This window comes from Neomonachus schauinslandi, chromosome 4, assembly GCF_002201575.2.
Source record: "Neomonachus schauinslandi chromosome 4, ASM220157v2, whole genome shotgun sequence".
Taxonomy (NCBI): Eukaryota; Metazoa; Chordata; class Mammalia; order Carnivora; family Phocidae; genus Neomonachus; species Neomonachus schauinslandi.
Genome location: NC_058406.1, coordinates 117,943,419 through 118,087,597, shown reverse-complemented (window position 1 = coordinate 118,087,597; position 144,179 = coordinate 117,943,419). Strand labels below are relative to the sequence as shown.

General features: G+C 39.7%; 2 protein-coding genes and 1 pseudogene across 4 annotated transcripts in view; 1 reads left to right on the top strand and 2 right to left on the bottom strand.

Moving 5' to 3' along the window:
- LOC110579041 (neurogenic locus notch homolog protein 4-like) overlaps nucleotides 1–2,964 on the top strand; it is a 3,525-nt gene extending 561 nt beyond the window's left edge. The window contains exon 2 of the mRNA XM_021688590.1: nucleotides 2,259–2,964. Coding sequence (XP_021544265.1) covers nucleotides 2,259–2,262 — 4 coding nt within the window. The 3' untranslated portion in view covers nucleotides 2,263–2,964. The remainder of the gene's footprint in view (nucleotides 1–2,258) is intronic.
- A 22,844-nt stretch (nucleotides 2,965–25,808) lies between these two features.
- RAB2A (RAB2A, member RAS oncogene family) lies at nucleotides 25,809–116,518 on the bottom strand. 2 transcript variants are annotated; one of them, XM_021688596.2, is made up of 8 exons: nucleotides 116,183–116,518; nucleotides 83,713–83,784; nucleotides 74,861–74,928; nucleotides 65,835–65,917; nucleotides 65,333–65,425; nucleotides 55,450–55,561; nucleotides 29,212–29,280; nucleotides 25,809–27,140 (listed from the first exon to the last, which is right to left on the bottom strand). In XM_021688596.2, exons 1-8 carry the CDS (start codon nucleotides 116,226–116,228, stop codon nucleotides 26,970–26,972), a joined length of 714 nt encoding a protein of 237 aa, XP_021544271.2. In that variant the 5' UTR covers nucleotides 116,229–116,518; the 3' UTR covers nucleotides 25,809–26,969. The 2 variants fall into 2 exon arrangements, with proteins under 2 accessions (XP_021544271.2, XP_044770568.1); XM_044914633.1 differs by lacking the exon at nucleotides 116,183–116,518 and adding an exon at nucleotides 108,712–108,771.
- Nucleotides 49,956–51,794, bottom strand: LOC110578740 (annotated as a pseudogene). The gene is made up of 2 exons (XR_006539902.1): nucleotides 50,369–51,794; nucleotides 49,956–50,187 (listed from the first exon to the last, which is right to left on the bottom strand). The product of XR_006539902.1 is annotated as a high mobility group protein B1-like (transcript).
- Nucleotides 116,519–144,179: the final 27,661 nt, after the last annotated feature.

Sequence of the window (144,179 nt, the reverse complement as noted above, 5' to 3'; positions counted from 1 at the left end):
AGCGGATTAGTTTTGTCTTCAAGAGTCCTTTAAGACCTATGATAATTCTTCTGAATATCCTTTATGAAATTTTAAGCTATATATTAATACATATTCATATGTATATGAAATAACCTTGTTCTGGATAGTACAGCCTCTCTGGGTCTTAGTTTCCATATTTGTAAAAAAGACTGGACTGGTAGCTTTCCAAGTTTGTTTCTATTGTTAAAAAAACTCTGACTCTAAATCTAGACTTAAACTCCTGATATATCCTATGTGTTGGATCACATCTCAAGGTCTTGGAATAAATGAGATCTTTTAAAGAGCACTCGAGGAGATTTCAGTTCTCAGATCATCTTTGAATGTATGTGGGAGTTATTTAAGTGGAGTTGTAATCTTTCAGTGTGTAATTTTGGAGTAAAGGGAAATGAGAGCAGTAGAGAAATGTATGGAGATCAATCAGTTATTAGTCAATGTGAAGAACAGGGTTTTCTTTCATCCTAAATAAGTTTTCTAGGTAATGGAATATTATAATAAAGAATAGCCATCTTTCCTATTTTGTTCCCAGTATCAAAGGAGTAGAAAGATGGCAAAGGAAAGAAGACACATATGAAATAAGAGATACACAAATGGAAAATGTTTGGAGAGTTTTGAATAAAACTAAGTTGCATTTGCTTTTTAAAAAGCTGGGTAGGAAAAATTATTGTAGAGTTAAAAGCAGACTTGTGTTAATACAGATTACCTGTGTGTTTATATATGTATGTATATGTATACATATGCATATATTTAAATCTGTTTTAGTTTTTTAAGGATTTTATTTTAATTCCAGTATAGTTAATATACAGTGTTATATTAGTTTCAGGTGTACAAAATAGTGATTCAACAATTTCAGACATTACCAATATAGATTATAATATATTATAGCTTCAGTTTAATGCCCTCTTCAAAATTAAAAAAAAAAGTCAATGATTTCATTTAATTGAACAATCAACAAGAATTAGAGACTTGGAAATGACAAACAAATGAAGGAAGGAAAACATCCAGAAAACAAGATAAATTTAATGGACATGATTCATTGCAAGAGACATGACCTCATTCCTTTTTAGAGGGATTTCCACTAAACCAGATTTGATGTTAAATAAATTTATCATACAGACTTTCCTCAAAATTATACTAATTTAATATGTTTTTTCGTTGTTGTCATTGTTGTTTTGTGGTATGGAAAAGGAAAAAAGAGAAGAGATACAATGAAAAATTTAAAACATTGTTGCAACTTCCTTAAATGACAGTTGTTCCAATCTCCTCTACCTCACCCATCATTATATGGGAATAAAAGCAGAAATAATCAGCATAAAGATTCTAGCTGTCCCCAGAAGTGAAACGTGAATAGTTGTGTGGATGTCTGTGAGTGATGCGAATTTAGTTTTGATTACTTAAACTTCTAGAATTTGAATTGTTAATTTCTAGAATTAAACTAATTTTACCTGAAAGTTATTGAATAAATGATTAAAAGTTAGGGATTAAGCTGAGTGAAATAAGCTGTTTGTAATAAACATAAGCAGCAGGTTGTATGATACAGTCTATAAGGCATGAAATGACTAGCCAAGTAAGTTTGAGACTTTTCCAGCAAGTCTTTTCCTTAGGACTTTTGCTTTGGTATTCCATATATAACTATAGAATAAGCTGTATAGAATCATAATATTTACCGAACACTTGGTATATACCAAGCACTGTTTTAAGTATCTTCTTAGAGGCTCACAAAAATCCTAGGGAGCAGGTACATTATTATCACCATTTTATTTATTTATTTATTTATTTAATAGGATATGTTTTATTTTTTTTTAAAGATTTTATTTATTTATTTGAGAGAGAGAGAGAGCACGAGTAGGGGATAAGAGGCAGAGGGAAGGGGAGAAGCAGACTCTCCTCCGGCTGAGCAGGGAGCCTGATGTGGGGCTCCATCCCAGGACCCTGGGATCTGGACCTGAGCCACAGGCAGATGCTTCATGGACTGAGCCATGCAGGCGCCCCTATTATCCCCATTTTAAAGATGCAGAAAGGTTAGGTAGCTTGCCTGAAGTCAGACAGCTGTGGGGCAGAGCTGGGAATCGGGCCTAGAATCCTGTCTGACTCTGCTCAAAGTCATGTGGCTATGTGTTCTCAATCCCTGAGCAGGCTTAGTTATTTCTATGGGTGTGATCATTAATGCACTTTTGATCAGATTTTTTTCAACAGTTACACATTTAAATATTTTGCCCTTTCATCCTTTTATATTTCAGGTGAGCCTGTGGCTGCCAGAGAGCCGTCTGTGCTTAGTTTGCTGCGGAAAGTCAAGCATGTCTGTCACCTTTGAAGAGAAACACCCCCCGAAATTTGCATCTCTGTTCTCTTTTAACCAGACATGGACATGGGCAGTAGCACATGGGAAAGTCTGCTCACCTTCTGCTTTTCGGTGTTTTCTCTTTCTCTTTGTTCTTTTTCTTCTCTCAGGCCTGTGGCTTCATGGGACCCCGAGAATACCGGCTGGCCATGTTGGGTACATCGGGTTGGTGTCCATCCCAGCAGAGGTGCTGGTGTCCACACTCAGTATCGGCCGAAGGCTGCCAAGTCACTCAGTTCTTCAGAAGACGGAGAAAGGAGGGGAGACCAAGAATGCGTGACAGGAATTTGGGGGTTCAGTAGCATAAAGCTGAGAGAAAGGGCTGGTACTTTCAAGACATTCCCCCCCTCCCCTTTCTTCTTCAGTCTGTACCTTCGGCTGAGAAGTGGCACATCCTTCATGACAATCAAGGGTAGAGGGTTGCTGCCTCTCAGATTCCCCTTGGCCTCTAGAGGCCTGGTGCTACAGGCAGTAGACAGGTCATGCTCCTGGGGAGCTCTGCCAAAGTCCGGGGGAAAGGGGCTTTCAGTCTCAAATCATTCCCTGTTATTGCTTGTTCACGGTGCCTGTATCGGGAGGGTTAAGAAATTAGAAATAAAATTATTCTGAAGGGGATCACTTGCGACTCATTAATCCATGTGATTTCTGATGCTCATTATCACTGAAAATTGAGTTGCCTAAGTCTGTTTAACTTTTGTGATTAAGGATCAGCGCTAGGATTTGAGGTTCCAGGGACAAAGAGGGATGAAAGAATTGTGTTCAGCTGTCCTCCGCCCCCACCCGCCCCACAGCCAGCACCCAGTGCTCTTTGTCCTTGGCCAACAAGTGCTTCTCCATCTCCCGTAAAACACTGACAGGGAGGTGGACAGCGCAGCATGGAGTACAGGCCAGCGTTGGGCGACCCGATCCACAAGTCCTGCTGCCATCAGTGTCTTAGTCCCTAAGGCGCCTAGAGGGGCAGGTCTGACTGAAGCCTGGTCTCATTAGCCAGGGGTTGTCTTCTTATTTTATTGTAGTTTTACAGTGTTCCATAACGAAGCTCTTTCCATCTGACATTTTTCTTTCTTTTTTAAAAGATTTTATTTATTTATTTGACAGAGAGAGACAGCGAGAGAGGCAACACAAGCAGGGGGAGTGGGAGAGGGAGAAGCAGGCTTCCCGCGGAGCAGGGAGCCCGATGTGGAACTCGAACCCAGGACCCTGGGATCATGACCTGAGCCAAAGGCAGGCGCTTAACGACTGAGCCCCCCAGATGCCCCCCATCTGATATTTTTCAAATCCAAATATTTAAACATCTTATGAATGTGTAAAACGATTTTAAATCTAATAGCAAGCACCTACTCCTGTATCTTTGTACTAGTACTTCTCACTCAACAGGTGGCCACCCTCTCTTCCTGGGCTCCGGCACACAACCAGATTCTGGCACGCCATCTTCCTTCTTTAACCCCTCAGCCTGGGGTGGGGATGGCTTCCCATGGCGGCCACCCCCGGATGCCTCACCTTGCTGATTCCTTTCACTTGGCCCACACTTCTTAAAAGTCTTTTCCGAAAGTCCAAGTGAATGTGCCTTTCCTTCCCTTCTTGGATGGGGCCTGCCTCAGACATCCATCATGATGTGGCCCCTTATTGACATCTCCAGTTTCATCTGTGGCCTTTCCCTGCTGTGTTTTTTTCCCCCCTCTCACACAGCAAACTACTCCTGTCCCCCACACACTTTGACCCTCGAGGATGCTGTTCTTTCTGTCAGGAAAACTCTATGAAGACTTCCTTGGGCTCCTTCCACATGGGCTGCGTCTCTTACAACATTGACCACATTGTATTGGAATTGCTGCTTGGCCCTTCGAAAAATGGAGGTTCCTTGAGGTCAGAGCTCACGTCATTCATCTGCACATCTTGGTGCTTAGCACCGTGCCAAACACATACAAGAACATGATGAAGGAATAGCTAAATACAGATCGCCATTTCCTTTATTGATTCTTTATCCAGATCAGCTGTCTGGCTTTTTCAAAATTTAATCAATTCAAAATTGAAGTTTCATTTATTTCAATCTTGTCAATATTGATGTAGATAAAATGATTGATACCCTCTAATTAACATTTACATGGTAGCATGCTTTTACTACACTGGATACACCAGATCTGCTCTCAAACCTTGAGTAAATTAATATTTCTAATTCAAGTGTTTACAATTTTTTTTTTTAAGATTTTATTTATTTATTTGACACAGAGAGACACGGCGAGAGAGGGAACACAAGCAGGGGGAGTGGGAGAGAGAAGCAGGCTTCCCGTTGAGCAGGGAGCCCGATGCGGGGCTCGATCCCAGGACCCTGGGATCATGACCTGAGCTGAAGGCAGACGCCCAATGACTGAGCCCCCCAGGCGCCCCTCAAGTGTTTACGATTTAAGGTAATCTGATTTCTTTATTAGCAGCGAAGCTTTTTCTTTTGTGTAACAGTCATTTTCTAGGTTATTTATTTGGCAAATGCTGCTTTCCTTGTATCAGCTTTGCCTTAAGAAAAGTAATTCTGTGTTGTACTCCACTACAACTGAGAAGTATCATTTTGCTATTTTTTGCCTGTAAATACAAAAATATCGAGAACAATGTAACAGTCCTATTCTTTTCAAGGCAACTCCACTGTCCATGTGTTTTTGGCAGCAAGAGCAGGGGACGGACCAGCTTCTCCCCGTCCCTTCCCTGTGTTTCTCTAGCTCTAGCAGAGACGTTTTCTGTAATTGGTTTTCCACATTTGCCAAGAGTCTGTTTCCTCTTAACATTCAACATGTTTAACAGAAGTCTTGTAATAGTTCCAAAAATAATAAAGCTGGTCCCAAGCATAAAAATGATCCATACACAACACATTGTTGTTGTTTTTTTTTGTCGTGGCTTTGGTTTGTTAAGTTCTTTTTAATAATTTTTAGTGTCAAATCATGTGGTAGAAATAAAAAGCTTTTCTTCACAGTAATAAAACCCACTATAGAACTAGAATCAATGACTTGTGCATAGGGTGAGAGTTACCTGCTGAGGCCACCCCTGGATTTATGGCCACCTCAGTGTCCAGCTCTTCTTGCTGGGTTGGAAGTGGGATGTTCCGGTTAAATTTTTTTTTTTTAAGATTTTTAAATTTATTTATTCATGAGAGACAGAGAGAGAGAGAGAGAGAGAGAGAAGCAGAGGGAGAAGCAGGCTCCCAAGGAGCAGGGAGCCCGATGCGGGACTCGATCCCAGGACTCTGGGATCATGACCTGAGCCGAAGGCAGACGCTTAACCGTCTGAGCCACCCAGGCGCCCCCGGTTAAATTTAATGCCGTATCCTCAGAAGGAACAAAAGCGTGTTTGAGCTACCTGCTTCTGATATATTGGGAAGGCTATTCTTAATCTGATGAAATTTATTTCTCACGTTGTCAAATGCTAACATAAAAAAGCAACACTAGCTTATATTTTATCCACCCCCCCATCACTCCTAGGAGGTGGTTAAGGTGTCCCAAAATAACTTTCTCTGTTTTAATAATTAGATATTGGACAATTGAAAAAAATGTAGATTTCCTTTAAAATTGTTACTTGATTTATTGGTGTTGTAGTCATCATTATTATTACCACCACTGTTATTATGAATGACGGATCTTTAAGTATTTAGGGCATCTGGACTTGGGAGAGCTTTAAAATCCCAGAGAGAAATCAGAGGCACTGGCAAGCAGGTAGCTGTGGAGCCGAAAACACAATCTCTATGATTTTGTGCAAGGCATTTTAACCTTTTCTTCATCAGTGAGTTAGAATCCAAATGATAAGCCCGGGGTACCCCAATGTTTTTAGCAGCAATGTCCACAATAGCCAAACTATGGAAAGAGCCCAGATGTCCACTGACAGGTGAATGGAAAAGAAGATGTGGTATATATATGCAATGGAATATTACTCAGCCATCAAAAAAATTGAAATCTTGGGGCGCCTGGGTGGCTCAGTCGGTTAAGCATCTGCCTTCAGTTCAGGTCATGATCTCAGGCTCCTGGATTCGAGCCCTGCATCGAGCTCCCTGCTCAGCGGCGAGTCTGCTCCTCCCTCTCTGTGCTCTCTTTCCCTCTCTCTCTCTCTCTTTCAAATAAATAAATAAAATCTTTAAAAAAATTGAAATCTTGCCATTTGCAACAATGAGGATGGAACTAAAGGGTATTATGCTAAGCAAAATAAGTCAGTCAGAGAAAAATAATTATCATATGATCTCACTTATATGTGGAATTTAAGAACAAAGCAGAGGATCATAGGGGAAGAGAAGAAAAAATAAAACAAGACAAATCAGAGAGGGAGACAAATCATAAGAGACTTTTAACCACTGGGTATTGTATAAGACTGATGAATCACTGACCTCTACCTCTGAAACCAGTAATACATTATATGTTAGTTAACTGAATTTAAATAACAAAAATTTTAAAAACCCAAAAGATAAGCCCGGGGAAATAAAACTAATAACCATGGCGAAGAGATGTTGCCCTCTGCGTCACTGTTAGAGTGAGCATCCCAGAGCAGGCGGATTCTATCCCCCGACTCACACCCATGTTTGGAAACCTGTTTCGTCCTCTCCCCAGATCCACTTGTCTCTGCTGAAGGAGCCCGCCATTTCCCACAGGACCTGGACGGACCGTGAGCTAAAGGTCTTGCTGCTCCACGCCCGTCTGGGGTCCAGCAGCATCCATATGACCGGTGACCGCTTTGGAAATGCAGAAGCTCAGGATGAATCTGGACCTTTGGAATCCAAATCGGCATCTTCACAAGGTCTTTGGGGGACCAAAGGCAACCCTGATATGAGAAGCCTGGCTTAGAGCACCCCCAAATGAAGATAAACCAAGAGTGCCACCCCTGGGGAAGTGGGAACCCCCTTATATATAGTATATTTTACCCCCTTTTATATTTTAGCCTATGTTTCCAGGGAATGGAAAGATTTGGGGTGGGGGGATAAAAAAAGAGTACTCACCTTACTAAGCCTAATCAATACATAAAGTTCAAATTATATGATCACCTTCATGGTAAACAAAATGAAACACTATGGTGGGCGCAGGTGTCATGTGGTGGAGAGGTGTTACATTTCGGATCTGTGTTGGTTTCCTAGGGCTGCTGAGACAAAGTACCACAGGCCGGCTGGCTTCAGCGACAGAGCATCCGCTGGTTCTGGAGGCTGGAAGTCTGAGACCCTCGCTCCCTCTGAGTCTCTGGGGATAGCCCTTCCCTGAGTCTTCCTAGCTCCCCCGTCCTTGGCCTGCCCCTGCCTGGCTCTGCCCCATGCCTGGCTCGGCACATGGCACTCTCCTGGGTGCCTGCCTCCGCACCTGGGGCTCTCTTCCTCCTCTGTGGAAACTGGTGATCATTAAGCCCCCTCTCCCCCAACTCCAGTATGGCCTCACCCGCAACGCTGTGCTTTCCAAGTAAGGCCACATTCTGCTAGACCTGGGGATCCCGAGATGAAGACATGGCCTTTGGAGGAGATCCCGGTCAGGAGGGAGACGGGAGAGCAGCAGGAGGGGTTCCCAGGGTGTCTTTCCAGCCAGACTCCAGGCCACCCCCACGATGATTCCGTGGCCCTGGAACCTGGATGTGTAACAAATCCCAAGCGATTCTGACGCAGACAGCCTCACTTGCAATCCCCCGCCAGAGGCATCAGGATCCCAGCAGAGGTCCCCATGCCTCCCAGCTCGCCCAGAGCGGCCCCCAAGTGTGCTTGCTGACAGACGACGGTGTGTGTGTTTGTGTGCACGTGCACCTATATAAGAATGAATCTGAGCAGGAGACCCTAGTTGTGGAGAAAGCAATCAGGAACTGGTTGTTAGAATACAGGTGACAAGAGCCCTCACAGTGTCATGACAGACGCTTTTATTGTGGCGAAGTCTATTCACTCACCTCAAGCATTTCAAAACAGAGGTGGTTCACTCATTCATCCAATACTTCAGTGCCAAGTTGTACTCAGTGCCTTGGGATTTGGGGGGTTTGCTCTTAATTTAAAAAAATTTAATAAATTTAGGAAATTAATATAACACATTTTGATTTTGCCCATTTTGGACATGTAAAAATTGTCATCATCACAGCAAGGACATCAATTATTTTATTTTACATTTGTATGTATTTTTTTCTGAATAGGTAAAACCAAAAGGTACAAAGGATGACAGTACAAAGTGAATGTCTCTCCCACAGAGGTGACTGCTATTACTTGAGAAAAGCCATTTTAACACCAAAGAAGTAAGAAGGACATAATCTTAGAGAAAAAAGAGAGCTTTTCCCAAAAGGGAACAGTTAGGGGAAAAAATATGTGTATATATTTTTCCTTTTTTTTTATTCATCCATCACTTTTTTCCAAGTATTTCCACACTCCTTTTATGAATGAGGCATTGTTCCAGGTGGGAGGAGTACATCAGAGAACAAAACAATGCAAACACCATTCCCTGCCTTTTTGGACTTACATTCCTGTGGGAACTGAATCTGAAATTGGGACACAGAAGTCCAAGTCATATGAAAAGGGAGAAGCCAACAGAAGCTAAAGGAAGAGGATGTCCCAGCCAGCCAAGTGCCCCCCGGTGACCTCCAGGCGCAAGGGGTACAAAGGTGGGCATGAGGTTAGAAATCGCCACCTGAGCTGCCCAGGACTGCTCAGAGGATACGCCAGTCAGACCAGGTGAAGGACTGCATGTCCGGGTCTCATCGGCACTTGAGAAGCAGAGCCTGACAATAGAGTTTGATCCAGATGTGAGTACAAGGGCAAGAGATGGGTGGTGAGATGGAAGGGATCTTCAGGAGCAGAGAGGAGAGTGATTTTAATTTTTTTAATAGGGTTTCTATTCATGCAAAGAAACTAGCTAAATCTGTTTGTCATTTGCACGCTTTCTTCTTCATTCTTCCAGTATCTGGGCGTGCCCCTCAACCAAGGTAGCCACTGAGCTATGATAAATTACTGGGTCTCTGCCGATGGCTCTCCGATCAGGACATTGGGTGGGAAGCATCGACCTCAATCTTTACACTTCCTAAAAATTAATAGGCTTTTTAAAAAAAAGCAGTTTTAGAAAAAAAAAAAAGTAGTTTTAGGTTTTTTTTTTTTTTAAAGATTATATTTATTTAATCATGAGAGACTGAAAGAGAGGCAGAGGCAGAGGGAGAAACAGGCTCCCTGCTGAGCAGGGAGCCCGATGCGGGGCTCGATCCCAGGACCCTGGGATCATGACCTGAGCCGAAGGCAGACGCTTAACCAACTGAGCCACCCAGGCATCCCTAGTTTGAGGTTTATAGAAAAGTTTTTGTATATGCCCTCATCCATCCCAATTTCCTCTATTATTAACATCTTGTGTTAGTGTGATAATTTGTTACAATTGATGAATGTATATTGACACATGATTATTAACTAAAGTCAATAGTTTACATTAGTGTTCCCTCTTTGTGGTGTACATTCTGTGAGGGTTTTTTTTTGTTTTTTTTTTTTAAATAATCTCTACAGCCAACGCGGGGCTTGCTCACAACTGAGATCAAGAGTCACATGCTCATCTGCTGGGAACCAGCCAGGCGCCCCACGTTCTGTAGGTTTTGACAAATGTATAATGACATATATCCACCATGGTAGCATCCTATGGAATAATTTCACTGCCCTAAAAATCCCTTGTGCTCTGCCTATTCATCTGTCCTCCCCCTGAACCTCTGACAACCACTGGTCTTTTTACTATCTCCATAGTTTTTGCCTTTTCCAGGATGTCACACAGCTGGAACCATACAATATGTGGCCTTTTCAGATTCTCTTTCACTTAGTGATATACATTTAATGTATATGCTATATGTATATATAGATATACATGTCTTTTTGTGCTTAAAAGCTCATTTGTTCTTCACACTGTATATTATTCCATCATCTGGATGGACCACATTCGTGTTTCCATTCATCCATTATAAGGACGTTTTGGTTGCTTCTAAGTTTTGGCAATCATGAACAAAACTGCCTATAAACTTTCGTGTGCAAGTTTTTGTGTGAACATAAATTTTCAACTTATATGGGTAAATGCTAAGGAGAGTTATTGTAGGAGCACATGATGAAAAAATGTTTAACCTTTATACTTTTCCTTCAAGAAACTCTTACCTTTGTGTAAAATTTTGAATGCAGAAAAAAAATGCAGCATAACATTTTGTCTTAAAATACTATGTTGCATGTAATTTTTTTTCTTGATATGAGGTCGTCAGTTTAGGAAACTGTATTTCACATCACAACACAAAGCTAAAAAATGTTTTTAGCATAACTTCTTGGGCATTTGGCTTTAAAGAATAAACTATTTTTTTAGAGCATTTTTAGGTTCACAACAAAATTGAGGTTCCCATATACCCCTCCTCACATTTGTTTTTAATGCTGTCACTTTTTAAAAAGATTTTATTTATTTATTTGTCAGAGATTGAGAGAGAGAGAGAGAGAGCACAAGCAGGGGGAGCAGCAGAGGAAGAAGCAGGCTCCCTGCTGGGCAAGGAGCCCAATGTGGGGCTCGATCCCAGAACCCCGGGATCATGACCTGAGCTGAAGGCAGATGCTTAACTGACTGAGCCACTCAGGTGTCGCTTTTAAAAAAATTTTTTTTTTTAAAGATTTTATTTATTTGAGACAGAGAGAATGAGAGACAGAGAGCATGAGAGGGAGGAGGGTCAGAGGGAGAAGCAGACTCCCTGCCGAGCAGGGAGCCCGATGCGGGACTCGATCCCGGGACTCCAGGATCATGACCTGAGCCGAAGGCAGTCGCCTAACCAACTGAGCCACCCAGGCGCCCCAGGTATCCCTTTTAATGCTGTCATTTATAAAAATATAGTTACATGTAGATTTATTAATGAAAATGTTGATTAAAAAAACCCTACAACTTCTAAAATTCAAGAGCAATAGCAGTTCACAGAAACAAGTATACACAATGCACACCTGTGTTACATAAGCATCATTTCCTCTGTCCCACCCCCTGTCTTAGTCATCACTCAGTTCCTGTGTAAGCTTGACATCATTTTCCCATGCTTTGCAAGCATATTTACACAAAAGTAGGGTTTTCTTTTGCCCTTATTTTCACAAAAACGGGATCCTACCATAAATAGTGTCCTGCTAGCATAATTTGTTTTCTTTATGTTATGAACTTTTCAGCTTAGGCATAAAAACTTTATTCTTTAAAATATTTTATTTTTACGCTATCTCCACACCCAACATGGGGCTTGAACTCTCAACCCCGAGATCAAGAGAGTTGCATGCTCCACCAACTGAACCAGCCAGGTGTCCCTAAACCTTATTTTTGTAATGGCTGGAATGTATTCCTTAATCTATCCCTTCTCCTGGTGTGGAAATTTAAACAATTTTGCATTAAAAATCATGTTTAAGTAAACATCCTACATACTCGTCTTTATGCATTTGTGCTAAAACCTCTGTAGGATAGAGTCAGAAGACTAGAATTGTTATCATCTGGTCAATTTACACACACACACACACACACACAGTCTCTCATATATATGATTTCCCCCCTTTAAATTCCATCAACATTTCATGAACAAGTAAATCCTTAATCCTGAATGTTATTAAGCATTTTTATTTTTTGCTGATTTGAAAGACAAAAATGTGTATCTCTTTGTTTCAACTGATATTTACTGATCTTGAATGTCTTTTCATATGCCTGGAAGCTATTTGTATTTCATCTTTTGTGAATTGTCTGCTCATGTCGTTTGCCTATATTTTCTCTTCATGTAATTTTCGTTTGCACAAGTCATATATTAATGTAATATTATGATTTAAAAATTCAAACAGTGTAGAAGTGTAAAGAATTAAAGATAAAAATTCTCCACCCAGAAATTAGTTATCAGGGGCACCTGGGTGGCTCAGTCGGTTAAGCAGCTGCCTTCGGCTCAGGTCATGATCCCAGGGTCCCGGGATCGAGCCCCACATTGGGCTCCCTGCTCAGTGGGGAGCCTGCTTCTCCCTCTGCCTGCCGCTCCCCCTGCTTGTGCTCTCTCTCTGTCAAATAAGTAAATAAAATCTTTTTAAAAAAAAGAAATTAGTTATCATAGTCAAAAGTTGGGATGTATTTCTCTAATTTCCTGTGTGTGGGATACATACATATACAATGTGCATATGTGTGTATATATGCGTATGCGATCACAATATATATATTATTCTCCATCACATTTTTAACTTAACAATATATTTTGTATAGGTTTATATATTATATAAATGGTTTTACTTAATAAGATGCCATATACATCTATACAGAATCCTGATTTTTTTTTACCATTATTTAGTATTCCATAAATTTTTTCTCTTTTTCTTCCTTCCTATTTAATGAACAAGTATATACTACTTACTGTGCATAAGGTACCCTTCTAGTGCTTGATAAAAATTAGCCCATTTCATCGTCACAACTATCCCGTGGAGTAGATATTACTGAGATCCCCATTTTTTTTTTTATTTGCGAGAGAGAGAATGAGAGAGAGCACGAGAGGGAGGAGGGTCAGAGGGAGAAGCAGACTCCCTGCTGAGCAAGGAGCCCGATGTGGGACTCGATCCTGGGACTCCAGGATCATGACCTGAGCCAAAGGCAGTCGCTTAACCAACTGAGCCACCCAGGCGCCCGAGATCCCCATTTTTATCAAAGAAACTAAGTTACAAAAAAGTTAAGTACTTACTCAAGATCACACTGCTGGTCAGTTACAGAATAGATTAAAATTTGACTTGACAATTCCCGTATTGATAGGCTTGTTTCCAATTTTTTGCTCTTTCGCATAGTGTTGCAATAAACATCCCAGGGAGCCAGCGAGAAGCTTGAGTAAGGGAGCGGCAGGAAGTCAGGTCCAGAGGGGCCGAGAAAGTTGGAAGGAGGTGCCAAAACAGGCAGGATAAAGAAGGGCTAAGGGCACATGGTATGATCCATAGACAGTCTCCAGAAAGAACACATCTTTATAGCTTTTCTAAGGAAGGAATAGACCATGGAGACAACCAAATGCAATTTGTCTTGAGGACAAGGTCAGCAAGAGCCAGCCTGCTGGGCAGGCTACCATGTGGAAAACTTGATTATTAAGCCACAAGCGAGGACTCTGATAGTCATTATTTTTCAATAATTAGGGGGCTAAATATGGAACAATATCACATTATGTTATCAAGTAGCATATTAATATGATTTTACTCTGTTTACTTGGCAAATACTCAGTATTTGTGGAAAGTTCACTCATACTGAATTGAATGAAATGAATACAGAGTGAATATTTGCTGTTTCTTTTTGGATGACATTTTATAGCTAAAAGAAGAGAAAGGCTATTTTTTAGGATAAGGAACTAAGAGATGTATAAAAGAGAAAACAAGCAGTTGAAAAATAAAAGTAGATGAGAAATGATAAAAATTAGTAGAAATTGTGAAATGTCTTAGACTGGTCAAACAAAAAGCAAAATGGGCAGAAGTTTCCTCCCTAAGTTGCACTGAATTTGAAAATGCGGAAGTGGGATTAATTTTAGATTTTGAAAAAACTGAGCTCCTCAAAATTCTATTTTTAGAATGAACATCATTATCTTAAAAGTCCTTGTTGCACAGATAGACATTTCTTGTTCCTGGATGGGAACATTTAATATCACAACAATATCAACTTTCCCCCCAAATAAGCTATACATTAAGCACAATTTTTAAAAATTCCAATAGAGTTTGGAGGGTTTTGGGGTACTTGGGTGGTGCAGTCGGTCAAGCGACCCACCCTTCGCTTCCTCCCAGGTCATGATCTCAGGGCGGTGAGTTCGAGCCCCCGAATGGGCTCCCCGCTCCGGGTGGAGTCTGCTTAAGATTCTCTCTCCCTCTACGCCTCCCCCATATGCTTTCTCTCTTTCTCTCTTTCTCTCAAATAAATAAATAAATCTTTTTAAAAAAAGAATCTGGGGAGTTTGAGGGGTAGTGGTAACAGAAATGTAGAAATCTGTGACACAATAAAAACATCAGAAACAGGTCTGAATATGCATATTAAATTTTTGTCATCTGAAATTAAAGTATTTAGATGTAATGAGGAAAAGACGAACTGCTTAATAAATGACACAAACCAAAGATTTGGAGGTGGCCCATCAACTTGCAAAAAAAAATTTTTTTTTAAATAAAAATTTCCATTGTTGGGAATATAGTACAGAAAACAGAACACTCTTGAGGTCCAGTTGGAATATAAACTGGCACATTTCTTTTTTCTTTTCCTTTTCTTTTTTAAGATTTTATTTTTGGGCACCTGGGTGGCTCAGTTGGTTAAGCGACTGCCTTCGGCTCAGGTCATGATCCTGGAGTCCCAGGATCGAGTCCCACGTCGGGCTCCCTGCTCAGCAGGGAGTCTGCCTCTCTCTCTGACCCTCCCCCCTCTCATGCTCTCTATCTCATTCTCTCTCTCAAATAAATAAATAAAAAATCTTTAAAAAAAAAAAAAAGATTTTATTTTTAAGCAATGGCCACACCCAATGTGGGGCTCAAACTCACAACTCTGAGATCAAGAGTCACAAGGTCTGCAGACTGAGCCAGCCAGGTGCCCCCCCCTAAACTGATACATTTCTGGAGAGAAATTACATACATAGAATCTTTAAAAATGTCTATACTTTATGAACCAGTGCTTCTACTTCTAAGGATGTATTTTATTTTATTTTATTTTTTAAAGATTTTATTTATTTATTTGACAGAGAGAGAGAGATAGAGCACAAGCAGGGGGAATGGCAGGCAGAGGGAGAAGCAGGCTCCCCGCTGAGCAGGGAGCCCGATGCGGGGCTCCATCCCAGGACCCTGGGATCATGAGCCGAAGGCAGATGCTTAACGATTGAGCCACCCAGGTGCCTCTACTTCTAAGAATGTATTTTAAAGAAATAATTGTTTATGTGTCCAAAGATTTAGCTATAAGAATGTTAACTGAGTCTTGATTATCCTGTCTAAATTATTTATAAACCTAGTCAACAGAAGGAGAGGAATAGATAAATTATAGCACATCCACACAATGAAGTACTATACAGCCATCAAAATGATGTAGAAAATCAATGAGGTAACATTTATTGAGTACTCGCCATGTGCCAAGTAATTTCTAAGAACTTTCCATGTAATAGTGCATTTCACCTCCCCGCCACCCTATGAGGCAGGGCAATTATTACTTCCGTTTTATAGATGAAGAACTTGAAGGAGGGGGTCTGATCTCTTGCTAGTAAGTGGTAGCGCCTGTGTCAGAACTAGACGGTGGGACTCCTGAGCTCATACTCCTAATCATTACAATTGAGGAGATTAGGTAACAACAATGGAAAATTTATATAATAGAATAGGTGAAAAAGAATAGTATATGCTGTATGATTCTGTTTTCATAAAAGAACATACGAGTGTATAATCATAGAAAGAACCTGGAAAGAAATACAGTAAAATGCCAAGTCGTTTTCTCTGGGGGCTGGGGTTCTAGGTCATTTGAACAGATGCTGTTGGTGCCTTGGTCCCCACCCCCAAGTCATCACCTGGAGTCCTTTATCACAGGCCATAAGTTTTCTAGTCTCTCTGCTTAAGGGCATGTCTGGTGGTGTACGGGGCAAGCTAGAGTGCTAGGGAGCTGATGTCCCCAGAGCAACTCCCTCCAATGACAGTGATAAGGAAAATCTGTGTCCTAAGATGGCCGACGGAGCCAGTGAGAGAGTCTCAGTCCTTGCCCCGGGGCTCTTCCGGGTTCTTCTCCCTGCTCTGCTTCCAGTTTCCTCTCCCTGCCCCGCTTCGCGCACGTGCCAAAAGTGCCAAATATGTGGAAGTAGAAGTGCATAAATTGCCCCCTTTGTGCTCAGGGCTCAGACCTTTGGAGATCACTCTCCTCTGAGCCCGCTGGTGTTAAATAAACCTCCGATCCTCCAAGATCTCCAGGTGCTGCTTGGTTCTTCCATCAGGTGATCCTGTCTGGGTTCCGGAACAACAGAAGTCACCCTTTGCTGGGGTGTGTCCTTGTCAGTTTCCCAGAGGGTCCTCAATGGGAATGAGCCCTGGGGTACACATAGTAGTAATGCATCCAACAATGCACCTTTATTAGCTTTTTCTTTTCTTTTTTTTTTTTTTTTTAAAGATTTTATTTATTTATTTGAGAGAGAGAGAGAGCATGAGCTGGGGAAGTGGAAGAGGGAGAGGGACAAGCAGACTCCCAGCTGAGCATGGAGCCCGATACTGGGAGGGGGTGCTCCATTGGCGATCATGACCTGCGCTGAAGTCACACACTTAACCGGGCGCTCCTGTTAGCTTTCTCTCCTCCTCTCCCTATCTCATTTCTTCACGCCCTCACTATGCTCCTGGGAGCACTCCCTCCCCAAATTCCTTGCACCTAAATCTTGTCTCAGAGTTGGCTTTGTGGGGAATCCGAACCTGGAGATTAATTTTAATTTTCCACCTTTTGTTTGTTTTCTTTGTTTACTGCAGTAGGCACTGCATTTTAACAAGTTATAAAGGAAGACAGCGTTGTTGTCTTCCTTTATAAAGGAAGGAAGGAACTCCCTGGACTTCTAGTTAAACAAGGTGGGTTGAGCACATGCCTCTATCTCCCTCCCAAGACCTCAATTAATGCCATTATAGGAATAAAATATGCAAACACACAAGGGCAAGGAGGAGAGGAAATGCCACCACCATGTGGACTTGGCAAAGTGAAATGTCCGTGAATAGCGAGTGCAGCTACCACGGAAGGTGGCTCCGTGTCTCCTCTCAACACTGCAGGGCCAGGGGTCCAAACTCCATGGCTCCTCACATAGGAACTGGAGGTTGACGGTGGATGCGGGTACCAAGGAGGGGGTGCAGGCTGGGTTTGAGAACTCTGGGGAGTCGCTTATGAGGTGGGGACAGGTGGGACAAGGGATGGTCACTTTTATTATAAGCCTTCTAGTACTATTTGACTTTTTGGAAGTGATGCGCATATATTAGTAATTTTTAAATAAAAGACCGAAGGGATATTTTTATCATTTAAATGTGGGAAAATCAGAACTAGATTGGTGCTGAGTGCCATTAGATAATCCGTTTGATACACACGCACACTTGCTCATAGCAGCAGTAACCCCGATCGTCAAAAGGTAGAAATAGACCAAATGTCCATCAGTGACTGAAGGACTGAGTAAAGTGTGGTGGACACATGCAGTGGATTATTAAAGTATAAAAAGGCATGAAGTACTGATCTCCACTACAATGTGTATGAACCTCGAAAACATTGTGCTGAATGAAAAAAGCCAGACACAGAAGGCCACGTATTGTATGATTCCAATAATAGGAGATGTCCAGAACAGGTGGATCCACAGAGAAAGAACACAGATTTGAGGTCACCAGGGGCTGGGTGGAAGGGCTAATGGGGATTAACTGCTAAATAGGTATGGGGTCTCCTTTGGGGTGATAAACACGTTTTGAAACTAGATGGGGGGGTTGCATAGACTGAATGTGCTAAATACTACTGAATTGTTCACCCTAAGATGGCTAAGTTTATGTTATGTGAATGTCACCTCAGTTTATTTTTTAAAATTATTTATTTATTTCAGAGAGAGAGAACAAGTGGGAGGGACAGAGGGAGAGGGAGAGAGAGAATCTCAAGCAGACTCCACACTAAGCAAGGAGCCTGACATGGGGCTTGATCCCACGACCCTAGGATCATGACCCGAGCTGACACCAAGAGTTGGACACTTAACCGAATGAGCCACCCAGGCGCCCCAATGCCACCTCATTTTAAAAGAAAGAAAGAGGAGGGCGCCTGGGTGGCTCAGTTGGTTAAGCGACTGCCTTTGGCTCAGGTCATGATCCTGGGGTCCCTGGATCGAGTCCCACATCGGGCTCCCTGCTCGGCGGGGAGTCTGCTTCTCCCTCTGACCCTCTCATGCTCTATCTCATTCTCTGTCTCAAATAAATAAATAAAATCTTTAAAAAAAAAAAAAAGAAAAAAAAAGAAAGAAAGAGGAGTGCCTGGGTGGCTCAGTTGGTTAAGCATCCGACTCTTGGTTTCAGCTTAGGTCACGATCTCATGATCCATGAGATGGAGTCTCATGTGGGGCTCCATGCTCAGCGGGAAGTCTGCTTGAAGACTTTCACCCTCTGCCCCTCCCTCCAAATAAATCTTGAATTTATTTATTTATCTTGAGGGGGAGAGAGCAGGAGCGGAGGGGAGGGGCAGAGGGAGAGGGAGAAGCAGACAAGCAGACTCCCCACTGAGCAAGGAGCCCGACTCGGGGCTCGATCACAGGACGCCAGGATCATGACCTGAGCTGAAGGCAGACGCTTAACTGACTGAGCCACCCAGGCACCCCTAAAATAAATCTTTAAAGAAAACAAAGAAAGAAAGAAAAAAGCATTCAGGCTGAGAAAGGAGTGGGAAGGCAAGAAGAATTGGAAAGCACAGCATCACTGCACATGTCCTGTTCTGAGAAAATTTGTTACGCAGACAGGTGATGCTGCCTGACAGGATGACACGAGGCCCTCGGAACAGGCCACCCCATGGGACATTCACGTGCCAGCCCCATGAAGTCATGGAAGCTCCAGGGGCAAAAGGCCCGGGTTCCAATGGGTCTTGATTATGTAGTGAGATATTTGGAATCAGGAAGAGAATTCCACGTGCTGAGCTTCTGTCTAGATTTAGTAGACACAGATAAACATAAGAAACGTTAAGGGAGCATTCTTTAAAATCTCTTTACCGCCAGCTTGTTCATGTCCCATGTGGTGTTCCCCAAATCCCAACTTCATCATAAACACATATTGGGCCGATTAAAGAGCTAAGTGCTTCTCTTTCTTACTCTCTAAATCCATAATCCACAACCACATTTGTTACGCTCTGAATTGTGTTCCCCCACCTCCCAGATTCATATTGCTGAAATCCTAACCCCCAGTACAGCCAAATCTGACCTTATCTGGAGATAGAATCTTTACAGCGGTAATCTAGTTAATTTGAGGTCAGAGGGGTGGGCCCTAATCCAGTATGTCTGGTGTCCTTCTAAGAAGGGGCAGTGGGGATACAAAGACAGACACAAAGGGAAGATGATGTGAAGAGACACAGGGACAGAGAGCCTTCTCCAAGACAAGGAGAGGGGCTGGGAGCAGATCCTCCCTCACCAGCCCTCAGAAGGGACCGATCCTGTGACATCTTGATTTCAGACTTCTAGCCACCAGAACTGTGAGACAATGCATTTGTTGTTTAAACCACACAGTTGTTTTTTTTTAAGTAGGCTCTACACCCAACATGGGGCTCAAACTCACAACCGCTGAGATCAAGGGTCACATGCTCCACTGACTGAGCCAGCCCGGTGCCCCTAAACCACACAGTTTTTAATACTTTGTTATGACAGCCCTAGCAAACTAATGATACATTATATAATAATCCTTGCTTTTCATCCCTAATGTGCCCATTGTCTGCATAAATACTTTGCCCATCGTGCAATGGTTGGTCAATGGAATAAACTCACTGTCCTTTTATTTATTTATTTTTAAAGATTTTATTTATTTATTTGAGAGAGAGCGAGCACAGAGGGAGAGGGAGGGAGAAGCAGTCTCCACGTTGAGCAGGGAGCCCGATGCGGGACTCGATCCCAGGACCCTGAGATCAGGACCTGAGCCGAAAGCAGACGCTTCACCGACTGAGCCACCCAGGTGCTCCCTCCATAAGTACTTTTATTATACTAATTGCAAGGAGGATGTTGGAATATCCGTGCTTTCACATGAGTCAGCACCTGCTTGAGGGAAAGGTGTAACGTGGGGTCTGGCTGATTTGTACACCAGTGGCTCCCAAGTCGCGCACGGGCCTGTGTGGAAGGACGCAGCAGAGGGTTGACTTTGCGGCCTTTTACCAGGTTCCTGTAAATGTGACTTCTGGGCAGCAGCTCCTGGGGACTGGAACGTGGCTATTTTAATGCAAAATTAATTGTCAGATATGAGACTGCACGGGCCTGCTCTCTGGTGACCAGCTCACCCTCTAGCTAGGTGCCGGCCTTCTGTCCTCAATGCTCCGTAGTTTGCTAGCAGTATTTGCATTATCATAAATGATTTCAGCATCTCAAACCCAAAACACAACCCTCTTGGTCAGCTCCCACCCACTTTGTAATTTTCTTTTTCTCGTTTATTTCCACAACAGGAAGGACATCGTTTCTAGAATTTGTGTATTATCTCCACTTGCATCTCATCATCATCCCCATCGGAAGATCACAGTTGTACACCTTTGACACCTGCTTCGATTTGGAGCTGAATTCCGGGCGTAAGGAATGATAAAAATTCTATCTTTAATGTCCTATCAAGAAAGTCCTATGTGTTCTATCTATGATTTTTCATTCAGTCACTGTGTACAACTATTTCATGTTCTGAAGAGCATCTTGATGTGTAGATTAAGTTAATTTGAAGTATGAAGATGTAATATCCCTGGAGACGAATGTTTCTCTCAGGATGAGCTCTACATGTGCTGGGCGGTGAGGTGGCTCTTACCCTCCCATAAGCCCATGGATTCAATGCGACCTTTTACTGAAGGTACACAGACAACCCATCCAAAAATGTCCCCATTCACAAGATATAAGGGGTGTGTCAATTTCCTAGGGTGGCCGTAACAAAGGGCCACAAATGGCGTGGCTGAAAATAGAAATATACTCTTTCACAGTTCGGGAGGCTAGAATAAGCTCCAAGTGAAGATGTCAGCAGGGCTGTGCTCCCTCTGGTAACTGGAGGGGAACCCTTCCTTGCCTCATGCTAGCTTCTGCTGGTTTGCTGACCATCTCTGGCATTCCTTGGTTTGAGGCTGCAGAACTCCAGCCTCCACCCTCACCGTCACATGGCCTTCTCCCTTGTGTGTCTCTGTGTCTTCACATGGCTACCTTCTTCTCAGGACCCCGGTCACACAGACTTCATTTTAATAATTAACATCAGTAAAAATCCTATTTCCAAATAAAGACAAATTCTAAGATACTGGGGTTAAGACTTGAGTATATTCTTTTGGGGGTGGGAGGGTGCAATTCAACCCATTACTAGGGGATAATGTAAACCTCACAGATTTGAGGGCAACTCATAAGGCAGCATTTTTGTTTAATGAGACAACATCTTATTTACAAGAATGTGCATAAAACATAAGCATAGTTAAAAAATCATAAGGCAAATATCTATGTAACCCCCACTCAGGTCAAGAAACAGAATCTTGCTAGTACCAGAGAAGCCCCCTGTGGACCCCTCCTTTGTCAGAACCGTCCTCCAGGGTCCATCCAGCATCCCACATTGAATTTAGTTGTCATGGCTCCTTGAATCTGTGACAGTTCCTCATTCTTTATCTTCCATGACCTTGATATTTTTGAAGAGTGCTAGTCATTTTTTTTAAAGATCTTATTTATTTGAGAGAGAGCAGGAGTGGGGAGAGGAGCAGAGGGAGAGGGACAAGCAGACTCTACCCTGAGCACAGAGCCCAACATGGGGCTCGATCCCAGGACCGAGACAATGACCTGGAGCTGAAATCAAGAGTCAGAAGCTTGACTGAGCCACCCAGGTGTCCCACTAGTCACTTATTTTGTAGGACGTGCCAAAGTTTGGGTTTGTCTTGAGGTTGACGTTATACATTTTTGGCAAGAGTCCCACAGAATCATGCCCTTCTCAGCACATCCATCAGATGGTACACGATGTCCTCACATCTTATTGATCATTTGATGAAGGTGGTGTCAAGTTGGCTAACCACCAAGTTAGTATTCTTCCCTCTCCAATAATATCTTGTGGGGATACAAGCAGACTCTACCCTGAGCACAGAGCTGAGCCTATGTACATATCTTGTCATTCTTTTGCCCACTGCATTTAACATTCATTAATGATTCCTATCTTTAACAGCTACTGTGTTTTTGAGGATTTTGTTTACATCACGCCTTCTAGCTCTATTAATTGGTATTCTACTGTAAGGAAAAGCTGTCTCTTTCCCTCATTTATTTATGCAAGTATTCACTTATATCATGGATGTTTGGTTCCATGGTTTGCAATTGATTGCTAGCATTGAGTTATTTTTTTCAAAGCATTCCAGATTTGGCCATCAGAAACATTAAGTTGGCTCCTGAGTCCCTTGTCATGCCCCCCTTTCCATCCCCACCATTTTATGAGCACTCCCTTTTTTGGCATCACAGATATTCTGGACTTGTTTTATGACTTCCCTGCCCCAGCCCTGGAATCAACCATTTCTCCAGGGTGCCCTAGTTCCCTTTATAGAAGGTATTTAGAAACCAGTATTTGTGTACTAGGTGTACTCACTGCTGCTGGGGTGTCTTTACTTTTAGGCCCTTCTCTCAGTGGACAAAACTAGGAAAGGTATATGTATATTCTCACTCATCCGTCTGTATTTATCAAAGCATCTGTACATATAAAAACCTCCAATTTCAATCCAACACCACAGGGTTCATTCTAGTCTTTCCCAACTTTTGTGACTCCTTTTCTCCAATAATGAAAACCTGTTTTCATTATGGATCTTTCATTATCCACAGTATATTTATTTGCTCAATCCAAATATGCTAAAGGTGTTTTTAGAATTGCTAACCCATAACCCTTTACTACCTACAGTATAATTGTGTATAGTTTGTTATGTCTTTAGCCTTATACAGTCACATCCTGTTCTCAAAGTTGCTGGTTGTATGCTAGTTTTCTTTCCTGTCCCCTTCAGTGTGGTAATGTCACTCATTTGTAATATAGGCAGGTTCATTCATTACTTTTTATTTCATTTTGAGTTCCCTGAACACCATGGCTGGTTTCAATTATTTTTGGACTACGGAAAACACTACTATGGTTCTGAGTCAGAGCTAAACCAAAATGTATACTGAAAGAGGCATCACTTGTCCCAAATACCCCAGTCCCAATCCTCCTTACTTTCCACACTGAACCCACTCACCCTCTGTAGGTAAACAGTCTCATTAGTTTCTATTCTTGTTGTGTTTCTTTTACACAAGTGAGCAGATACATGCATATTTTCTTATATTACCTTCTTTATTATATTATGGTAACCTGTAGACACCCTTGCACTTTGCTTTTCTCACTTAATATATCCTGGATATGATGACATCAATTCATAGAGCTCTTCCTCGTGCTTTGTAAGCTGTGTAGGACTCCCTTGGGTGGATGTACCATAGTTTATTCACTCTATGTATAGACATTTAGGTCATCTCCAATAATGTTGCAGTGAGCAACTTCGTGCATTATGCGTGTGCTTTTTGCACTGTTGGAAGGTTATTGTCGGGCTATTTTCCTAGAAGTGAGATCGCTGGGTCAATAAGTAAGTACATTTTGGTTTTCTTAGGTATGACCAAGTTCCTCTCCAGGCAGTACTAGTTTGCACTTCCACTGGCAACATGAGAGTGTTTCGCCAACAGAATGTGTTGTCATACTTTAAACTTTTCCCAATCTCACAGGTGAGAAATATTATCTGTTTTAATTTCTGTATGTTTGAATTTTTATATTTTAGGGATATTTCAAAATTTTAAGGGTGAACTTTTTCCTTTTTTTTCCTTTTTCTATCAGGATTTTGGTCCTTTGTCCTTCAACTTTAGTAGGAGTTGGCCTCATGACATTAGAAAGCTTATGAGGGGCGCCTGGGTGGCTCAGTCAGTTAAGGTCTGCCTTCGGCTCAGGTCATGATCCCAGGGTCCTGGGATCGAGTCCCACATCGGGCTCTCTGCTCCGCGGGAAGCCTGCTTCTCCCTCTCCCACTCCCCCTGCTTGTGTTCCTGCTCTCGCTAGGTCTCTGTCAAATAAATAAAATCTTAAAAAAAAAAAAAAAGCTTATGAATACTGAAATATACACACTGGCCCTTTAAAGTTCCCCATCATGACTTCAACCAAGTAAGTACTACTATCTAGTAAATACCAGTGTAATATGAAACCTACCATGGGGCTAGTTTCCATTTTCATTTGAACACCAAAGCACATTGTAAACTCTTTTCCTAAGAAACACAGGTTGGTATTTCAGTTTGTCTCTTTGTATAGTCAATTCTTATTATGAAGTAACATTTTCTTTGTATTATTTTTTTTAGCTTATATAGTCAAACCCTATCCTGTCAACCTTAGTACTGAGCTTCGAAAGGGTTCCATTACCTATGAGAGATTTGTAATGTGTTCCAAAGCCAGACATAAATCATTGAGTGATTAGACACATTTTGGTATCATTTACATTCCCACTCTCTTGACTATGAGAAGATAAATAGGGACTATTTTTTCCTGTTAACAGGCTATTTTAAAATTAAAAACAAACTGTGTATGAAGATTCAGTTCAGCTCTCATGCTGTTTGAATTATGTATCAAATTATATGCTACTCTTTCAAAAATTTGCTGATTCAGTTGTCTTAAATTCAGAAGACAAATAGTTAACACTCTGTCTTTATGAAGATTATGACTTTGGAACGTTATGTTGGTAAGACATTAAAAGTTGTAGTTTAGTTTCTTTAAGGACTGATTTTCTAGCTCTTACATGTGTTCACAGATGCTGTAAAAATTGATCAAATATTAATTAAAGACTCAATTATGGTATTAAAGATTCAATTACAGGTGCCGATATTATAGTATTTATGATAGGGCTAATAAAATGAGCAAAGAGGAGAAACCAGACACTAACACTGCTTTGTCAACCGACGTAGTAAAGGACTCATCACACATATTCCTTAACAGTAGATGAGATTTGTGGAGAAAGTGGTAATGAATTATAGAGAAGTCTACTACTCACGCCTGCTGCCCAGGACGGAAGCGGATTAAGATTGCTGTGGGAGGGGCTGTAGGAGAGCTCCATCTTTCCTTAGGGTATTAAAATACACGTGCTAGTCTGCTGTTGTTTGTTTTTACCATTTGTTTCTCCTCCTATACATGATTTATAAAAGAATTAGGGGAGATGGCATGGAAAGCAAACATACTGAACTTTTGGAAGAGTTAACGGTGGCTTAAAACTAACAATTTCCAAAGAATTATCCCCTTCCCGGGATAGAGCAGAACAAGTCTTAGTCGTTCAAACTTTTTCTACTCATCATTAATGACAGTGAATGGTAAGATCAGTAAATTTTATATGACCACTTTAAGGAGAGACAAGTTTATAATAACAATACTCAAGAAACTTGATTTCCTCTCACCTCTCCCTCTGGCCTCCAGGAGTTCGTTAAAACAAACCTAAGATAACATTAGGTGTTTTCCCATAAGAGTAACGGCAGAGCTTTGACAGAGTATTGCTGAATCTTTAGGGAAGACCCGCAGAAGGTTGAGGTCAGTGAGTGAACTGAAAGGTGTTTCATACTTAGAACTTCTTTATAAACACTTCTCGTAGTTTGAATGCGCCTTTGTGCTGGAGAGGTAGGAAATACTTGCTTACATCATCAGTCACAAAAAGAATTTCAATATTGTGAAGAGTTTGATCACATTTAAACAAAATTTTTAAAAAGGGTGTTAAACAGGCTGACCCTTTAAAAAAAATGCTCAAATAAATACATGTGGACGGACTAAAAAAATGATGTGGTCATAATAAAAAAGGAACACTTTTATACATAGGATTTTATTTTGCACTGCTGTAACAATTTCATTATAGACCAAGGGAGAGGGAGAAAAAAAAAAAAGGATAAAACTACCACACTGAGTAAATTACTAAAGCTTTTCTACTTTTGACAGGATTTTCCATCTGGTAGATTTATTGTCATATCCCCTTCAAAACAGACAAGATGCTTACCATAGTTTAAAGATTACAGGTTGCCACTGAAAGAAAAATTTTACACAGTCACTGTACATCAAGGTTGAAAAACTGTCCTGCATGAAAAATATACTTAGAAATCATGTGAATAAAAGCAAAAGAAAACATTATTGTGTTTAAGGAAAGATTAAAGTCCTCATAATGTGCCATCTAAATGTGGACATTCATTCTTCTTGGAGTCGCTTAGGTGTAGGGAGTTCTTGCTTCTGCCCATTTCACTCATTATACTGTGTTTTTACCCAACAGTATTCATTAAGGCAAACAAATCCTTTTCTGAAGAGGTCTTAAAGAAATTGTGGACATATAGCAAACTTTTGGCATTAAAACAGGTTAACACATACATAGCCTTTAGTAATGTACATTAAGCATATTTTCTTGGACTAGTGACAAGAAAAGATGAACATGCTTGTTAACAATGTCAAAAAGTTTAAAATTCAGTGTCCAAGCAATTCCTAACAATGCTTCTGTAGCTTTAAGCTCTAAACAGTATAGAATTTATGCAAATGCATTAAAGAATTCAAGCTTGGCAAATTACACCCAAGCAGGTTAAACTGTATATACAGAAAGGAAATGATAAATACAGAATTAAAAGAGTCCTTCTGGTTTTCCTTATAGCCTTGGAAATTGACAAACTTTTTGAGGACAGTTCTAGAATATTAAACAGTAGGTCACCACAGGTGTGAAACCTAACCACACAAACTGATTTAAAATACTCAAGATGACTTTGTAGTGTTTTAATACAGTTTTCAGTTCGTAGGTAAGGGCACAAGACAACATTTAACAAAAATAATCACATCAATTGACCTAGAAATCAAATGCAAATAGATATGAATACAATCTCCAAAATCTGTCTTTTTAAGTGAACATTAACCATTTATTCAAAGTTATACAAGAATTTGAAGGATTAAGAGTCTCCTGTGACATAAAGCCATTTCAAACAGCTTCATGTCTCAGCTGAGCAGGAGGAGAGAGCGAAAGAGGAAGTGAGTGGCCGCATCTGGGCAGCGAGACAGTAAAAACGGGCTCAGCAGCAGCCCCCCCCCAGCCTGTTGTCCTCCCTGATTGCCTGCGTGTGTGGCGTTCGTAGCAGCGTGCTGAGGGCCGATTTTAATGCCGTTCGCCTGAAACAGAAGGGGGAAGGGATGACAAATGTTAACCGGACCCGTCCAACCAGTACAGCTTCACTAAATTTGAAGAACTCCGCTGAATTCCTTTTATGTTTAAAAATCTTTCCCCCCACTGAATTTTTAATGATGTAATTTTTACCAAACGACTTGGACAAAAAAAAAAAGACACGAAGCAAATTTTTGCGACAATTACAACCGTATCTCTGAGGGCATGTTCCTTCCTTGTAAAAATAATATCGTGGAAATCCTTCTGAAAAGATTTCTTTACCCTACCAGGCCGTCGTGCGTGGACAGAGCCCGGGCAGTGCCACTTCCCCAGGCGCTCTCACGATGGAGACACTGTTTAAAACGATGACTGCAAGTAATCTTTAAAGGATAAAAACAGGCCCAGCCCTAGGCCGCTCTAATACGACGTCAAAGCTTTTCTCGAGACAGCGTTTCTGGTCCATGTTGAATCAGCTGTGCAGGCTGAGGGCATGTGAGTGTTCTGTGTCATCAATAATTTCTATGATCCCCAAAGACATGGCAGCTTGCCAAGAACCCACACACAGAGTAGTGCTTTCATTCATCAAACTCACACTTCTGTCTTAGCCCTCACTCCCTCGAGTGGGTTTTACCTACAAATACAACACTTTGAGAAAAGTAATACAGTAGCTTCAGAAATTAAGCTCTTAAGGAAACTTTACGTCACAGTAAATCTCAGATTTATAGCGCTTGGCAGTTGCTCTGCAACAGTAGTAGCCTGGGGGTTTCTGGCACTCGCTCGGTATTGACAGCAGCTGATGTGGTTTCTTTTCGCTCTTTTGACTCCTCTTTAATAAAAAGCATGCCCTATGGCTCATTGGTTTTGCCCCCTCTGGGCTGGTAGCAACTTCTTGAGGAATCAAGGAGTCAGACTTGGCAGCAGGCCAAATAAATCGCACGGCCTGTTGGCTCCTGACAGCGCCGTACAATGGAAGCTGCATGGCGCGCAGCAAAGCAGTCAGCTACTATATGAAACCGGACGGCAACGCTGAACGTGCCCTCTTACACACACGCCCGATTACTGCTCCGTTCATCCGGCCTTAGTCTCTGAACGGTGGTGGCTTCAAAGTAACTCCGAATCTACTGCCCTATGAGCCCAGAAGATAGGATTTAGAAAACAGAGTACTCCAAATTAAAAGAAATGAGAAAATCAAGCACTTTTTGGAAACCTTAGGCAAAACTGTTGTTTGTTTCAGCAAAGAATACTGAGGCAGGTATCGAAGAGCCTCGTGTATGTACAGGCCAAGAGCCACACATGCAATAAAGGATCCCTAACACCAGGCATTCCTAATTGCGACTGTGGGAGGGCTAAGGGCTTTCTCTTGGAAACACAGTCTCAATACGGAATGGCAAAAATATTTGTGTAAAAGTAAATAATCTACCATACATCCACATAAACATTCTGAAATAAATCAATGCAAGGTGGGGATTTAGGTCAGAATGATAACCTTTGGTAAACACTCTGAATTACATGCTTCAAAGCTTTACATTTTATCCTAATCATATTCATCAAGTAATTTTACAAAGGAGACAAAACCAAAAACAACGCCAATTGCCAATTATATATATTAGTCTCCTGAAAACATGCTATGCTATACTGGGAGTCATTTCCAAACTGGTTATTTCCTTCTTTCATACTAGACAACAGAGAGAGCATCCTGCATTAGTAACATAGTACGTGCATGTGCACACTAGAAAATTATTCCCCAAAGCAGATGACACCATATGGAGGCATGGATGAAAGTGGATTTTCTTCTCTCTTTGGAGGGTTTATCTTTTTTTGCATTGCTTGCAAAATGGTCACTTATCTTAATCCATTTTCACAAAGTGATGCTCTACTAAGAACATAAAAACATTTACCTATTATAGAACATAGGACAAATTTTCGTTAGAGGATTATAAACTAATAATGTGTTAACTGACATCATAGACCCATTTTAGGAATTTAAAAAAATATAAACTCATGAATCCATGTAGTAGCTAAAATTCAACTCTAAATTAATACTAGCCAATAGTATTTATTTATGCATAATATATATACCTCGTTATTAATGTCAAAGACTCCTTCTTGGATTTTCTCATAAATTTCTTTTGCTGTATTAATAAATGCCTGAAATATAGAGAAATTGATTTGAATTATTTAAAATCACAGTAGTAAAAGAACATTATGTAAAAACTCTGTAGAATATCATAAGGTTCCATATAAGAAAATCAGTCAATGTAATACAGCCTGTTTATTAATAAAGGACAAAAACCATATGATCACTTCAAAAGAGGCAGAAGAAGCATTTAACAAGTTCCAACAACCTTTCATGATAAAAGCACTCAACAAAATAGGATTAGAAGGGGACTTCCTCAATGGCTTCTATGAAAAACTCCCAGCTAACATCATACCAAGTGGTGAAGACTGAAAGCTTTCCTAAAGATAAAGAACAAGGCAAGGATGTATATGAATGTTCATTATTAGCAGCAATAGCCAAAAAGTGGAAACAACACAAATGTTAATCTACTGATGAATAAAACCCAAAAGGTGGTATAACCTTATAATGCACTATTACTCAGCCATAAAAAAAAATGAAGTACTCATTCATACTACAATGTGGATGAACCTTGAAAACAGACCACACATAGCATGATTACATTTATTGAAATGTTCAGAAGAGGTCAAACCATAGAGAGAAATAGATTATTGGTTGCCAAGGATTAGGGAAATGCAGAATGACTGCTAATGTGTATGGGGTTTCTTTTGGGGTGATAAAAATGTTCTGCAATCAGATAGTGGTGATGGTTGCACAACCTTGTGAAAACTCTAAAACTTAACTGACTTGTACTCTTTAAAAGGGTAAATTTTATGGTATATGAACTATATTCCAAAAGAAGAATTCATCACTGGAGGGAGCGGGCAGGGATACCATAATGTGAGAACAGCACACATAAGAAAAAGATGTCAGTTTGATACATTGCATAAACTTCCATGTTGAAACTAGCTTACTTTTAGAGGACACTGTTCCACACAGGATCCTGTTCACCAGGGCAATGTATTACTTCATATACAGTTTAAGAGGGAAAGAATCAAAGGATGCTTATGATAAAGACATAAAAAGCAGCTCAACTTCTGTGCCATGTTGAATGAAGTTTCACCCTTTTCCCATGTAGCATACTACTAAATTGACACACAAAAAAATCAGTGTTAAAAGACTGACCAAATTAAGCCTCTAAATACCAAATGAATCCATAAGCATTCTCTATGTAAAATATTAAGCTACTAGGGGGCACCCGGCTCAGTCGGCAGAGCATGTGACTCTTGATCTCGGGTTTGTGAGGTCTAGCCCCATGTTGAGGGTAGAGAGTACTAAAAACACAAATAAATACAAATAAAATATTAAGATTTTTTTTTAAAGATCTTATTTATTCATTTGACAGAGAGAGACACAGTGAGAGAGGGAACACAAGCAGGGGGAGTGGGAGAGGGAGAAGCAGGCCCCCCCGCGGTGCAGGGAGCCCGATGCGGGGCTCGATCCCAGGACCCTGGGATCATGACCTGAGCCCACGGCAGACACTTAACGACTGAGCCACCCAGGCGCCCCAAATATTAAGATGTTTTATACAAATAGTGCCAATGTTACCGAAGGTTGTTTATAAACTCACGTTCTAAACTATCCCATCTGAGAGAGCACAGATAATAGCATTCACATTCTAAGTCAGGTCCTCTTCAGTGAGCATTCTCTGAAAAGTCATAAAACAGGGCGATTCTCCGCTAGCACTGCCACAGATTTAATTCCAAATTTAAAAAGTAAACAGGTTCGGAGAGCCTGGGTGGCTCAGTCGTTAAGCGTCTGCCTTTGGCTCAGGTCATGATCCCGGGGTCCTGGGATGGAGCCCCCTATCAGGCTCCCTGCTCCGCGGGAAGCCTGCTTCTCCCTCTCCCACTCCCCCTACTTGTGTCCCCTCTCTCGCTGTCTCTCTCTCTGTCAAATAAATAAAAAAAATCTTAAAAAAAAAAAAAGTAAACAGGTTCATGGAGAGGAACCAATCCTACCTCTCGTCTTTTCCACACTGGAAACATCTGACTGCTGAACTTGCCACCGGAGCTTTTGTTTCCTAATTAACAGGACTGATCTGTTTTCACCTTTAAAGGCCTTACAGCTCCCCAGAGTAATCAATCTACTGCAGCTCAATTACTGCACCAAGAACACACCAGTCAGCGACGGTCTGAGACGTGAGTGACTGCGGCAGGAGCGCAGAGATATGAATATGCATAAACTCTAAGTGGCTGATCGACTCATCAGAGAGGGTCATGAGAATTTGCAGCAAAATAATGAGAAGAATTAATCACTGCAGATTCACAAGGCACTTAGGAAGCGAGTGCGCTTTTCATGTGCACGGGAGTTACAGTGAAGGAGAAATTGGCTTCCAGCCAACTCTGAATTGATTCACATTCCTCAAAATTGAAGTTACCCTTATAAATAAGGTAAAACTTAACTTTATTTCCAATAACATGTCAATTACGGTGATGGCCTTAGAAACCAGGCTAACTAAGTATTGAAGTCAACAGACATAAATTCACAGGGCTCGAAATCCTTAAAGGGGCTCCCACATGTGTACATCTCCCTCGAACATCAGACAGAACTACAAGATCCCATAAAGGAGTTAAAACTTCATATAAACAGCATCTGTATTATAAAATACATTAAATGTGCCAATTTATGGAAAGAAGTGGAAATTTTTGCTAATCTGTTGACGAAATCACTTTAAAAACTGGCTCAAGAAAGCTATGCTATATGAAATTTTCTAAGTCACTACTAATTTTATGACCTGAACAGTACTTAATATTATTAAACACCTTTAAGAACAGTTGTACCCAATGGACTTAAGATGTATTTTACATCTGAAGAACATGCAATCAACTGAATTATATACAAATGGTTATATTTCCTTTCATAATTCTCATCATGTCAATGAAACAGTCTTCAGACAATGCTACATTTACTTGCCATCCAACTCATGATTATATGCTGAAAACACTGAAATAAAATATCTTCCACTCCTCTGGGCACATTATAAAGAGAGTATTATATAAATGGGTTGTTTTGTTTACATGATGGCAAAATTAATTATATTTAATCTGTATTATTAAATGATTAATTAATGATCAATTTTAACGAATCCTTAGTTTAAAATCCGATGTGACAAATGCAGACATTAGTTCACATGTTCTAAAAGCCCGTGGCTATCGACTGAAACTGTTGAATCCCCAAATACAACGAACATTAACCAAATACTTTTAAGGCTTATTAGAGATGAAATGAAACTTCTAAGAGAAGAGCGTTGGGTGTTACAGACAATCTCTGATCCCTACAGATGCAAGCATTTCAAGAACTCGGAAAGACAAGGGATGCCTCTTACAATAACTGGCTAGAATTTTAATTGCTCATTTCCTCATTGTTGTCTGTGTTCTAGAGGTATTTCACATTAAGTCGCTACGTTGAAAAACAAATGCGGGGATTGCTTTTTAGTGACTAGAGTGAAATGAGCAACAATTTAACTAGATACTACAAAGCCTTTACACTAAAGCTCTCATGTTTTCATAGGATAGTCTTAACTTGAAATTCCTTCCAGTTCTAAACATAATTTTAACCAGTTTCACTTCTGTTTTTCAGGCTATACAAATTCTGAGGAGGGGGCAGGATAAAGAAAAGGGGAAGGGAGCCTGGGTGGCTCTGTCGGTTAAGCATCTGCCTTCAGCTCGGGTCATGATCCCTGGGTCCTGGGATCGAGCCCCGCGTCGGGCTCCCTGCTCAGGGGGGAGTCTGCTTCTCCCTCTGCCTGCTGCTCCCCGCTTGTGCTCTCGCTCTCTCTGACAAATAAAATCTTAAAAAAAGGAAAGAAAGGAAAGGAAAGGAAAGGAAAGGGGAGCATGCGTGAGGGCGTGCCTGTGAGTGGTAGGCGGTACGAACCCGTGCAGTATTAGGGGCAGAAGCAATGGGGGAGCCTGCACATGGCGGCAGCTGTGGGGACAGCAAACTTGTGGACAACTCAACAGCTCCTGATGGCGGAGTACAAGTGCTAATGATGATGGTCCATGTCATTAAGGAGAGGCTGTAACCTGGTAAATTAATCTACCTGGAATACTTATTTCTTTATTATCAGAAAAATGAAGCAAGTTGGTGGCACACCTACAGAAAATTTTTAGCATTAGTTAGTGCAATCCTTTCAAAGCATAACAACCTAAAAATCATTGTTTTGTGACACTTAAGTCGGAACTATAAGCAAAAACACCGTATACTTGGGGCGCCTGGGTGGCTCAGTCGTTAAGCGTCTGCCTTCGGCTCAGGTCATGATCCTGGGGTCCTGGGATCGAGTCCCACATTGGGCTCCTGCTTGGCGGGAAGCCTGCTTCTCCCTCTCCCACTCCCCCTGCTTGTGTTCCCTCTCTCACTGTGTCTCTCTCTCTCTGTCAAATAAATAAGTAAAATCTTTAAAAAAAAAACAAAAACACTGTATACTTCTATACTCCACAAATACAATCAAATCTGAGTATTAACAAATGGGTTATAGAACAGGAAAAAAAAATTTGCTGAGAAACTGATGTCGAAAGATTTCATTATTAGCACCGTGAAACAATATCTAGGCAGATCCACAACTACGTAGTAGAAACAGATTTCTGTGTAGCCAATTTAATTTGGGGAGCCTCTTGCTCTCCCATGCTCTCTGATCCTCTTGCTCTCTGATCCTCTACTGATCCTCTACTCCAGGATCAGAGGCCTGACTCTCTCATTTCACCATTAACTCTCCCCCTTTGCCCTACTTTGATTAATTGCCATGGTCAGTTCTTTACCTTCATTGGCCATTAACTGCCTTCCAGCTCAGACACTAATCTTTCAGCCCTGGGCCGTAGTCATCTGAATGGTCCTAATACCTAAAATTAAGTCAATTTTCAGTGACTTCCCTAGCAAAAATTAAAAGAAACATAACCACAAAGAATCACAAATGCATTATAATTCAAATAAATATTCAACACACAAGCTGATGCATATCCTATCGTTTGTCATTCACCCAGGGGTACCTATTAAATTGTTACCTTAGACTCAGCACAGCCCTAGGTACTATGGGAGATACAGGGGAGAGGAGGATAAAGTTCCTACTGCTGCTGAACTACAACAATTTAGTTGGGAGATTCTAAGCACAAGGGCTTAAATCTCTGTTGAAGATGCAGGAAAAAGAAACTTTCTGCACTGACAGAGGGAGTGTGTGTGCAGGGCAGGACTGAGGCAGGTCTAGATGTAGGCCAAGGACAATGTGCTTAGAGGGCCTTCCTTCACAGCCGAGGAGAGAGAACAGAGGCAAAGGGGAACACCGAACAATGTTTCATTTTTATTATGGTTTAACAGTTTTTAAAGCAAAATACTGAAAATAGATGGTCTACAACAGAGTAAAAGATCTAAATTATTTCTTTATGTCACATGCTGCCACCTGGTGGCAAGATAAAAAGTGTAACATCTGATAGGTAAGAATTCCAAATAAATCAAAGTATCTCAGTTTCATTTAAACATCTTGAACAGGGGTATGCCTGGCTGGCTCAGTTGGTAGAGCATGTGACTCTTGATCAGAGGGTTGTGAGTTCAAGCGCCATGTTGGGTGTAGAGACTGCATAAAATTAAGTCTTTAAATAAATAAACATCTTGAACAGATAGATGCTAAACAGCAAAGTACCCTGTGAAATCAGTGATTCTTTAGTTTTTTTCTTAGAACTGGAAAATGTGAGGTAACTAAAATGTTGTTTAATTTTCTTCTCAATTCCTGATCAGTGCTATGAACATTACAGGTGTCCATGTGACGATGCTAATAATAACCAATATTTACTAAGTACTCACTAATGGGCTGGTCACTATGCTAAGTCATTTACATAGGTTTTCATTATTTCTGCAAGAAATTCAAAATATGTATAAAAGTAAGGAAATTCATTTTAATTTTCTTTCATTTGCTTCCAAGAAGATCTGTGGGATGAAATTATCCTTGTAAGATTAACAGAATGGCCAAGGGTGGAGCTCTAGAACCAGACTGTCTAGGTTCTAACTCTAGTACCACCTCTTACTAGATATGTTGCTTTGGACCCACTGCTTAGCCTCTCTGTAGCATGAGGATAATATGGTGCCTACTTCATAGGATCGTTGGGAGGATGAATGTGTAGAGCACTGAGAACAGTGCTTAGCAAGTGGTAAGCACTCATGGCTTGTTAACCTTCAGCATCATAAATGTGTGAGTGCAATGATATGTGGGGAACAACAAAAGAGGGTACACATGTGAGATGCGAATGTGTCCTGAAACATGACAGACAGGATCAAGGAGAGAAATGGTGATCAGGGGTGCCTGGGTGGCTCAGTTGGTTAAGCGTCTGCCTTCGGCTCAGGTCACGATCCCAGAGTCCTGGGATGGAGTCCTGCAACGGGATCCTTGCTCAGCAGGGAGACCACTTTTCCCTCTGCCCCTCATCCCACTCGTGCTGTATCTCTCACTCTTTCTGTCTCTCTCTCAAATAAAATCTTTAAAAAAAAGGTAAAAAAATGGTAACCAATATTCTTCAGTGAATTAAAATAACTTGGTTAAATAAAAACTAAACATTAGAAAAGTAGATTAACAATATACAACGTGTACAGTGAGCCCTGAAAATAAACTATATTGAGATAAGGCTTAAATATTATGCAAAGACAGGAAAGACCACCAGATAGAAGTTAAACACAAACTCCTTCAAATTCTTTGGCTTTAAAATGCTCTGAGTCTAGGGGCGCCTGGGTGGCTCAGTCGTTAAGCGTCTGCCTTCGGCTCAGGTCATGATCCCTGGGTCCTGGGATCGAGCCCTGCATCGGGCTCCCTGCTCCTCTGGAAGCCTGCTTCTCCCTCTTCTACTCCCCTTGCTTGTGTTCCCTCTCTCACTGTGTCTCTCTCTGTCAAATGAATAAGTAAAATCTTAAAAAAAAAGTCTATCGGATTTAGTTTCAGTAAGAGAGAGCTCATACATACATCATCCAATACAATGGCTTTCATATTGTATCTCACAGACATCTTGCAGGGGCCACCTCTTGGGATGAGGTAGGAAGTAGGGAGAACCCAGTAAAAGGAGAATGAAATCCCTCTTTCCCTCCTCATCTTCCATGGCATCCCATTCTGCTTTTCTTTCATACAGTTTCCTGTGTTTCATTAGAAGAAAGAGGGCCACTGCTAAATCTACTGATTTACAGTAACTCTCACTTTATAGATAGGACTGAGCTGCAGAAGGAGAAAAGACTTGTCCAAGACCATGCACAACTGCAGCAGAAGCAAGATTAGCAGGACTGACATTCTGCCCACATTTATCTTCCCTTTATCAGGATCACTTATCTTTAACACAACTCAAAGGAATTTTCATTTTTTTATGTTTTCATTTTATTTTATGATGAATTTATAAGGAGGCAAGGCTGGCCATGGGGAGACCAGTACAGAGTCTAAAACAATAATCCAGTTAAGAAATGAAGGCCTGACAAATGAACTGTGGCAACAAGAATGGAAAGCAAAGATCAAACTTAGTATCTACTTTGGTAAAATTAACAGGACTTGGTAAATAATAGGGAAAGAATGGTAAGGTATTTAAGGGTGACTCCACTTTTGGCTAAAGTGACTGACACGGAAGGGTATGCCATGAATTGAGATACATAAAGTAGGAGGGGCACCTGGGTGGCTCAGTCAGTTAAGCGTCCAACTCTTTCATTTTGGCTCAGGTCATGATCTCAGGGTTGTGAGATTGAGCCCCGTGTCAGACTCCGCGATCAGTGGGGAGTCTGCCTCTCTCTCTCTCTTCCTCTGCCCCTCCCTCTGCTAGTGCTCTCTCTAAAACAAATGAATAAATCTTTAAAAAAAATAAAAAGGTAAAAAATCAGGTTTCAAGGAGAGAATGAAGAGTTTATTTTAGACACATGGAATTCCAATGCTTATGTCAGATACAAGTGGAAAGGTCTTGGTAGCTGGTGATCTAGATAATTGTGTGCTTATATATGAATATGCACTATAAATGTGTGAGTATGTAAGTGTGTGATATGCACATATCAGCAGGACTTTCTCCAGTAATGTTCAGCTACCTTAGTTTAGTAGAGAAAGCGGATCTAACTTTCAAAGTTAGTTTGGCTTGGATGCCAAGTTCTGTTGGGTGATGGCCAAGTAAGGGGTGGAGAAACTGATGCTATCAGCAAAATCTTCCCATTAGGGGAAGAGAGTAATAAATATTTATTAAACACTCCTCCAAGGATGCTGGAAACCTGATACGGTCAGGCCAAATTTCCAGTGAAAAATTCGTATGGTACCCTTGACACTGAGAACAGGGTGAAGGGGACAAGAAAGCCTTCAGTTTACACCACATTCCAGCTTTATAGAATTACCTGTTCCACCACTTCTAATACAGCCCAAGGCAAGAAAGATGTGCTCTCAATGCAAATTAAGTCTGGAGGTACTGGGACAGGACACGAGCATATTCAAGGGGCCTTGAAATTGGTGTTCTTAGTTACACAAGTCACGTGTTTTCCCTAAACATAGAACTCCACCTATCCTGTCAGTTTAGATGGTTCGGCAAGCTATTGCAATCTGTCTTAGGGCCAGCTAGTTAGTTGACTATGCTTTCCAACTATTATCTTGGCTGTATCTTTTGTTTTTGCTTAGATTTTATTTATTTGAGAGAGAGTGTGCCTGAGACAGAGTATGAGACAGAGAGAGAGAGCACGCGTACACACAAGCAAGGGGGAGGGGTAGAGGGAGAAGCAGACTCCCTGCCAAGCAGGGAGCCTGATGCGGGACTTGATCGTATGACCCTGGAATCATGACCTGAGTCAAAGGCAGACACTTAACTGACTGAGCCACCCAGGTGCCCTTGGTTTATCTTTTAGTACTTTAGCAGCTAAGCCAGGAATTGCCAGCCTTGATTTTTCAATAGTTTAAGATATTTTATTTAAAGATTTTTAAGTTTATTTATTCATTTAATATGTCATCTCTACACCCAACATGGGGCTCGAACACATGACTCCAAGATGAAGATCAGTCGCATGCTCTTCCAATTGAGCCAGCCAAGTGCCCCTCAAGATATTAAGTAATCTCTACACCCAACGTGAAGCTCAAACTTACAACCCTGAGTTCGAGTGTCAAGTGCTCCACTGACTGAGCCAGCCAGGTACCCCAAGAGCTTAAGGTGTTTTTTTTAAGATATTTTAAGTTATTAGAGTTTTGCCTCAACATTGTTTGATGTTTATGTATTTTTCTGGGTTCCCATAGTAAAATTGATGAACATAGGGAAAAATAACCCATCAAATGGCTAAGACAGTGAGAATATCTGATAAGGAGACAACTGTTAAGCAAATGGCAAGTTTAACCACAATTCACACCACAATCCTCTTTGGAATCCTAGAGGGAATATAATACTGAGTTTTGGTAATATACAACTCTGAGAAAATGGAATTTTACTCTATAGAGAAAATACACAGAGAAAGACAGGGAAGGATATATGTAACTACATATACACACACAACAGAGTTACATATATAATTGTAATACAGTAATACATCACTTCTGGGGCATTCTGAAATTTTCATGAAGTTAGCATGAGGCTTTTGGGAAGGGGTATTTTTCCTAGCCTGCTGTAATCTTTGTGACATTTATTCCTGGGTCTAAAAAAAAATCTTTTCCAACTACTAGGACATTAGGTAGCTACTGAAGGAAGCTCCTATAAAAGGAGAAGCCAATCTGTTCTTCTGGGTTTTCAAAAATCTCATGAGTTTTAGAATGCTTAGAGCAAAGAAGGTTTAGGAAAGAATTCCACCTACATATAACCAAGTGGGACCAAAGCATAAAAGATTAAAGACTGAAGGAAAAAGGACAAGAGAGAAGTGATTAAATAAATACTTAACCATCCAAACATTTATTATCTACTATGCAGAGGAGAAACTATGCTAGGTGCTGGGAATGCAGAGATGAAAAGATAGTGCTGATGAGCTCTCAGTATAATATAGAGAGCACATTGTAAGGAGATGGCCAATAAGGGGACTTGTTTTCCAAGCTAATGAGTTTGATTCTGAAGCTGTGAGGAGCCCACTACACATGGTGTTAATAAAATTGGGGAGTGACATTCAATTTTCATTTTTATGAAGATCTCAGAGGCAACAATTTAGAGGATTGAAAAATTAGGACAGGGAATCCAAGAGCAATGATAGAAGAGAACGACTTGGGGAGATATTTAACAGGTAGAAATCACAAGACACAGTGGAAAGCAATATATATTCACCACTGAATTATGTCATTATAATTGACTATAAAGGGGTAGGGAAAAAGAAACACTTCAGGACAGAGGCTACTGAAGATTCTAATATCCGGAAGGAACTGTTTAAGGTAAGAACAGAAAAGTATTTGTTAGGATAGGCAATTTTAGGAAGTCCAGGGTAACCTTGGCCATGGTAGAGGAAGTTGACCTGTGAACTGCGGTGTGAAAATGAATGAGGAAATGGAGATGGATCTTACTAGAAGAGAACATATCCAGAACTGGGAATGACAGGTTTTTGTTTTAAAATGGTTTAACTTTGATTATGTAATTATATGCTGATAGCCTAGAGAAGGAGAGGATGAAATCATTTGAAGGAATGTTTCTGAGGAACAGAAAAAGACAGTAGTCTCTCAGGTTCTTCTGTTAGGTAATAGAGCTGAAGGAACTTCAGTCTCCACACTCCTCAAAGCCTGCCCAGGAGAGCAGCATGGACAACACGAGACAGCTGGTTCCAAATGCAGGCTTTCAGCCCACACCCCTGACCTATGGAATCAGAATCTTCCTTTTAACAGGATTCCTAGGTGATCTGTGCGCATATTAATGTTTGAGAAGCACAGCTCTAAATACAACTGATTTGAGGGAAAAAATTGTTTATTTTTATTTATTTATTTTTTAAAGTAGGCTCTATATCCAATGTGGGGCTTGAACTCACGGCCCCAAGATCAAGAGTCATATCTTCCACTGAATGAGCCAGCCAGGTCCCCCCTGGAAAAGAATGTTTTTATAAGATATTCTGAGCTAAGGAAAAAGCAATCTCCACACCACCAACTGCAACCCATATGTTACCATGAAGTAAGAGAATAAGCAAAATAAGAAAGACGTTCATCTTTCAGATATTATATATCCCCTATCCCAATTCCATTTTCGGGGGGAGAATGGTTAAATCACACTGGAAACCTCTAGGTTAAATAAAACTGAACAAGCTTCTTAACAGGGGGTTCTCAGAAACTAATAAACTATTGTGAATTCTGGTTTTCTGTAAGGGAGATACACACCAGCTCCTCCTAAACACGTCTGACCACGGAACCCTATGCAGAGGTGATCATTTTATTATTTTATTTTTTAAAAAGATTTTATTTATTTGAGAGCAGAGAGAGAGAGCACAAGCAGGGGGAGTGACAGAGGTGGAAGAAGGAGGAGACTCCCTGCTGAGCAGGGAGCCTGATGCAGCACCCGATCCCTGGACCCCGGGATCATGACCTGGGCTGAAGGCAGATGCTTAACCGACTGCGCCACCCAGGTGTCCAGAGAGGTGCTCATTTTAATTAATGCTCCTCAAAGAAGGATAGAATAGTCTTCAATACTGCTATTCTCTACTGTATGGCACAAGAGAAAGGGGATAACAAATGTGAAAGAACTTTGACAACGTGCCATACAAATATACAACAGCATTATTTCAGGTACTTGGCATGTTTTAATCACCTGAAAATTCTTCTGAAATAAATTTTCCACTTATGAGACACTCTTCTAAATGCGGACACCACATATGTGCACATCACTGGATTCGAGTGACAGAAGGAGCTTCTTGTATGTAACCTTCATACCAACACCTCAGTTTGTCACAGGGCAGACCACAGAGGCCAGATTTTCCTGGGACACTGCGGAGTAGGACACTAAACAAAGCTGTGGTTCTAGAATGATCTGCCAGAGGGTGGCAGCTGAGGAGGTGTTTCCATGAGGAGCCAGGACAGTTACCAGGTACACATGGTATCTTGGCATCCTCAATGACCTTCAGGTCTCAGTTGAAAACAGAAATCAAAACTAATATTCAAAAATATTTACTGCCAGTCACATAGCTGATTCTTAATTTTCCTATCAGCAAAATCTTCAGTAAAATGGAGGTCAAAGTAATTTTTTTCTTTTTTGTCAGCCAGAGATAAAAGAGCCTAAATCTCATTTTCCTAAAATGCTCTGTATACTCAGCGTAAATATTACTTGAATAAACCATACGCAACTAAATGGGTTTTTCCCTCCATATGCTATGAACTCAAATATATGTGTATAGCACCCACGTATCATGTTTAAAAAATCAGTACTAGAAACTGAAAATGTAAAGAATTAAGTTCTGGTCTCCTATTACCGTGGGAATACCATATAGACAAGACTATTTTGGTTGAAATTGGCTTTCTGATTTCATTGACATTTAGGGGATGAACTCCGGGGTGTATTTCTACTATCACATTTATGGGTGTATTTCTTCAGTGAATAACAAAAAGGACAAATTATAATAGCAGGTTTAGAGCTATCCAAAGTTGTATTATGAAGTGACTAAAATCTACTTCACAGGAAGGATGAATTCCTTTATTATAACTTGTAACTCAGAAATTGTAACTTACAGTTTGGAAACCAATATACTTAAACACAGTAGTTGTATACTATAGTAGTTTGCTAATAGAGAGGTTTTACATGGAGAAAGCTGTTTGTGTGTAGATAATAAATGTTTATATGTGTGTGGTATTAATGTTATATATGATTTTATAAATAGTAGATCTTGTCTGAGGAATTTTATTTTTAAGGTATTTTATTTTTATGCTCTCTAGAAAATAATTTGAAAAATATTTTTATGAGGGGGGGAGGGGCAGAGGGAAAGGGAGAGAGAGAATCCCAGGCAGGCTCATGCCCAGTATGGAGCCTGATGTGGGACTCAATCTCACAACCCTGAGATCATGACCTGGGCTGAAATCAAGAGTCAGATGCTTAACTGACTGAGCCATCCAGGTGCCCCCCCAAAAATAATATTTGAAAGTACAGTCTTGGTGTTATTTTAAATTTAAGATCCCAGCTGAAGATCAACAGCATAAATTCAGGTAAGAGCAAAACAGTTGGTATAGGAGAGGGTGGAGTTAAGGAAAATATAAAGTTCAAGTATTTTAAGTAGAGCAGTGCTGAATGATGGTATTAGTGGTCAAAGGTCAGAGAGAGCCCATCAAACAGAAGTAGAAGTGGTGTCACTTTCTAATAGCACTCTGTCCTCACTCTCTCCCCAAACTGTCACTGAAATAAAGCACTTTTTAAAAAAGATTTTATTTTAGAGTGAGTGAGCAAAAGAGAGTGAGCGTGTGCACACGGGGGTGAGGGGAGCAGAGGGAGAGAGAGAATCTCAAGCAGACTCTGCACTGAGCCTGGAGCCTGACTGGGGCGGGGGGGGGGGGGGGCTCAATCTCACCACCCTGAGATCATGACCTGAATTGAAATCAAGAGTCGGATACTTAATCAACTAAGCCACCCAGGCGCTTCTGAAATAAAGCATTTTTAAAGAAGATTTATTTGAGAGAGAGAGCACAAGCGAGAAAGAGCATGATTGGTGGGGGGAGGGGTAGAAGGACAAGAAGACTCCCCCCTGAGCAGGGAGCCCGACGTGGGGCCTCATGACCCGAGGCGGAGGCAGACGCTTAACCGACTGAGCCACCCAGGCCCTCTGAAATAAAGCATTTTGAAGATCATCATACACTATCCCACCTACTTCTTTTTTTTAAAGATTTTTTTAAATTTATTTATCTCAGAGAGAATGGGAGAGAGCATGAGAGGGGGGAGGATCAGAGGCAGAAGCAGGCTCCCCGCCGAGCAGGGAGCCCGATGCGGGACTCGATCCCGGGACTCCAGGACCATGACCTGAGCCGAAGGCAGTCGCTTAACCAACTGAGCCACCCAGGCGCCCCCCACCTACTTCTAAATGAATAAAGAGAATGCATGTATGACACAGAGTTGTTGGTGCTTCACTTCACTGATTTTAACTGTATCCTGTTATTCTGGCTCAGTGTTTTTCAACCTCGATACTACTGATATTTACACCAGACAATTCTTTGTTGTGGGGAGCTATCCTATGCATTTTTTCTCTAACACCAGTTTGGCTGTTCTTCCCCTCAAAAGATCCTTCATAGATGAAATCATTTAACTGAGTAGTAAATCCATGGACTAATAGTAAACTTACTTCCAGCAACAACACAACTAATGTTGGAAAAATGCTGTCATCTGATGCTGCAAATTAACCAATCTCTTCCAGGGAAGTATAAGAGTTAAAAACTTCATGGTCTCTACTTGGCACTATAGTAACTAGATCTTGATTAAAATATAAAAATAGATTGCAGCATAACAGCAAAAGGCAACAGGTCTAGTTAATAAACAGAAAGGAATCATCACTCCATCAGGTTTAACCTTAATGAATAATGATGTAGTTAAAAAAAAATTTTTTTTTTAAGATTCCATTTATTTGTCAGAGAGAGGGAGAAAGTGAGCACGTGTGCACACAAGCAGGGGGAGCAGCAGACTCCCAGCTGAGCAAGGAGCCTGCTGCAGGGCTCAATCCCAGGACACTGGGATCATGACCTGAGCCAAAGGCAGATGCTTAACCGACTGGTCCACCCAGGTGCCCCTAGGTTTAAATTTCTAAAAAGAACTTTTAGTCAAATGGTCCATGATCCAGGACACTGGCTCTGTATAAATCATTCTATCTTTTCACATACAGTAGTCCCCCCTTATCCATGGTTCTGCTTTCCATGGTTTCTATTACCCTCGGTCAACCATGCTCCAGAAGCAGATGATCCTCCTTCTGATGTACAGTTAGGTCAAGAGCAGCCTAACGCTACACCACAATGCCTACGTCATGCACCTCATTTCATCTTATAACACAGGCATTGTACTGTCTCACATCATCACAAAGGTGAGTACAGTATAGGACGATGTATCATGGTTGTATGTTTTTTAAATTATTGCCACTGAAATATTTATAGGTAAAATATTTCTGGAATTTCCTTTAAAAAAAAAAGAGGACATAATAAAAAACATCGTCAAAATGGTGATAACTTCTGAAGCCAGATGACAGATGGTAGATATATGGATTTACCTTTTTACTTTTTTAAGTGGTGACAACTATTTAAATTGATTTAAAATAGCACCACCAACCTTACTGTGAACTGACCAAAATGCTTTAATATGGGTGATGTAGAAAAATGCATAAACATATACTGTCATATAAATGCTCATTACTTAATGATGTACTTAATTGGGTTTTAACGTCTGACATGCAGAAAAGGTCATGAATGCAGTTTGTTTAAAAAAAAATACTATATTATTTATGAAAGTGCAAAACATCTAATGTTTTGCCCAATTTTGGAGTTCTTCCCTTAGTTACTTTGCTCCACATAAAACTCATTATTATCTTCCAACCAGGTCTTTATTCTATATAGCTCAGCTGTCTCTTTTATGAATATTAGTATAATTTTCTTCAGTTACTTCTGAACAATCTTACTAAGAAAGTCTATGTATGCATAATAAAAATCTCAACAATGACTTTATTATTTGTTAGGCATAAGCTAAAACACATAATATTCAGCATGGAAAAACCTGGTTGTTGTAAAAAAAAATTTGCTTTGTGCAAAAATGTGACAGAGACTCACCAAAGAGCCATACTTAAAAAAAAATTAGTAACTTAATATTTTGAAAAAGAAATTGTGTTCTTTGTAAATTCAAAAAATATCACTTAAGCTTTTATAACTATGCTCCATATTCTTACACTGGTATTTTATTATAATACAACTGTGAGGCTTCTTAATCTTTAATTAAAAAAAAAATTGCCACTGTGATTTTTAACAACAGGTTAACTTTAAAGTTGTTTGTGTGTGGTTATTATTATTATTGTGTTCTGATCAAACTTTCTGAGGTAACTATAGATTCACATGCAGGTTTAAGAGAGAATACAGAGAGATCTTGTGTAACCTTTACCTGGTTTCCTCTAATGGTAGTATCTTGGAAACGTATAGCACATTGTTACAATCAAAATGTTGAAAAGTGATACAGAACATTTCATTATAAGGATCCCTCGTGTTGGTCTTTTTATAAACATACCCACTTTCCTTCCACCCTGACACCCCCTCTTAAACCTCGCCATGACTAACCTGTTCTCCATTTCTCTAATTTTGTCATTTCAAGAAAGTCACAAATAGAACCATATGGTATGCAATCTTTTGGGTTTGACTTTATTCACTAAGCATAGTTTTCTGGAGACTCATCTAGGTTGTTGCATGTATCAATAGTTCATCCCTGGGCGCCTGGGTGGCTCAGTTGGTTAAGCAACTGCCTTCGGCTCAGGTCATGATCCTGGAGTCCCTGGATCGAGTCCCGCATCGGGCTCCCTGCTCAGCGGGGAGCCTGCTTCTCCCTCTGACCCTCCCCCCTCTCATGTACTCTCTCTCTCTCTCAAATAAATAAATAAAATCTTAAAAAAAAAAAAAAATAGTTCATCCCTTTTTACTGTTGAGTAGTATTCCGTAGTGTGGATGTACTATGTAACTTTGTCGAACTATTCATCCATAGAAGGACATCTAGGTTGTTTTCACTGTTTGGCCATATTGTGAATAAAGATGCTATGAACATCTGTGTACTGGTTTCTGGGTAAACAGAAATCTTTGTTTCTCTGGGATAAATGCTCAGACGTGCAACTGCTAGGTAGCATGGTAGGTGAATGTCTAGTTTCTCTCTTTTCTTTTTTTTTTTTTTAACATTTTATTTATTATGTAAACTCCACCCCAAATGTGGGGCCTGAACTCATGACCCCGAGGTCAAGAGTTGCATGCACTACTGACTGAGCCAGTTAGGTGTCCCTGAATGTACAGTTTTTAAAGAAACTGTCAAACTGTTTCTAGAGTGGCCCTATCATTTTACATTCCCACCAGCAATGTATGAGTGATCTGTTTCTCCATATCCTTGCCAGCATTTGGTGGTGTCACTTTTTTTAATTTTAGCCATTCTGACGGATGTATAGTGATATCTCATGGAGGTCTTAAGTTGCATTTTCCTAACAGCTGGTTGATGTTGAGTATCTTTTCGAGTGCTTATATGCCTCTTGTATGTCCTTTTTGATGAAATCTCTGGTCATGTCTTTTGCCCGTTTTCTAATTGGATTGATTTTTTTTTTTAAACTATTGAGTTTTGCGAGTTTTTTATTCTAGATACTAGTCCTTTGTTGGTATTTGGTTTACAAGTATTTTCTCCCAGTCTGTAGCCTGCATTTTCATCTTTTTACCAGGCTCATTCATAGAGCAAAAGTTTGAAAAGGCAAACTTATCAATTTTTCCTTTTATGGATCATGCTTTTAGTGACAAGCATGCCTATCACTACATCCTGAAGACTTTCTCCTCCCCCCTCAAAAGATAAATAGCTAAATGTTTTACATTTAACTCCATGATCTGTTTTTAGTTTTTGTATAAGGTGTGAGACTCAGGTTCATTTATTTTGTCTATGAATGTCCAATTGCTGGAGCACCATTTACTGAAATGCTTATCTTCCTCTATGAGTTGTTTCTGCACCTCTGTTAAATTATTTGGGCATATCTGTGTGGGTCTATTTATTGTTTCTCTATTCTGTCCCACTGCTGTTAAGTATCTATTCCTTTACTGATATCACACAGTCTACGTTAAGGCTTGAAATCAAAGAGTGATTCCCCTACTTTATTCTTTTTCAAAATTGTTTTAGCTATTCCAGGTCCTTTGCCCCTCTATCTATATTTTATAACAATACTGTCAGATAGCTACCAAAAAATCTTACTGGAACTTTGATAGGTATTGGGTTAAACCTTTTTATCAATCTGTGAAGAAGTGACATCTTTATTAGATTGAGTACTCCAAACAATGAACACTGTATATCTCTTCATTTATTTATATCTTTCTTTCATTAGCATTTTGCAGTTTTTAGCATATATGTCCTGTTCTGTATGTTATTTTTAGATTTATACCTAGGTATTTCATTTTCTTTTTGTGAGATTATAGATGGCATTGTATTTTAAATTTTGGTGTTCATTGCTATATACACAAATAGATTTTTTAAAAAAGTGAACTCTGTGCCCAACATGGGGCTCAAACTCACAACTCTGAGATCAAGAGTCACATGCTCTACTGACTGAGCCAGCCAGGAGCCCCATATATATAATAGATTTTTATATATTTGTCCTGTATCCTGCAATTTTTTTTTTTTTTAAGATTTTATTTATTTGACAGAAAGAGACACACTGAGAGAGGGAACACAAGCAGGGGGAGTGGGAGAGGGAGAAGCAGGTTTCCCACGGAGCAAGGAGCCCGATGTGGGGCTCAATCTCAGGACCCTGGGATCATGACCTGAGCCGAAGGCAGACACTTAACGACTGAGCCACCCAAGCACCCTGTATCCTGTAATTTTCTTGAACTCATTTATTAACTAGTTTGTGTGTGTGTGTGTAAATTCCTTGGGATTTCCTAGAGACAATCATGTCAGTCACAAATAAAAAGTTTTATTTCTTCCTTTCTGAGTTGTCTGCCTTTATTTCCCTTTCCTGCTTTATTGCACTAACTAGAACTTCCACCAATATCTTAAATAATGGTGAGAGCAGACATCCTTGCCTTGTTCCCGATCAAGGACTAAAAGCATTTAGCCTTTCATCATAAGTGTAATGTTAGCTGTGGGTTGTTTTGTAGATTTTAAAAAAAAAAAAATATTTTATTTATTTGACAGGGAGAGAGACAGCCAGAGAGGAAACACAAGCAAGGGGAGCGGGAGAGGGAGAAGCAGGCTTCCCGTGGAGCAGGGAGCCCGAAGCAGGACTCGATCCCAGGACCTTGGAATCATGACCTGAGCCAAAGGCAGACACTCAACGACTGAGCCACCCAGGCACCCTTGTAGATGCTTTCTAACGAGCTGAGGAAGTATTCTTCAATTCCTTTTTTTTTAAGTTTTAAAACATGTACAGGTGTTAAATTTTGTCAAATGCTTTTTCTGCATTAATTGCTACAATGTGGTTTTATTTCTTCACCTAATTAAAATGGAGATTATATCGACTGGTTTTCAAATACTGAACCAGTCTTGCATCCCTGGAATAAATTCCATTTGGCCATGATATATATACTTTATGTATGTACATGGGTATGATTTCATATATTGTTGAAATTCTATTTGTTGATACTCTGTTAAGGAATTCTGCTTATACATAATAAGAGGTATCAGTCTACTTTTTTTTGGTACTTTCTTTGGTTTTGGTTATCAGTGTAATATAAGCTTCATAAAATAAATAGGGAAATGTCCCATTTCTTCTTTTTTTTTTTTTGAAAAGATGTTGTAGAATTGGTGTTCATTCTTTCTTTAAATGTTTAGAAAAAAATAAATGAATGAGTGATTGTATGTTTGGTAGAATTCTCCAGTGAAACCATCTGGACAGAGAGATTTCCTTTTAGGGAATTTTAAAATTATGAATTCAAATTTCCTTCATAATTATATAGGACTATTCAAATAATCTATCTCAGGGACACCTGGGTGGCTCAGTTGGCTAAGTGTCTGCCTTTGGCTCAGGTCATGATCCCAGGGTCCTGGAATCGAGTACTGCATCGGGCTCCCTGCTCAGAAGGGAGTTTGCTTCTTCCCCTGCCTGCTGCTCCCCCTGCTTGTGCTCATTCTTTCTCTTTCTCTGACAAATAAATAAAACCTTAAAAAAAAAAAAGAGTCAAATTAAAAAAAAAATAATAATCTATCTCACATTAGGTGAGTTGTAGTAGTCCGTGTTTTTTTGTCCATTTTATGTGATTTATTATATTTATGTATTGTTCCTTTGATGTCTGCAAGATCTGTAGTTTTATGTTCTGTTTTGTTTCTGATACTGGTAAGGTAATCTCTGCCTTCTCTCTTTGGTCAATCTTGATAGAGGTTTCTCAGTTTTAATGACCTTGAAAAAACACAGTGTTTCATTCATTTTCTCTATCATAATTTTCCTGTTTTCAATTTCACTGATTTCTGCTCTTACCTTTATTATTTCTTCTATTTGCTTTGGGTTTCTGAGGTGGGAGCTAAGATTCTTGCTTTGAGACTTCTATTCTATTGTAGGCATTTAATGCTATACATTTCCCTCTCTGTACCTGAATTACCTGTTATTTTCTGATATGCTATAGTTTCATTTTCATTCAGTTCAATATATATATTTTTTAAAGATTTTATTTATTTGACAAAGAGAGAGACAGCGAGAGAGGGAACACAAGAAGGGGGAGTGGGAGAGGGAGAAGCAGGCCTCCCCCGGAACACAGAGCCCTACGCTGGGCTCGAATCCAGGACTCCGGGATCATGACCCCAGCCGAAGGCAGACACCCAACGACTGAGCCACCCTGGCCCAGTTCACTGTTTTGTGTTTTTTTTTCTAATAAAAAAAATTGTATTTACTTAGAAGCATTCAGAATGTCAACAAAAGAGCTGCAACTTTTTTTTTTTTTTGCCAATTACAGAGTGGTATTCAGTTAACAGAACAATAATTATTTCGTAGAAGCTGCATCAGAGACAACTGAAGATGAAAAACTACCATCCCCATATATAACTAATTTGTGCTGTGCACCAACAAGAACCTGCTTTAAATTTCCATGCCAATTTACAACCCCACACTGCACTAGGCAAGGTTAGTGGCTACTGAAAATACCACCAGGACAGGGCTATCTAAAGACACATTCGGTAGTGTGTTAACTATACAAAGAAAGACACTGTACAGTTTAAAAACAAATCTTACACAGCCTTACATTTCAATTTTTTTCTTTAAAAGGAGTGAGTTGTGTACAGGGGGGTTAAATGCTTTATAGACAAGAAAAAAAAACTGCGCTAGAACCAACTTATTCATCATCATCTTCTTCATCTTCTCATCCTCCTCATCTTCTTCATCTTCCTCCTCTTCCTTTTTTTTTTTTTCTTAAAGATTTTATTTATTCATTTGAGATACAGAGAGAGAGCACACGTAGTGGGAGAGGCAGGGGGAGAGGCAGAGGGAGAAGCAGGCTTCCCACAGAGCAGGGAGCCCGACATGGGGCTCTATCCCAGGACCCTGGGATCATGACCTGAGCTGAAGGCAGATGCTTAACGACTGAGCCACCCAGGCGCCCCTTCTTCCTTTTCTTGCTCTTTTCAGCCTTGACAACTCCCTTTTTTGCCGCATCAGGCTTTCCTTTAGCTCGGTATGCAGCAATATCCTTTTCATATTTTTCCTTCAGCTGAGCAGCCTTCTTTTCATAAGGCTGCTTGTCATCTGTAGCAGTGTTATTCCACATCTCTCCCAGTTTCTTTGCAACATCACCAATGGATAGGCCGGGATGTTCTCCTTTGATTTTTGGGCGATACTCAGAACAAAACAAGAAAAAGGCCGAAGGAGGGTGCATTGGGATCCTTGAACTTCTTTTTTGTTTCCCCTTTAGGGGGGATATAAGTTTTCATTTCTCTTTCATAACGGGCCTTGTCCGCCTTTGCCATGTCTTCAAATTTTCCTTTCTCTTTAGCAGACATGGTGTTCCACCTTTCTGAGCACTTCTTAGAAAACTCTGAGAAGTTGACTGAAGCCATCTGGGTGCTTCTTCTTGTGCTCCTCTTGGCAAGTTTGCACAAAGAATGCGTATGATGACATTTTGCCTCTTGGCTTCTTAGGATCTCCTTTGCCCATGTTTAATTATTTGTTCAGTGTATTTTTAAGTTTCCTTTAAGATGTCCGCTAGACACAGAGAAGTGTGTTGTTTAGTTTCCAAGTCTTTGGAGATTTTTTTTTCCAGTTATCGCTTATTGATAACCAGACTAATAGAACTGAAAGGAGAAAGAGACAAATCCATAATCATAATTGGAGACTACTATTGATTTCTAGTTTAATTCCACTGTTTAGTTTAGTTCCAGATTTCTATTGGTTTTTGCTTCACATATCTTGCAGCTCTACTGTTTGATATATACATATTTAGGATTGCTATGTCTTCCTGGCAGACTCATATAATGTCCCACTCTGTCTCTGGCAATTTTCTTTGCTCTTAAGCCTACTTTATTTGATATAAATAGAGCCACTCTTGCTTTCTTCTGATTAATGTTTGTATGATATATCTTTTCCAATAATCTTCTTTTCAACTTGCCTGTATCATTATATTTGAAGTGAGTTTCTTATAGACACCCATATAGTTGGGTCATGTTTTTTAATCCTCTCTGCCAATTTTTTTTGATTTGTGTATTTAGATCATGTACATTTCATGTCATTATTACAATGTGAGGGCTTACATCTACCACTTTGTTTTTTGTGGCTGGCTTTGGTTTTCTTTTTCTTACCTTTCTGAGAGTTAATTTGAACCTTTTTAAAAGTTTCATACTGATTTACCTATTGTTTATTAGTGTATCTCTTTGTATATTTTTTAGTAGTTACTCCAGATATTGCATTTATATACATAAGACTTAATATATATATATATATATAAAACTTAATCACAGTCTACCAATGTTGTCAATTTTACCAAATCAGGTGAAGTATAGTATATTACAGTACCCTTACCTCCCCTGATATCCCCTTCTTCACCATGGTATTTCCTGTACATACATCAAGAACACATTAGACATTATTGTTCTGCTTCATCTGTCAAACAATTTATAAGACTTAAAATGTTTTAAGAAAAATCTATCGTAATTATCCATACTTTTGGTTACTGGTGTTCCTTCAAAGATTCTTTCTTTTATTTCATTTCTGTTAGATAACTTCCATTAGCCATTGTTTTGTAGATCTGCTATTAATAAGTTCTTAGCTTTCTTTCATCCTGATTAATGTTTTCACTTTTCTTCATTCTTGAAAGGTATTTTTGCTAGTTCTACCATCCTGAAAATTATTCTCTTTCAGCTCTTGAAATTGCTGTGTATTTCTTTCTGACCTCCACTGTTTCTGATGAGAAACTGCTGTCATTTGAATTGGTAAGTTTCTTACTGCTCTTGTAATTTTTCCTTTGTCTTTAGCTTTCAGAGATTTGACCGTGGACAGAAGTTTGGCGTGGCGTGGATTTATCCGGTTTTTATCCTGTTTGGAGTTAGCTCAGCCTCTTAAATCTAGGTTTATGTCTTCTGCCACACTTGGCAAGTTTTTGGTCATTGAGTATTTTAGAGCCATCTTCGTTCTGCTTTCCTTCTAGGAATCTGGTAACACAATGTTAAGAGTTTGTGTTATGGTTCCACAGGTCCCTGATGCACTGCTCATTTTTTTTCCCAGTCTATTTTCTCTCTGTAGTATAGACTGAGTAATTTCTATTTTTCTATCAACCAGTTCACTATTTCTTTCCTTTGTCCCCTTCATTCTGCTGTTGACCCCATCCACTGAGCCTTTTTTATGTTAATTATATTTTTTGTTCTAAAATTTCTATCTGGTTCTTCTTACTTGTATTACTTTTGCTGAGACTACTTTTCACTTGTTTCAAGAATGCTAATTTTTTTTTTTTAAGATTTTTAATTTTTTATTTGAGAGAGAGAGAGAGTACAAGCAGGGGGAGCGGCAGGCAGAGGGAGAGGGAGAAGCAGGCTCCCCGCTGAGCAGGGAACCCGATGCGGGGCTCGATCCCAGGACCCTGGGATCATGACCTGAGCCGAAGGCAGACACTTAACCGTCTGAGCCACCCAGGTGCCCGGCAATGCTAATTGTTTGTTGAGGCATTTTTATGATGGTTGCCTAGAAAATTCTTTGTCAGTTCTAACATCTCTGTCATCTTGCTATTAGCATCTATTGATTTTTTTTTTCCATTCAGTTTGAGATCTTTCTGGTTCTGGGTATGAAGAGCGATTTTCTAATGATATCTGGACATTTTGGGTACTGTGTTACGAGACTCTGGATCTTACTTAAACCTATACTTTTGCTGGCTTTCTCTGACACCAATCCCACAGGAAAATGATGAGTACGGGAAAACCTCATTAAAGTAAGCTGATGGTAGAAGCAGCACCATAATTTTTTCTGCCTTGTTTGGCCATAGTAGAATGGTTATTTTCTAAAAGCTTTCTGTCTTGCTAGGCTTTCCTGGTCCTTTGGCTAGAAAGTAGGCTTCTTTTTTCCACCTGCACCTGTTGGCTTTTCTGGATTGCCAGTTTCTCTAGAACCCAATCTGAAGAAAACCAAGGGAAATCACTGCTGTGTCACCTTCCTCAGACCCCAAGGCCTCTAAGCTGGTCAACCTTCCTCCCTCTGCCTTTCAGTCTTCTTGTAATTGTTTTACATACAATATTTCAGAGTTCTAGCTGTACTTGGCAGGTGGAAGAGGTGAAAGGAAGTCTACTCCATTCTTCTAGATGCTGAAGCCCTTTGGTTATTGCTTTCATGCTCAATCAGTTCCTAAGTCATGTAGAGATTCAGATTTGATTTTGCCCTTTGTGGATCACAAAATGGTCCTCCACCTTCTCAAAATACTTGATCATGAAATATTTTTAGCTTTTAGGTAAAATCTCATGGATGATTATATTACGTAATGCTTGTCTATGAATCTTTTAAAAATGGAATTAAAAAAGATTATTTCTTAATATCCTTGGTTTCTGAGAAGCAAATTAATTTACGTAATTAAGTTCTCTCATGAGTATAGGAAATTCCTGCCCAGATCAAATTTAAACAATTATTTTTATTATTAACACAGAATTTCTGTAATAAGGGCTGCCAAAACATTAATGGAATTTATTTAAGTGTTCAGCCAAATGAAAATAGTAATTTGCTGCTTACAAATACCTACTGTTACTAGTTAAGAATAAAGAAAATGAACACAAAGGCATCAGAAACAGAACTAGAAATCTATGATTACTTTCTAGTATTTGATGTTTTGTCATTTGACTTCACAGTATGTTTTTTTTTTTTTTCCTAAGTTTTATTTATTTAAGTCATCTCTACACCCAACATAGGGCTTGAACTCACAACCCGGAGATCAAGAGTTGTATGTTCTTCTGACTGAGCCGGCCAGGCACCTCATAGTATGAGTTTTTTTAAATCAAAATGTATTCAATTTTGGCCTTAGGGTTCTCAAAATCAGTAAGAAAATCAATAATAATCCATAAGGATATGTTTCAGAGGTCTTGAAATCCTCACAACACATTGGCTATTATGGTTTCCAAATACAACACCTCTCTGAAACAGGCAGCTTGACCTATTTTAAGTTGAACAAAGAGAACAAATTTCTCTCTGGGTTCATTGTGCAAAGTGCAATATTACTCTTGTATGTTATCAAATTGTAATTACTGGCAATAAGTAAAGCATTAACTGGTGGCTGTAGGAAATGATGAGCACCTCATCAAGTATAGATAAGTATAATATCATACTTTAGAATTTTCCAGTGAATATACCAATGCTGTTGAATTACTGTAGTCGATTTCTAGGTTCAAAAGTTAATTAGAAGAGCCCCAAGTATATTCTTAATAAAAATTTACTCACTGTTTACTATGTTAAAGGCATAGTGTTAGCTGCTGCCTAACATCTTATTCTCTGCTATCCTTAGAAAAATGACATTTTAAAATCATTTATTTTCTAGATTCCCTTTTTGTAGCTGCTAAGATACTTACCCAGAAGGTGGGAAGTACAGCATTACTCTAGGCAAACTACTTATTTTTTTAGCATCTTTCCTGCCTTTTACAAAATAGACTGTAGCAATACTTTTACCTTAGAGATAATTATCTACTCATCTATGTATAGTATATAAATACCATATCCAAATACAGAAAGCATAAAAAGAACATGATGTGTTCAGAAAACTTGTAGCAGTTCAGGCTGATCAATGGAAATAACTGAGATACTTTAAATTTTATTAAAGATGGCGGAATTCCCACACTTTGTATAATGTTACAAAGAAATAATGTAATACCTTCCCTATTTAAGCAAAAGTAGAAAAAATAGCTACAAATGTTTAGTATCTTGATACATTTCCAAATTTCATTAGTGTTCATTTTTTCCCTCTAAGATAAATATATGCAAAGATGTGTTAAAGAATTTTGGCTTCAAGAGAAGGCTCAGAATATTATTTAAGAATCTGATTTAAGATGAATGTTACAAGGCAAGGCATTTCAAACAGAAGAAATTTTCCTACTCTATGATATTCAAAGACTAAAAAGCTTATGGAAGATGTATCAATAAGTGAATATTAAAGTATACAATACATTTCAATTAAGTGAGAAGATGATGAACATTTAGAAGGGCCTCTTATTTACCTCTTCTACATTGGAAGCAGTCTTAGCAGAAGTTTCCATGAAGATAAGTCCATGTTCTCGTGCAAAAGCTTCACCTTCTTCTTTTTTTACTTCTCTTCTAGATTCTAAATCACTAAACATAGGAAATAAAAGGCCGTATTATTAACCATTACAGTATAAATAGAGGTATCTGTGGAAAGTGTACCAAAAGATTCAAAGTCGTGCTGACTATTCTTTCAATTAATTTTTAACCCGTAATAATCAACTGCATTATTCCGGGTATTATGAAGGTCAAATGGCTAGAACACAGTGCTTAGTGTCAACAAAAAAAACGATCCAAAAGGAGAAGGTTCTGAGTTAGAGTCCTAGAACACTAAAAGTAGAGAAACCTAAATGGAACATCTACCCAACACCTTGCTCTTGATTATAGTAGGTTCCCAAAGAACGGAACCGTTTTACTCAAAATAATAATTCAAGAGAGTAGAGCTACACTAGTCTAATCTTTCAGCCAGACTGAGTTTCTATGAATGTGATTTAAAAATAAATCACATAATTTCCAGAAGCTCTAGGAAATTGCTTAATAAAATCCAAAGTACTAAAGACACATTAATTAGATTATTAATCTTACTTGGTTTAACTCCTAGTAAAACTGTTAATAGAAAAAAAGAGAGTGAAACAAAAGTCTAAGCTAGAAGTTTTGGGGGAAAGCACAGTATTCCTTTTTATCGTATGGGAACTATATTAGTAAGGTGGGGGGAAAGTAGTGGTCTCTTTCAAGTGTGTTTTACTGTAAAAATTTTAAAACTTTATTATAAACTATTTTTTATTACTATAAAATATTTTAAGCACACATAAAAGGATGGAGAATAATAGAATACCCATGTACTTCCATCTAGCCCTGACATTATTTTGACACATTTATATCAGATTTCTTCACTGTGGAGAAATGAAATCAAGTTACAGTTGATTTACCTCCTGTGTACCTACCTGTCTGTTCCTGATCTCATTCTTCCCCCTTTCACCTCAAAGGTAACCACTTCTCTGTATTTGGTGTTTTCACTCTCATGCATGTTTTTTATATGTATACTCATGTTTATAGCCATACAATAGAGGGTTTTTCAGATGTAGCTATTACTTTGCAATGTGTTAATTTTGATGTGGGTCAACATGATGCTTTTGAGATTTATCGATGTAATATATGTAGATCTAGTTTCTTAGTGTTTTATTGCTATATTATATAGTCTACTGAATGAATGCAACACATTTTTAATTGTCCATTTGACAAAGTTATTTATAATTTTTTATTATAAACAATGTTACAATAAAAATTTTATACATTTTTTTCACATACATACGCCAAAACTTTTCCCACATAGTGAAATGTTAGAAAGTACTGTATTTTCCAAGTACAGTATTTGGTGTACATGCGCCATGACTCAGAACAGAAGAGAGAAAATATCAGAGTGTATTACCCACTGTTTCATGGAATTTTTGTTTTTGATGTAGGTATACATATATTTGTGTACCAGGATATGATATAAAATGTATTTAAGTCAAATCAGAAAGCTCAAAAGCCATTGCACTTGATTATATATACTTAGTACAAAGGCGCTTTCCAAAACAGTTGTATAATTTATACTCTTAGTGGCAATGTGTGAAAGTTCCCATTGCATCACATCCTCCCCAACACATGGTAAGATCACACTTGTTAATATATGCCACTCTGATGAATGTGAATGGTATTGTACATTTATGTTAATTTTCCTTTAGTTCAGTATTAGTTTCATAAATGCCTATTATCATCATTATTAAATTAGAAATACAGAAAAATCCAAGAAAAGGAAATCATTCCTTCATTCAACAAATATTTACTGAATGCCTTTTATAAGCCAGGAATTTTAGTAAGCGCTTGGGATGTATTAATGAAGAAGTCAGACAAAAAAGTGTACATTCCAGTAGAGGACAGACAATAATATTGAGTAAAGAATATAGTATGTTAGAAAGTGGTAAATGTGGAAAAGCAGAGTAAGCAGAATCAGGAATGCCAGGGAGACGAGGAAGGTTACTCTATAGTGTAGTCACCCTAAAACTGACTTACTTAATCTTTCTTCTTCGGTCCTGTTTTTTTCTACCCGAGAGTGACCTTTCTCACATATATGCATAACCATGCTATATCTGCAATTTCATGTCCTTTCTTCACTTAATATTAGGGTCTGTATCATTGTATCTTTTCCATAAACGCGATTTTTAGTGACTAATTAATAATATCCCATCACAATTCACTTAACCATGTCCTTGGATGATGAGGAATAAAGTATAAAACTGGCACTGTGAAGTGTTTTACATGGATTATCTCATTTAATGCACTTGACAGATGAGGAAATGAAAGAACAGAGGGTAGGCGAAACCACCAAGTTCACAGTCTAGGAGGAGCTGATGGAGGAGGTAGAATCACCATCTGGATCACTGTGCTCTACAAGGATTACTTCTTGTAATAATTGAAGAAGTTTTTGTCAAATATGGAAAAATACAAAGAAAGAAACTACCCATAATTTCAATTTCCACAGGTAATTAATATCTTGAATACAATTCTATATTATTCCTTTATTACTGGCTATTTCTTCCTACTGGAAGATGCTCATACCCACGACTGTATTTTGCCTTTTTTTTCACTTACTGTATATTGTGGATCATTTTCCCATTTTGCAGTCTTTTACAATACTATTTTTACTGAGCATAAAGAATGGTGGTATTTTATGCAAACTGACATCACACAAATTAGGGATAAAACAAAACAAAGATGTTAAAGTCTTATCCACCTAGTGTTAAGCTGTTATCACTGTTTCAACTTTACAAAATTCACCAGGAATTGGATACCTTTAAAGCTGGCTGACCAGATGAGCTGTCAATTATGTTTACAAAGTTGTCACTTAGCTCATTATCAGTAACCATTGTTTATGTAATTGAAACTTTTGAGTGATTTTGTAACTTTCACAGTTGTTATACTTTAAAAATAATTTACAATTTATAAAAATTCATCTAAGCATTTAGTGGTGCAAGTGCTCAAAAAACACTCCTAAAATTCTGAAATGTTAGAAAGTTTGATATACAATATTACAAAGGGAACCACAAGAATCTGACATGCTGTTTAGATGCCCATGCTATGAAATACTAGTGGTAAGATGAGAACAAAAAGGAAGACAAACTAAGCTTACAAATACTATAGCATAGGTAGGGATAATATGCTCAACTATAATCTGAGGGCCTCCTGTGTGCCAAGCCCTATCCTGTATCTGGGGACAGACTACTCAGCAAAACAGACAAAAATCCCAAGCCCCCACAGGCCTCAAGGAGCTCATATTCTAGTAAGAATAAAAAATGGGGGGAAAACACTAGCAACAGTGATGTGGTAACATGCTCCTGGAATTCAGCCCCCTTATCTGACAGTCATTCTTAAGGGAAAATTAGCTTTCAATTACACAAAATCTTCAAGAAAACACTTCTCCCCTTAAGTACCCTTTATCCTATTTTAAGCTTATGCCGTATCTTATTTAAACAATACTGTATTTGGGGATAAAATTACTGTTTTCCATACCATTATCTCTGATTACATTTGCATTTGCAAATGTTATCTTAGCAAAGAGGGTTAAAGACTTGTACCTTTGAGGGATTGTTCAAAAAAAAAAAAAAAAAAAAGGAGGTGGCAATTTAGGATGCATGATCTTTTTTTTAATCACACCCTTCTTTACTTTGGTTGTTTCTTCAGTTTTCCAGGCATAAATAAAACATTTAAACCGTTTTCATTACTTAATTACCCTTCTTTCCTAAACCATTCTCTTAATTCACACCCCCTTTTTGTTTAAGGTTTGTATTATAATCCTTGACTATTAAGAATTTTTCATCTTTGTAGACTCTGCTTCCTATTTCTTGTATAACCAATTTAAAATGCCATAGTAAGAAAAATCTGTATCATCTGTCACTCTGACTAGGTCACTGCCCTTCTCAAATCCCTTCACTGGCTCCCTACTGCTTAATGCATCTAATTCAAAAATTGCCTATTCCCTGTTTCCATGTCTACCCCAATTCACCTCATCTAATAATAATCACCTCATTTATCTCTGTTCATTCCCATTCACTCTTTGCATGTCATACATTCTTTGTTCCATTCTCCTAGTTTCTTCCTTAAAATGTCTTTCCATAGCTACTATACTCTTAATTATAAGGGCCACCCACCTACAATCATTAGAAACACCTCTTGTATATAATATGCTTTTTCTTTTTTACATTTAGACTATAAGCTCCTCATGGGCAGGAACAAAATTTAAGCCATCAGTAAGTTGCCACCCACCATGTTTGAGACACAAGGAAAACACTGGTAAGATTAAAAGTATGAAAATTCTCTTTATTCTCCAAATATTCTCCTCTTATTATTTCACACATCACCACTGAATGGTAGTATGAATACTTCTATATCACAAAGACTAAAGTTGCCCTACAATAGTCTTAATCTTAAAAGCTTTATTGAGATAATTTAAATGAGGAAAGAATAACCATCAAAGGCCTTGAGCAAAGGCCAAGATGATAGATATTTCCAGTTACAAAGAAGTAATCAGTAATTGGCCTTTTACAATTGAAATATCACTTAAGTAAATATTTTCTCTTAACAGCAAACCTTGATTTCTATTAAAATAACTCTTTCTAAAATTAAACCAATACAGTAAAATGCTATTTGCTATCTTACTATTTTTACAGCTTTATTGCAGTCTAATTGACATAAAAGAAACTGCACATCTAATATAAACTGATGAGTTTGACATGTTTACCTATGAAGCCATTCACCTCCCATAGGTTTCCTCATACCCCACTGTAATCCATCCCTTCCTCCCACTTTACCTCAGGCAACTAATGATCTGCTTTCTGCATTTTCCAGGATATTATATAAATGGAATCACTTGATATGTCTTCATTTTCGTCTGGGTTTTTTCACTCAGCATAATTATTTTGAGATTCATCCACTTTGTTGCACGTATCAATAGCTCATTCTTCTTTATTGCTGAGTAGCATTCCATTGTATGACTATATCACAATTTACCCATTCACTTATTATTTGAAATGTGGGTTGGTTTCCCACTTTTGGGCTATTACAAACAAAGCTGGGAGAATATTTGTGTATAATTGTGTATAATAATATTTGTGTATAATCCTATGAAAACATGTTTATATTAGATAAATATCTAGGAATGGAATGCCCAGGTAGTACATTAGATGTATGTTTACTTTCTAAAGAAACCACCAAATTGTTTTGCGATGTGGTTCTATCATTTTACATTCCCAAAAGCAGTATAAGGGTTTCAGTTCTACATCCTTGCCAACACTCGGTATGTTAATCTTTTTAATTTTAGCTATTTTAATGAATACATAATGGTATATATATCATTGAGGTTTTATTTTTTTTTTAAAGATTTTATTTATTTGAGTGAGAGAGAGAGAGAGAAAACATGAGTGGAGGGGAGGGGCAGAGGGAGAAGCAGACTCCCTGCTGAGCAGGGAGCCTGACGAGGTGCTCGATCTGGGGACTCCAGGATCATGACCTGAGCCAAAGGCAGACACTCAACCAAGTGAGCCAGCAAGGCGCCCCTTCATTGAGGTTTTAATCTGCATTGCCTTCATGATTAGTGGTGTTAAATATTTTTATGTGCTTACTTGCCAACAATACATATCTTCTTTACTAAGTGCTGGTTCAGATCTTTTGCTCATTAAAAAAAACTGGGTTATCTTTTTATTAATGAATTGTACCAATTCTTCATATTAGATACAAACATTTTGTCGGATATAGGTTTTATGTTATAATATTTTCTCCTAGTCTGTAGCTTCTCTTTCATTTTTGAAACTTTTTTTTGGGGGGGGGGGCATCTGGGTGGCTCAGTTGTTAGGCATCTGCCTTTGGCTCAAGTCATGGTCCCATGGTCCTGGGATCAAGCCCCACATGGGGCTCCCTGCTCAGTGGGAAGCATGCTTCTCCCTCTCCCACTCCCCCTGCTTGTGTTCCCTCTCGCTGTGTTTGTCAAGTAAATTAAAAAAAAAAAGAAAAAAGAAAACCTTTAAATAAAAAAAAGAAACTTTTTAAGAGCAAAAGTTTTCAATTTTGTTGAATTTGAACCCTGAACAACATGGGTTTCAACTGCAAGGGTCCATTTACGTATGACTGTTTTTCAGTAAATACAGTATGGTACAGGGGAGTGCCTGTGTGGTTCAGCTGGTCAAGTGTCTGACTCTTGATTTCGCCTCAAGTCATGATCTCCAGGTTGTGAGATTGAGCCCTGCATAAGGCTCCATACTGGGTGTGGAGCCTGCTTAGGACTCTCTCTCTCCCGCTGCCCCTCCCCCCAAATTACAGTATAGTACTGCGAATGTATTTTTTCTCCCTTATGATGTTCTTAATAACATTTTCTTTTCTCTAGCTTACTTTATTGTAAGAATACAATATATAAGACATACAAAATATGTGTTAATCGACTATTTGCTCTCCGGTTTCTAGTCAACAGTAGCCTATTAGCAGTTAAGTTTTTGGGGAATCAAAGTTACATGCAAATTTTTGACTGTGTGTTGTTCAAGGGTCAAGTATACAGTTGTTTTTTCTCCCTTTTATGCCTTTTTTCTGTCCCATTTAAAAAATGTTTGACAAATCAACAAAACTAAAAGGCAACCAATGGAATGGGAGAAGATATTTGCAATGACATATCAGATAAAGGGCTAGTCTCTAAAATCTATAAAGAATTTACCAAACTCAACACCCAAAAAATAAACAATCCAGGTACAAAATGGGCAGAAGACATGAACAGACATTTCTTAAAAGAGGGCATACAAATGGCTAACAGACACATGAAAAAATGTTCAACATCACCCATCATCAGGGAAATACAAATTAAAACCACAACGAGGGGGTGCCTGGGTGGCTCAGTCAGTTAAGAGTCTGCCTTCAGCTCAGGTCATGGTCTCAAGCCCCATGTTGGGCTCCCTGCTCAGCAGGAGATCTGCTTCTCCCTCTCTCCCCTGCTCTCTCTCTCAAATAAATAAAGAAAATCTAAAAAAAAAAAGAAAAAAAAAAGAAAAACAAAAGCGCCGCAATGAAATACCACCTCACACTGGTCAGATGGCTAAAATTAACAACTCAGGAAATAATGGATGTTGGTGAGGATGCAGAGAAATCAGAACCCTCTCATGCTGTTGGTGGGAATGCAAACTGGTGCAGTCACTCTGGAAAACAGTATGGAGGCTCCTCAAAAAGTTAAAAATAGAACTACCCTATGACCCAGCAATTATACTACTAGATGATTCGAAGGGGCATATGCACCCCAATATTTATAGCAGCAATGTCCATAATAGCCAAAATATGGAAAGAGCCCAGATGTCCTTGATGGATGAATGGATAAAGAAGATATGGTATATATATATATGTATATATATATATATATATATATATATATATATACACACACAATAGAATATTACTCAGCATAAAAAAGAATGAAATCTTGCCATTTGCAACAACGTGGATGGAACTAGAGGGCATTATGGTAAGTGAAATAAGTCAGTCAAAGACAAATACCATATATGAGTTCATTCGTGGGTAATTTAAGAAACAAAATAGGTGAACACAGGGGGAGGAAAGGAAAAATAAAGTAAGATAGAAACAGAGAGGGAGGCAAGCCATAAGGGACTCTTAACTACAGGGAACTGAGGGTAGCTGGACTGGAGGTGGGTGGGGGGATGGGGTAAATGGGTAATGGGCATTAAGGAGGGCACTTGTAATGAGGACTGGGTGTTATATGCAAGTGATGAATCACTAAATTCTACCACTTAAACTAATACTACACTGTATGTTAACTAACTTGAATTTAAACAAAATCTTGAAAGAAAAAAACAATGTTTGACAAAACCAGAGTCACTAAAATTGTTTTCCTCTAGAATTTTTAAATATTTGTATTTCTTACATTTAGGTCCATGATTCACTTCAAGTTAACTTTTGTATATGGTGTGAGGTAAGGGTCAAGGTTCATTTTTTGATACATGGCTATTCAATTGTTCCAGCACCATTTGATGAAAAGATTATCCTTTCCCCACTGAACTGCCCTTGCACCTTTGTCAAAAAATTAACTGTGTGTGTGTGTATGAATATACTTCTGGACTTCTCCCTTTCTATGCCAAAACTGATTACAGTACCTTATGATAAATCTTGAAATCAGTATAGTGAAACCAATAAATCCCCCAACTCTGGCTATTCTATGACCTTTGCATTTTCATACAAATTTTAAAAACAGCTTGTTAATTTTTACCTCCTTAAAAAAAGCCTAAAGAATTCTGACTGGGATTACAATGAATCTTTAGGTCAATTGGGGAAGACCTGCCATCTTAAAAATATTTAGTTTCCCAATCAATGAATACAGTATATCCTTCCATTAATTCAGGGTTTTTTTGTTTTTGTTTTTGTTTTTGACTGAAGGACTCTACAGTTAAGAAAGTAGTCATCTCACATAGGAAGTTTAGGAAGACCGTGGTAACTACAGCTTACAGTTGGGGGATCAAATAGCTGTGAAAAAAATACTTTCTTAAAAATTATTTAGGGATTATTTATTTATTTTTAAAGATTTTATTTACTTGAGAAAGAGAGAGAGAGAGAGAGAAAGTGAGCATGAGCTGGGGTGAGGGGCAGAAGGAGAGGGAGAAGCAGGTTCTCCACTGAGCAGGGAGCCCAATGCAGAACTTGATCCCAGGACCCCGGGATCATGATCTGAAACGAAGGCAGACGCTTAACAGACTGAACCACCCAGGTGCCCCAGGGATTATTTATTTTTTATTGAGATATAATTGACATATAACACTGTGTAAGTTTAAGGTGTACAATGTGTTGATTTGATACATTTATATAACACAATATGATTACCACCAAAGGGGGTCTGTTTCTCCCTCTCCCACCTCCATCACATCACATAATTATTTCATTTTGTAGTGAGAAACATCTTTGTACATATTATGCTTTTCTTTTTTCATACTGGGACTATAAGGTCCTCATGGGGAACAACGAATTTTAAGTCATCAGTAAGATGATACTCACCATGTTTCACACAAGGAAAACACCGGTAAGATAAAAGTATGAACATTTAAAAGTGCTAATTTTATTTGTTGCCACTGTAATTTTCAACTAAAATTAGTGAAAACTTTCCTACAATCTTTAAAGTTTAGAGAAACTATGGCCAAAAAACTCTTTTCCCATGTACTATTATTTTAAATGTAGAGCACAAGGACATTCATTGCAAATAATGCTCTCAGGAGTTATAAAATGAAGTAAGATTAAAACAAAAAACCAACATCAGGATGACACTAATGTAAAGCCTTACTACTAAACAATATTAAAAGTATTTCAGAACTTTAAGTGGAAATAAACCTGATTTAAGAGATGTACTGCACGAACTCGTAATTCACATTAAGTCATAAAAAAGAGAAAAAGTGTTTCTCTGAGTTCTGCACACGTATTTCAACTGTGAAGTATTTAAAGTAATTTGGACAATATTTAACAGTGACCCATCCTCCAAATTAATCAGTGGGTTTTCTTTCAATTACTAATCAGATGAACTTCCTTCAGATTATTCTTTCAAGTTTACCTTCCAACAAAAACTATTTCTTACAATAATAACGATGATGATGATGACGATAATGATTTCCAACAAAGCTTATTATCTGTATTTTAAAAACCAAAAGAAACATCTTAGGATTTTCAAAATTTTGTAATTTAAGAAACCAATAACTTACATTTGGACAAACATGTAAGATAAGCAGTTATTGCATAAACAGCTATCCATAGTCTTCATCATTAATACAAAAAGTTTTAAATTAGTCTTTTTACCTTTTATTTCCAATAAGCATAATGACCATGTTGGAATTGGAATGCTGGCGGGCATCCTCTAACCAGGTTGTCAAGTGGTTGAATGTATCTCTCCTAAATATAAAAGAAAATTTGATTACTACTTTCAAAGTGTTTCCCCAGTAGTGTACAATGAACAGTATACATTCCATTAAAAGTAACTATTTTTAGCCATATCCACTTATGTAATGAGAAACAGATCTCAAGTACAGTATCTGGAAATTAAATGTAACCTTGCTTTGGAAAATTCCAATGTATAAACAATATTACCAAATTGATTAACTTGTGGGTGCTTATTTATATAAGAAAACAATTTTGTTGCAGATCTCTGTAGTAAATTTAAATTTAATTAAAGACACACAAGTTTTAAAGTCAGATAGCCAGGGAATAAAGGCAAAACCATACTTTTATAACTGGCAATCATGTTTATTTAGAGAAAGTCTCTGCATTGACCAAATGAATGGATACATTTTCAAGTTCTCACCTTGTAATATCATACACTAGTAAAGCCCCTGCTGCACCTCTGTAATATGACCTCGTGATGGAACGAAAGGACTCTTGCCCTGCCTGTGAGGAAAGAAAAGGTTGAGAGTTTTCTTTAATAAAAACGGTCATCTACATTTTCTTTTTATTCATATATAGGATATGGGCATGTAGGGAATGAGCGTGTAAAGGAAAAGAAAACTTAACTTCACCAGTCTTAGGAAAAAGTCACAAAATACCACTATTGCTCAAAGTCAACCAGATGCACATGCACCCCCTACTCCCCCAACAAGACCTCTAAACCTTTTTTGGCAATCCCTGACAACCCAATTTACTGAATGGCTTCACAATACATGAATCATGATTAGGACACAGAATGGACTCCTAGCAACTAAGCTCTGAAGACAAATTTGAAAGGAAGCAAATAACCCAGAGCCTCACATTTGAATTCAATAACCCACTCCCTGGGGCAGCTGTTGACACTAGAATAAATAAAGTCCATTGTAAATAAATGATGAATGACATCTTTACGCCCACCATCTGCTGGTGTAAAGGTTGTTGGAAGGCCAAGGATGCAGATTTTATCAGTTATATCATAAACTGCAGTGAGCTTTCAACAGTCATCAGATGGAATTCTTTGAGCAATCATTTTATTATGAAAAACAGAAAATGGTTCTGAATTTAATTTATATATTTTTTTCTCCACACTTAATCAATTTCCTCTGTATGTGATATATAATGCTTGTCAAAAGGCAACAGGATGTAGAAGTCATCTTTATATCCACTTGTGAAAACAGACTTCAGAGATTATGCAAAATTAGTTAATTTCTCTCTTTTACTGGTGGCACTAATGTTCTGGTTTTTAAGAAGGCTGGTGAGGAATATACATACTGCCGCTAAGTTTAAAATTGAGACGGCTCTTATCAAAAATACTTCTGTATTTTTAATCACTTTTCTACTTTTGAGAAAAAAATAAATATGTAAATTAAGTAAACACAAAGCCAGTTTTCACAATTTTTGTATTCAAATCCACTAACCTGGAAAACATTCATATTTGTATGCTGAATTTTGATCTTTCAGTGTAACTACAAAGCCCTTCCACCCCTCAGAACTCACACAGACCAAGTTCTGCCTTGTTCTAACACTCCACACTGTACTTCCTTGTTCTTCTTGGCCCTGGCAACATACCCTCTCCTCTTCCTCCCATACCCCCCACCCCAGCGCCTAGCACTGGGTATGGCACACGGCAGGCATGCAGAGAAAGCCTTTCCAATGAAAGAATGAATCCTAATGTCTTAATCAAGTGCACAAAATGGTCATTACTCCCATCCCACCTAAATAAGTGGACATCAGTAAATACTAACATGCTAAGATACAGTAAAAATAACTTCTCTTAAGTGGAAACTAAAGCTTAGGCCCTCTCTTGGTAACTTGCAAGCAATTCTGGCACATTCAAATAATGTCTTAGGCTAAACGGAAAACTGAGAAAGCCATCACACAAAAGAACTGTACAAATAACCAACTCATTTCATAGTTTGAGGTTAAAACATTAGATGATACTAGTTGGAAGCACGACATTTCATTAAAATTATTTTTGTATAATTTATTGAGATGTATCTTTCCAAAAAAGTTCTTTTAATGAATCCAAGTTCAAAATATAAGCATTATGGGAATTTCTTTTTTAATTGCTTAGCCCGGGAAAACTAAGGACTACATTTTTAAGAGATTTATTTCACTGGGAATTACATATACCAACTAAGGAGTCTTGGTAATACAAAAAAGGTAATTTTTTCTTTAGTTAATCATCAGGTTTAGAGCTCTAAATATTGAGAAAAGGCAAAAGTCCTTTAAAACAATCTTGCAGGGACATTTTGTGAAATGAGTTAAAATGAATACACTGTCAAGAGGAACACCACTGTAAGATTTAAAACTTCTGTGTTTATAGCTCAGATAAAAACAGTAAAAGGGAACACATTTTTATTATTTCTTTTTAATATTTTATTTATTTATTTGTCAGAGAGAGTGCACAAGCAGGGGGAGCAGCAAGCAGAGGGAGAAGCAGGCTCTCCGCTGAGCAAGGAGCCCAATGCGGGACTCGATCCCAGTACCCTGGGATCATGACCTGAGCTGAAGGCAGACGCTTAACCGATTGAGCCACCCAGGCGTCCTGGGAAAACAGATTTTTAAAAAGGAGAACAGCACATGTCTATACACCATTCTCATTCTTCCTATATTGCTTTACCAAGAACATGTTATAATATGAAAATACTGTATATAATGGATCACTTTATACTGAATCCATTCAATCTGGTTTTGCCTACCATTACAAATTAAGCAAAAACTCGAGCAAATAAAAATCAAACATTCCAAGTAAGGTCTATGAACATAACCATGCATCTTAAAATCTATGATTACTGTAAAATAAGCAAAGATCAGTATTCAGAATAGTTTCTGAATTCTTGAGACCTGCCTGGTAAGAAAGACACCCCACACACTGGCCTAGTCTCTCTGTTAATGGTATTGATAGCCTTGAAACAAATCTTGCCCAGTTAAGTCAACCTAACATGGGACTCGAACTCATGGCCCCAAGATCAAGAGTAGCATGCTCTACTGACTAAGCCAGCCAGGCACCCCTAGCCCGTACCTTTAAAACTGATTTCCAACTGCCTAATAAAGATCCCCCAATTTCACTTCCCCATTTGCCTGAGTCTTTCTCTTGCCAACAATTTTTGTGGTAACCCGGCTGGGAATTTAACTCCTCTTCCTCTCCTGTTACCTCCATAACATACAACTTTATACACAGTGAGCTACTGCTCAAATATTTCTAAATACCCTGGTTTTAAGTCTTAAGCTCTTGGGAATCTGCTATTTGTTTCTCTATAACCTTATCTTCTTTATAAAAGTCTTGTTCATAAAGCCAATCTGTTTTCCTACTGATATCCTGCCCGTACTCTGAATATTCCTGCTTTTGGGCTTTTGTAACTCTGCCTGAGAAACTATTTTCCTCCACCTACCCAATTTCCCTTCTCCTTGAGGACCTGTTCAAACTCCCTGATTCTCTCACAAAGCTAGGAAGCTTGCCTACTATAGCCCATAGTTACCCATTTCTCCTCACAAACCCAAGAGCACTTCCATGTGATCATTTGGTTCTAGTACTATTGATTATATAAAAGGTACACGCTGCTCAAATGCTGGTCTTGTTTCCTCTTTAGTTCTCTTTGAGGGATAGCCTAACTCAGAATACTCAAGTATATACAGTAGGCACTCACATTATGTTATCCTGACTGATCCCAAAGGGCCAATAAAGTTAGAAAATCAAAATCTGTGAGAATCAGTATTAGATAATACCTCTACTTTCATTGTTGATGATTTATCTAACAATTCCAGCTACAAAGAACCCAGCCAAGAACCAAAAAGAAGAAAAGGACTTCTAAGTAGCCAAGTAAGTTGTCCAGTGCCCAAGAATAAAATCTTGGGTACTTTTTACTAAAGATTCAACTTAAAAATCTAGACCTGTAATCAAGTAACTGCTATCATTCAGGAAAAAAGATTTTGAAATGAACACACATGAACAAGACTTCTCTTTTGGATGACAATAACATTAGTAAAAGTCAAAGTGATTTTTAGGCTGCCTGGGTCCACAGCAAGATAAAAAGTCAACCTGGACTATTTAAGTCTAGGCTTTCTAAGGGAGTCTCCTGCAGAAACAAGTGGATCATCCTGAGAAGAGAAACAGGATTGTTAATATCTAGAAAGAACAGCGATTTTAAATTCTTTAAAAAATTAAGCATATTTACTTTGAAAAAGAAAGGATTTCAGATTCTTTTAACACTGCCGTAATAAGAGAAACTGGAGACTACAGGTGGGAAGTAAACATTCGTGTAGAATGAAATGTCTAAGATAGTTTCCCGTCCCTGTAGTTGTTCAAGAGAAGGCTGATGAATAGCTGCCGCAGGAGGCAAAAGCCTCTCCACCCCTGGGCTTGTGGGGCTGGGAGTGGAAAGGAGTGGCAGAGGTGGAACTGGGTCCTGGTGCTTGGTTCCAGGCCCTTTCCCTGGTCGCACTGAATTCTGGTCAGCCATCCTTAGCACCCCACTGATATATAAAAACACTCATTGTTGGGGTAAGAAGTTGGGTATAGATGGATACATTTTACAAAGGACCAAAAAAATGCCTGTGATTTGCTGAGAAGGTACTTTCAGCATATAGGTCGCACACAACTATTTTTATACAGTTCCAATGTCTCATTTGAGGGGGGAAATATTGGTAAATCTAAAATATTTTGAGGGAAGTTGAGCAGAAACATGGACTTAAAACAACCATACTATAAATCTGGGGGGAGAGAATAAAATTTATTTGGATATACTAGGAAGGCAACTGAAAATCTGACAAAAAACAAAAAGAGGAGTAAGAATAAAAAAAGGCGGGGAAAGGCTGGATGAGGGTCTAAGAGTGCGAATGGACTTCTTAGGCCCTCGTTCCATCAGTCAAGGAGGAAGAACTGGGTGCAACTTGTTTTCTTCTTTGACTCGCCCTGACAGAGACTAAGAATATCACACATTTGACTTTTGACCAAAGAAAAAAAGTTACACAGGGCCAAAGAAAAGTGCTTTATGGGAGGCACTGATAAACTGTTACCACAGCTTGCAGCAAGGCCTCTGGGGAGGATCTGCTGGCAACTATACTTACTATTTTCAAAACAAAGCAAAGATGCTGGATGGTGGATGTGGAAATCTTGCAAGGAAAACTTATTTTTACTTTTTGTGAATGGAAATGGATATACAGTGGATGACAAACATCCCAAGATACTGGGACTTAGTCACTGGGGGAAAAAAAATCATTTTTTTAAGGCTGATGAAACAATAATATTTGGCAAATTTTTGTCTGAAGGATCCTAGGATGGTTTTGTAAATGTCCTGGGCCAGAAAAAGACATGATCCTTGCTACTAAAAATGTAGTTTCCTATCCAAAGGTATAGACATTTGATGATATGGGAAACCGTGTTCCATTCAGATATAAAACTAAGTGTGGAACCAACCTTAATGTGTGTCAGATAATGTCTATTAGAGAGTTTTGGAAGTTAGGTGAAAGAAAGAAGAAAACCATGGACAGTAAGAGGCAAACCTCTAAGGCAGAGACTCAAGAAGCAATTTTCAAAAGTAAATAAACAGAGTTGTTTGAACATTCTTTAAAATCTGAAACAGGCTATTGTGTTCCTAGCACCCTCCATGTGGAAGCCCCGGAATTCTTTTTTGGGAGTCATGATGTCTTCAAAGGTACTAGTCTCCTCTTTTAGATAGAGAGAAGACTTCCTCTGCCTTTACAGAGGAAGTGTGAGCAAGGTTTGTTTGTTTGTTTTTCTTCTCTATTTCCCTTTCATACTGGTCCAAAATAAGTAATTACTACAGATTTCTTCTGAAAGATCACTGCAGTATAAAATAATCCTCATAAGCTAAGGGGGGGGGGGAAGGCAGGACTAGTTAATCTGTAAAAGAAACAACTGGGGGAATGAATGACTTGTTCAAGTTTCAAAAATTGGAGGGCAGGGGATTATTTAATAGAACACCTTAGGGATAGAAGAATGACTGAATACACTAGAATAAACTACAATGAAGTCGTTTGTGCCTCTAATGTCACATACTTTTCATTACAGTATCAATCTTCCCTCTGGAACTATGTACTTTAGTAATGATGTCTTTTTTTTTTTTAAGATTTTATTTATTTATTTGACAGAGAGACACACCAAGAGGGTGGGAGAGGGAGAAGAAGGCTTCCCGCCGAGCAGGGAGCCCGATGCAGAACTCGACCCCAGGACCCCAGGATCATGACTGGGCCGAAGGCAGACGCTCAACGACTGAGCCACCCAGGCGCCCCAGTAATGATGTCTCTTGAACATATCCAATGATCCTATCAGCTGCTTAGAATGAGATGCTTTACTCATTCATTCAATAAAATCTATCAAACATTTTATCAGTCAACAATCTATGAATGTAGACACAAAGCTGAGTACAATACAGATGGTCCTTTCCCTCATGCTTATTCTGAGGAGGGTAAACAAACAACTATAGTAACAGCAGGGTCAGAGCTCCAACAAAAATATGCATAAAATACTATGGGGAGACTCAGCTAACCCATGGGTGTCAGAAAGGCTCCACAACAGTTGACATCTGAGCTGGTCTTAAATGGAAAAAGGGAGTAAAGTATTTCGAGCAAAGCAAGTATTCATGCACAGTACAAGGTATGAAAAACGTGTTTATTACAGAATAGCAAGTAGTCTGGTTCACACTTCACTGTACTGGTTGGTTTATTAGGTAAAAAAGCAACCTAGCTTATGCAAAACAATCAGTTCTGAAAAAGAAGAGTAAACTCTTTCAATATAGAAGTAGAAAATACTTCCTTTTGGCTGGAGAGCATTAATTTTAAATCTCTAGGGAGGAAGGGACTTTGCATATTTCATTTTTCTCTTTTCCATGCAGTTTTGAAATCATGTTGCCTGAGAGAATATAAATCAAAAAGGTTATGAGACAAAACAGGCTCGGGGTCGGGGAGGGACCCTAAGAAACAGTAAAAGCATAAATCTCCACTTAAAAAGAAGAGGTAAGAAACCACAAGAACCTAGAGTCCAATGTATAACTCTGGGACAGAGCAAGATAGAGATGTAGGGTTTTCCATTTCAGGGACGATTATGTGATACGCAGAAAGGGTAAGGAAACCTCGGTCTCACGACAGCCTGCAGCAACTTTCTTGGTCTTCTTGAGAATCAAGTCTGTGAGACTGAATATTCTCCAAGGTTGCTTCCTTCAGTAATTATTATAGGTGACAGGTAAGAAACCAAGACTGAGTGACAAGAGAAAAAAAAAAAAAAAAACGGGTATATAATGATAAAATTCCCCATATTTTACTTTTTAAATTTATTTTTTAGATTTTATTTCTTTGACACAGAGAGAGAGAGAGATATCACAAGGGGGAAGGGCAGAGGGAGAGGGAGAAGCAGGCTCCTGGCCGAGCAGGGAGCCTGATGTGGGGCTCGATCCCAGGACCTTGGGATCATGACCTGAGCTGAAGGCACCCAGGTGCCCCAAAATTCCCCATATTTTATATTTCATTTAATAGTTTAGAGAATATGCTCTTTGTCCTAACAGGTGACCTTTTTTGATCTTTCTCAACTGGGGATCCGTGAAGAATAAAGTCTTAATTGCCCTACAGCAGTGGTTCTCAAAGTGTGATCCCAGGACCCCTCGGAGTCCCTGACTCTTTAAGGGTCCACGAGGTCCTCTGTTTCCCAACTACCTATTTGTGTGAGGGTGTATTTTCTTCTCCACTCCAACTAAACACACATAAGACTCAAGGAAGAAGCAGATATGAGAATCCAAGCTGTTTTCTATTAAGTAGACAGTGAAGAGATTTTTCAAAATGTAACAAACCAACACTTCTCACTAGAAAAATAAAAGTTTTGTTTTCGAAAAAGTCAATTTTTTGTTTTGGAAAAACACAGTCAATTCCCATAAAAACTGCTTTGCTTATCCTAACATATGAGCTTATTATGCTTATTTTTTAAAAGATTTTATTTGAGAGAGAGAGAACGAGCACGAGTGTGCACGGCAAAGGGGGGAGGGACAGAGTGAGAGGGGGGTAGCAGATTCCCCGATGAGCAGGGAGCCCGACGAGGGACTCAATGCCAGAACCCTGGGATCATGATCTGAGCCGAAGGCAGATGCTTAACTGACTGAGCCATCCAGATGCCCCATTATGGTTATTTTTAAATGTCTGCACTGGGCAGGGAGCCTGCTTGAGATTCTCTCTCCCTCCTCCTCTGCCCCTCCCCCAGCCTTTCTCCCTATCCCTCTCTAAAAAAAAAAAAAGTTTCTCAATTTTGATTTCTACTAAGGTAAATACTGATAGCTATAAGGCACATAAGCAAAGGCCCTTTGGGGTCCTTGTTAATTTTTAAAAGCATAAAGAAAGGGATTCTGAGACCAAAAAGTCTGAGAACCACTACCTTAAGGCATCCATTGTATGTAATAAAGTAACTTCTCTTTTATGAATTTAAGTTGGGAGAATAGAGAAAAGTCACTCAAATCCTGTTCTGTAGTGCAGATGACAAACTGTGATCAGAAGCCGTAGTGCATGGGGGCGCCTGGGTGGCTCAGTCAGTTAAGCGGCTGCCTTCGGCTCAGGTCCTGATCCCGGGATCCCGGGTCGAGCCCCGCATCGGGCTCCCTGCTCAGCGGGAAGCCTGCTTCTCCCTCTCCCACTGCCCCCTGGCTTGTGCTCTCTCTATCCAAAAAAACAAAAGGCCATACAGCCTGGCAGGGAATGGAACAGGCACTCAGTGACTATAAGTGCGAGAAGCAAGGTGGCATCAAGTGGTTGGGACTAAATCAAACTTTTTTTTTTTTAATTTTTTAAAAAAAATTTTATTTGAGAGAGAGAGAGTGTGTGAGAGTGCGAGCACAAGCGTGCACAGGCAGGGGGAGTGGTTGGTAGGCAGGCAGGCAGGCAGAGGAAGAGAAGAAGCAGGCTCCTGACTGAGCTGAGAGCCCGATGCGGGACTCAATCCCAGGATCCCGGGATCATGCCCTGAGCTGAAGGCAGACGCTTAACCGACTGAGCCACCCAGGCGCCTCGCAAACTTTTATTTTTAAATCAAACGTTTAATATTAACAAACTGTCAGATCAAGTGACTCTACAGGGTTTACATTCGTTATTTTATCTCATACATGTACTTTAAATACGCTGCTGCTTTATTTTCTTAAAAACATAGTTTCTAGAGCATTTCCACTTAAGACCACATAGCCTGAGCATTTGTTCAGATATGTTCACTAACACCCAACACCTGCAGTACACCTGTTGAAAAACGCTGCATAAGATAACCTAATCTTTTCTGGCACCACATTTCATCTCATGACTGCAGGGGTGTTGGTATCCAACAAACCATAATAGGCATAAAATGACATTAAAACAAAACAAAACATACTTTCACAAAACAACTCTATTGAGGGCATACAATGTATTTACTATACTTACCGTATCCCATATCTGAAGTTTTATCTGTTTCCCATCAATAGTTATCATTCGAGCACCAAACTCTACACCTGAACAGACAAAAAATGATTTGTTACACAAACTAGAGGGACTATATTCCACATTTAAGGATTTTTTAAAAAGGATGTCTTTTTCCAGGACATACTATGCCAGGTGATACATAGATAAACTTTAACAAATATCGCTCCTATCCTTAGAAAACATATAATCGAAGGCAGAGGTGCTAAAAAGCATAAGGTAAAGACACAATAAAAATACTAAGATACTCAAATCTAGTACAGTTAGAAAACAAACTGGTCTTCCTGTTTCACAGGCTCAATAATATAAAAACAACTAGAGATGAGATTCAAGAACCATAATTATTAGTAACAAATACTAAAATTTCTTAAAAACTATTAATGTGGTATAAAAATCACTGGAAGGGATAAATGCACTTCAACATCACAGTTTTGGTTCCCAGTGTGGGTTATCAACTAGGAAAGAAATCTCCAAATCTACCCAGGAGAGATAACCACTGTTTAAACATACTTCCAAACATTGCTCCATAGGTAGCACATTCTGTGTATACACACAAAAGTATACAATTTATGTAAATGGGACCATATAAATGCTGTTCTGCAATTTGCTTTTCAGTCAATAACATAAACATTATTCCATATCACAAATCTCATTACACATCAATATATAAAACTATGCCATTATTTTTGATGGCTGCATAATAAGCCAACTTTACTGAGTTGGTACTCTATTGCTACAAATTCAGGTCATTCCCAAATTTTCACTAAGTAGTTAAAATGGAAATGAACTTTCTGCATACTTTTTTCAGCCAATGATTATGATTTTAGGCAAATTACAGGAAACAGAATTATAGGTCAAAGGGAGTATATACTTTACACTTATAAGTTAACCACTTAGGCTTTTTTCCTTCATTTATCATCTTTTTTTGAAAGCACTCAGGCAATCATCAAAACAGGAGGAGGAGAAAAGAGGATAATTTCAGAACAGCACACAGCTGTGAAGGAGATTCTGAAAGAAGTCTATCACATATATTACACCAAGTCATTACTGCTTGAAGTGTGCTCTATCAGTATTTAGATCAGAGTCAGGGTGAAGGGAAGACACACATGGTCCTCAGAAACCAGATGTCATCCTGGCAGAAAAACAGCTTCTAGTTGCCCAGGGAAGGGCATACTGCCCAGTGTCAGAATTCCACTTCAGCATCTCCTGTAATTCCCCCAACCATGATCAGGAGGATGGGATAGACAGGTAATTTGTCCTTTCATGATATGTAACTTGAAGGTTTTAGTCTACATTTTAATACTGATTCCATCCTAGGGACATAGTCAATACCAAAAAACTAATGGTATGTTTCTCAGCCTCAGAAATAAAGAAAAGGTAGAGACTAGGCTCAGGAGTCATGATGTACTAGAATGAAAAAAGCAAAATTCCAAAATTATGCCATATAAAATCATTTTTTATATCTACCTAACTATATATTCATTACAAATACATGTAAATACATACATACATATATTCACATATATTCTGTGCTGCAGGGTGGGAGACACACAAAACAACCACCCATCAGCTTACCATTAATGACATGAAAACGAGAGTAGCTGAGGGGAGAAACCAGTGGCTAAATATTATACAAATGTTCTTTGAGGTGTCAGTATTTAAAAGGAATGTACTAATATACAAAATTCTACATAGCTAGACATTTAACTAGGTGGGAGCCTTTTCATGACTCTATTGTTTCTACCCACAAACGAGAGAGAGAAATCCTGTTTTTCCTTTCATTGTCATAGGCGAGCTTTTAACCATAATCCGAAAATGATGCATTGTTCACCAGGATTAAAGATTTCTTCAACCCAACGCATAATGTCAAATTTGATAAACAACAACAACAACTAAAAACTAGAAATAGACCCTTGGACTGATACCAAGGTTGGACAGGCAAGGCAAGCAAGGGCAAGCAGATGCTCCTTCTCGGGAACTGACATCTTGAGCACAGGGATGCAGATATGACAAGTGACCGGCATGCATTCTGTCCCAGCAGATGAAAAGCGCAGAAAAGCTTCTGCTTCCTGGCCCCTCACATGCTTCATTCCTGCCCACTCCCAAGTCCAAGGCTTCTCTCTTCTGTAGGTTCTATATAAAACTCCAGGTATTCTAATATATATCCCCTTTTGCTTAACTTAGCCACAATTGCATTTTGGTACATTTATCTCTTTATTCAAGGTAATAAAGGTTGTTTGAAATGAAACAAAAACAATCTGATTTCAGCTTCAGAACCGTAACTCTTTCTCATTTACCTACTTGTAACTGGGCTCAATGTGGGTTTTACCTTTGTAGTCTATGTGGCAAAAGAAAATACTGAAACCTAAATGTCCTGTAAGACTCGGTAACACACAAAAAACTGAAAACCTTATTTCTCTTCTGCATTATTAAAATTTTTTAATCTTTTTACTTAAGTATATACATATGCTTGAGAATCCCATTTTCCCTATCTTTTTTTCAAGGGATAAACCATCATCCTCTATGCCCTTGAGGCTCTCTTCCCAGATACATTTTCAATTAACAGCCAATTTGGCGGCCAGAGAAATTGTCTGTGGAGCCAAATGCAAGAAGGCCTCATTTACCTGACATTGTTAGGGAGCGATTCTGATTTTTTCAGATATGTTATTCACTTGCAACCTTCCAGAACAAAATACTCTGAATGTAAATACATACACTTTTTACCTCTCTCTAGATCATTATCATCCTTACATAGTAAGAACTTGAAACCTTGCAGAGTAACTATTTACTGAGCATTCAATGATCGATACCTACTAACTGTGGGACCTTGGGCAAATTGTTAAATCTCTTCTGCGTCATAGTTTTCTTATCGTAAAATGGTATTAATGATACCCATCTCCTAAGATTTTTTTCAAGATTAAAATGGTTATTACACACAAAAACACAACAGTGTTTGGCATACAGTAAGTACTCAGTATGTGTGAGCTATTATTATTATTCCATACTGTACACCAAAATTTCTAAACCACCACTCATATAAACTAATGATGACAGCCTGTTTGAGAAAGAGCCACCTATTGGAGCCAGGTGATTGTGGGGCTGCCAAAGCAGAGAGCAGAGGTAGACCAGCAAGAGAACATATGGACTTGTTCCAGGACCTAGACGTTATAGAGGTTCAAAACAGGGACTTGTGGGAAGAAGACTTTATTCCCCTAATTCTGGAAACAAGAGGAAAACGAGATATTAAAGAGTAGTTCCCCTAATTTTCTATGAAAAATGAACAGCACATGCCATACTTAAAGGTAAACCACTAGAGGAATTCAAATTACAGAGAAAATGATTATAATGCCCTCAACTTGTAAATTATTCTACAGATTTTGGTCACAAATTATAAGAACAAAACTAAAAGGTGCAAATGTTAGCTAAAGAAAAAATTATGACTTACAGATATGACCAGGCTACCCAGAGCATGCAAACTAAGTAAACAAAAATAATGGTGGAAAAAAACCTCTATCCACAATAGTAACGAAACCTATAAAATACCAAAATAAACTTAAAAAAAGCACAAGGTCTGTATGAAGAAAATTATAAAACTTTACCGAAGGGCATTAAAAAAGTTGGAAAAAATGAAAACACATGTGTATATAAACAGGTGATCTTAATATACTAAAAAATGTAAATTGTCTCCAAATTAACCCATAAATAAAATTCTTCTCAACCTTTAAAAGCCTCACTAGAAATTTTGCATTTTGGCAAACTGAGACTAAATTTCATTTGGAAGAACAAATTCACAAGAATGATCAAGAAAACTTAGAAAAGGAAAAATGCCCATCACAAATTAAGTAGACTACAGTTACTATAAATATCACTGTGATATTTTCTCATGAAATAGAGGGGGAAAAAAAAACAACCCCAAAACAAAAAGAAAAACCCCTAAACATAAATGGAATAGATTTGAGAGCACCCTAACAGGCTTGCTTACATATGGAGATTTAGCATAGGATAGAGGTAATAGTTCAAACAGGAAAGAAAGATGGCTTATTTAATTAATAGTATGGGGCCACATGTTATACGTGGATTAAAGAAAATCATATACATGGCCATATACCAGATAGGGTACAAATTTATAGTATTCGAAAAATAATTAAGAGAATATTATATAAGTTTTGTATTGGGGAGCCTGCCTTAATAAGGCCTGAAAGATATAAAGAAAAACATCAAAGGATCTAACAAAACAAAAAAAACTAGTACTAGAAGGAGCAAAGATAAAAACAGGCAATTCAAAGAGAAAAGACATAGAAGTAGTTCTTAAACATATAAAAAATGCTCAGCCTCACTAAAAATTCAGGAACTGGAAAGTAAAAAAAACCCACTTTTCTCTCTCCATTTCACAGAGTAATAACACAGAAGCAGCAGCAAAGGGCAAGGACAAAGAGCAACAGGTACTTTTTTCAGTACTCCGGTGGAGGGAGTACAAACCAGAACAGCTTTGTGTGATTGTTTATGAATACATTTTAAAATTCTAGAAGGCGACATACACACCAGTGGATGCTGGAGGGCCAAAGGCAAGTCATACGGGGAATTTAACTTTCTCTGGATTTTTAACAATGTTTTCATAATAACCACACCCTGTCAAGAAAATACATTTACATTTTATTATTCAGGTAACATAGACTTTGTGAGCTCTAAATTAGATGTTCACAGGTCCTCTAAGCTACCTTCCTAGTTCTTGGCAATGTTATTTTAGGTAACTAGAGTTATCTCGGAAAACTGAATCCCAAATAAATGAGGTGCATTTTTAACTGATTTGTGGGAAGCCAGATACAAGAAATAATGCTTTGATTCTACCACCTTTCCCCACAATGACTACTCTCAGTCATTTCTTATAGGATGACTAGTTTAAGGATGTGGGGGAGATAGGCAGGAAGATGGCATCAACATATAAATGGCCTGGCCTCTAGATCAGTGTTTGTCAAACTGTCCATTAGTAGGTAGTCAAATAAATGTAGTGGGAATTAGTGGGCTGTAACTAGAATTATCTCTATACAATATAATTAAACAGCATTAAACAAATGTACCCATCAAGAACTGTAATGTTAAATGTTACTTTATGAAGCTTTCTACCCAGACAGTATATTCTAAATATAGAATCTTTGTATGTACCAGGCCCTGGAGATACAGCAATGAACAAAACAGATAACTGTGCTATCATGAACTTAACTTTTATACTGGAGGGAGACAATATACACTTATAATCACTTACATAAAAAGTTAAGGAGAAAAATCTAGGCGAGAGGATGGGTATGAGGGTGTGTGCGTGCATACAGGTACACTTGCGAAGACGTAGCAGGAAAAAAATCAGGAGCTGTTTGGATCACGTTAAATGATCATCTAAGAGAAAGGAGAATGTTGAGGCAGCAGCTGGGTATGTACACATGGGGAGGAGAGAGCCTAGTCGGAGTGAATTCAAAAAAGAATGAGGGAGGGAGAAAAATGAGAGATAGAAAATACAAACAATTCTTTCTGAGGACTTTTGCTAAAAGGGAACAAAAGGATTGAAAGCTGGAAAAGGTAAGTCATGAAAAATGACAATCAAAAAGGGAAAAACGAATGACACCTAGGAGAAAAAAGAACTGCTGAAGCAGTGTTCTTGAGCAGGCCTTGGCTAGCACCTCCTAGTTCATCCAGGTAGCAAGGAAAAGGTGGAGTTTATGGGCCCAACACAGGTAGGTAGGTCTACGTGGTGATGGAGACTTGTGAAAATGCTCCTCTGCTTGCCTCTATTTTCTGAAATACAGACCAAGGTTATTATATGAGAGAAAGAAAGGTGCTGCATGCTTCAAGAGCAAGAAGGTCTAACACAGTTGTACAGGACAGTGGAAAATGAATGGACTGGAAATAAATTGTAATTGTCAAGCAGCTGGAAGTTAGTGTCTAAGAAATTAACAGGACATTAGTTAGCATAGCTCTGTGTTCTTCTCCAAGCAGGATGGAGTGGGTAGTCAGATTTTACTTATGGGTTAGCCACAAGAATGTGATGAAGCAAAGGAGGGGGCGGGGGATTGAGGGCGCATGCAGGAGTGATTAGAATGACTTAATTACAGTGTCTAGAATTAAAGCTGGGTAAGAAGGGAAGCAGGACCACCAGAGGCGTGAGAGTAGAAAGACAGTAGGATCAATGGATTATAGGACTGATGGGCCAAATAAATAGTTAGTGTTAGCAACTAGAGGGTGTGAGCTGGAAGGATGGGAGAACAGTCAAAAGGCCAGATGCGTGAAACTGAGATTCTGGAGTGCTTCCGGATACTGGTAATGAACAGGTCCTGGGCGTGACTATGGGAGTGAGTAGCTGAGGCAGAGGGGAAGCAAGATCACAGGAGGAGAGGAAGTAAAGCAACTGAGAGGCCAAGATATGTGTGTGTGTGGTGGGGGGGGCATGAGGGGGTGCACTCACATGTATGCATAAGTCAATAATATAAAACAAATTCCTAGCTGGGTAATCAATACTTAAAAGCCACTGCTCCAGTGCTTCTCAAACTTTTCATATGAATCACTTGGAGATCCTGCTCAAATGCAAAATCTGACTCCGTAGACTCTTTAACAAGCTCCCACAGAATACTGATGCTGCTGGTCAGTGCAATAGCGCTTGAACACACCTTCTGAGTAGCAAGGCTCTAGTCTAGACCTTCAGTGTAACTGGATCCAGGATGCTATTTGTAAACTGCTTCTTTGACTCCTACGTTAACAATTCTCACTGAGACAGTAGTCAAAGGGTAAGGGGTATTTCATAGACTCATCCTTGTGTTTTACTTTCTCTGCTCCCCTGTTTAATACTTCTTAGTCATGACCCGACCTTAGCTTTTTCACCTTCTTCTATTCATCAGACAAAGGAAAGTATGCAGCAGAATCAAGATAATGTCTTATGCCTATTTCAGCAAACACTCCAATGTTCCTTTAAAACAAATACATGCCACTAACCTGAAAAATAAATTGCCATGATGGGTGTCATAAGGTATAGCAGTCAGGGTCCAACCAGAAAAACAGAAACCATATTTAAATATTTAAAACAGACGGAATTTAATGTAGGGAGTTAGTTACAGGAAAGAAAGAGCTAAGAAGCTCAAAGAAGGGATGGTGAAGAAGCCGAGAGATTAACACCAGCGGGAAAGTGCTACCATCCCGAGGCTGGGGGAACAGAGAATCCGGGGTTGGCAGACCTTAGAAGCCAGACCATCAGTGGGCCTGTCACCACCAGAGGTTGGGGCTAGAGTCTTGGAGGACATAAAGTTAATCCAGGCAGACAGAGAAAAGAAGACGCTTGGCTTCCCTTTGCTTTTAGCCTCCAACCTCCCAAAGCCACCCACCAGCAAACCCAGAGGGAAGCCAGCTGGTACGGCTGCGGGACTTACAGTTCCAAACAACCCCCTTTGGTCCACCTCCTCTCTCTCCACAAGTACAGGCCTTGCCGATTTCTGACAGCAGGCTTAAGCCCACCCTCTCCTTCTAAGGTGCCCTAACACCTTAGAAATGTATACGAAAACTTCACGAAAAGGGAGACACTTTCGGTTAGTTCCCTATATTAAAACCAACGGAGTCAGGTTCTGGGCAAAGAGCAGATTCTACACAAAACTGAGCTCACAGAAGTTAAACTATGAAATGAAATAAGGACCAGCATGAAACAATAGTACCTGTTTTACCCTTCATTATTGTATATACTTAAAACTAGTAAAATTAAAATGGAATCTGAATATTCTCATTGATAGTAGCCACTTGGGAAAAGATTTCCATATATCCACAAAGTACATGTGGTTTGGCTGAAAATTATTAATTCATCTAATAATTTGATTAACAAACTCTATGTTTGATTTGATATTCTAAAAATACACAGGACATGAGACTCAACTTGCTTTTAAGGATGATTTAAAGATATCTGTAGAAAATAAGCAGTCACCGGCTGAGAAGACACACCAAGCTATCAGTTATAAAATCAAAGTAGATTTCAGTCTAACAGTTACGGGTAACTGTCTGATTTATTCTTTGCAACTTAGGACACTAAAAATGCCTGCTGGCAGTTTTTCTCAGTTAGTAATTATAGGTAAACCTAAAGCATCTACCATGTTGCCCGGCACTGTTCCAATGCTTCACATTTATTAACTCATTTATTGCTCACAATAACTTTGTGAAATTGGTACCACTATTATTCTCATTTTACAGATAAAAGAAACTGAGGCATGGAGTGGTAATGTGGCTTACCCAGCTAGTTAGTTGCACAGCCTTGATTTGAATCCTGGCAAGCTGGTCTAGTCTCTGATCATACCCCTATGCTATATTGTTTTGCAATCATTTGTTTGTTAAATACAATCAAAATCTTAAAGTATTTATGTCTTCCTGCTGTTTTCTGACCACTTTTACAAAGTTGGATAATATTTTTACCATACTCACATATTTTTAAAAAGTGATGGGATGAAACTGCACAGCAACAAATCTAGTTCATGGATTCTTTTTTTTTTAAATCTTTTTTTTTTTTAAAGATTTTATTTATTTATTTGACAGAGACAGAGACAGCGAGAGCAGGAACACAAGCAGGGGGAGAGGGAGAAGCAGGCTTCCCGCTGAGCAGGAAGCCCGACGTGGGACTCGATCCCAGGACCCTGGGATCACGACCTGAGCCGAAGGCAGACGCTTAATGACTGAGCCACCCAGGCGCCCCATGGATTCTTTTTGATTCATCATCAATAGAATGGACCCCCTTTAGCACATTCCATTTCTACTACCCAAAACTTCTGAATGTTTCTCATCTCTTGTATAAAACTTACCGATAGTCAGGTCATGCACTGGCTGAAACCTCTTGTCTGTAAACTGTAGCAATAAGCATGATTTACCAACACCTGAAAGTTAAAAAAATATATATTATGAGACAAAACTCACAAAAATTAAGAAACACTTTACGAAAGCACATAGAAAAGAGGCAGCTAGGGTTTCTGGTGCTCTGTGAACAATCTAACCAGAAATTCTCGGTGCTCTGATTTCCTGGGAAATTATGGGATTGATGATTCAGGTGGAAGGTGTTAACCAATCCAAAACACCTTTTCATCCTTCGTTATTCATTCGACATTTTAATCTGAAAGATAAAACTGGCAAGAACTCTTAGGAGACAACCAGGCAGGTCCCCTTAGTAGCCCCTACCACAGTACTCTAGCAATTAAGGGTTAATGCCTTTGTTTTTTTTGTGTAGTAGTGAAAATATTTAAAAACAAAGTAATCTCTTTTTGTAGTTTATCTTACCTTCCTACAACCAACCAACCAACCAAATTGGCAGTTAAATGTGGGGGATCTACTTTGCTCTATCTTCTGGCTAATTCATTTCAGGATCAACTCTGTTTTTTTTTTTTTTTTTTTTAAGATTTTATTTATCTGAGAGAGAGAGAGAGAGAGAGAGAGAGAGCAGGAGCAGGGAGAGGGGCAGAGGGAGAAGCAGGCTCCCCGCTGAGCAGGGAGCCCAATGTTGGCAGGACCTTGGGATCAAGACCTGAGCCAAAGGCAGATGCTTAACCAACTGAGCCACCCAGGCGCCCCCAGGATCAACTCTATTCTGAATTGCATCCCTTCACTCTATCACCAAATTTCACTTCCCTAAGGTCATGAATAACTTCCACAGTCCTAATTAAAGATAAATTTTCTGTATTCATCCTACTCATCCTCTGAGAACTGGTAACTGAATACCACACCATCTTCCTACTCATTTGCAGGCCCTTATCTTCACACTCAACCAACTCTGCCTACTTGAGAGCATCCTGTGCTTCCTTCATTCTTGCACTCAAAAGACTTTACTGAAATGCTAACTGTGCTTTGCACTTGGGACCTGAAGATACAATCATGTGGAATGTTTCCTTCCTTACAGTCAAGTACAGGTAGAAAAATTAAACATTACGAATGACGAATAACCTATATGAACTGTAATTTGAAATAATTATAACTGCCATTTGAAAGAAGAGAGGACTATGAGGAAGAGTAACAAGATCAATTTAGACTAAAGGGCTGGAGGTCTTTCTGAAGAAGTGACACTTAAACTAAGCTGTTCAAGGTCTTCTAGATTATAAACTCAATGAGAGAAGATGATGAATACCTTGCTGTCTTATGGCAGAGATAAGGCAATTAATGATTTTGCTGAATGATTGGCCCTAGTGTCAAATGTTACAAAGATTGTCAAAATGCCCAGTAAACAACTCAAAGAAATGTGTGTGTATATGGTTATGCCTTGGGAAATACTTTATTTGTTCAAAGTTTTCTGAATGTTTTAACTAAAAATAAACATATTTGACCTTAATTTTCTTCTCTTTTCTTTTATCCATGATTTCTTTTTTACATTACAAAAGGTGTAAAGCCAAACTAATTTTATCAGATTTCTAGCTCCTCTGAATAGCCTTTCAGATCTAGGATAGAAAGGAAATCATTTTTTAAGTGTGAAGGTACAAAATAAGTGAACATCTGAGATATGAATCTTCAGGTTTTTTTTTTTTAAGATTTAAAAAAAATATTTTTAAGTACAAACATGGGGCTTGAACTCACGATCCCAAGATCAAGAGCCACAGGCTCTAGGACTGAGCCAGTCAGGTGCCCCAAGGGTTTGCTGTTGTTTTTCCAGATTGGGAGGGGGAGGGGGCAGAAGGAGAGGGAGAGACAGAATCTTCAGCAGGCTCCACAACCCTGAGGTCATGACCTGAGCCCAAATCAAGAGCTGGACGCTTAACTGACTGAGCCACCTAGGCAGCCCCACACCCCTTTTAAGTAGACTTTTTTTCTTTTAGACTTTTATTTTGAAGAGCAATTTTAGGTTCACTAAAACTAAAAACTGGGCTGAAAGTACAAAGTTCCCATATACTTTCTGCCCCACAGGAACACAGCCTTTTCCACCAATACTATCTATACCAGAGCCACCACACTTGCTACAATCCATGAGCCTACACTGACACATAACTATCAAAGTCCATAGTTTACATTAGGGTTCACTCTTGGTATTGTCTATTCTACGGGTTTTGACAAATATATAATGTATTTACCACTATGGTATCATACAGAATAGTTTCACTGACCTAAAAATCCTCTACGCTCTGCTTATTAGTCCCTCTCTCACCCCCAACCCCTGGGAAATGCTAATCTTTTTACTGCCTCCATAGTTTGCCTATTCCAGAACGTCATATAGCTGGAATCAACAGTATATGTAGCCTTTTCAGATTGGCTTCTTTCACTCAGTACCATGTATTTAAGATTCCTGTGTCTTTTCTTCATTTCTATTTTTAAACATCCAAATTTTCCCATGTGGTATACAAAAAAATTATAATTAGAAATCACATTTTATTGTGATTTATTGATTTTATTGTGAAACCTCAAGAATCATCTAACAGACTGGCAATTATTTAAGTAATACAATCTAACAGATTGGCAATTATTTAAGTAATACAAGAGCCTAAAAATCTTTCTTACCTCACAACAGAACATGTATTGCTTTAGTGATACTTTAAGTGATACCACTTATTCTGACCAAGTGCTAGTTAAATATAGAAAAGGCTTGGTGATTGGTTCTTCACTTTAAAAACTTCATATTCCTTCTTCAGGTAATCAAGTATCTTTCACGTTAGAGGGTTTGGGTAATTTGCATCCTTTGCAGGACATCTTTGATTTAATACTTGTCCTTTTTATAATATAAAATTGGCAAAAATCTCCAAGGCTTCTTTCACCAATTTTCCTAAGAACCTCTCTTAATCCTTGATATTCAGATAGTTCTTTAAAAGCATCCTCCATATCTTTCCTCTTCTTCAGCTATTTATTAGTCTAAATATCAGATCCCCATTCATCAATGGCATTATATGGAATTCAAGCAGTGCTCCAACATTTTTACATACTTCATGAAATCCTATATATTTTGCGGGACTTGTAACTGATTCGTCCTTCATTTTCATAGAGAATGATAGTCAAATATGTTGATTTTCCTGAGGGGAGACACTTAGAAAAGATACAGAATGAAGAACAGTTTAAGTGGCCAATGAATATTTTCATGTTATTTTAACTGTACTGTCAAGAACTTTGAAATATTTAAAATTTATGATTCCCAACAAATAAACTTATATAAAGCTTCTCTCATGCCAGATATTGTTTTAAGCAATTTACATATGTCAGCTCATTTAATGCTTAAGAACAGCATAACATAGCGGTTATCATTTCTGACTCCAAAGCCATACCACACTCCTCGGGTTCCAACCCCAGCCTTGCCAATCACTATCAACAGAACCTCAAATTAGTTATCTTCTCAGGGCCTCACTTTCCTAATCTGTAAAAAGTAGGCTAATAATACTTATCCCAGATGTTTATTGGGATTATTAAATGAGTTCATGCATTAGGTGCTTGAAACAGTATCTGGCACATAATAAAATTCAATAAAGAATTCAATAAATGTTTGTTACTATTAATGCTATTACTTATTACTATGTCTATGTATACTTCAAGCTCCCTAAAAGCAAGAAGCACATTTTATTCATTTTTAGTTTCACAACATGTACTTCCAATGCATGCCAAAATTCAAACTTTCTAGAAATATTTAAGTATGTACTATGTTCTAAGGCTAAGCAACTGGAATATCAGTAAACAATAAGATAAAGGTGTTTGCCCTTCTGGAGTGAGAAGAGACTATGAAAAAACTTTTTTTTTTAAATGTGTGCGTGCATGTTTGTATGTATGTGTATATACTGGGGAGGTGGGGAGTGTGGATGGACGGACGGATGGATGGATAGATGGATGGATGAAGTGGACGTGGTAGTGCAGAGTGTTATGTGTTATGGTATGGAGAAAAAGCTGAGCAAATATATGAGACCTGGAATACTGGGGGAAAGGAAAAAGGTATTTAAATGAGGTGGTCTCTCACTGGGAAGGTGAGATTGAAGTCAAGACTCGAGGAGGTGAGGAAACAGGCAGGTGGATTACTGAGAGAAGAGCACTTTAGACTAAGGAAAGGGCTAAAGGGGGCTCAGTCGGTTAAGTGTCTGCCTTCAGCTCGGGTTGTGATCCCAGGGCCTGGGATCGAGTCCAGCATCGGGCCTGCTTCTCCCTCCCTTTGTGCTCTCTCTCACATGTGGGCTCTCTGAAATAAAATCTTAAAAAAAAAGGGGGGGGGGCTAGAGAAAAAGCTGTATGTGGAATGTGTTGGAGAAACTGCCATGAAGCCAAATATGGCTACAGCTCAGAAGGCAAGGGAGAGCCCTGTCCCTAAGACGTGAGGTTGCAGGCATCATAGGGCCTGATCTTGCAGACTCCATAGGAATTTTAAAAAATACTTGTGATAAAATGGGTGATTTTTTGGGGGGTTTTAAGCAGAAGAGTAATATAATTTGACCTTAATTCTAAAATAATCATTGTGGCTGCTACACTGAGAATGATCTGTTAAGTATATGCAGATGAGAGAAGCAGAGATTGGTTAAGGAGGCTTTCTCAATGAGGCAAGAAATGGTGTCTTGGACAAGGGTGGTAGCAGTGGAGGGGTTTGAAGAGACTGAATTCTATAAACATTCTAAAGCAGAGGCAAGAGAATATGTTGACAGTGTGGACTTGGGTTTTGAGAGAAGGAGAACGGCATTAAGAATGGTTCCAATATTTTTGCCTGATCAAATGGAAGAATCAATGAAGATGGGGAAAATTTTAAGTGGAGCAGGAAGGACTATCAATTCCAGTTTAGTTATTTTGAGTTGAGATATTAGACATCCCAGTGGTAAAACTGGGTAGGCAATAGAATATATGAGTTTAGACTTCAGGAAAGATATTGAGGTTGGAGATATAAATTAGAATTGTCAGCATAAGATGGTATTTAAAGCCACAGAAAGAGAGGAACCAGCAAAAAGACATGTTTTATAAAAACACGTTTGTTTTATGTAATAGCAGAATTAAACAGAAACAAAACAAACATAGAAGTGGCCTCTCCCAATCCTTCTACCCCTGGTTTTCATTCTATATCTAGAACCTGCAAGGCCTTCAAACATCCTCTTCTCTCTCTTTCCACACAGACAGACTCCCATGGCTGGTTTTTCACCACCACAGATGCCTTCCTTCCCTGACCATTCTATGTAAAGTAGCTCCCACTTTCTACCCATTTGAAGTTTTTGATCTTTACCCAAAAAATCACCAAATCCATAACAGGTCTCAACCCCAGAGGTTCTGAATGAATTGCCAGCACTATGTAGTGGTTAAAAGCACTAGCTGGGTGGCCCTGGATGAACCACTGACCTCTGTGGTTTTTTTGCTATGCAGAAGCTTTTGAGTTTGATGTAGGCCCACTTGTTTATTTTTGCTTTCATTGCTTTGCTTTTGGTGTCACATCCAAAAATCATCACCAAGACCAATGTCCAGGAGCTTATTGCCTAAGTTTCCTTCTATAAGTTTTATGGTTTCAGGTCTTACATTGAGGTCTTTAATCCATTTTGAGTTCATTTTTGTGTATGATGTAAGTTGGTGGTCCAGTTTCATGCTTTTGTATGTGGCTGTCCAGTTTTCCTAACACCATTTATTCAAGAGATTGCCCTTTCCTCATTGTATATGCTTGGCTCCTTTGTCATGAATGAGTTTACCATATTATGTGTGGTTTATCTGGGCTCTCTATTCTATTGACCCTTGTCTATGTTTTTATGCCAATACTATACTGTTTTGATTTACTACGGCTTTGTAATATAGTTTGAAATCAGGAAGCATGGTGAAGCCTCCAGCTTTGTTTTTTCTCAAGATCGCTTTGGCTATTCATTCTTTGATTAATACAAATATACTTAATAATGCCACTGTCAGAGTTCCTACCATGAAGTCACCTTAACTTTTTCTTTTACTTTAGGTCCACATTGCCATCCACTCAGTAGGACAGTACTGTGGTGAGAACTGAGTACCTAAGTACCATGTGAATGCCAAACAATTACAAGTAATACTCATTAAACTGCATTCCTAAAGCCCCACCCCAGAGCTTCTGATTCAGGAACTCTTTGCTTGGACCAAAAATCGAATTAATAAGCCCTCCAGGGGTTTTTAGGCAAGGTGTTCTTCTCCATAAGAAACAATGGCATAAGTGCCAGGTATTCTACTGCGGTTCAAGTGCCAGGTATTCTACTGAGGTTCATATGAAAAGTAGCAGAGCCAAAGTCAATTCCTTTTTTTTTTTTTTTTAATTAAAGATTTTACTTATTTATTTGACAGCAAGAGACACAGCAAGAGAGGGAACACAAGCGGGGGAGTGGGTGAGGGAGAAGCAGGCTTCCTATAGAGCAGGGAGCCCGACGCGGGGCTCGATCCCAGGGTCCTGGGATCATGACCTGAGCCAAAGGCAGCCGCTTAACAACTGAGCCACCCAGGCACCCTCCCAGAGCCAATTCCTAACCACTGAAGAAAAGTTTTGTCCAACTATCATTCTGAAATCATGGCTGCATATTTTCATCTACCACATTTGGCTCTCAAAAATAAAATGTGACAAAAGTTCCATGAATGAATGACTAAAAGTAACCCACTGAAGAACTGTATATTTTATTTTTCTGATTTTGTTTATGTGAGGCCTCTCTTTTGATGAGTCTGGCTAAAGGTTTATCAATTTTGCTGATCTTTCCAAAGAACCAGCTTTGTTTCACTGATCTGTTCTACCGTTCTTTGTTTTTTGTGGGGTGTATGTTTGGTTTTTTGTTTTAAGAACTGTATGTTTTAAAATCATACCAAAAAACTGATAGACCTCCAACACAGATCATTCAGAGATGTGGTGAGCTGGCTGAAATATTAGTAGATTATTTTGCAAACAGAGAAAATTTTATTCTTCTTTGCACTAACATTCCAAATGGAGAAACACGTAATGAAAAAACAATAAAATCTGCTTTTTTTAAAGATTTTTTTTTTTTTTTTTATTTGAGAGAGAGAGAATGAGAGAGAACACATGAGAGGGGATAGGGTCAGAGGGCAAAGCAGACTCCCTGCCGAGCAGGGAGCCCGATGCGGGACTCGATCCAGGGACTCCAGGATCATGACCTGAGCGGAAGGCAGTCGCCCAACCAACTGAGCCACCCAGGCGCCCTAAAGTCTGCTTTTTTTAAACAGAAAATTAATAAACTCAGCAGAGTGTATTAGAAAGAACCTAAGCTTTACAGTGGAAACACCAGTGTTCAAGTCCACCTGTATCATTTCATAACCTGTGAACTGGGACAAATTAGATATAGAAACTATGCTCCATTTCCACATCTATAAAATGGAAAAAGAAAATATAGTATTCCTACTTCAAAGGAATACCATAAAGCTCAAATGTGAAAATTTCAAATTTTGCAAATTCAGAAGTTTCAATAGAAATGTTGAGGATTCTTCAAGATGAATACAGCTAGGGAGCAAATCTCCCACCAAACCCATCTGATCTTGAGTTTAAAATTTTAAATACATATTTTCTAAAATTAACTGAAGAAAATATTCACATATCTCTAAGTTTCTTTTAAATAAAATGATTTCAGAGTTGTTCTTATGCTATTGGTTCTCCTTACATCGTCCTCCCTCACATCTAAGACAGCAGTCCTCTCAACTACTTCAATTAGATACTGATCTGGTTCCTTACTATAGTAGGCTGAAGAGTGGCCCTGAAGAGATATGTCCAAGCACTAACCCCTAGAACCTGTGAATGTGACCTTATTTAGGAAAAGGATCTTTGCATATATAATTAAGGATTCTGAGATAATTTCAGTCTGGATTTGGCTAATCCAATGACAAACGTACTCATAAGAGAAAGGCGGGGGAGACAAAGACAGATACACAGGTGACAGGCTACATGAAGACAGAGGCAGAGACTGAGTCAGGCTATGACAAGCCAAGGAACACCCGGAGCCACCAGAAGCTGCAAGAGGCAAGAAAGGATTTTCCCTGGAGCCTTCAGAGCGACAGTAGCCCTGCAGATGCCTGGATTCTGGACTTCTGGCATCCAGAACTATAAGAGAAGAGGTTTTTGTTGTGTTAAGCCCTAAAACAAGTTTGTGATAATCTGTTACAGCAGCCCTAGGAAACCAATACACTTATCAAGAGTCATCTTTCATTCCTCCTCCTCCTGGGACTTTTATGTTGTTAGTCTTCCAGGCTTGTTGACGTCATCTGTAATAATTCCTACTGTAATCAGTAAAGTGCCTCAAACACCAGAAATATTAAGAGCAGTAAGGGAAGAGGAAACAGGAAATATAGAACATTTATTTGAGAAATCCGTCAGTGAAGGCTAGGAGCAAAGGTTAGAGATACTCAAAAAACATTTATGGAGTACTTACTATATTCCAGGCACTAGTAAAAATAAATTAGTAATTAAAATAAAGAAATTAAAGAAAGTTTCCAAGAACATGTAGCTTTCAAAACACAAGGTATCTTTTCCCTGAAAATGGAAGGTATGGAAACAAGTATGCTGACAAGGCTGAAAGAGTTGCTAAAGAATCAATAAAATGAGGGGTGCCGGGATGGCTCAGTCGGTTGAGTGTCGGGACTCTTGATTTCAGCTCAGGTCATGATCTCAGGGTCGCGGGATCAAGCCCTGCATGGGGTTCCGTGTTCAGCGGGGAGTCTGCTTCTCTCCTTCTCCCTCTGCCCCTCCCTCTGCTAGCACACAAACACAGGCACATGCTCGCACTCACTCTCAAATAAATAAATAAATAAATAAATAAATAAATAAAGCTTTAAAGAAAGAAAAGAATTGATAAAGTGAAAAGGAAACAGGAAGTTGTCAGGATACAGTCCTCCTTCCCCTGAAGCAAATTATCTACTCCCATTTCTGTTATCTTTGGTGTTAAAATATTAAAGTACACTAAGTACTTTATTTTTTTTTTAATTTTTTTTTTTTTTTAAGATTTTATTTATTTGCGAGAGAGACAATGAGAGACAGAGAGCATGAGAGGGAGGAAGGTCAGAGGGAGAAGCAGACTCCCTGCCGAGCAGGGAGCCCGATGCGGGACTCGATCCCGGGACTCCAGGATCATGACCTGAGCCGAAGGCAGTCGCTTAACCAACTGAGCCACCCAGGCGCCCCTACACTAAGTACTTTAAACACCTCTGGGATGAGACCAAAACCATGAAAATGACTAAAGCAGATAATGCCAGTATTTCTTACACATCTGGCTGTTTGCACATATTTATTTAGCATACTTTAAGTGTTCTTTCCCCAATACTCAGTGACTGTTCCACTTAGCTAATAGCTACTTATCTTTACAACTTAACTCAAGTGCCATAACCCCTAGGAAGCTTCTGTAATACATAACCTACCTTCACAAAGTGAGCTAGGTATTCTTCTAACTTTAAAATATGGAGACTTTCCGGCTGTGTGTATAAAATAAATAATATAACTGTCTGGTTTCAGGGGAAAAAAACAATATCCTCTGCTGTAAATGCTGGGGAGGAAGAACACTGATGGCCTTCTATGATGACCTCACTTGCCCTGGGTGTGGCATGGACTCTAGGAAACCAAATCTAGACCTGAGCTCAAGACCAAAAGATGAAGTCAGGCCTCACTGAGGAGCACAATTCATTTTTAAAAACAGGCTTAGGAAGAGCTCCAACCCTACTATTTATTCAGCCACTATTTGCTGAGAACCTATGACGGACACATAATAGTGAGTAAAGAAGCCTTATCTTCATAGCTTATTCCTTACCCTGCATTCTTTATGGAACCTCTTTGCTTTTACCTCTCCCCAAGTTTTGACTTTTTTTTTCACTTGTTTTTCACCTACTGTCCTTTTTCTGTCCCAGGATCCCATAGAGGACACCATATTACATTTGGTGATGTCTCCTTAGGCGTCTCTTGGCTATGACAGTTTCTCAGACTTTCCTTGTTTTTGATGACCGTAACAGTTTTGAGGATTACTGAGGAGTACTGGTCAAGGCATCATAGAGTGTCCCTCAATTGGGATCTGTTGGACTTTTCCCCCATGACTGACTGGAGTTACTGACATTTGGGGGGAAGACCACAGAGGTAAGTAGATTTTCTCACCTGTACACAAAGGTGGACCCACTATCATAACAAGGGTACATACCATCGACATGACTATTGTTGACATTAACTTTGATCACCTGCCTGAGGTAGTCTGACAGGTTTCTCCACTGTAAAGTAACTGTTTCCTTCTCTTTCCACACTACACTCTTTCCATAGCCCACTCCTTTGGGGAGTGGACCTTACCAAAGTTTTAACCACTGACCTGTTTCTCTTTCTGTGTTGTCATCTTTCACCACCATGTCCTGCTGCCCCTAGCCAATCTTCTGCCCTTTCACAGTGCTTTAACGTTATCATGTGTACTTATTACTTTTATATTTAAAAATAAATGAAAAATAGCCTGTATTTGAAGTACTCTTCTAAAATGGAAAAATGCCTGAAAATTACTTTCATCTTTATTTTCACTCCCTACAATGTCCTTCCCTAAACCTTGTTAATTCCAACTCTCACCAGTAACCACCTCTTCATTTTCACTACCACTGCCTTACATTAAGACCTTTATTACCTCCTACCTGGACCACTGTAATAACCACCTAACTATATACACTCCAGCTTCCTAATCTATCCTACATATGACTGTACCAGGGATGGATGAGAAAAGAAGACAGAAGGAAAGGATTGCATTTAACATCTAGAATGTCTCTGCTACTGTATTAGAATCTGAATATACACACATGTGTATTTAGTTTCTAATGGAATCATAACTCCAGCCTGGTACTCTCTTCTTTTAAAAAACTTCTACCTTTTCTACTGCCTACAGAATAAAGTTCAAATTCAACCACACTCTATCACAACCTATGTCCAATATGTTTAATGAATTTATCTTTCCAGTCTTATTTCCAGTAATTGTTTGATATGAGACTCTACTATAGTTAAACTGGATGGTTTATACTGAGGAATGTGCAAGGTGTGGCACTTAACAGATACATGATAAACGACAACTTTTTTCCCCCTATTTTTACATTTTGCTTATTTACCATTTCTACTTGTCTAAACTCTACCCATTTTTCAAGGACCAGGTCAAATGCCATCTTTTTTTTTTTTTCTCTTTTCTTTCAATGCTCAAATTTTTTTCTTTCAAATGTCATCTTACCGTAAGGTTTCCAAGAAGGAAGACAGGTGTTCTGGATTGTGGAATTTCTCATGAAATCCCAAGCTTTCTCCATTACCTCCATCAGAGCCCTTCTCGTATTCAATCAGCCCGGCTAGACTATACACCCCTTAAAAGCAGAGGCATATGTAATTCACTTTTTAAATCCTTCACAGTAGTAGTCCCGTGCTTTACATTTGGAAACTTTTACTGTAAAGCCTTCTGCATTTCAAAGTACACCACTAATTTAAGAGATAACAAATCTTCTGGACTAGATTAGGATCCTGTGTGTGATACTGGAAGGAACAGCTGTTTCAGGTCTCTAGACCTTATTTGCTTCTTTGTGTAATGGTAATCATACCACCTACTTTATTCATAAGGCTATTTGAGGAATACAAGAGATAGCACACAGATCACATGTCTGTGCTTTTTCCTTCGCCAGTGCTGAAAGGCAGGCTGACACTTTATCCCATGCTAAGGCCATAGTACTCTATACATACTTTATTAAGCACTTATCACATTATACTTTTATTATCAGTTTACACATCTACCTTCTTCCTTCAGGAGCAGTAACATTCACCTTTTTGTATTTTGAAAACCACGTTGCACTGTGGCCCAATTTAGAAGGCAGATGCTCAGTGAATACTAGCTTAATGTACTGCATGCTCACTGAAAAGGTCACAAAGTGAAACTAGCCTTTTCTACGTAATGACAAACTCTAGTCTACATTTAAAAAAATTCAATTTCTCAAAAAATAATAATAAATAAAAATTTTTTCCTCAACAGTGAATTTTTCAGAGACGAAAATGAGGCCAGAGAATGAAAACCTTACTGTGCTGAATTAGAATTCCATTTCTGATTATCATCGGCCCCTAACTTACGTGTGATTTTCCTTTGAGGAGTTCAGCGTTTCAGTGTGTACAGGAGTTACCAATCAAGGGCCTCCCAGCTCCAAACCTTCACTGCCCTGCCGGAGAGGCCAGAACATTTCCCCCTGGCCAGCTGGCAAGACAGCAAGTGTCACCCGCAGAAGGCAGCCCTCCACACCTCTCCGCAGCCAACTTCCCCGGCACTCCTTCGGGCTGCTTCCCACGAAGGTCCCAACACAGCTCCTCCTCACGGAAGGCTTCCCACAGCACACAGACGGCAGTCTTCCAATCCATCACAGCCCCTCAGTGGAATTCTCTGCCACCCAGCGGGCCTCAGCCGTGCCCCTCCAAAAAGCTCTGGATGCCAGATTGGCTCCTTCCTTCCAGGCTCTGCCTGGGACTTGGGGGAGTGACTGTGCCCTCTATCTGCTGTTACTGTACTCTTTAAGAGTTCTCTTTACCTCTGAGCCAATTCCCTGTTACTCTATTCCCATGGTATAGTTAATGATTCTTTACATTAGATTTTCCCTATGCAAATTCCTGTGTGGTTTCAGTCTCTTAGCTCGGCTCTGACTGATCCAACCAGTATGGTTAATAGATCCTTCATTAAGACAAACCAAATTTAATTTGGTGAAGTAGAAGGTTTTTGAATCTAAGCAAGTTTAGATTTTCTTAGGGAAGGTCTAGGTGTTTTTTTTTTTGTTTTTGTTTTCTAGTGTAATATTTTCAAAAACTACAAAGCCAGATGCAATTTAAATTGTTAAAAATTGTAAAATAAAATGGAGCATTTGCTAATTTCCACAGGAAATAATTGATAAAATATTAAATCTAATAGCAAGTAAGATAGCACCCTGTGGTAAAAATAACATACCCTTCCGTTCTTCTCCCCAACTCCTGGGACTTTCCCCCCACTTGTTTTAATGGTGGAAAAAGGCTGGAGTGTTTGAGAAGAATCAAAATGAAGAAAGCTGAAGTACAACTACCTCTCAGAATCTTAAGAGTGTCACAATTTGCTGGAACCATAGAGGTCCTCTGTGCTGTGTTTTTTAAACAGTAGTAGACTGTACCAGTTAGGTCATGAAATCAATTTAGTGGATCACAACCAGCATTAAAAAAGACCTAGAAAATCGCAAATATGAGACTGTATGTACTATACAAGGATGAGTACTATTTGGAGACTTCTATTTTAAAGACATATATGCACTTACACACATATCTTAACCCTGGGCTGCAATCAAATATGTACCTATTACCGTGACTTACAAAACCAAACTTGGAAATTACTCTCCAATGTCTAATCCAACCACACATCCAATGAAAGAACTCATCTCCAATACTTTTGCTAGCATTCATGGCAAAATAAATCAGCTGAAGAATCCAGAATACCTATTCTCTTTTAATTAACATTTAAAAGGACAGAGATCAAGGGAAAAATCTGACTGAATCATCTGTTGGCAATTTAATGTACATACCTACACAAATAAACAGAGAAACTTAAGTATCATGAGTCACCCAGCAGGTGATAATTCTATTACAGAAACCTCTTTGTAAAAAGATTTTTCCATTAGGTGAAATTAGGATGACCCTACACTCTGGTTTGCCAGGGAAGGCTCAGTTACTCCTGTTTTCCTAATAAATTATGGATCAGCTTGGATGATAAATTATACGGTTTCCCTAAAGCACTGGTTCTCAAAATATGGTCCTCACACCAGAAGCTTATGCATTACCTGGAAACCTGTTAGAATGCAAATAATCAGATCCACCCCAGATCTACTTAATCAGAAACTGGGGTGAAGCCTTGCAATCTGTGTTTTATCAAGCTGTCCAGGTGCTGCTGATGTGCACTGAAGTTTGAAAAGCAGTGCCCTAGATATAGCCAACAAAAATGCTGGTTTCAGTGACCAATCCTCTTCAGTTTAGTTTTTCAGCTATAACTAACGTGAAACCCCTACATGGTTGGTAGGACACAACTAAAAATACTGGAGATACGTTTTCCCCACAGTACGGGGTAAAGTTCAAAACATAGTTATCCTGGTTTCCACTTAGTATCTTTGGCAATTACCTGGCTTAGAATAGCTGGGCTACATGCTACCTGCCAAATACCCAAAGGACTCACTTCAATACAGATATTTTTCCTTTCTTTTTTATTGCATCTAAGGAGTCCTGTAATCAAGTTATGCTAATATACTTTTGTCTTATTTAAAATATCTGCAAGGCTTTTGACAGTTTGAAGGTCTAAATATGCTCCTTCCTCGCACACAATCTTATTTGACCATAATAGTAAGCCTAGGAGGTTAGTAAAGCAGAAATGATAACCTTTTAAAGACAAAGAAACTGAGGCTTAAGTGATATGCCTCAAGTAAGAGGCAGAATTGAAATTCCAAATCGGTTTTCTTTTTATTATTATGTTTATTTGAGAGAGAGAGACAGAGAAAGAGAGAATGTGAGTGGGGGGAGGGGCGGAGGGAGATAGAGAATCGTAAGCGGACTCTGTGCTAAGCACAGAGCTCAATGCGGGCTCGTTCTCACAACCCTCAGATCATGACCTGAGCCGAAATCAAGTCTGGTGCCCAACTGACTGAGCCACCCAGGCGCCCCTTAAATCATATTTTTCCACTCTACCACCCAACCTCCTCAATTTATTCTTTTCAGATAGACGGCAACCAATACCTTTCCTAACGAAAAATTATGTTATCTCACTTTCCAAGTATTATTAGTAGCAATACTAAGAGAAAGAAGGGAATACTCTGTAACTAAATGACTCATAGAGCAGAAATGTAAAAAGGAAGGTTTAAAAAAATAAATACGACTTCCTTGACGCTAACTTTATCCCAACAAACAACATTTCAGTTAATATACCAGGTATATTACACTTTAATCTGACCATTTTCCTAATCCTTTCATAAGCAAAGATTCCAAATAAGAACTGCAGCATCTCAAAATCATATTTCAATCAAGTAGCTTGCAGAGGATACTTTTCCATGATGTAATGGAAGGAAGGAAGGTGTTTTGTGATATTATTGTACACTATATTATACAGTAAATTTACTGTACATGATCTCTAAGTAGTATGCTATGCTATAAATGATATCAAAGTTAAAGACTGTAAGCAGAAAGAACTATTTCATGCAGTTGCTAGATGAAACTCGCAAGAGCCCAAGGAAGCACATAATAGTAACTAAATCAAACTGCTAAATTCCTAAACAAAGACTAGGCATCAGTCAACACAGACAATGTTGAGATTAGCCTGTTGATTGAATTAAGTACACAAAATATACACCACACTCAAAATTAGATATTCTTTCTAAGTCCATTATTTTTAATGAAAGGTGATTTGGCAGTATCTATCAAAATACAAATATAAATCCTAGGTGGCCAGATTTTACTTCTTACACAAACCCACAAGAATCATGTTATACTGTGTAAAACAATATTCATCAACAGGTCGTAAGTGAACATTTGTTATTTCTGGGCAACCTAGCATCAGAGCACTTTTCTTTGAACTCCCCAGCAGGTAGGGTATAAACACGTGACTAGCCAAACAGATGCTCTTGTCCAGAATCTGGAATCTTGAAGGAGTGCTCCAGTATCAGGGACCTAAAGAGAGAATCCATGGTGGCTACAGTGGAGATGAGAGACCACTGATATGTCCCCAGCATCTTCTTCAGCAGGTTGCACTGACAGCAGGATTTTGACTGTGCCTTGTCTTCCTTGGTTTTGCCATTTTCAAGCTGGATTATATTGCTTTCCTATCAATCTATGAATATTCAATCTTTCTAATAAAAGCTTCTGCTTAAATTAACCACAGTAGGTTTCTGCTGTTTGCTACCACAGACAAGGAATAACAGAATCAGGAACTGAATAAATTATGGTTGAGCTATGCAGGTGTTTAGAAAGAATGAGATAGATTTATATATGTGATATGTTAAGACACCTAAGATGTACCCTCAAGAGAAAAAAATACAGACGTAGAACAGTACTAAGTGTATAACGCTATTGGTAAAATTGGGACACACCCATACACACAAGCTTAGAGATGGATAGAAAATTTCTGGAAGGATACACAAAACCATCTTTTACCATACTTACATAAGGTGGTAGAGTATTTTCATTTTTTATCATGAGCATTTATCACTTGCACCATTAAAAATACATATAAGTTTTTCAAAGGATCTATTTTAGCATCAAACACTACATAAGCAATACTTTTACGGGCCTCATCTAACAACCTCCATATTGATGTGGCTTTTAAATAATTAGCAAACTTCCGTGTGACCAAAAATAGTTACATTAAATGTTGGTCTGAGGAGAAAATCATGAGAGCCTGTGAGTAAAATAATGTGCTATGAAAAGATTCTGATTTCCTTTTTTTTTTTTTTTTTTTTTTTAAAATTTTATTTATTTATCTGACAGAGAGAGACATAGTGAGAGCAGGAACACAAGCAGGGGGAGTGGGAGAGGGAGAAGCAGGCTTCCCGCAGAGCAGGGAGCCCGACGTGGGGCTCGATCCCAGGACCCTGGGATCATGACCTGAGCCGAAGGCAGACGCTTAACGACTGAGCCACCCAGGCGCCCCTGATTTCCTTTTTTTAAACTCCTAAAAGCCGCTAAAGAATACTAATCATTAGTACTTTTTAACAAGATTTACTCATAGCTAAGACTGAAAATTCACATATTCATGCTCAAATCCAACATGGTTTTTCCATTTCTAAGGTAAATTCTCCAAGAAAGGAAACCTGAAGCCAGAAAGAATGGGGGGAAAAGGCCAAAAGAGAAAAAAAAAAGATTAAAAGGTGGAAAGGGATCACTAATTCCTGCCAGAAATCTGAGTGAAGGGCAGAAATTTATACCATTTAGAGATGGGGAATAAGGCTTCTGTAAAGCTATCCAGAGGAGAAACAAACCAACTCTTTAAACTATGCCACACAGTATTCTTCACAGTATGGTCCCCAGATCTCCTTTAGTCTTAAGCCTCCACAAAATCCTGAAAAAAACCCTATCCTGCCACACTCTGTATAACCTAACTTCGAGGAGCTCAGCTCAATTTTCTGTTCTCCACATAACAAATATAAAAGTAGGAGCAAAAGTACAAACTGATTCTACAGGATTGTTAGGTGGGGGAATTATTCAAACAAATGAGACCATGTCTGATGGTATCATACCTGATATATAATTTGTAAAATGAAGTCAATAGGCACCTAGGATTACTGTGAGAACAAATATGAAAGCCAAAGCACAGCACTCAGCACACAGGTGGTGCTCAATATTTGCTGAAAATCTGAGTATGTTACAAGCCATTCACTGCAATTAGAATGAATCCTCTCCATGCTCCTTCAGTACTTTGTGCCCAGTGCTATTACATTATCTTGTAATTTCTGTGGCAAATTGGTCTTCCCAATAGGATGAGATAGTCCTGTCCATTTTTCTAACTCTAGCACAAGGACTGCCCACATAGTACCTTAAATTTCTTTTAAAACAAAACGAGGTGGGGGGGGCCTGGGTGGCACAGCTGGTTAAGCGTCTGACTCTTGGGTTTGGCTCAGGTGGTGATCTCAGGGTCACGGGATCAAGCCCCAAGTGGGGCTCTGTGCTCAGCGTGGAGTCTGCTTGGGATTCTCTCTCCCTCTCCTTCTGCCCCTCCCGCTCATGCTCTCTTTCTCAAATAAAGAAATCTTTTTTTTTTTAATTTTATTTATTTATTTGACAGAGACAGAGCAAGAGAAGGAACACAAGCAAGGGAAGTGAGAAAGGGAGAAGCAGGCTTCCCACTGAGCAGGGAGCCTGATGCGGGGCTCAATCCCAGGACCCTGGGATCATGACCTGAGCCGAAGGCAGATGCTTAACGACTGAGCCACCCAGGTGCCCATCAAATAAATTTTTTAAAAAGTAAATAAAAATTAAAAAAATAAAAACAAAATGAGGGGTGCCTGGGTGCCTCAGGTGGTTGAGTGTCCAACTCTTGATTTCAGTTCAGGTTGTGATCTTAGGGTTGTGGGATTGAGCCCTGCATCATGCTCCGCACTGGGCACGGAGCCTGCCTGGCATTTTCTCTCCCTAAGCTCCTCCCCATCCCCTACCACTCGTGTGTGCACCCACACTCTCTCTCTAAAAAACCCAAAAAACAATACCAAAAAATAAAAACTAATCAAATCCTCTAATCTTTGCATAAATTCCATCCTCCAAGCCCTAATATGTGTCAATCAAACCTCTATCTGAACAACTCCAGTAACAAACCAACTCACCACTTCACAAATTCTTTCCCCCTTTTTTTTTTTTTAAAGTTTTTGTTTTTAAGTAATCTCTATACCCAATGTGGGCTTGAATTCACAACCCCAAGATCAAGAGTTGCATGCTCTTCCAGCTGAGCCAGCCAGGCACCCCCTCCCCTTTCCATTTCATAGGGAGTCCAAGTATCTCTTTTACTCATGGTCCTGGTTCTGCCCATGAAAACCTACAAAGGGTAGGTTTAAATCTCTTTTATTTGAATACCTAAGTATTAAAAGTCATTATTATATGTTCCTTTAAATCTTCTCTTTTTTTAAGTTAGAATGTTTCCATTATTTTGGAGCAGGGGGAGGGAAAATTAAAAACAAAAATGTTTCCCATGCCTGGGTGGCTCAGTTGGTTAAGTATCTGCCTTCTGCTCAGGTCATGATCCCAGGGTCCTAAGACAGACTCTCGCATGGGGCTCCCTGCTCAGTGGGGAGTCTGCTTCTCCCATTCCCTCTGCCCCTCCCTCCTGCTCATGTGAGCTTTCTCCCCACCCCCAACCCCTGCTCTCTCTCAAATAAATAAAAATTTTTTAAAAAATGTTTCCATTAGTTGGTTCCTACAATGTCATGGTTGATACAGTCTTCATACTACCCTGATTGGTCTCTTCAGCATAGACTCCAATGTTTAGATATCCCTCTGAAACAAGTTTCCATAATTGAATTGTAAAGTAGAATTATTACCTACCTTGTCTGTACATTATACTTTTATTAACCCAGCATCACATATATTCCTTTGTTGGTTTTATTACTCATCTGACTCATACTGAATGAAGTCATGTAAAACTTTAAGTGTTTAGACATGTGCTATTTACCAGCTGACCTCCATCTTGTATTTGTATGGTTGTTTTTATTTTTTTAAAAAGATTTTATATATTTTTTTATTTCAGAGAGAGAGAGAGCACGCATGCGCATCCCAAGCAGACTTCGCACTGAGCCCAATGCAGGCCTCCATCCCGTGACCTGAGCCAAAATCAAGAGCCGCATGCTCAACTGATTGAGACACTCAGGTGCCCCTGTACAGTTGTTTTTAAAGTAAATATAAGGCTTTAATTTCATTAATTTCCATTTTGCTAAATTTAGCCAATCGTTCTGCCTGTTAAGGTAATTTTGGATTCTATCTGGTATAATCCACACATTAGCTCTTTTAACCGAACTGGATTTTATCCAAGTTGTTACTAATATGAAATGTAAAAAAATCAGGACTGAATGCAGCAGCATGCTCCCTCCAGCTTGCCTACAAGGGCAGCCCTTTATGGACACAGTTATTCAACCACTGAAAAATCCACCTAGCTTGGGGCGCCTGGGTGGCTCAGTAGGTTAAGCATCTGTCTCCGGTTTGGGTCATGATCCCAGGGTCCTGGAATCGAGCCCCACATCGGGCTCCCTGCTCAGCGGGAAGCCTGCTTCTCCCTCTCCCACTCCCCCTGCTTGTGTTCCCTCTCTCGCTGTCTCTCTCTCTGTCAAGTAAATAAAATCTTAAAAAACAAAAAACAAAAAAACCCACCTAGCTGTGAAACCAGAATTTCTTCACCTTATACCAAGGGTTATACTGACACATACTTTCACTCTGAAGACAGGTCAATCAATTCACCAAGTATACAATTATTGCTTTAATTTGTAATTAATAACTTATTTCCCTATTTATTAATTTTTGAATCAAGTTAAGTAAAGCTTTGAGCACAGTGATTTTGGAAATGTGTACATTTACTTTGACCTTTGAAATGGTTAAGACTACAACTGAACTAACAATACTTTGTCCAAGGAGATAAAAAGATAACCTCTGATCAACAGATTCATTATACTGAAGACTTCTGTAGACCTAAAAAAACTGCCTCTTTCCAAAGGGGTTCAAAATCGAGAGAACTCATCCAAGAGGTGTATCAGGGTACCAAGAGTGGATGTAGAAGAAATCGAGGAAACAATTGATCTTAACATCCCTTTCCCGAAGACTACTGAGAAAGAGCACCTCCTATTTGATATTATTCTCAATCTCAAGTGGCCTATAAGGATATCTGAGATAGGAAATGACTTTCCTTTATGGAGTCCAAAGAAAACTTCAGGATCAAAGAATCGCCATTTTGCATATTAACACGTGATTTTATTTCCTTCAACTCAAGTAATTACAGTTTGAAGTCAGCACAATGAATAGCTTTTTCTACAGACGAGATCTCCCCCCTCCCCCACTAACTTAATTTTAGGATGCTCAACAGATTAAAAAAATTATTTCTAAGATATTACTATTAATAAAGCGCTTTGCAGCTTACAAGGCACCTGCACACTTTTTTTTTTTAACTTCAAATACAAAAATCCTGTGGGGTAGATACAAGCCAGGCATTCCTGCTGTCTTTTTCTGGAATGAGAAAGCAGAATTTGAAGAGGTTTGAACTTCACCAAGGTAACAAGCAGAGGAGCCTCTGAACAAATCAAGACATTGTAATTACAAGTATTAGGCTCTTCGAAAATTTTCAAGAGTGCTGTCTAAGCTAAAATAACCAGAGAGAACTTAGAATAACATATTTCAGTCAACCTTGGAACAACATGGGTTTGAACTGCATGAGTCCACTTATATGTGGATTTTTTCAATAAATAAAGTACTGTAAATGTATTTTCTCTTCCTTATGGTTTTCTTCATAACATTTTATCTTTAGCTTACTTTATCATAAGAATACAGTATATATAACATACAAAGTATTTGCTAATTGGCTGTTTATATTATTGGTAAGGCTTCTGATCAACAGTATACAATTAGTAGTTAAATTTTTGAGGAGTCAAAGTCGTATGTGGATTTCACTGTGTGGGGGTTGGTGCCCCTAATCTCCATGTTATTCAAGGGTCAACTGTATTTGCCTCCTAGATGCATAGTAATTATTGCTAAAGGTGGACAAATGCTAAAGGAGTCATTCATCGACATTAATAACACTGGGGGCAGCAGAACAAGCGTGAATACACCACTTACACTGACATATCAACTGTAAATAAATGAAGGGAAACAAATTAATGACATTTGAATTTCAAAGACAGCTATAAAGTTTGAAAAAAAAAACACAAAAAACAAAAACCCACAGCATTGGTGAACAAGCCTACAGGGTGTACTTGGCAGGTACTATATTCGTTTCATAAACAGGAAACTCAGGAATTTTAATTAATTGTTCATTTGGGCAAATAAGATTTAGTGACAGGTATCCTCTTTCCATTAGACTCTTTTTACATTGTCCTAAAAAGAAGAGGTGACGTTATACATGCTTGGGAAATCTGACCACCATATTGCTTCCTATGTGGGACACAGTAGGACATAACAGGACATAGTGCCTGCCTTATCCGAAAGCCCATGGCAAATGGGCATGCTTGTGATCTATGCCTTGATCCCTGCCCATGTGACTGAACAAAGGTGGGACCTGATGGCATAAATTAATTCAAATTCATCAATGACTGAGCACCTGAGTGGCTCAGGGGGTTAGGTGTCCAACTCTGGATCTCAGCTCAGGTCTTGATCTCAGCATCCTGAGTTCAAGCCCCGAGATGGATTCCACTTAAAAATAAATAAATAAATTCACCAATGATTAAATTCTCCTAGTAAAAGCCTCTCAGACTGAATCTTTTAATAAAATAGCAATGGGCTTTATAAAAAAGAAAAAGGTCTTAAAGGCCTTAAAAAAAAAAAAAGAAAAATGACAATAGGGCTGAAAGAACAAGAATGAGAGTTAACTGATAACTACTCCCAAGAATGATTTAGATTCACAGATAAAGCACATGTGCACACCTCGCACCCACAATTCCACTTCAAGGTCTATCTCCAGAATTCTAGCATACATGTTCAAGGAGGCACACACAAAAATAATCCATGTAGTATACTGCCTTTTTTTTTTTTAGATTTTATTTATTTGACAGAGAGTGAGCACAAGCAGGGTGAATAGCAGAGGGAGAAGCAAGCTCCCCGCTGAGCAGGGAGCCAATATGGGGCTCCATCCCAGGACCCTGGGATCACAACCTGAGCCAAAGGTAGCTGCTTGACCAACTGAGCCACCCAGGCACCCCTATACTGTCTATTGTAACATGACAGACAACTCAGCCAAAAATTTCCTTAGGGGAAAAGAATGGGAAAAGTGTGGTATAATCAAACAACAGGATATAATTAAAATTAAACCAACAGAATGTAATTAAAATTAAACCAACCTAGCAATTAATACCCATAAAATAGAACAAAATATATTAATACTGATAAATCTCCCAAAATAATGTTGAACAAAAAAGTTTGGGAGCAAGTACAGTAAAATTCCATTAATATAAAGTTGAAAAAAATACATAAACGATTGTTCACTGTTTACAAATACACACATACATATGTAGTAATCATTTGGAAACTTTCATAGAAATAATAAACACCAAATTCAGGAGAGTAGTTACCTCCAGGGACAAAGGGCAGTGAAGGGTATACAGGGGCTTCAACTGTATCTGTAATATTTGTTTTCTAAACAAAGCACAACAAAATAAACCCTTCTTTCTTTTCCAAAGAAAAAAGGAGAAATGATGAAAAAGTATACACTAGGCAAATATGAACCAAAAAATAAGATTCAAAATTAATATCAAACACTTGAGTACCCACAACTACACTACCAAATAAATAATATGTAAAAAACAAACAACTCCACAGTATGTAAAAAGTGGAGGGTAACTTAATGACAAAGAAGAACTCTTCAGTGAGATGTAAAGACCTGAGCCCCATATACACCTTACAAATTAGCCCTCAAACTTAGGGAGGGGGGGTAAAAAATCACTCTGACAAAACTAAAACTAAAATAAAACAAAACCATTGTCATAATAGATGCTAACATCTTACCCCAAAACTCAAGAGGCTATCAAGAATATACAGATAGCAAGTCTGATCTCATGAACATGTATGGAACCCTGAACCAACCATGTACACAATACACTTTTCAAGCACACACAGAATATGTACACACACTGACCAAGTAGCTGGCTACAAAATTAGCTTCAAAAACTGAAGAATCAATAAACACAATCTACATGCTCTTACCTATGTGAAATAAAGTCAGAAATCAATAATAAAAACATTGTTAAAAAGAAAAAAAAAAAAACATGTTTAAAACAAAAAACACATGGGGTGCCTGGCTGGCTCAGTTGGTAGAGCATGTAACTCTTGATCTCAGGGTTGTGAGTTTGAGCCCCACATTAGGTATAAAGATTACTTAAAATAAAATCTTAAAAAAAAACAAAACCCCCCAAAACAAAAAACACACAAAGCACCTCGGTGGCTCAGTCAGTTAAGCGTCTGCCTACAGCTCAGGTCATGATCCCAGGGTCCTGGGATAGAGCCCCGTGTGGTCGGGCTTCCTGCTCAGCAGAGAGTCTGCTTCTCCCTGACCCTCTGCCCCTCTTCCCTGCTCGCACGCTCGTGCTGGCTCTCTCTTTCTCTCTCTCGAATAAATAAAATCTTTGGAAACAAAAACAAAAAAAAACCCCAAAAAAACACACATCCCTAATTATCTCAAGGGTCGAAAGAAAAGCCATGACAGGAAAACATTTCAGAGTGGCCAGTTCCCTAACACTTGTTTATAATTTTTCTTAGTTTCCTACGGGCACGCTTTAAATTATTAGCAAAACTTGTTTTCTTGAGCTAGGTGGAGTAGATTTCCATTCTTTATAATCAAAAAGGTCCTTCTAGAACAAAACCCTACAATCTTTCTAAATCATTAGTGGACTTGAATGGTCATGTAGACTAAATTAAGCAAAGGTGCTAAATATATATATATCTGGAAGAGAATGAATCTTGATGAATAATTTTGGATCTTGTTAAAACAATGTTGATAAAATAAGGAACTTTCCATAAAAACTTTCTGCTACATGCAAACAAATATAGTAAAAATATAGTAAGTGCAAGAAAACACCAATATAGTCAGGAAAGAAACGATTAAGAGTCAAGGATGTTAGACTCCTCAAAGTATCAGCTGGCCACAAACTAGCAAGCTAAGCAGGGATGTGGGGGGGGAAAAGATCAACATATTAGGATACACAGAGGACAAAAGAAATTATTTTTGCTATGAACAGCATTACTCAAACCTATACAGCACTGGTCAAGTTCATGTTACTCTTTCAACACACATGGGGGAAATTATGGTAACATTCAAAGAAGCAGGATATAAAGTTAAGACAAAATAGTAACCATTTCTCATTCAAGTCACTATTATGTATCTTATCTCATTTATTCATTCCATTTTATAGATGAGGACACCAAGGCAGATTAAAGATGTTGCCCAAGCTCATATAGCTGATAAGGAGCAGAGAAAGGACTTTATTCTTATTTTATATAGGACTTCATTGTTGTTTTATCCTTTATCCCCATTTTGCATGACTGGATGTGGTGTCTGTTTTAGTAAAGGGGACTGAGGGACTATGTACTCCCATAACAACTCAACAAACCAAGCAGCTGTTGGTAAGCCAACAAAAGAGGTCTGAACGGAATTTGTGGGAATCAAGAAATACGTATGATATGGTAGAGCATGGACTTTGGAGTCAGAAAGACCTGGGTTCAAATTCCAAATTCCAGCTTAGTCAGTTACTAGCTCTGTGATGTGACAGCCTCCCTTTCCTCACCTGTAAAATGGAGCCTTCTTCATGGCTATTACTGTTCAGATTCAATGAGTTGTACCAGTAGAAAAGGCCCTATAAATATTTAAATATACTGGTTGTATATTTACATTCTTTACTACACTACCCTGTAGCCTTTTAAAGATGAATCAGAGGAAAAATGCCTTTCAAGACCCATGATCAGGAATAATTAAGTATACGCATACATGCTTTGAAAAAAAAAAATAATGCATACTATAATTAAAGTAAATGAGCAGGGTTCCCTGCATAGCTTAAGTGCCCACTTCAAAAAGGTGTACACAAAAATCAAGTATTAATGTTGCTTCTGACTTTACTGTTTCTATTTACTGTTTCTCTTTTGCCCTCAGCTGTAGGCAGAATGCCACTCCCCACAAAAAAATGTACACTCTAATCCCTAGAACCTGTGACTATGTTACTCTACATGGCAAAAGGCACTTTGCAGATGTGATTAAAATTACAGACTTTGAGATGAGATTATCCTGGATTATCCAGATAAAGCCAATTTAATCACACAAGTCTTTACTCGCAGAGAACCTTCCCCAACTTCAGTTAGAGAGATGGGATGACCTGACCTACTGTTGCTGTGCCTGAAGATGGAGGAAGGGGACCGGAGGCCAAGGAATGTGGGTATGCGGGGGGCTCTAGAAGCGGAGAGCAGTCCTCAAGACGACAGCCAGCAAGAAAATGGAGATCTTAGCCCCACAGCTGCAAGAAAGTATATTCTACCAACAACCTGAAAGAGCAACCTGAATCCCTCAAAGAGGGAACCAGTCCTGCTGAAACCTTGATGTCAGCCTGCTGAGAAACATGTCAGACTTCCGACATATGCTGATATGTACATGAACTTATATAGAACTTTAGAACTGTAAGATAATAAATTTGTGTTCTCTGAGCTGCTTTAGTGTATGGGGGTTTGTTATGGTAGCAAAACTAATGTACCTTCTTCCTCCCATTTGAATAAAAACGATCATAAGTTTTTATATAAATGTCCTTAAATCCTTTTTGAAACAAAAAGAAACAAATTGGCCAATGCATGTATCCTACCCAGTAGGCTACCCAGCACACACTCATGATTTTCTGAAGCACCAGCTCTGCGCCAGGCACTGTCTTGCTCCAAGAGCTTCACTGCAGTGTGCATCACCAATATTCATTTTCTTCCTTTCTCCCTCAGATTTGACCAGAAACACACTGTCAGCCACACCTGAAAATAGGAACATTTTGAAGAGCAAACTGGGAGAAACTTAAAGAGCTACATCATAGCTGTGAAGAGTAAAAACTTACAAGGGAAGAAGTACATAAATAACTTGCCCCAAATGACGCTCAGTTTCTTCATCTACAAAATGGTAACCTCATATATCTTTTGAAGCAATAAAAAATGAAAGGCTTTTGATACTGTGTACAAACTAGAAGAAGCGTGAAGAATGGCTCATAAGAATCTACTACATAGACAGTACCAAAAACTAATGTGATGAAGAATTCCATATAGATTCAGCCTGGATATACTTTAGGGATTAATTTAAAATTCCAGAGAGCAGAAAATTTGACAATAGGAAAAAAAAGATAAATTCTAGAAAAATATATACAAAGGCCCATGACGGACCTGCAGAGGAATGCCATAGTACTACCACTAAAAATAGTGCTTGTAGGGGCACCTGGGTGGCTCAGTCGTTAAGCGTCTGCCTTCGGCTCAGGTCATGATCCCAGGGTCCTGGGTTTGAGTTCCGCATCGGGCTCCCTGCTCAGGGGAGAGCCTGCTTCTCTCTCTCCCTCTGCCTCTCCCCCTGCTTGTGCTCTCTCTCTCAAATAAATAAATAAAGTCTTTAAAAAAATTAAAAATAGTGCTTTTAAAAAATATAGATGTCCAGGATTCACTGCAGGTCGTCTTAAACAGCATCTCCAAGGATAATACCCAAGCTGTTTGCATTGAGAAATTCTGTAAGAATTAAAAGGGAGGTGACTACATGTGAATAATAGCAGAGGGAATCTAGCATCTTTTTGCCAGGTGTCTTTTATTTTTAAGTGAAGAACAGCAGCTAGAATGTATTCTAAAACTTGAAAATAAATGAACCAAATGGGAAAGTTTCACATAGAAAGCAAAGAAAAGCTAGAAAGGGGGACAAGGGAGGTCAGTATTCGGCTGCAGCTTTTGTAGCAAAGGACACAGCCTCAGAGATCAGGATGAGCAAAGAATAACAAAATGGAGCAAGCACAGCTGGGCCAGAGTGAGAGGGAAAAACAGCTGAGCTGGCAAAATTAGGATCTGCTCAAAAAAAACCCAGCAAAATTACTGGCTACTGCAAGAGGCAATGAGCTGGGGAGATAAAATGGGAGAGAGGGATCAGAGCTGCAGATAGAGGAGAAAATTCATTTCATGGTGGAGCAGGAACAGAATGAGAACAAAAGGGACAAGAGCACGGAGGAAGAAGAGAGGGGCATTATTTGAGATGAGGAGGAGGCAGGTTCACCAGGAGAGATGAGGGGAAAAAAGACAAGAACGGGACCATGGCATCTATGATTCAACAGAAGTCTCAGTAGCAATATACATGTTAGGGGAAGCAAGCAGCAAACAAACTGGTTAGAAGAGAAAGAGAAAAGGAAAGGGCTAGTCAAAGATCTTGAAAGACTACAAATAACATGCATAAAGCAACAATTTAAGTAGACCAGAATATACTGTCTAGGGCCGCCCGGGTGATGCAGTCAGTTAAGTAGCCGACTCTTGAGTTTGGCTGAGGTCATGATCTCAGGGTCCTGGGATCGAGCCCCGCGTTGGGCTCCGTGCTCAGCGTGGAGTCTGCATCAGATTCTCTCTCTCTCTCTGCCCCTCCCACCTGTGCTGTCTCTCTCTAAAATAAATAAATAAATAAAATCTTTATTTTATTTATTATTTTTTAAAGATTTCATTTATCTATTTGACAGAGAGAGACACAGTGAGAGAGAGAACACAAGCAGCGGGAGTGGGAGAGGGAGAAGCAGGCCTCCCGCTGAGCAGGGAGCCCGATGAGGGGCTCGATCCCAGGAGCCTGGGATCATAACCTGAGCTGAAGGCAGACGCTTAACGAATGAGCCACCCAGGCACCCCAAATAAATAAAATCTTTAAAAAAATATATATACTGTCTAAATTCTAGATGATGTTAAAAGGTATGCTTCAGACATGTTTTAGCTCTCTCACTGAATAAAACAAACACATCTAAAACAGACAAAATGAAACAATATAGAGATGCAAAAGTTCCACAACTATGAAGAAAAGCAAGGGAAGGATTAATACAGAATTCAAGCTGGTGGAAGCCTGGGAAAGGAAGACATAGGTGACGGGGATCTGTGTTTCTTTAGCATGGGTGTGTAATAATTCATTACTGTTCTTTAAAACTATACATACATAATATATACATATATATGCTTTTTATATGCATGCTATATTTCATCATAAAATAAGTGGAATTTTTCTACCTTCGAATTTCTTAGTTTTTCCCTGTTTGTTTTTTGAAGATAATCTAACTAACTTGTTCATATAATTAAATAAAATTGTTGGTGTTTCTGGCCTCAGGTTTTGCAACAACGAGCTTCACTTCAGACCTAGTGAATCAAAATCTCTGGGGTTTGGGCCACTGAATCTTTATTTTAAAAAAAGAAAAAAACACCCTAGGTGATTCACAAGAACCTAAAGAAACTCAAGTTTGAGTCTCCCACAGGACAGTTCTTCCTTCTGTCACAGCTCTAAAGCTCTAGAGAATCTGATGCCATCTTTCCCCAAGTCCTCTAGGATTTTGCCTCTACGTTGCATTTTTTTTTTGACCTTTCAACTTCAGGTCTGCCCTATCTTCATACACATACACACTCAACACCCTCTCACATTCCTGCCAGCCTGATCTTGCAGTCAACTCTTCACTTCTCACTCTTTCCCTCTCTTTCACAGTCTTCAATAAAATGGCTCACACTATGGCTCTATTTTTAATTTTCTAAAATCACCAGTAAGTAGTATATGTGAGATTGATCAAGCAGTAAACATGCACTTCCAACTACCTACCAGACATTTCCCCCATGCCCACCTGGCAAATCCTTTCGCATCCTTCTAATTTCAGCTCAAGTATCACCTCCCAAATAAAGCCTTGCAGCACCTCCTCCAAGGACCCAGCTACTTATCTATTATAAATTTTACTTATTTCTTATATAGCACTTGTCCTCTAAAGATTTTAAGAAAAATAAAAAAAAATAAAAGCGTGTGGGAGTGGGGAGAAGGGGAAACAAAGAATGAAGGAAGAGTGGAGGGGATGAGTATGACGCAATAGGGAGTAGTGGGGTTTGTTAACAATCTTAAAAGAATGGATGAACAAGAGTTGGTCAGGTGAAAAAGTTTTGACCTAACCTTCCTTTTCTTCTTTTTTGGGTGGGGGGGGGGCAAGGCAAGAGGGTCATTTCAGATAGAATACAACTGGGTTTGAGCTTTTGTGTGCCTAGTTGAGTGGCACAGAAGAGAAGGGACGGTTAGTAATCTGGTTGAAATGGTAGGCAGTTGCCAGAATTTTAGGAGCAACAATTACAGGTTAATTACAATTTTTCTCTTTCCGTATTTGATAATTACCTGGTTATGCTATTAGGCCAGGCTTGTTAAAAACCAATTTCCAGTTTATATCTAGATTTAAATGACACATTTACCTAAATGATTTTTCAGGAACAAGACACTCCCAATGAAAAATTTTAAAGCTACATTTAACTGCATTTGGCCCCAGAGTTAAGAAAACAAATATTTCAACAGTATCATCATGATCATGGGAAAAGTTTTTTAAAAAATCTCTTCTATGAAGCTGGAACTCTGAAAAACAAAATGTGCATGGTACTTTCACATTTGTCCTCATTTTATCTCATTACTGAGAGAAAAGGAAAAGTTAAAAATGAGCGATTATAAACTAGGGAAAGTGAGAAACAGGAAAAGTAGAAATTTCCCTCATTCTAAGACACATATTTTTCATACTATGACTTTTGAAGACATCAGGATAGGTATCACACTACTGATTTAATATCATCTTTTTTGTGGGGAGGGCCACATTAAGTGTACCTTACAACTGTGCATATATTTGGAATTAAGGAAACACGGTAAAGGATTTTAGCCAAAGTTGGTTAAAAAAGTGGCAGAATCGGGCTAAAAAATCCTACAGTCAAGTTATTAATGTATATTAACATGAACATAGTGGCCTGTTTGGCTATTCTTTCATCAATTTAACTAAATGTACAGGGCCTTCTACTAGGCTCTTCCTGAAATGCAAAGCTATACTAAACATCTTTTCTGCTCTCCAGAGGTACATAATCAAATACAGATGTCTACACAAGTATCTGTAAAACAGTCTGGCATTAATATCAGAAAAATACAAAGTGTGAAACATCCAGATAAAGGAGTAGTAGTCACTGCCAGCCAGGATACCAGAAAAAGCCTGACACATCAAAAGAGCTTAATGTATGCTGACTCTGAAAGCATTATGGAAGACCTGGGTTAGACTTTGAAGGACTGATAGAATTTCCACAGAGAAGGCACTCCTCCAAGCAGAGACAGCAGAAAGAACCAGGAAAAAGCACAGAAATCAGCCACTGGGCCTCACTGGCAGAAGGCAGGGAATCGTGGGAAAGAAGGCTTGCAAAGAAAACAGAGGCTAAAATAATGGAGTTCCTGGAAGGTCAAACTAAAGAATGTGAGCAGAGGAAGTCTCCTAACAGCCAGGTTTCACGAAGATTAATCTGACAGTAAACTAGATTGGCTGGGGTGGGGAGAAAATACTGCTGTCAAGTATTCAGTGCTGAATAGCAATGGCAAGAAAGGAGTGTCTTCCCTTTAAACTGCCTGGGGGTTATTTTTGAATGAGGGCAAATTCCAAGAGCACAGAGCACCAGCTTGCTACGATTTGTAGCTCCACTACTCTCAGAACAATACTCTACCCACAGTAGATGCTCAATTAATAAGCTGAAAGAAGGCAACCTGCAAAGGATAATTTGCATCTTCACCACTGCTAAATGTCTACATTCACTCTTCTTTCTACCTCTCAAACACATTCATATCATAATTAACATAAAGTCCCTCTCCAACTCGGGTTTATAGCTTAAATAAAACTTTTCTAATAGGCTTTGGACCCAATTCCTTCTCCTTCAAAACATGCCACAGTTTTTTTTTTAAAAAAGTACATACATTTGCTAATAAACATTTGCAAAACATTCCTCTACCCAAGACATTACATAGAAAACCATCCAGACTCTGTACAGACACACATCAAAAAAACCTTGCTAAAAAGACATGTTTACAGCAGCAAGTTTTTTAGGCTGCAATCAACATGCTTCTTGTGTTACTTATTGAATTTGTTACATCACTAGTGCAACCACAAGCTGCTGCTTACGTTTCCAAAGTTGTGCAAAGGGCCCAAAGTTGTGCAAGAGCCCTCACTGAAATCAGACTCTGGTATATAAATAGTTATAACACCTGAACAAGCCTTAGTTTTATTATTAGATTCAAAATAATGCCAAAATCACAGGTATTAAATATTTTACAATGAGTTTGTTTACTTATCTGTGAAATATACTCAGATGTTATTTCAAGTGAGAACAGCTGAATTTCTTTCTGCTTCCAATGTACATCGGGTCACCTGAAAATTGGCACTTGCGACCCTCAATCTGATATATCCAAGAAATCACAGTGCCCCCAACACACGCACAGGCACACTACACGCAAGCACACACCCAGAGCACTGAACGGCCTTGCATTACTACCAAATAACCCCAGTTTACACGTGGCAAAATCGACAGAACTTACACGCTTTAATGACCTCGAAAGGGACTCCCCAGCCGCCAAGCGATGGGATATGACTTATTCTGACTTGGGATCTGAGGGTGTTAAACAAAATTTTTTTAAAGGTTCCCTGCTCTCCTTCTCAGCTGGCTGTCCCCCACCAGGAGCACTTTGCCCAGCCCCTGACAGATGCGTGTAGGATGGAAAAGGTGGGACTGATCAGGAAATCCAAGACCCTCCTCCCATCACCTTCTGCTCTCTTCTGCCTGCCTTTTTCTTTCTCGAGGGCGGCGAAGAGGCCCAAGGTGAGCTAAGGGGCCCTGGCGAGCGGGTGCAATCATTTAAGTCAGGCCCTGGCCGCCCTCGGCTGGGCCGCTCCTCCTGTCACACAGTTCCTAGATCTTAAGCCGCAAACGGCTGCCGCGACCCCCAGCTGCAGGGCTGCCCGGGGCGGGGGCCGCGGACAGGGCCTGGCCAGGCCGCGGCCGCTCGCAGTGCCCACGTCACCAGCTCCAGCACTGCGGAAATGGAGCGGCGCGGCCGGCAGGGAGGCGCCGGGCGGCGTTGGCGCCCGCGCCCCTGCCAGACGCCGTTTGCCCCTCAGCCCGGGCCCGGAGGCCGCCGACGCCCGCCTGGCCGCACCCCGGGCTCTCACCTGTGTCGCCAATGATGATGTACTTGAAGAGATAAGCGTACGCCATGGCCGCGGCCGCTCGGTGCCAGGGCACACGGCTCCTCCTCCTGCTACTGCTCCTCCTCCTCCTCCGCGCCCCTCACCCCGGCGCCGCTCGGCCTCGAAACGCCAGGCCCCGCCCGCCGCAGCCGTCGCCGTCGCCGTCAGCCGCCGGGAGTGAGGGGCCGAGACGATGCCGGACAAACTGACACCCGCAGAGCCGATGGAGACAGCTCCCGGCCGAGCTCAGTCGAACAATAACAGCTGCCGCGGCGCCTCCGCCCCGCCTCCGCGTCGACCCGGAAGTGCTGCGGCCGTCGGCGCCGCGGAGGAAAGGGGAGGAACCCCGCACGCCGGCCGGAGCCCCGCCCAGCCAGAGCCCCGCCCCGCCCCGCCGGAGCCCCGCCCAGCGCCGAGCCGGCCGCGCCCCGGCCGCGCCCCGTCCACCCCGAGCCGGGGCGAGGCCCGGCGCCGGTCGTTCCGGCACGTTTGAGCGGGCGACGCCGGCGGCCGGGAGACGCTGGGGGAGGGCAGAGAAGTGGAACGTTCGGTTCCGTCGCCGCGACGCGCATGGGCGCCGCGTCTTTCCGCCTTGCAGTGGGGGCGCGGGGCACGTGTGGGAAGGCGGAGGTCGCGTTCGGTGCGGGGCCCCGCCCTGGGCTTATGAAAAGGTGTTTGAAAATGGTGGGTTGGAGGGCGATGATATTTCCGTGTTTGGGGACCAGGGCTTGACAGAGAAAATGGAGTTATTTGTAAACTGCAAACCGTAAATCAGAGAATATGAAGTAAATTATGGTATGCCCTATGGTGGAATATTACACGGCTCTTAAAAAAAAGCCTGACAGGCAAAAACAAGGCACACATCGGTGCATACATGCATGTTTATATTATGTGTATTACTTATCTAGAAGATATATAACAATTATGTTATGCTAAATAGTTATTGTAATTATGCTATTATATTATGCTAAACGTGTTCATATATTTGTAAATTATATTTTATTGTCATATAGATAATATATATATTTTTACCATTTTACAAAAAAAAAAAAGTGACAAGGGTGCACCAAAATACCCGTATGTGTGTAGTCAACCTGAAAGGAAACACAACTGGCACCAAGGGGAGGGTGGATGGGCATGGAGGAAAGATCTACTTTTCCCTGAATTTTTCATGTGCAGTTTGAACTTTTTTGCAGTGTTCATGAATTACCTATTGAAAAAAGATGTTTAAAGGAAAAAACAAAGCAACTTTTTTGTTCATTCAACTAACATTTATTAAGTACATACTATGTTTCTGCATTGCTAGGCATTGCAACTGAAGGCAGACCCTGTTCAAAGGAGCACAGTTTTCAAGGAGGAGGTAGTAGAGTTCGTTTAAGTGTTAGGATAGGTTACCTAGAGAAGATGCTGTTTGAACCAGGCTTATGGATGATGAGTAAGAGTTTGTCGAAAGGACAAAGGTTTGGGAATGAGAGATGAAGCTCAGGCAAAGGAGCAGAGTCTGCAAAGTTCATGGCTCGGTTGATGGAATTTAAAGTTGCTTGAGGAAGCTCGTTTACCAACCCATATCCTCTAATGTAGTAGAGGATATGTACTGAACAGCATCACTCCATTCCTGAGATGCACAGGAGTTGTAATGATAGCTTGCTACCTGCCAGTATAATCTGATGAAAACAGCAAAGACTCGATGTTCAAGTCCTTTGAGCCTCATTTTCCTTATCTGGACAATGTAAATAATAACTGCCTCACAAAGTCAATTTAGGATCAAATAAGATATTGTATGTGGAGGTATTTTATAAATTATGAAAAATACATACTTAATACATAACTTTTAGTACTGAATAATTAAAATTACCTTGAGTTCATATTTTATTTTTTTAAGATTTTATTTACTCGAGAGAGAGAGCACAAGTAGGTGAGGGGCAGAGGGAGAAGGAGACTCCCCGCTGAGCAGGGAGCCTGGCATGGGGCTCCATCCCAGAACCCCGGGATCATGACCTGAGCCGAAGGCGGATGCTAACCCACTGAGCCACCCAGGTGCCCCAAGAACTCATGTTTTAAAATCAGCTCCATTCCTGGCTTTATGTCTCTACCTTTATTTTCTTTCTATATTTAATTCATAATATTTTGTTATATTTTCTCTATGCCTATATGCTATCTTAAATCCTCTTTGAAACAATACAGGGCATAAATAAAAACCACAAGCTTCATTTGAAACATTTGATTTAGCCCCCAAAATCCAAAAACATTTTTCAAGAAAAATTCCTCAGGCAAAATGACAGAAATAAACCTCTTTTCCCCTAAGTGGTAATGTACTTCCTGGGATTTTCCATTCAGTTTGATTCTCAGCTATTTCGCTCCCTTGGGCATGAATTCTGATAACCTCATCTCTCAGTCTTACATCATATTTGGTCTGAAGGTCAAAACTGTGAAGTTTAAAGATTGTTAGACTACATTCTCTAAGGTCTGCTCATTGAAGTTCTCCACGACATTTTAAAATACAGTATTATATTGAAATTTTGCATTTACTGTTCCCAATCAAACTTCTGTGCTTACATTTTCTCTGGTTTTGATTGCTCTCAGACTGTGGAAAGAAGAAGCAGTGGGGTGGGTGGGATGGGAGAGGGGTGGTTTGAAATAGTGGAATCCACAGATTCTTACTTTAGTTTCCATGGTTCCTTAGCTAGTCCTTGAATGCACGCTGAGGGCTCTGGGATCCTCCAGAAATAGTATGCAAAATGTTGTATGTGTTTGCATATATGTAATTTTATGGGGGAAATTCTTGTACGGGGCTGTGACCCAGAAATCATTAAGAACCACTGTGAAATGTTTTCTTTCAGCCATTTGTAAATGCCATGATGGAACTAACTTTCCAGGAAATACTTAATCAGCTCAGTGTCAGTGTTAGAGAAAGAAAGAACTAGGTTCAAATCCTGACTTTAGTACTTATCAGTTGATAAATTGATGGATAAATTACCAAACGCTCTAAGCCTTAGTTGTCTCAGGAGATGACACAAAGTTTCTAGCACAATGTCAAACTCATTGTAGACATTAAATAAACATTAAAATTATTTCCTCCTTCCTTTCATCCTTTCCCTGTTCTCCACCTCCAACCTGTCACTAAGAATGATTAGGAGTTCCCATGAGCCCAAGAGAGACCCTGCCTTAAAGTAGACTAGACTCTCTTTGTGCTAAGTCATGGGTAGCTTTGGCCTGATGAAGTCCACAGGAGAGGTAATGTGTCATTTTAGAGGACAGAATTTTGTTCTGGGAAATGAGAGTAGATTTTTACAGAGAGAGAGTCATTTAAGTTGGGCCTTAAAGGGCATCATCTTTCATAGTTATTGCTTTAACTGATTCTTTTCAGATGCTCCAACAGCCCTCCCCTTTGTTCTTTACTCAGCTTATCCACCTCATCTACCATTTATATTCTAGTTGGGTAACACACTTAATATTCCCTGTTTTCTTTTTTTAAAATTTTATTTATTTATTTGGCAGAACAAGAGAGCAGGAGAGCACAAACAGTGAAAGTGGCAGAAGGAGAGGGAGAAGCAGACCCCCCGCCGGGCAGGGAGCCAGACACAGGGCTCGATACCAGGACCCCGGGATCATGACCCGAGCCGAAGGCAGTCACCCAACCAACTGAGCCACCCAGGCCCCCCCCCATTTTATTTTCTATTTGTGGCCTTATTTCTGACCCCTTGTAAAAGCCAGAAATGACTATTCTCTCTCTTCCACTTCATTCTGCTTATCCTTCAAAAGTTTACTTGAAGAATATAAATTTAATGATCACAAATTCATATCCTTAGTCAATGTGTGTGTAGGTGTTTGAAGAAACTTTCTTTTATACATAGGCTATTCTTTTTACCAATGGACTGATCATTTGTAATAAAGGAGACCTACATAAGTGCACAGATGAAACAGTGAATATTAGAATAATAAGCTCATGTTATAAAATAGTAGATTAAAAAGTGTAACTACATAAAATACTTTGAATTATTAATTTAAAAAAAAACCTTAAAGTGAGCTAAAACCCAGGACAGTGGTCTTAATTAACTACTTTTTTTTTTAAGATTTTATTTATTTATTTGAAAGAGAGAGAGGGCATGAGAGAGAGCACAAGTAGAGGGTGGGGCAGAAGGAAAGAGAAACAGACTCCCCACCACAGACTCCCCACTGAGCAGGGAGCCCAATGCAGGGCTCCATCCCAGGACCACAGGATCATGACCTGAGCCAAAGGCAGACGCCTAACCAACCGAGCCACCCAGGCGCTCTAATTAACTACTTTTCTAAGTCCTTTACCTTTGCCTGGTGTTTTCAGCAGAGAAAGTGGTCTAGAGAAAGGCCTAATGTTGAATTCCAGGAGGCCTGAATTACAGTCTTCCCTGCTGCTAACGAGCTGATTTCGAGAAAATCCTCTTCAAACTTTTTTGTCATCTGTTCAATAGAGATAATAATTCTGGTTGCTTACATAATAAAACTGCTGAGAGGTAGACATGAGAGCACTCTGAAAAGCATGTCATTCCCAGGAGCAAGCATAGATGCGAAATTGCAGGTGAATGATTTTTTGCAAATGTATATAAGTAAATAAAAGACCAACTCCTACAGAACAGTGAAATATCAGCAGTATTTTATTATCTGCAACGTTAGTTTTTTTCGTCAGCAGAAACTACAGCATACAACTGCTTCAGACTCTACTCTCCATTTATCTCTAATGTGCTGTAAGTCTTGTGTTAACTGGTAAGCGTTCCTTGTTTTGGCAAATTTGGGGTTGGAATGTGAATGGGGATGCATGAGGCGTGTATCTCACATTAGCTGAAGACAGAACCACTTCCTGTCCCATGAGTGCCTCAATTTCTTTTAATCTCTATCCGTGAAGGTCTTCAAATTTTGATAAAGAGAAATCCATTTTCTCTCCATTTTTGAGGAAATGATAAGTGGGCTGTGTCCCAGTGGGAGATGTAGACACAGAAAACCTTCTGTCACTGATGTCTTTTGAGTGAGAAGAGAACATAGAAAGTAAGTGGTACAGGGCATCATGAGATCACATTTCACCCCTCGGCTATCCCCCCTCCCTCAGATGCACTCTTTATCTCTGCTTCGAACAATCTCACTGTCAGAATTTTTAACGTATAGACTGAAAGAGGGGAAAATGACCACCACAGAATCATTATTTCACTTGTAATCTGGAGAACACAGAAATATATTTTCCCACACCTTCTTATTTTTAAAAAATAAAAATGATTCAAAGAACAAATATCTTCTTCAAAATTGAGATGAGATCTAAAGGCTCTCACATTTAATAACCTGCAAGGCTAATTTAGGTTTCTGCCAAGAATTACTTCTGCACTTCTGTTCTTCTAAATTCTCAACTTGAGGGGCACCTGGGTGGCTCAGTTGGTTAAGCACCTGACTCTTGATTTCGGCTCAGGTCATGATCTCAGGGTCATGCGATCGAGCCCTGCGTCAGGTTCCATGCTCAGCATGCAGGCTGCTTGAGATTCTCTCTTCCTGTGCCTCTGCCCCTGCCCCACCCCCTGCTTGCATGGGCTCTCTCTCAAAATAAATAAAATCTTAAAAAAAAAGAAGAACCTCTTCAGATAAATATTATGAAAAAGTACACCAGAACTTTAAAACAGCAATAAACATTGATTCTCATACAATTTTTGTGCATTAGAAGTCAGGGAGCAGCTTAGCTGGGTGGTTCTGGCATGGGATCTCTCATGGGGTTGCAGTTAATCTTTCAGCCAGGGCTGCAGTCCTCTGAAGGATTCACTGGGGCTTGAGAATCCACTTCCAAGCTGGCTCTCTCCCTGCTGGCTGTTGGTAGAGAGGTCTTAGCTCTTTCCTACATGGATCTTTCCGTAGGACTGCTTGAGTATCCTCATGACACAGCAGTGGATCACAAGGCCAGAACCTCAGTGTCCTTTATCACCTAGCCTCAGAAGTCACATGCAATCGCTTCTGCTGTATTCTTTTGGTCCCACAGATGCACTATGATAAAAATATAGGAAGGGACGACACGGGGCATTAACATCTAGAGGCAAGGACCACTGAGAGTTATCTTAGAAGTCACCCTAGAAGCATCACAACCTGAAGAGATCAAGAAGTGAAAACAGGGGCACCTGGGTGGCTCAGTTGGTTAAGCGACTGCCTTCGGCTCAGGTCATGATCCTGGAGTCCCTGAATCGAGTCCCACATCGGGCTCCCTGCTCGGCAGGGAGTCTGCTTCTCCCTCTGACCCTCCCCCCTCTCATGTGCTCTCTCTCATTCTCTCTCTCTCAAATAAATAAATAAATAAATAATCTTTAAAAAAAAAAGTGAAAACAGGAATCTAATAAATGTCTCACCATCTGAAATCAGACACATTTGGGGTCAAACCAGGTCCATTTAACCTGTCTACAATAAAATTTTACTATGGGGGTGCCTGGGTGGCTCAGTTGGTTAAGCAACTGCCTTCAGCTCCGGTCATGATCCCAGAGTCCTGAGATGGAGACCGACATCGGGCTCCCTGCTCAGTGGGGGAGTCTGCTTCTCCCTCTGACCCTCCCCCCTCTCGTGCCCTCTCTCTCTTATGCTCTCTCAAATAAATAAATAAAATCTATAAAAAAATTAAAAACTATTTCAGAACAGTTGTTTTGAGGACACAATATAATGACAAAGTAGCTCCAAAATAGGATTTTTTTAAAGTTGCTATTTGCTCCCACCCCAAGTCCCTAATGATTCATGCATTTCAACAGAATAAACATGTTATTTTCAACTTCTCATTAACTTCTTGAATGGTTTTATGGGAACTCAATATTTTTCTACCTACAAAAACTCTTGTACCCAAATATTTCAGCGGTTGATTATGTATTTTAAGTTTCAAGTTTAAAAAAATCTAGATTAAGCGGAGGTTGGGGAAGCCTTTAGTTAAGCAAGTTTAAGATACAAACAAGTAGAAGTTTGACTATCATCTTATTTCCTGAAAGTAGTCTTTTCTGATACTATAGGTTAGTAATCTTCATTAGAAGAACTGCAAGCTCACATCAATTTTGGAATCATATTTTGAAGTTTTTATTACTAGACTTAATGGAGAACATTTTTTACTCTTAATAAATAGGTATTCACATTTTCTTGAAACCACACTTGACACAAATTGCACAAAAGTGTCTGTTAGCAAGAGCAGATTATTTGGCATTGATATACTATACTTTCTGTTAATTTTTCCTGTTGAAAAATTGATTATAGGCAGAACCCTCTTTGGAACTAGAGGGGTCTTCTCTTTGAATCAAGTGAATGCATTTCTGGAAGGTTATCTTTCACTTCATCCCAAAGACATTAAATCCAAACACGAAATATGAGATGGTCTCATCTGAACCCAGAGATAAGCCATTTTGCTTATCTGTAGAACAGACTGATAACTAATTACTAATTGAAACTCCCAAACTGAATTACTTACCTTTTCTTTCTTGGAAACAAGCAGAGATGAGGAAGTCAATATATATAATATGTTTTATTATGAGTGACCCAGGATACAAGAAATAGAAAGTGGACTCCATAGATAGGCATTCCTCAATGAACATTTATTCACTTAAAATTTTGAAGGCACTGAAGTAAGCAACTATTTAATGATTAATTTAATATAGCTACATGAAAAAGAATTATTTGAGACCTGCCATTCATATGCCAGGTACTAAGAGTACAGAAAGAGAAAGAGATTTACCATGAAGCTAATAGAGCTGAAGTTCAGGGTCCCTTACTTGCATGAAACCCTTCCAAGGCGAATATGTTCACATGGCTAAGTTTCTTTGGGGGAGGGGTGTGAAATTAGCAAAAGTAAGATATTTAAACCTTAATCAGTAAAGTCGGTTGTCACTTTCCACTCAGACTTCCTATTTATCACATTTGCCTTTGTGTTGGGGGTACTACAGTATCTACAATTATTATTATTATTATTATTATTATTATTTGGTACTGATTGAGGGAGAGTTGAACTGGGACACATTTGGCCTCAGAGGATACACTTACTCAATCACTTGTGTGTATAGCCGAATTATTGCAAGTTGTCCGTTGTAGAAATGGTTTTCAGGAATATTGCAATCCCTATTGTGCTGATTCATACCACATCATATGGTGTAGAGATCATATCTCAATATAAGCAAGTTCTACTGGATTCGTTTTCTATTATTGAGCAAACAAACAAATGAATCTTAATGGCAAAAAATATACCTATTAATTATGTTACAATTCTGCAGGGCAGAAGTCTGAGCATGGTGAGGATGCATTCCCTACACAAGGTCTCATAAAGCTAAAATCAAGGTGTCAGCTTAGTTGCATTCTCATCTGGGGTCCTTTTCCAAGCTTACATGGTATGGCAGAATTAAGTTTCTTGCTGTTGTAGGACTGACATTCCTATTTCCTTGCTGGCTATTATACAGGCACCGCTCTTAACAACTAGAGGCTGCCTGCATCCCTTGCCACAAGGCTGACTCCATCTTCAAAGCCAACAATAGAGAATCTGCTTTTCATTTTTTTTTCCTTTTTAAAGATTATTTATTTATTTATTTATTTGAGAGAGAGAAAGAGCATGAGCAGGGGGGAGGAGCAGAGGGAGAGGGAGAAGCAGACTCCCTGCTGAGCAGGGAGCCTGATGCGGGGCTTGATGGGGGCTTGATGCTGCGTTCGATCCCAGGACTCTGGGATCATGACACAAACTGAAAGCAGACGCTTAACCGACTGAGCCACCCAAGCGCCCCTGCTTCTCATTTTTAGTCCCTCATGTTTTGAATCTATTTTTGTCAGGCAGAGCCGGTTCCTTTAAAGGACTCAGCTGATTGGGTCTGGCCCACCCAGGATAATTGTCCCATCTTGAAGTCAACTGACTTGGGACATTAATTACATCTGCAAAATCCCTTCACTGCTTCATCTAAGTGAGTATTTGAATGAACAACTGGAAGGTTTGTGTATAGAATGGAGTGGAGGGCTTGGGGGCCATCTTAGATTTCTGCCCAGCGCTGGACATATGTGGGTTAGTGGAAGGTGTACCTCTTATAAAGCTTTTTTAAAAAATTAATTAATTAAAGTAGGCTCCACACCCAGCATGGAGCCCAAGGCCGGGCTTGAATTCACACCCCTGGGATCAAGAGTCCAGGTGTCCCAAAGGTTTTCAACTCAGAATATGTCTCTTCGAAGACTTGGAAGAAAAATTCCAGCATAAATAAAATGAGAATTTATTCAAAAATTTGACACAGCTCTAATACACCATTTTAACTGCAATGTTTTGATTAAAACTAATACAAAATTATAGACTCCTAATTTATTTATTAGAAACTTAGAGGTTTTTATTTATTAAAAACAAAGCATTCATAAAATATTAACAGATTGTACAATAAAAGTAATAAAGATGAGTGATAAAATTAATAAAAAGTATCCTGTCATGGAGAATTAAATTGTAACAAAGGGTCTTATGGAACACACCAGTTGTTTATTACAAGGAAGAAATAAATTTTGAAAAGAGGTAATAAGGAGGCTCAGTGCCTGTCTTGGACTCAGAAGAGAGGGGCCCTGCCCTGATCCCTCTACTTGAGAACACCTTGCACATTACAAATCCTGAAGCACAGAAAACCTTGGGTGGCTCAGTCAGTTAAACAACTGCCTTCAGCTCAAGTCATAATCCCTGGGTCCTGGGATCAAGCCCTGCATCAGGCTCCCTGCTCTGCAGGGAGTCCACTTCTCACTCTCCGGCTGCACCCCACCCCCCACCCCATGCTCTCCCTCTCTCTCTCAGATAAATAAATAAAATCTTTTTTAAAAAACGAATACTGAAGCACAGAGATTGTGAATGTTCTTTTTGACCTCATAGGAAAATTTTAGTAACCGGCAGAGGACCAGACACTGAGAGGAGGATGTGTAAGGAGGCTGTCCCTGAGGCCAGAGGAGAGTAAATGAGAGCAGAAGAGAGTGTTTGGGTCAGGAGGAAAGCCACAACCCAGCCCATGGAAGCCAGGGAATGTGGAGCTTCGTCCAGGTGGTCACCCCAAGTTACCCAGGTGGCTGTCTAGGCAGATCAGTGTCCCTAGACACTTGCTCTTTTTTCCCTCTCTTCTGCTCAGCTGGTGTAGCTTTGAGAGGTGAAGTTCCAGAAGGGGATTGATTTTTGTGAGGAAAGAAAGAAGGCAGGTGCCCATACTGGCTCTCTGAGGAACTTGACCAGGTCACTCTTCTCTGGCTTCTGGGTAGGTCCAAGTACTACCGAAGAGTCCAAGTTTAGCTAGGCCCAGCTTGCTGACACAGTGTATTTGGAAGGACTGGGAAGGAGAAAAATCAAGCACAGTTCCTAGGTATCTTTCCTGATGAACAGGGTAATATAATTAATTGAGGTAGAAGACCAGGTGTGTGTGGGAAAGAGGGGAGAGAATCAGACTTCTGTTTTGGGCATACAGAATTGAAATGCCAACAGGCATCCAAGTGGACATGTCCAATGAGCAACTGGACATTTGAGTCTGGAGCTTGTGGGGGGTGGTCTGAGCCAGAGAGAGAAATACCCAATAGCTGGTACTATCGTTGGGGACAAATGTTTTCTCAAGTGCTTGATAGGTATTTGGAGTTCCTCCATTGCAGATTATATATTTGTATCATCTACTTATTTATCTATCATGTCTCTGACAATTATTGTTAAAAATTCCCTATCAGCTTAATACCATTGAAAATATGTGACAAACCATGCCAAATCACCTAATCTTCACAACAAATCTGATACAGTTTTTTAAATCTTTATTTTATAGAGAAAGAGATGGAGGCTTAAGGAGATTAAATAATTTCTCTTGTCATGACAGCTGGTAAGTGGCAGAGCTGGAAGCTGGATATATGGGTCTAATGAAAGTTCTGACCTCCACACACAAATTTAGAAGTCATCGGCACGTAACACCTAAGAAAAACGTATTTGTCCTCCACAAGGAGGTGATGGATGCTTTCTGCTCACGAAGAAGGGATATATTGGGTCTCCCAAGAGAACTCACAGGATGGTATATATAGTAAATCAGGATTAGAAGCCTGATTTTTCTGCACATCAAGAGTGAATCCATCTTTTAGGAATGGACTCCCATTAACCTAGTTTATGGGTCTGGTTTTTAAATGCAGAAAGTCAAATTGCAATGAGAAATCACTGTCCCAGAAACAAGAATATGTAAAATCCATGCAACTAGTTTTTGCTTCTTCTGGACAATGAATAAAGTGTATGGAAATATTTAATAACTTTAAGCTAAGAGGACATGAGACATCCATCTCACTTTTGGGATCATCTTTCTAGGGAAGAACATCTGGCTTATCAGTTCATTCGATCTCTCATTTCATCCTCTGATTGTGTCTCTCCCTGACCTGCATGATGTATCTGTTTGGCCTGTGATAGCATTTATAACCCTGGCCCAATGGCCTGACCAAGTATGAAACACTTCAATGAGTGAAAAACTCCCCCAAGTAGTATTCAATAGAGAATGCCAATTTTTATCTCTAAGGTCTTCCTTTTTTGAGCCTCAAAGGCTGACCAACCTTCCTTCTGATATATGGTCACTTCAGACACTTTAACAAATTCAATCAAATTACCATCAAGCCATGGCCCTGGGATCCAATCTGGATCTTTAGGTCACTCCCATAACTTTATTTTGCAGTATATTAAGGCCTCAGCCTCATTAATTACCCACCACGTGACATAGCCAAGTCTTTGATTCTGTCTACACTTCAGTTTCTTAATCTGCAAAGTGGGGAAGTCATAGGGTTACTGTGCAGGGCCCAGGATGGGGAAGCTTTCAGGTTATTATCATCATTATATGCTGAATTTTAACATCAATTCTCAAGGTACAAATGTATTTCCAAGTTCTGAGGTGAATGCTTGCTGTAAAACCCAGGGACTATGATGGCAGTCACAGATGGTTTTGAAGCTAAAAAAAAATGGGACAGTGGCTTTGTAACATGAGCTTCAAAATTGAATAGAGAAGCAGTTAGAGAAATTTTTAAAAATTAGGCAGGAAACATCATGCGGTGTTTTCTTTCTTTCCTCCTCCTCCTCTTCTTCTTCTTCTTCTTTTTTTTTTGTAACCACCCCCATTTAGCAGTTTGGTAAAGCTCATGGATGCCTTCTCAAAATAATGATTTTAAAGGTACAAAATAGGGCACCTGGGTGGCTCAATAGGTTGAGCATCCGACTCTTTTTTTTTTTTTTTTAAGATTTTATTTATTTGTCAGGGAGAGAGAGAGACAGAGAGCAAGCACAAGCAGGGGGAGTGGGAGAGGGAGAAGCGGGCTCCCTGAGTAGCAAGGAGGCTGATGTGGGACTCGATCCCAGGACCCTGGGATCATGACCTGAGCCGAAGGCAGCTGCTTAACTGGCTGAGCCATTCAGGCATTCCTGAGCATCTGACTCTTGATTTCAGCTCAGGTCATGATCTCAGTGTTGTGAGACTGAGCTCTGCGTCGGGCTCTGTGTTCAGTGGGGAGTCTGCTTCTCTCTCTCTATCCCTCTCTCTCTGCCCCTCCCCCTACTCACTCTCTTTCTCTCTCTCTAAAATAAAGAAATAAATCTTAAAAAAATAAAGGTACAAAATAAAATACAGTGGATTACAAAAAATTAAATTATTTTGGAATTATTACCCAAGTATTCCCCAAATTTGTGTTAGAGTAATATATGAGCTTCTTTATTAATACATTAATTAAAGAGATCTAACATGAGGTCTAATAATGACCATAGTTTGGCAGTTGGGATGAGCATAAATAATATGATAAGATGTTTGTACCAATTTTACTGTATAGTGAAAACATCTGTATTTCTATTGGTGAAAAGCCGAAAGGGCTATGAATATACCACCATGGTTTGTTGACAACAATTGTAATTGAAGATAGTTACATTTCAGCTAGAGTTAATACAAATGAAGATGCAGTTTTTCCATATCTATGTGGTTCACAGACCCCACATTAGGAAACTATGTATCAAAGGATGGTAGTACAGACACCAAAAGAAGAGAGAATTTTTTTTTTTAAAGATTTTATTTATTTATTTGAGAGAGAGAGAGTGAGAGAGAGCACGAGATGGGAGAGGGTCAGAGGGAGAAGCAGACTCCCTGCTGAGCGGGGAGCCCGATGTGGGACTCCATCCTGGGACTCCAGGATCATGACCTGAGCTGAAGGCAGACGCTTAACCACCTGAGCCGCCCAGGTGCCCAGAAGAGAGAATTTTTGTAGGAGAAACTGACTCATGCCCTTCGTGGAAAGATTAGACATTATAAAGATGAAAATGCTTATGGGGTTTATTGTTCAGGAGGTCATCAGCGAACAGTGCGGTTTCATGAGAGCAGTTGGGGGCATAAATCAGATAACAGTAGCAGGATCCAGATAACAGGATGAGTGGGGGAGGGGAGTGCAAACACGAGGCAGTGGAGAAATAAATGTAGACATCACTTTTAAGGGGCTTGGCTGTGAAAGGCTTGAGAGGGGGGTGTCATGGATAAAAAGTGCATTAGTCTCAGGGAGGGCTGGGTTAGTAGGAAAGAGGTCTGGGCATAGAGTGTGTGTGTGCTTTGCACAAACAGCCGTAGAAAGGGAGAGGTCGGGCAGTCAAAAGAGAGGGAAAATACATGATGGAGAGAGACGTGTGAGGAAGCAGGAAGCATGGGGACCCAGAGGGCAAGCAGAGGAACCCTGGACTGAAACTGGAACACTGCTTCTACTGAGGATGGAATGACACAAGCTGGTGCAGAAAGAATGCTGGAGTAGTAACCAGAAATGAAAGTTTCCAAATTGAAATCTACACCTTTGTCTGGCCCTTTGCTGTGGCTAGCCTACAGGAGCATGTTCTCTGCTTTAGGTAGAGGAGTAGGACCTCAAAGCCTAAAGAAGATATATCAGGTGGGATGTTGACCTCTGTAAACAACAGAAAGCCCAACATCTGGGATTTATTATTTAACTTCCTTAGCTTCAGGAATCAAGGTGATTTATTGGTTCGCTCAACTGAGAAAGTCCAGAGATGAGTGAGTGATCAGTTGTAGCCTCGTTGCCTTTCTAAGAGCTTTTCAGCTCCGCTTGCCTCCAGGATTTGGCTGGCAGCCCCAAGAGGAATTCCAGGGTGCACCACCATACATGAAAGGTTCCAGGGCAAACAAGCTGTTTCCTCCGGGTGGGCCTCTTTTGCGAGAACTCGCTAGCAAACCTCCTCCTGCATCCCGTGGGCCCAAATTGCTTTCCCGTTCCTGGACCGTTCCCTGTGGTGGGGAAATTCCGTTCCGTGCTTGGCTTACTAACTCCTGGGAAAGTTCCTAAACCATCACGGGCGGAAGGCACAGGACTCCCCATGACACAGCCATTCTCAAGCAGAGCACTGACATGCAGGTGTGTGTTGGATATTTTGAGTTGTTAGAATGATTTCCCATGGAAGCCAAGATGGAAAACATGCTAAGATGTATGGCACAGTCCTGCAGAGTAAAGAACTGGCCAGCCTGAAATAGCAGTTGTGGCCAGGGCTAAGAAATACTGCTGCGGACAAAGGGGCCCACCCTTGAATTTCACTGGCTTCATAAGGAGGTGTGGTACAACGAAACATACAGTTGGTCTTTGTCCCTGATTCCTGGCATAGAGCTCCTAAAACCCTTGGAATTTCCTGAGCAATAGGAGTGTCTTTTGTTTTTTATAAGGAGCCCCTTTTATCACACCAGATAATGCTAATTGATTGAAATGTTGGGAGAATTCTTGAGATGTCTTTGGTGCAAAAAAGGTGGTTTTATTAAAGCACAGAGACAGGACCCGTGGGCATAAAGAGCTGCCCTGGGGTTGTGAGGAGAGACTGATTATATACTTTCAAGTTGGGAGGGGGTTAGCGATAGCATAAGTCTCTAAGGAATTTTGGAGGCAAGGTTTCCAGGACATTGAGGGGTCATTTACTACTGTCTAGTAAAACCTTAGTCAGGAGACCCTTCAGGTGTATATCAGTGGGCCATATGTTTGGAAGACGATTGCTAACATATATCTTGGCAGGGCAGGGTAGAGATAAAGAAAGTTTCCAAAGGGATTTTTATATGTTAAAGAAGCCTTACACGGGATCCTGGAGGTCGGGCTAATGTCAAGCTAAGGTTGCCTTTTGCCTCTAGCAAAGTATTAACCTGGAGGCAGTTGAGTTCCTGGAGAAAGGTCACTCTGCCTGTCCCAAGTACTTGTTAATGGGCTGTAAGTTATAAGGAAATTTAATTTTTTCTCTATTTCTTTTGCCTTTGTTCTCCACATCACTAATGAAGTGACTTAAGGGGGGGGGGGGGGGTCCCTACATGGCATCAGGTGGGGCTGGTCACCAGGAAAACCAGGTGATTAGAGGGGGCGGATTTGAAGGCCCACCCACCAACCTCTAGGAAGGGAGGAGGTGCTGCAAATTAAGCCCTATGAAAACCTTGAACAAGGAGAAATACTATGTGCTGCTGTGTTAGTGAACCCGTGGAGGTGCTGGGGGCCGGGGGCGCCCTGAGAGTGCATCTCATTCAACCAGGTGTTCCTATGTAGTATCCCTTTATAATAAACTGGTAAATGCAAGTGAATGTTTTCCCGAGCTTTGTGAGCCATTCTAGCAAGTTATCGGACCTGAGGAGCAGGTCTTGGCCAGTCAGCCATAACAGGTGGCCCTGGGTCTTGCAATTGGCGTCTAAAGTGGGGGCGGTCTGGTGAGTCCGAGCCCTCAAACTGTGAGATCTGATTGCATCTCCAAGTAGATAGTGTCGGAATTGAGTTAAATTGGTAGGACACCCAGTTGATGTCTGCTGAGCATTGCAGAACTGCTTGGTGGGGTTGGAAAACACCCCAAGAGGATATGGATATCTGAACAAGAATCTGGAAGGAGAGGGTAAGCAGGGGCAAGGGAAGCAACTAGCAACAGCTACTCTAAATATCACAGATCTCAGAAGCGGAGGGCCTGGGGTTCAAATCCTAGCTCTACCTCTTTGCAGCTGTATGATCTTGGGCAAGTTAATGAGTCTTTAAAAGCCTTATTTTCTTGAATAAGAAAAAATAGAATAATAGCTACCTGATAGATTACTGAGTGGATTAATGAGAGAATGGATACAAAGCATCTTAAATGTCCTGGGCCACAGAAGGGACTCAATGCATGTTTCCTTTCTTCCTGTACTTTCGTGCATTAGTTTACTGTATAGCCACTTGATAGTATCTGAAGGGATCAGCACTTTGCTGTTTCCAACAAATGTTTTTTGAGGCGCTAATATCTGCTAATGAGAGCATGAGCCATCATTGAAGCCATTAGATCAGGAACATTACAGATGGTCCCTGTACAATGTGTTCATGTCACAGATGGTTCGTCATAGCAAATCTGTATTAATAAGCAAGAATAGACATATCAGTTTTAGCTTTGGGCTTTCATTTCCTTCTTAAATATACTATTGCTATGTAAAATAAATAAAATATGTATGCACACATATGTTTGCCTTTCTATATGTTTCATAATTAGGTAAAGATGTATAATGCCCCTCATTCTAGTGCATCTTCTTGCCTTTCAAACACAGGTCTTTGTACATTCTGTTCCTCTGTCTGGCAGATAACACTTAGTTCTCTTTCAGAGTCCATGTAAAGCATCAATTTTTCTGGAAGCCCTCCCAGTTTTGCAGACTAGATAGGACCTTTTGTTTTTGTTTTCATAGGCTTGTGTTTTTGTTATCAATTGCTGGGTTACCAACTACCCTGAAATTCAATGGTTTAAATACTAACGGTATTATTTCCCGTGATTCTTGGGATCAGGTGGTTCTTCTGCTTCATGTGGTCTTGACTGAGGTGCTGAGATAGCTGAACGGTCACGAAGCTGGCATACCGTGCTGGCCACCGATCGGGAGTTCAGCTGGGGTGTTTGGCCAGGGCCTTTGGATATCCCCCAGGTGGACCATGCGATACTAGTGAACTTCTTCATAGAATGGCAACTGGCTTCTAAGAAAGTGCATTCCGAGGGGTCTAGTCCCATTGTGCAGGTGCACATCAAACCTCTGCTTGCACTGTGTTTGTAATGTCCCAGTAGTCTGGGACACCTGGGTGGTCAGTCAGTTAAGTGTCTGCCTTCGGCTCAGGTCATGATCCCAGGGTCCTGGGATCGAGTACCACATTGGGCTCCTTGCTCAGCGGGGAGCCTGCTTCTCCCTCTGCCTGCCGCTCCCCCTGCTTGTGCATGTGTGCTCTCTCTCTGACAAATAAATAAATAAATAAATAAATAAAATCTGTAATATTCCAATAGTCAAAGTTAGTTGAGGCCAAACCAGTATCAACATGGAAGGGGAGGTTGCACACAGGAAAAATACCAGGAGGCATGATTCCTTGGGGGCCACCCAAGTCTACCCATCCAGTGAACCTTTCCTTCATAGTACTCATCATTGTTTACGATGATATATTTATATGTGTTACTGTTTTCTCTCTCTCAACAAACTCCAAGATCCAAGAAAACAGGGATCTTTTTGTTTTTGTCTTTTTTGCTAACCATTGTGAAACAGACACTTAAAGTCACTTTATTTTTTATCTTTTAATTTAATTTAATTTAATTTTTTGCACTTGAGAGGTTTTGAAGAAGCTTAAGTGATTGATAATTTAACCATAGGTGCCACAGTGCAGGATTTGCCAAAGAGATTGGTCCAAAGGTGACCTGACCATTGCTAATTGATCATCCACCTCCACACCATTCAGGAGAGAGATGCAGGTATTCTTGTCCTCTCTCCCCATCATGGCTGAGGGGGCGGGGGGGAGGGGTGGGATGCTCCTCTCTCACATCTAGTCCAGTGAGAGGGATTTTAAAAACTATTTGGAGAACTTAACATGGGATCCTTGGATTCTGATGCACCATCCCTGCTAACATCTTATTGTTTGCAGGCACCAGCCTTGTTCCTGGGCATCAGATCCTGCTGGGGGATTATCTCAGGAAGATCTTACCAGGCTTTCCCTCTGAAGGGAGGAATGGCTGCCAGAGAAATCTCTACATGTCCTGGACAGACACCCAATGATGTCTTCTGCTAAACAACATGAGCTCCATTTACTGAGTTCCTTCCATGTACCAGAGATGTCACATATGTTATATTTCTAATCCGTATGACAACGCTGCAAGGTGGGTAGGTTTTATCCATATTTTCCAGGTGAGAACACTGAGGTTGAATTACCTTCCCAAGATCACACAGAAAGGGGAGAACTGTGCTTTGAACCCAGGTGGGTCTGTGGTCAAAATTCATGTGCTTTCAGGGATGCCTGGATGGCTCAGTTGGTTAAGCGTCTGCCTTCGGCTCAGGTCATGATCCCAGGGTCCTGGGATCGAGCCCCGCATCAGGTTCCCTGCTCAGTGGGGAGTCTGCTTCTCTCTCCCTCTGCCCCTCCCCCCTTTTATGCTCTCTCTCTGTCAAATAAATAAATAAAATCTTTAAAGAAAAATTTATGTGCTTTCCCTGGTGCCCTACTGTCACAGGTCAGGCAGACATGGAGAAGATATGTCTTTGGGGGAAGACACAGAGACCCCTTTTGGGGTACAAGATATTTACTAGGGATCAACACTCATGAAAGGAAGGGGAGAAGCAGGATTAGGCAGATGGAGAAGCTGTGCTGGAATGTGGGCCTCCATGGTCCTGCAGGAGCCCTGGAACAAACCTCCGTGAGGGGTGCCCTTCAGGTGGATGGCGGGGCCTTGCATCTCTGCCTCACCCAGGCACAGGAAGCAGCCGGCCCTGGTGTGATGGATAATTTTGTGTTAACTTGACTGGGACAGGGAGTGCCCAGGTGTTTGTTTAAATATTATTTCTGGGTGTATCTGTGGGAGTGTTTCTGGATGAGATTAGTATTTGAATTGGTAGAGTGAGGGAAGCGCACTGCCCTCCTCAGTGTGAGTGGGCATCATTCCATCAGAACAAAAAAGAGGGATATATATCTCTCCTATTGGTTGTGTTTCTCTGGAGAATAATATACCCAGGAAGTGCATGTCCTCAGACAGGGTGGCTCTCTGCAGCTGAGACCAGCCCCAAAGTGGCTGCCAGCTGGAGGCCTTCTGATGATTCTACAACCCACAGCTGGGCAGCACATCCTTCCTTGAAGGGCTCTTGGCAATATACCTCCCCATGTCTACCACACACCTCTGAGCTGTTCATTTTAAGTTTTTTTTTTTTAAAGATTTTTTTTAATTTTTTGACAGAGAGAGAGACAGTGAGAGAGGAAACACAAGCAGGGGGAGTGGGAGAGGGAGAAGCAGGCTTCCTGTGGAACAGGGAGCCCAACACGGGGCTCGATCCCATGACCCTGGGATCATGACCTGAGCTGAAGGCAGACGCTTAACGACTGAGCCACCCAGGTGCCCCCATTTTAAGTTTTCCTTCAGTAGTTTTATTAAGAAATTATACTATATTATTATTTGTTTTAATAATATTATTATCTTGAGATCCATTTAATAGCTTACCAGATTTGAGTATGTGACTCCTATGTTTAAAATCTGACACCAGGTTAAAATGGGAAATTTTATGGTAGGTACATTTTATCTCAAAACGAAAAGTCTATGACTGCCACGTATTACCTATGTGAGAGTCTAAATCCCTTACCATGGTCCACTAAACCTATCAGAATCAGGTCTTAAACTGCATTTACAAGCATCTGCTATTGGTCACTCCTCCCCCATCCTCAGCTTCCCGTCTCTGACTCCCTCGCTTCTGGACAATGCTTCAGCAACACCAAACTTCTCACTGATTCCAGAATATTCCATCTTCTATAACTACTCAGTATTTTTGCACTCCCAGATTATCTGCATCATGCTTCCCTGACCTCTTTATCTGATGAAATCCTACTGATACTTCAAGATAAAATGTAAATACTCTTTGTCCCAGCAATTTTTTGTTGTATCCCTGTGTTTTCCCATTATGTAGCTTCTAAAGTATCCTTGGTTTATATATACACACATGTGTATGATTTGGTTATACATACAGGCTTCATCACTGAATTGTGTTAGGACGGTTTGGGCTGCAGGTAACGAAAGGATAGGTCTTGACTCTATCGGCTCCATCCCTTTAGCCCATAATTCTGTTTAATGTGGGTAGACATTGCAAAATCCAGTGGATATGTTTCAGTTCTTAATTTACTTGACTTCAGCTCTAGTGATCTATGGCTGTGCGTGGTATAATAACAAATGTGGGTCTTGTCTCAGGTTCCAGGCATAGGGCTTCACAAATCCTTGGAATTTCCAGTGTGACAGGAGTGTCTTTGTTCTGCTAATGAAATGAGTCATGGTGGGCGTCCTAGAAAGCTTCTGGATGGGGGCTTGTCACTAGAGAGAGCAACCACAGGGTTAGAGGGTTAGGACATTCAGCTGCCTCTAGGGAGGAGGGCTAGAGATTGAGTTCAGGCACATGGCCAATGATTTAATCAATTGTGCCTATGTAATGAAACCCCAGTAAAACCTCTGGACACAGAGGTTTGGAGGAGTTTACTGGTTGGTGGGCATATTGATGTACCAGGAGGGCGATGGGCCCTCATCCCTTGGGGCCAGGGCATAGAAGCTGTGCATTTGGGACCCTCCCAGACCTTGTCCTATGTATATCCATTATAATAAAACTGTAATAATAAGTAGAGTACTTTCCTGAGTGCTGTGAGTTACTCTAGTAAATTATTGGACCTGAGGGGGTCGTGAGAACCTGTGAATTTGTATTCAGTTAGTCAGAAGTGAGCGTGGCCTGGGGACCTCTTAAGATTTGCAGCCAGCATCTGAAGTGAGGGCCGTCTTGTGAGGGACTTTGCCCTCAACCTGTGGGATCTGTGCTACCTCTGGATGGATCGTGTCAGAATTGACTTGGAGTACACCCAGATGGAGTTGAAATGAACTACTGTATAATTAACCATCAGAATACCCCATTATTTAAAATAATTTAAAAATTGGGGCACCTGGGTGGCTCAGTCGGTTAAGCATCTGCCTTTAGCTCAGTTCATGATCCCAGAGTCCTGGGATCAAGTCCTGCATGGGGCTCCCTGCTCAGCGGGGAGTCTGCTTCTCCCTCTCCCTCCATGTGCTCTCTCTCTCCCAAATAAATAAACAAATCTTAAAAAAAATAAAAATCATGATCTTTCACAGTTTTGCAAGTTGACTGAGTTCAGCTGATTGGTCCTCACCCGAGGTCTCTCATGCAGGTGCAGGGAGAAAGCAGCTGTGGCCCGGCCTGGGCTGGCTGGAGCAGCCGAGGCTGGCTCACCATTTCTCTCTCCAGCTGGCTTGGGTTTTCTCAGAGTGTAGTGATTCCAGGGAAGTCAGACCTCTTGCATGTTGGTTGTGTTGCAGGATTTCTTTTCCTTTGGTGCCTGTGGTTCTTGGTCATGCCACTTCAAAGAATGAAGAGGTAGACCAGATGAAGGGTGGTGGGCAGCAAAGCAAAGAACAAAGCTCCTGAAGAGGGAGGGGACCCGAGAGGGTTGCCACCAGAGTAACTAAGTCTAGGGGGTTTTATGGGTTTGTTGGTGGGCTGTTTTAATATGATTAACCCTCCATGTGCCTGTCATCCAATCAGGTTTTTGTCATCTACCTACCATATGGGAAAGGGTCAGGGGGCTCCTTCCACGGTGGTGTAAAATCCTTTTAAGGGTGGTTTCCTCTTTGAGCAGGGCCCCTTTTCCCTGCCTACCTTTCTCCCAGCTATCCTTCATTAGTTGTCTTCCCCCTGATGGAGCACTGCAAGGGACAGGAATTGGAAGCTGCTGGCCTCTTAAAACCAAGGCCAGAAAATGGGCACAGCACCACTTCCTCTCACTTCCACTGTACTCTAATGGGAAAACAGTCACAAAACCCACCTGGACTGAAGTGGAGGGGACATAGAACCCCACTTCTTGGTAGAAGGAGCATCATGAATAATTTGTGGCCATCTTCAATCTGCCTCATCTTCTCTTGGACATTTGGGACTGTTCACCACAAATGATATGACATGTCCCTTGGTTTTTCTTTGATCTCTGACAAGTTTTCTCTGGCCTTTTCCAATGCTATCTTCTTTCCCCTACTATCACTTGAACATCCTGTTCCCCTTTCTCTCTCTCTACTCATTTACCCTTGATGATCATATCTACTCTTATGACTTCAATCATCACCTTCAGGCTGGTGATCCCCCAAATTTCTAAATACTCTGACTCATATAGCTAAGAAACCTTTACAACACCTGTGGTCTGAACAGGCTTTGTGCCCTTAGTAGGACTCCTACCCACCATGGGCAGAGCCACTGGTTTTATCCTAAAGCTAGCTGGGTCTTCCTTGTTTCACTTTCCTGAGAGTCTTCTGCTTCTAGCTAACTGTAACACACTCATGGCAACTTCTACATTTCCAGAATGACCCAGGTAGTAGAACCCCAAAATGTCCAAAAGATAGGGGAAGGCTGACTAGCTGTATGAACAAGAATAGTTTACATGAACCTTTAAAATATTTCACTGTAGAATGTGAATTCAGTGACTTCCAGGTCACTCACTCAGTTATAAGAAGTATAGATATGGTTGGCATATTTCTATTAACTGCATTTTGTCATAATTATACTTTTATAGTTAAGAAATGAACAACCCAATTGACCAATTCGTGATCCATAGCACCCATTCCTATAAAAACAATGTCCAGCTGGACCCTTTCTCACAGAGCATGTGGACATGACTCAATCATAAAAATAAGCTGGTAGTTGTCCCTGAAAATAAAGATCTAAAAGATCTGTTTGCTTAAAAAAAGAAAAAGAAATTGACTACACACATTGTTTCATAAATCCTAATTTCGTTTTATTTATATAACAATTTTTGTTAACTTTGTTATATTCATACTTCAGTTTTGTGTGAGAGGACCATTTCTGGTCATATAACTTATTAGATTCAAGGTGTAAGGACTTATGCACTAATATGGGCCCCCAATATGGTTTTGTCCCCTATAATTGGTTCAAATCTGGGACTGATCTTAGTAATCGGTCCACTATACAAGTATTCAAATTTATGGATGGACTAAAATTTGGCACCCTCAATTTGTTGCCATCTTGAACAGCATTTAGCAAACATTTATAAGGCACTGGGGTGGCTCAGTTGGTTAAGTGTCTGCCTTGGCTCAGGTCATGATCCCAGGGTCCTGGGGTGGAGTCCTGCATCCGGCTCCCTTCTCAGCGGTCAGTGGGGACTCTGCTTCTCCCTCTATTCCTGCCTCCCTGCTCACGATCTCTCCCTCTCTCAAGTTTATTGACTGATTGATTGATTGATTGATTGATTGTACCGTGTTCCATGCTATGGAAGATATAGAGCCTGAGGAGTTAAGATCAATGAGGGAGACAGGAGTCACAGACAACTGACAAGACAGTATACCTAGGGGAAAGTGTCAGTGAGGAACAGGCCTGTTGTAGCATGCAGGCAATTAACTATTGCTTTCCACTGGAGGGAAGAAAGGGATAAGCATTCTAGACAGAAGGAACAGAAAAGAGGCATGGATCAGGAAAGTTCAGGCTGTGGTTGGGAATGGTGAGTAAGCCCTTTGCTAGGGCACAGAGTATGTGCAGATGGGTACCAGGGAAAAAGACTGAATGGAAAATTAGGGTGGCTTTATTCAGAGAGAGCTGAGTCATCAAGGCTTTTGAGCATCATCAGGACTTGCTCCCAACACTGTTCCATGACTGTGTCTCTCTGGGAGAATCATGTCAGTGCTTGATGGCAGAGGCATCTTGTCTTGTTCTGACTCTTCCATGGCAGGAAAAGACTCACCTTGAAAGAAAAAGCAAAACAAAACAAAAAATTCTATCCTTGAACTGAGGTCTTTTCTGCTAACTTTCTCCCTAAATAGCAAAGCCTGTCAGAATAGGCTAGAATCTGTGTCTGAATGCCCCCTCCTAATATTTTTCTTAAAACCTTCAACTTATCACTATCAACAAATCCACTTTTACATGAGATATGTACTTATCAAAGGAAATTTAGAAAAAAGGAAATTTAGAAAATATATGTGACCAAAAATATAAAATTAAAATTCACCCATTAATCAATGCCTCAAAAATAACTGTAGCTGAAATGTTGGTACATGTTCTTCTGTTCAATGTATTATGTTTTATCTCTCTATGCACAAAATGTTTGATTTATATAGCTTATTTTATAATCTGCTTTCTTTGCTTATTAATATTACATGATCACCATTTCATATCATTAAATATTTTCTGACAACTTCAATTTTTTAGGTCGGATTTATTGAGGTATAATTTACATACAGTAGAACTTACCCTTTTTAAGTGCTTAGTTTGATGATTTTGAAAACCATATACAGTCATGTAAGCCCCACAAAACCAAGATACAGAACATTTCTGTCATCCCCAAGTTTCCTTTCCCAACCCCAGTCCCTGACAACTACAGATCTGATTTCTATTGCTATAGTTTGATCTTTTCCAGAATGTCATCTGAAATGGAATCATACAGTATGTAGCTTTTTATGTATGTGACTTCTTTCACTTACAATAAGGCCTTTGAGATTCATTTATGCTGTTGAATGCATCACAAGTTTCTATTTATTGTTGAGTAGTATTCCACTGTGTGGGTGTAGGACAGATTATTTATCCATTCACCAGTTGATGGACATTTGAGTTGTTTCTAGTTCTTGGTGATCATTCATAAAGCTTCTATAAACATTCTCCTACAGGTCTTTTTGTGAACCCACATCTTCATTCATCTTAGATAAATTCCGAGGAGTGAGATTACTGAGTCATATGGTAAGTATATGTTTAATTGTATAAGAAGTTGCCAAATTGTTTTACAAAGTAGTGCTACCATTTTGCATTCCCATCAATAATGTAGGAGAGCTCTAACTGCCCTGCATCCTCACCAGTATTAAAAAAATTTTTAGCCATTCTAGTAGGTGAGAAGTGGTGACTTTTTTTTTTTTTTAAACACATAATGTATTATTTGTTTCAGGGATACAGGTCTGTGATTCATCAGTCTTACACAATTCACAGTGCTCACCGTAGCACATACCCGCCCAAGTGTCCATCACCCAGCCACCCCATCCCTCCCACCCCCAACCACTCCAGCAACCCTCAGTTTGTTTCCCGAGATTAAGAGTCTCTTATGGTTTGTCTCCCTCTCCGGTTTCATCTGGTTTCATTTTTCCCTCCCTTCCCCTATGATTCTCTGTCTTATTTCTCATATTCCTCAAATCAGTGAGATCATATGATACTTGTCTTTCTCTGATTGACTTATTTTGCTTAGCATAATATGCTCTAGTTCCATCCACATCATTGCAAATGGCAATATTTCATTTTTTGATGGCTGCATAATATTCCAGTGTGTGTGTGTGTATGTGTGTGTGTGTGCACTCCACATCTTTTTTATCCAATCATCTGTTGATGGACATCTAGGCTCTTTCCACAGTTTGGCTACTGTGGACAATGCTGCTATAAACATTGGGGTGCAGTGAACCCCTTCAGTTCACTACATTTGTATCTTTGGGGTAAATACCAAGTAGTGCAATTGCTAGGTCGTAGGGTAGCTCTATTTTCAACTTTTTGAAGAACCACACTGTTTTCCTGAGTGGCTGCACCAGCTTGCATTCCCACCAACAGTGTAGGAGGGTTCCCCTTTCTCCACATCCCTGCCAACATCTGTCGTTTCCTGACTTGTTAATTTTAGCCATTCTGACTGGTGTGAGGTGGTATCTCATTGAGGTTTTGATTTGGATTTCCCTGATGCCGAGCGATATTGAGCACTTTTTCATGTCCCTGTTGGCCATCTGGATGTCTTCTTTGCAGAAATGTCTGTTCATGTCTTCTGCCCATTTCTTGATTGGATTCTTTGTTCTTTGGGTGTTGAGTTTGATAAATTCTTTATAGATTTTGGATACTAGCCCTTTATTTGATATATCATTTGCAAATATCTTCTCCCATTCTGTCTGTTGTCTTTCGGTTTTGTTGACTGTTTTCTTTGCTGTGCAAAAGCTTTTTATCTTGATGAAGTCCCAATAGTTCATTTTTGCCCTTGCTTCCCTTCCCTTTGGTGTTGTTTCCAGGAAGAAGCTGCTGCGGCTGAGGTCGAAGAGGTTGCTGCCTGTGTTCTCCTCAAGGATTTTGATGGATTCCTATCTCACATTTAGGTCTTTTATCCATTTTGAGTCTATTTTTGTGTGTGGTGTAAGGAAATGGTCCAGTTTCATTCTTCTGCATGTGGCTGTCCAATTTTCCCAACACCATTTGTTGAAGAGACTGTCTTTTTTCCATTGGACATTCTTTCCTGCTTTGTTGAAAATTAGTTGACCACAGAGTTGAGGGTCCATTTCTGGGCTCTCTATTCTGTTCCACTGGTCTATATGTCTGTTTTTGTGCCAGTACCATACTGTCTTGATGATTACAGTTTTGTAATAGAGCTTGAAGTCCAGAATTGTGATGCCACCAGGTTTGCTTTTCTTTTTCAACATTCCTCTGGCTATATGGGGTCTTTTCTGGTTCCATTCAAATTTTAGGATTATTTGTTCCATTTTTTTGAAAAAAGTTGGTGCTATTTTGATAGGGATTGCATTAAATATGTAGATTGCTCTAGGTAGCATAGACATTTTCACAATATTTGTTCTTCCAATCCATGAGCATGGAACGTTTTTCCATTTCTTTGTGTCTTCCTCAATTTCTTTCATGAGTATTTTATAGTTTTCTGAGTACAGATCCTTTGCCTCTTTGGTTAGATTTATTCCTAGGTATCTTATGGTTTTGGGTGCAATTGTAAATGGGATCGACTCCTTAATTTCTCTTTCTTCTGTCTTGGTGGTGGTGTATAGGAATGCCACTGACTTCTGTGCATTGATTTTATATCCTGCCACTTTACTGAATTCCTGTATGAGTTCCAGCAGTTTTGGGGTGGAGTCTTTTGGGTTTTCCACATAAAGTATCATATAGTCTGCAAAAAGTGAGAGTTTGACTTCTTCTTTGCTGAGTCGGATGCCTTTTATCTCTTTTTGTTGTCTGATTGCCGAGGCTAGGACTTCTAGTACTATGTTGAATAGCAGTGGTGATAGTGGACATCCCTGCCATGTTCCTGACCTTAGGGGGAAAGCTCTCAGCTTTTCCCCATTGAGAATGATATTTGCTGTTGGTTTTTCATAGATGGCTTTTACGATATTGAGCTATGTACCCTCTATCCCTACACTGTGAAGGGTTTTAATCAAGAAAGGATGCTGTACTTTGTCAAATGATTTTTCTGCATCTATTGAGAGGATCACATGGTTCTTGTTCTTTCTTTTATTAATGTATTGTATCACATTGATTGATTTGTGGATGTTGAACCAAGCTTGCAGCCCAGGAATAAATCCCACTTGGTCGTGGTGAATAATCCTTTTAATGTACTGTTGGATCCTATTGGCTAGTATTTTGGTAAGAATTTTTGCATCCATGTTCTTCAGGGATATTGGTCTGTAGTTCTCCTTTTTGATGGGGTCTTTGTCTGGTTTTGGGATGAAGGTAATGCTGGCCTCATAAAATGAGTTTGGAAGTTTTCCTTCCATTTGTATTTTTTGGAATAGTTTCGGAAGAATAGGTATTAATTCTTCCTTAAATGTTTGGTAGAATTCCCCTGGGAAGCCATCTTGTTTGTTGGGAGATTTTTTTGATTACTGCTTCAATTTCGTTACTGGGTATGGGTCTGTTCAGGCTTTCCATTTCTTCCTGGTTCAGTTTTGGTAGTTTATAGGTCTCTTGCAATGCATCCATTTCTTCCAGATTGTCTAATTTGCTGGCATATAGTTGCTCCTACTATGTTCTTATAATTGTTTGTATTTCTTTGGTGTTGGTTGTGATCTCTCCTCTTTCATTCATGATTTAATTTATTTGGGTCATTTTTCTTTTCTTTTTGATAAGTCTGGCCAGGGGTTTATCAATCTTATTAATTCTTTCAAAGAACCAGCTCCTAGTTTTGTTGATCTGTTCTACTGTTCTTTTGGTTTCTATTTCATTGATTTCTGCTCTGATCTTTATTATTTCTCTTCTCCTGCTGGGTTTACGCTTTA

Bases quoted from the DNA above. Each gene is read 5' to 3' on its own strand.
- RAB2A (XM_021688596.2), bottom strand. From the start codon at position 116,228: ATGGCGTACGCTTATCTCTTCAAGTACATCATCATTGGCGACACAG. The intron at 74,929-83,712 runs GTAAGTTTTATA...TTGTCTGTTCAG, and splicing joins AGTGCATGACCTGACTATCG to GTGTAGAGTTTGGTGCTCGA. The intron at 27,141-29,211 runs GTATATATATTA...CTTCTGTTTCAG, and splicing joins TCTTTGACATTAATAACGAG to GCGAACGGCATTAAAATCGG.